General features: G+C 37.1%; 5 protein-coding genes and 1 long non-coding RNA gene across 8 annotated transcripts; 3 read left to right on the top strand and 3 right to left on the bottom strand.

Moving 5' to 3' along the window:
- Window positions 1–24,000: 24,000 nt before the first annotated feature.
- On the bottom strand, window positions 24,001–29,501 carry LOC149948056 (uncharacterized). Its single transcript, XR_016480495.1, has 4 exons — window positions 29,320–29,501; window positions 26,859–26,995; window positions 26,016–26,096; window positions 24,001–24,383 (listed from the first exon to the last, which is right to left on the bottom strand). It is a non-coding gene; the product is annotated as an uncharacterized LOC149948056 (long non-coding RNA).
- A 24,851-nt stretch (window positions 29,502–54,352) lies between these two features.
- TTLL15 (tubulin tyrosine ligase-like 15) lies at window positions 54,353–57,163 on the top strand. Of its 3 annotated transcripts, none has more exons than XM_090171658.1 (12): window positions 54,353–54,493; window positions 54,562–54,677; window positions 54,755–55,012; window positions 55,076–55,243; window positions 55,310–55,429; window positions 55,488–55,633; window positions 55,789–55,872; window positions 55,943–56,212; window positions 56,275–56,451; window positions 56,515–56,614; window positions 56,681–56,794; window positions 56,854–57,163. In XM_090171658.1, the coding sequence occupies exons 2-12, from the start codon at window positions 54,615–54,617 to the stop codon at window positions 56,971–56,973; spliced, it is 1,620 nt and encodes a 539-aa protein (XP_090027784.1). In that variant the 5' UTR covers window positions 54,353–54,493; window positions 54,562–54,614; the 3' UTR covers window positions 56,974–57,163. The 3 variants fall into 3 exon arrangements, with proteins under 3 accessions (XP_090027784.1, XP_090027783.1, XP_090027785.1); XM_090171659.1 differs by having other exon boundaries at window positions 54,357–54,397; window positions 54,543–54,677; XM_090171657.1 differs by having other exon boundaries at window positions 54,353–54,677.
- A 19,807-nt stretch (window positions 57,164–76,970) lies between these two features.
- Window positions 76,971–95,870, top strand: LOC149948054 (uncharacterized). Its single transcript, XM_090171427.1, has 5 exons — window positions 76,971–77,073; window positions 81,667–81,771; window positions 93,656–93,745; window positions 94,927–95,576; window positions 95,717–95,870. The coding sequence occupies exons 2-4, from the start codon at window positions 81,680–81,682 to the stop codon at window positions 95,558–95,560; spliced, it is 816 nt and encodes a 271-aa protein (XP_090027553.1). The 5' UTR covers window positions 76,971–77,073; window positions 81,667–81,679; the 3' UTR covers window positions 95,561–95,576; window positions 95,717–95,870.
- Window positions 95,871–108,393: 12,523 nt separating this feature from the next.
- On the top strand, window positions 108,394–112,154 carry LOC149948053 (uncharacterized). Its single transcript, XM_090172740.1, has 6 exons — window positions 108,394–108,551; window positions 108,721–108,832; window positions 109,223–111,475; window positions 111,549–111,681; window positions 111,745–111,822; window positions 111,885–112,154. The coding sequence occupies exons 1-6, from the start codon at window positions 108,492–108,494 to the stop codon at window positions 111,967–111,969; spliced, it is 2,721 nt and encodes a 906-aa protein (XP_090028866.1). The 5' UTR covers window positions 108,394–108,491; the 3' UTR covers window positions 111,970–112,154.
- LOC149948052 (lysosome membrane protein 2-like) lies at window positions 112,142–122,343 on the bottom strand. The gene is made up of 13 exons (XM_090172741.1): window positions 122,141–122,343; window positions 120,425–120,585; window positions 118,949–119,090; window positions 118,564–118,878; window positions 118,053–118,144; window positions 116,801–116,853; window positions 116,640–116,709; window positions 116,006–116,193; window positions 115,819–115,940; window positions 115,679–115,752; window positions 115,550–115,604; window positions 115,351–115,494; window positions 112,142–112,243 (listed from the first exon to the last, which is right to left on the bottom strand). The coding sequence occupies exons 1-13, from the start codon at window positions 122,264–122,266 to the stop codon at window positions 112,238–112,240; spliced, it is 1,548 nt and encodes a 515-aa protein (XP_090028867.1). The 5' UTR covers window positions 122,267–122,343; the 3' UTR covers window positions 112,142–112,237.
- An 897-nt stretch (window positions 122,344–123,240) lies between these two features.
- Window positions 123,241–135,614, bottom strand: LOC149948051 (lysosome membrane protein 2-like). The gene is made up of 13 exons (XM_090172738.1): window positions 135,274–135,614; window positions 129,922–130,082; window positions 129,583–129,730; window positions 127,462–127,686; window positions 127,046–127,137; window positions 126,902–126,954; window positions 126,407–126,476; window positions 126,142–126,317; window positions 125,709–125,827; window positions 125,174–125,247; window positions 124,496–124,547; window positions 124,285–124,431; window positions 123,241–123,490 (listed from the first exon to the last, which is right to left on the bottom strand). Exons 1-13 carry the CDS (start codon window positions 135,418–135,420, stop codon window positions 123,377–123,379), a joined length of 1,578 nt encoding a protein of 525 aa, XP_090028864.1. The 5' UTR covers window positions 135,421–135,614; the 3' UTR covers window positions 123,241–123,376.
- Between the last annotated feature and the right edge of the window lie 8,565 nt (window positions 135,615–144,179).

The following is a 144,179-nucleotide window of genomic DNA, read 5'->3' as shown; positions in this document are numbered from 1 at the left end:
ACGCAGTGTTGTGTACAAATTTCATTGGACGAGCCTTTACGCTGAACGTTTTTTGGAAAGGGGGAAGCCAATTTCTGCATTTTCCCCTTCCGACGGCAGCAGGCGCTAAAGCGTCTAACCAATGAAAACTGTAAGTTAAGTTAGAAGAAACCACCTATGGACTGTGAGAAGGATGATAAAATACTGGAAAAAGTAGATTAGTCCATAATTAAAAGGGATAATATAGCTAAATCCTAAACAAATTTGAAATTAAAAAACTTACTAATAACTCGTACCAATAGGTCTTCGAGCAAAAAACGCGAAACTCGGATCAAATTTGTTTAGGATTTAGCTATATTATCCCTTTTAATTATGGACTAATCTACTTTCGGCTTTCCGTTGCTATATGCAACGCGTTTTGAAATTTTTAATGTTTAGGCTTAGTTTCTCCTTTAGATTTGACAGTCGCCAGCCAGATTTCCCGCATGGTACTGATGAGTTCCAAATAGAACGAAACCGGTCTACCGTTGGAATTTCTGGCTATTTAATTTAATTTTAATTTAGTTTATTACTCGAAGATCTATTTGATCCGAGTTTCGCGTTTTTTGCTCGAAGACCTATTGGTACGAGTTATTAGTAAGTTTTTTAATTTCTTCAAATTTGTTTAGGATTTAGCTATATTATCCCTTTTAATTATGGACTAATCTACTTTTTCGCGTATTTTATCAATGAAAACTGTACGCAAGAAAAGGCACGACTTTCTCCTTGTGTGGGGTGTTGTGTTTGTTGCTCCTAGGTGCCTTGAAGGTGAAATCCAAATATAGGGGAGCATTGAAAACTACCAATCCCAGATAGCGGTTCCATTCACTTACAACCATAAATAAATAATATCGCGTACAATAGAAAATCTGGGACTACGGCTCGAGATTATCCAGATCATCATTTCATTAATTAATTAATTTTCAAGTGTTACATTTGCTGCTCTCAAGCTGCCTGACCTGCCTATTTCGACAAATAGAGCGATCGACATTCACAATGGATTTAAAACACCCTCTTTCTAGTCACGCGGCACAAGACGACGGACGACACTATACAGGTAACCTTCAAACCGGCCTGGCTCTGACATTCAACAAGCGAAGAACACTGTTATTTTTAAACGTTTTCGGAAACATTTATAAAATACAAGGAAATTTTCTACAACCATTATGTGTTTATATTTGTATTAGTTAGTCACTTAACCTTTCAATGCCGCGTTTATTTAAATTAGTTTGCACGATCCTTAGAAAACAATTCGTATTCTTTAATATAGTCTTATAGTATTTTTACTATAGTAGGCTACACGAAATAGCAGGTTTGTCTGGTTTAAACCACACTAGTATAAACAATGCTTTAAATCATGGTTTAAACCAAGTGCTATTTTTAAAAAACCAATGGTTTTTTTTTATAATTTGGTTTTTTTAATTAACTAAAATTTTCTTACCGAAATGATTACATTTCTAAAACATCAACAAGGTGACCACATTTACTATATTTTCAATACCTTCTTTTGTAGTATATAACCCGAAAATATTCCGTCGTCGTGTACCCTTCTTTATTCTTTATTTCACTTTATTTTATCTACTGTTTTTCGATAAGAATCCTTATTTTTGCTTATGGTTTTTCCTATATTTTCCTTTAAAATTTCCTATTTTTTCTACAAATTCTTCGAGGCATTTTTCTGGTCACCCTGCATTTCTACAAAATCAAAAATTAAACTAAAACTAAAACTTTGTTCTGGTCACGTGAGACTTGTAATAATACTCATATTAATTTTTAGTTGATTGGTAATATTTATGCACGGTTAAACAAAAGCGAAAAATAGATAAAAGTAAAATAAAGCAGTGTTTCAATAAACATGAATTAAACCAAAAAACCAGGTTTAAACCAAAATAAACGGTTTTTTGGGTTTTTATTAAAAAACCCGTTTTTTCCAACCCTGCGAAATAGTAAGCACGAACTAGTTTTATCCGTTTTTTATCTTCGTGTATCCTTTTTTATCAAATAAGCTAACAACAATAAGCTTGTTAATGATAGAAATGGTTTGAGTCTATTTGATCGATTCCCAAATGATCGAACGGGTCCCATTTGATCAAATTTCCATTTGATCGAATTGCATTTGATCGAATGGCATTTGATCGAATTGCATTTGATCGAATGGCATTTGATCGAATGGCATTTGATCGAATGGCATTTGATCGAATGGCATTTGATCGAATGGCATTTGATCGAACGAAATTTGATCGAAAGCTACTGTAGGGTAAAACTACTAGTTTTTGGGAGTATATCGAAAAGGCAACCTAACCTAAAATAACCTAACCTAACCTGACCATATATATATCAAAAACAACGGGCCGTTATCGTCGATGTCATAAAAAATTCCATCATATAGTGTATAAAGTAAAAATCTCTTCATCTTTGTGGCTTAATACAGTTAAAGCAATGAATTATTCCATCATTATTCCTTCTGCACTTAAGCAATGAATTATTCCATCATTATCCCTTCTGCACTTCATATTGACATTCGGTAAAATAAAAACATACCAACTGGTACTATAAATACTTTTGAATTCGATCAAATAGTATTCGATCATTTGAAGGTTCGATCTTATGAAACAAATGACAAATGGAATTCGATCAAATGGAATTTCGATCAATTGCAACGTATAATGATCGACTGTCGATCACATATCTTTCGATCAAATGGACCAACACCATAGAAATGGTACCGATATAGTTCAATTTTCTTCAACATTCATGATTCAACGACATAACCATACAGGTACAATAATTTGGTGGGTTCATATGTTTGTCGATATTTTTAACTCATTTACACGCAAAAAAAAAACTCATCCGAATTTGTGGCAGACATAAATTGACACCCCCCTGTATATTTCTTATATATTATCCGCTTCGATATCGTGTTCATATTATGTGAGTTTATCGATGGTTTTGGTTCTAATTGGCGCGAATTTTTTCACTCTCCACTAACGACTAGTAGGGAACAAGTGTCTTTTTCAAATAAAAAAACTAATAAAAATATTTGGCGTCGTTTTAAGATAAAACGTGCATTATACGAAGCTAATGAAGCGGCCACCAGCTCTTTAATATCTTCGCTGGAACGACGCCACCAGCTATTAAAACTCCACTCTGCCAGAAATCTCAGCATCTTCCTTCTGCTTGGCAAAAACTAATGACGTTTCCTTCTGGAAAACCGCGACGGGCGGTTAAAATATCCTCTGGTGAGTTTCCCGGCCATATATATAAATATATACTCTAAACAACTCCCACTCGCCGTCGCGATATGAATATTCAACGGGGTTTGCGAGAAAATTGTAATGGGCAGTCGTCGTGGAAAAGTGGATTCATTTTCTCGAGAATGTCTCGCGAGGAAGAAATCTTGATTTGTTGTAGGAGGGGACGGATCTTCTGTTTTGACGTGATTATCCGTTTATCCTTGGTTTTTCGCGGGGTTTAAAGTTTAACCATCTCCTCTCTGACGTTGAGAGATGATATACTTATATCGCGCGGATGGCAAAAGCGAAACACCGCCAGTTTCGGGTTTCACTTTTGAGTCTTAGAGTCGTGTCTTTAGTCATTCTCATGAAATCTGTTTTGAGCTATTTTATTAGTTTCCAGTTTCCAATTTTAACATTTTAAAAAAGTTGGTATAGCTGCTCTTTATTTAAAAAAAATAAGTTAAATTCGAGTTAACATATTCTCTAGTTAAAAGGAACCACTCCCCTCCCCCCTATTCGGCTTTCCATTGCTACGCAACGCGTTTTGAAATATTTAATGTTTAGGCTTAGTTTTTCTTTTCGGTTTTATAGTCGCGAGCCAGATTTCCCGCGCGGTACTGATGAGTCCCAAATGGGACGAAACCGGTCTACCATTGGAAATTTGTTTTATTTATTTTAATTTTATTTAGTTTTTCGCTCGAAGATCTATTTGGTCCGAGTTTCGCGTCTTTATGTTTGCTCGAAGACATATTGGTACGAGCTATTTGTAAGTTTTTAAATTTCATCAAATTTGTTTAGGGTTTAGCTTCTTTATCCTTTTTCATTATGGACTAATCTACTTATTCACGTATTTTATCATCCTTAACATATTCTCTAGCCTTGGTTTTATTTTATAATGGTACAGAATAAGTTACCCAGAATTCTGAGGGTTATTTACTCATTTATGAAAGATATTTTTCTATTGTAATAGTTTTAGAATCATGTAGAATTTTGATCCATCTTTTTTTATTCTGAGAGAAAAAACAGACGATGAAATATTATCAATATACATTTCTCGTATGAGCTGGTTACTACATACCATACAGTAAACCGCTCACATTGAGTGGAAGGCCCTATGCGTGAAACACTAATCCTAACGGGCCACCTTGCTTTCGAGGCGTGAATAAATATAGTGTTGTTTTTACATTTTTTAGAGTATAAACTTACTTTTCATCGAGATATTATACATTAACTTTAGGCGAACTTGCAAATTTCACGCCTCGAAATCAAGTCGTTGCGTACGAAAAGTGTTAACAAGTTTCGCTGATAGCCTTCCACTCTATGTGAGCATTGATTAAATAACCTGACAGGGATAGTTCTCTCTAATACATTTTATTATACTACGAGTTGAAGATGTTTGTTTCAAACGAGGCTGCCAGATATTTTAGCCGTCCCCTCAATTTTACCCCCTTTACCGATACAAATCCGGAATAAAATTTCTTGACACGGCGGCTTTTGGCGAATTTAATATTTTTCCAACGGTTTGTTTTAATACATTTGAAATTAAAATATTCAATCGTGGTCAGTACCTCAGTGGCTCTGGAGCTTCCTGGTTAAATGTGGGAAATGAAAAGTACTGTTAAGCGACCTTTTTCATATTGTTTTTTAGCCTAATTTCTCGTTAAATTGTTTATAGGCTTTCAAACTGTAAACAAGTTTTCAATAGATAGGCCTTGGCCCACAAAAATAATAATTTCGTCAATCGCGATTGCACCCCCTTTTCAATTTTTCCCCCGTGCATCGGTAAAATCGAGACTTCCGGTCGTTGACAATTCTGGCCACCAGGGTACGTCTGGAGCAAATATTGTACCCTACAGAACTATCCCTGTAAGGTTATTTAGTGTTACTATGTGCTATATACTTCTGATTTAACTCAGCTTTCAAAACGATCAATTTGTTTCACTTTTCTTACTGGTTAAAATCGAATTTACGTAAATTACAACGCTATTAATAATGAGTCAGCATTTTTTAAACATTTTATTTGGAGTATTCAGGTGGTATGTTTCGGTTTGATTTTCATCCTCTTCAGCGTTTCTGGATATTTCCGGATTTTAGCGGGACCATCCTTGACGAGCAACAATCGATTGCAAAAGTTGGTTTTTAGACACCTGCGGATTGGATTTTCCCATGAATTATTTAACAAACGGAGAGTTGCGCCAGAAAGGCAGACCCGTGTTTGACCCACTCAAAGACGAAAAGAGTTTCAAATTCTTCGTGTGTGGCTCGCGTTATTTTCGTCTGCGCGCTGTATATTCCGACGAAAAGTAGCTCAAGTTTTATACTTTTCTAGACATTCTTAACGCCCTAAAACGCGTACTCTCGCGCAATGAAATAAGTTAGCACGCGATATTGAAACATTTTAAATAAATACTAAATTGTTCAATCTTCGATAAATATACTACTAGCTGGACCTGAATCTAGAGGGCGCAGTTGGTTGTTTTAGAGCATCGCCACAGTGTTCGATATTCCACCCAGATATTAATCACAATATTCCTCCCAAATATTAATCACAACATTCCACCCAGATATTAATCACAATATTCCACCCACATATTAATCACAATATTCCACCCAGATATTAATAACAATATTCCACCCAGATATTAATCACAATATTCCACCCAGATATTAATCACAATATTCCACCCAGATATTAATCACAATATTCCACCCAGATATTAATCACAATATTCCACCCAGATATTAATCACAATATTCCACCCAGATATTAATCACAATATTCCACCCAAATGAATCACAATATTCCACCCAAATATTAATCACAATATTCCACCCAGATATTAATCACAATATTCTACCCAGATATTAATCACAATATTCCACCCAGATATTAATCACAATATTCCACCCAAATATTAATCACAATATTCCACCCAAATATTAATCACAATATTCCACCCAGATATTAATCACAATATTCCACCCAAATATTAATCACAATATTCCACCCAGATATTAATCACAATATTCCACCCAGATATTAATCACAATATTCCACCCAGATATTAATCACAATATTCCACCCAAATATTAATCACAATATTCCACCCAAATATTAATCACAATATTCCACCCAGATATTAATCACAATATTCCACCCACATATTAATCACAATATTCCACCCAAATGAATCACAATATTCCACCCAAATGAATCACAATATTCCACCCAAATATTAATCACAATATTCCACCCAAATATTAATCACAATATTCCACCCAAATGAATCACAATATTCCACCCAAATATTAATCACAATATTCCACCCAAATATTAATCACAATATTCCACCCAGATATTAATCACAATATTCTACCCAGATATTAATCACAATATTCCACCCAAATATTAATCACAATATTCCACCCAAATATTAATCACAATATTCCACCCAAATATTAATCACAATATTCCACCCAGATATTAATCACAATATTCCACCCAAATATTAATCACAATATTCCACCCAGATATTAATCACAATATTCCACCCAGATATTAATCACAATATTCCACCCAGATATTAATCACAATATTCCACCCAAATATGAATCACAATATTCCACCCAAATATGAATCACAATATTCCACCCAAATATGAATCACAATATTCCACCCAAATATTAATCAAAATATTCCACCCAAATATTAATCACAATATTCCACCCAAATATTAATCACAATATTCCACCAAAATATTAATCACAATATTCCATCCAAATTAATCACAATATTCCACCCAAATATTAATCACAATATTCCACCCAGATATTAATCACAATATTCCACGCAAATATTAATCACAATATTCCACCCAAATATTAATCACAATATTCCACCCACATATTAATCACAATATTCCTCCCAAATATTAATCACAACATTCCACCCAGATATTAATCACAATATTCCACCCACATATTAATCACAATATTCCACCCAGATATTAATCACAATATTCCACCCAGATATTAATCACAATATTCCTCCCAAATATTAATCACAACATTCCACCCAGATATTAATCACAATATTCCTCCCAAATATTAATCACAACATTCCACCCAGATATTAATCACAATATTCCTCCCAAATATTAATCACAATATTCCACCCAGATATTAATCACAATATTCCTCCCAAATATTAATCACAACATTCCACCCAGATATTAATCACAATATTCCACCCAAATATTAATCACAACATTCCACCCAGATATTAATCACAATATTCCACCCAAATATTAATCACAATATTCCACCCAAATATTAATCACAATATTCCACCCAGATATTAATCACAATATTCTACCCAGATATTAATCACAATATTCCACCCAAATATTAATCACAATATTCCACCCAAATATTAATCACAATATTCCACCCAAATATTAATCACAATATTCCACCCAGATTTTAATCACAATATTCCACCCAAATATTAATCACAATATTCCACCCAGATATTAATCACAATATTCCACCCAGATATTAATCACAATATTCCACCCAGATATTAATCACAATATTCCACCCAAATATTAATCACAATATTCCACCCAAATATTAATCACAATATTCCACCCAAATATTAATCACAATATTCCACCCAAATATTAATCACAATATTCCACCCAAATATTAATCACAATATTCCACCCAAATATTAATCACAATATTCCATCCAAATTAATCACAATATTCCACCCAAATATTAATCACAATATTCCACCCAGATATTAATCACAATATTCCACCCAGATATTAATCACAATATTCCACCCAAATATTAATCACAATATTCCACCCACATATTAATCACAATATTCCTCCCAAATATTAATCACAACATTCCACCCAGATATTAATCACAATATTCCACCCACATATTAATCACAATATTCCACCCACATATTAATCACAATATTCCTCCCAAATATTAATCACAACATTTCACCCAGATATTAATCACAATATTCCACCCACATATTAATCACAATATTCCACCCAGATATTAATCACAATATTCCACCCAAATATTAATCACAATATTCCACCCAAATATTAATCACAATATTCCACCCAGATATTAATCACAATATTCCACCCAAATATTAATCACAATATTCCACCCAGATATTAATCACAATATTCCACCCAGATATTAATCACAATATTCCACCCAGATATTAATCACAATATTCCACCCAAATATTAATCACAATATTCCACCCAAATATTAATCACAATATTCCACCCAGATATTAATCACAATATTCCACCCACATATTAATCACAATATTCCACCCAAATGAATCACAATATTCCACCCAAATGAATCACAATATTCCACCCAAATATTAATCACAATATTCCACCCAAATATTAATCACAATATTCCACCCAAATGAATCACAATATTCCACCCAAATATTAATCACAATATTCCACCCAAATATTAATCACAATATTCCACCCAGATATTAATCACAATATTCTACCCAGATATTAATCACAATATTCCACCCAAATATTAATCACAATATTCCACCCAAATATTAATCACAATATTCCACCCAAATATTAATCACAATATTCCACCCAGATATTAATCACAATATTCCACCCAAATATTAATCACAATATTCCACCCAGATATTAATCACAATATTCCACCCAGATATTAATCACAATATTCCACCCAGATATTAATCACAATATTCCACCCAAATATTAATCACAATATTCCACCCAAATATTAATCACAATATTCCACCCAAATATTAATCACAATATTCCACCCAAATATTAATCACAATATTCCACCCAAATATTAATCACAATATTCCACCCAAATATTAATCACAATATTCCATCCAAATTAATCACAATATTCCACCCAAATATTAATCACAATATTCCACCCAGATATTAATCACAATATTCCACGCAAATATTAATCACAATATTCCACCCACATATTAATCACAATATTCCACCCACATATTAATCACAATATTCCACCCAAATATTAATCACAATATTCCACCCAAATATTAATCACAATATTCCATCCAAATTAATCACAATATTCCACCCAAATATTAATCACAATATTCCACCCAGATATTAATCACAATATTCCACGCAAATATTAATCACAATATTCCACCCAAATATGAATCACAATATTCCACCCAAATATGAATCACAATATTCCACCCAAATATTAATCACAATATTCCACCCAAATATTAATCACAATATTCCACCCTAATATTAATCACAATATTCCACCCAAATATTAATCACAATCAAGAATCCATACCTTTACTTGGAATGCTTATCGCGGCAGATTTTCGTCTCGATGTGGCTGACGGTTTTTTGACGTCACTATGTTCACTTAACAAACAACTACGTGAGAGGGGAGCGCACGTAGAGGTTTTTTTTATCTCGTAGGCGGGGCCAAAGCCGTCAGAGTGATCTTACCATACGTGATACGGCAGGATAAGCATTCCAAGTAGAGGAATGGATTCGTGTCACAATATAATAAGTCACTGGTTTTCAAGCTTCGTGCTTAATATTTAGCAATTAAATATTGTCTCCTGCGTATGGAAAACCACTTTTTGAAAACGAATCAGATTTCAAATATATATTTTTTTATTTATAAAAAATAAATTATTATTTGTAATAATAATATTTATAATTATTTATAAATCAAGACGACACAAATATGAAGTAGAATAGGCTCAAGGGCTGGAATAGGCTACATGTAGATTTTAAATTTGTTATTTGGGTATTTAACCTTTTTATATATTTTTGGAAATGTTTTCTTGGAACCGCTGGAGCCATCTCGCGGAACCACTGTAATAAGCGAATGGAAATGTTTCGCGGTTTTCTTGGTAGGAGCGTTGGCGGGCGATGCAATTTGAAGACTGGAATATTTTACAAGGATTCGGGTCTAAAATTTAACAACATTGATAAAAATGACGGCTGTGGACACGTGATACAATTTAAGGAGTCCAGTTTTGGTTTCTCGACGTACGAAGGTGCCGTGCGTAATTAGGGAAATCACTTGAGTTACGTGACGTTGGACGAACACAATTTTTTAAAACAAAACGGGATTAATGAATTATTAATTTATGATACGCCTTATTTGCATTTTTTTATGAATATTTAGGTAATTTTTTCTCTGGTCAAATTGACTAGTGAGCCCCCAGATTTCGATTAATTTTAGTAGTCAGAGCATTTATTTTAGTAGTCAAATGCCGTGACTAGTGCCTAGTGCTCGGATTTCGATTAATTTTTATCCATGAATAAAATAAGCCCGGCGTTATTTAAATAATATTTATTTAAATAACCAATAGTTGAATAAAAATGATAAAAAGTTTGAATAATCGCGAGTGAATAAGCCTATTATTTAAATAAAACAAACGATTATTTAAATAAATGCCACTTTTTTCCAAATAAATGCTTGGTTGCGTAAAAAACATAATTAAATAAGTCAAAATGATATCCTTTTTACCAACGTTTGTTAAATAAATCGGAAAATTTGTGAATAATGAATAAACAATTCCGAGCACTACTAGTGCCTTATGTACAACCCTGAATATGACACAGAACTATTTCGGTTCGCGGAGTGATTGTGGAATCTGTATTTCCGAAGAGTAAACTCGTCACACGTAATGACTGATATGATCATTGGCGAAACAAACAATATTTATAAAAATAACATCGGGATAGTAGAAAGTGTCATACTTCAATTTATTACGTTACTTGCGCTTGTCAAGTGCATGCCCTACGCTGTCATACTAACAAGGACGACCCGAGGTGATTTTCACGGATTTTGTTTAAATTCGAGGGATAAGGTACACTGCCGTGCAAAGCACAAAAGTATTAACGACCAAAACCAAAATATGGAGAAAACCCGCGAAATTCAAACTTTCTTTGCCTTAAGATACCCCAACTTACTTCTTTCAAGTTTATATAGGAGACTTAAATTTTTCAACTCAAATTATATTCTGGTACTAAACAATTTACAGGCCAAACGATATTTCAGAAATATCATAAAAAAATTATTTTTACCACGTATATGTTGGACTATTTATGTCTTAAAACGCGAAAAAAAAATGCGTCTTGATTTGACTTTTAGAGAAAATAAACACATTAATGCGTTTTTGGTTTGAAAATAATGCAAAAACCTAAAATAATGCGTCATTTCTCTAAGAACAAAAATTTTAAATTCGAAAATTAGTTCAAAATGGAATTAAACGTATAAAATAAGGTGAAATAAAACCAAAATCTGTAAATCGAATATTTGGTCGTTAATGCTTTTGCGCTTTGCACGGCAGAGTAGACCTTTATGTAACTTGAAATTTCCCAAAAGGAAAAGTTTTGACCGGCTTTACAAAAATGTTTTTGTAAACCTCTTATTAAAGGGGATCGGTCAGGCTTTACCCAGTTAGATAGCCCTATAGCCCGTTAAAAAATCTAAAATTTATGGCGAAAACCGCATCAAAAAATATTAAGTGGTTAGTTTTTAATAAAATAAAGAAATTTCGGGAAATTCAAAAGAGCGCGTCCACTGCGACACCTCTTGAGAAATCGGTGAGACACTCCTTGCTTGATTAAAATTGAAAAACAACATAAAAGCGCGCGCTGCTGAAGACGCGAAAGATATTTGTATTTCCAGTTATACGAGACCTAACCCTAAATTGCGCGATTTCAAAAGTTAGGATAGTTCGCAAATCGCTCACTAAGGTCGTGCTGCCGCTGGCGATACACCTTAAGATGGCGGCGAAAATTCAGAGCCAAATACTGGGGCGTTATTTGGCGTTTCAACTATTTGGGTCAAAAACTATTATTTCAAGACAAAATAAGATACGTGTAAGTATATTGAACGTATCGTTGTTCTTTTGATACGCAAATAAGGCGAAATTTGGAAACGCTTGGCCGTTCCCCTTTAAGTTTATTTCCGTCAATAAATATTGTCTTCAATTGAAAATAAAAGCAATGGTAAGATAACGGGCTAGAAATATGGCGGGGCATTTTGCGAAGGTTGTCCAAAATCATATTTTATTTGGAGTGTCGGTTGCCATTATTTTTATTATCGTTCTCCTTCTTCGTCGTTAACTTAATCAGGCTTGGGCCAAATTGAATCCTTCCTTTTCCCGAATGTCCTGAGATACCTCGCTCCGAGTGGCTCTCGTCTCGAAGTAACTCTGATAACCACAGCATTGCCTTTTCGAGCGTTCACTATTGACGCGACTATCTCTAATTTTTTTACGTCGCCCCTGCTTGGACGCTTTCGTTTTCTTCTTTGAAGGTCGTCCAGAAGCTCGGTTTTTGTTTCAAATAGTAACGACCTATTGGGGATTAAATTACACTGAAATAGAAAACGCGTACTTTCTTTGCGATAACATTTCCCTGCCATCTTACTATTTATGTTCAATGAAGCAAACACGTATTGCTTATTATGAAACGATGGTCATCGAACCAGTGTAAGACTCGAGTTTCGGTTGCCAAATATCAGTTTTGTTCTTGACGCGTTATTTTATACGTATGAGAGTACAGGGTGTTTCAAAAGGTTATGCAAAGATTTTAATGAGTTGTAGGGGGTGAGTTAAGAAGTAAGCCTGTTTTTTCCCCATTTTCCTACGATGAGTTAAAAGAGCACCAGAGGGATTCAAAGTGTGGCCTACTAGCCCCTGAAAGTAGGCTGCAACAAGCGCAAAACCAAGCAACAGGGACTTTAAATAATGTTAAAGTTTACTTTTTTACGCTGGTTACCTCGATTTGTTTTACAAAGTCCATTTTTACCTATCACACGAACCCAAACCTTAATGTTCGCATTTTTCTGCTGCTCGGTTTTGCGCTCGTTGCCGCCTACTTCCAGGGGCTAGTAGGCCACACTTTGAAGCTCTCTGGCGCTCTTTTAACTCATCCTAGGAAAATGGGGAAAAAAACCGGCATAATTCTCAACTCACAAAGTTTTTCATAACCTTTTGAAACACCCTGTATTTTCTTTTAATTTAAACAAAATAATAAGCAAATGATAAATACCGTTTAAATGGACTTCAATAGCGAAAGAAATTAATTAAAAAAAAACCATCAGTGATTTAATTTTCCACATTTTCCGACTTTCGAGGTTGAAAAAATTTAGAATGAAGGCCTCAAATCAAATTTTCGAAGCTAGCGGCGGAAGCTATCTAGACACATCATCTAAAAATACAGACGGCACGTGATTATTCCATTGGTAGTATTGAAAATAATTATTTATTCTATTGGTAGTCTTGAAAATAATTATTTATTCTATTGGTAGTCTTGAAAATAATTATTTATTCCATTGCTAGACTTCAAAATATTTATTTATTCCAATGGTAGTCTTGAAAATAACTATTTATTCTATTGGTAGTCTGAAAAATATTTATTTATTCCATTGATAGACGTGAAAATAATTATTTATTCCATTGGTAGTCTGGAAAAGATTTATTTATTCCATTGGTAGTCCCGAAAATAATTATTTATTCCATTGGTAATCTTGAAAATAATTACTTATTCCATAGGTAGTCTAGAAAATAATTATTTATTCCATTGGTAATCTTGAAAATAATTACTTATTCCATAGGTAGTCTAGAAAATAATTATTTATTCCATTCGTAGTCTAGAAAATAATTCGTAATTCCATTGGTAGTTTTGAAAATAATTTATTATTCCATTGGTAGTCTTGACATCAAGTATTTATTCCATTGGTAGTCTGGACACAATGACATCATGTATTTATTCCATTGGTAGTCTGGACAAAATGACATCAAGTATTCATTCCATTGGTAGTCTTTGACGACACGTGTTGCCAAAATGAGAAACAAATGCGGTCTGCTTAGAGGACCTCTAGCTAGATCACACCCCTAGCGGCTAAAGTTTCTTCTAGATCAGTGGCGTAGTCTGCTTTTGCTACCATATGTTTCGGGAGGGGCAAGTGCCACTCTGGCTACGCTTTGGTCTTAGATCCTCGTTATATTGTACCTTTAAAGAGAAAACATTTAGTATGCTTTTCCATTTAACACCAATAACATCCCTTGCAGTATCTCCCCTATGGTAGCCGCAGTGCGAAATATTTTAATTTTATAACCTGATGAGAAGCTCCTGCTATTTCTTTTGATAAGCAGAATGTTCATATTTGAACTTAATTTTGTTCAAATTTTTTTTTTAATTTACAAAAAAAAAATCGACACTAACAAGGAGACATCCCGAAGTGTAACCCACCGATTTTGTTCAAACTCGGGGGATTGGTAGACCTTCATGTAACTTGAAAAATCCTAAAGGGAATTTATGCAATGGGCAACGGTTTTGCCATGGCAACGAAAAATGTTTTTGACAACATAAAATAGAAATTTTCCCATTGAAAATAACATGGGATTGGGACCGATTCCCTGTGAAAAATTTTACAAAATTGAAAAAAGTTTAAAATACCAAAATTATAAAAAAAATGTTAAAAATTGACGAAAAAAATCAAAATTGATCAATTTGAACCAAATGGGTGAAAATGAACCGATATGGCTTAAATAGGAAAAATTTCCATTTTATGTTGTCAAAAACATTTTTCGTTGCCATGGCAAAACCGTTGCCCATTGCATAAATTCCCTTTAGGATTTTTTAAGTTACATGAAGGTCTACTTACCACCAGAGTTTGAACCAAATCGGAGATAACCACCTCGGGTAGTCTCCTTGTAAGCCTAGCTCGGTCATAACTAAGATGTCGAAAGTGTAAATAAAAAAGACTAAGACTTTAAAGTGACGCCCATCAGACCTAATACACTATTTTAGACGCGCTGCTGAAAACGACATCTATCGTAAGATCCAAGTACTATGCAAAAGCCGCCACTCGCTGTAAGAATAATTTTAAGAGCAACATTTCGATAAGTTAGTACAGAATTTCTTATTGGTTTGTATGACGAAGTAATACAACCAAAGTGTAGTATTCGTTTGGCCACGCGCTTTTAAATTACGTAGAAAAGAAAGTAGATGAATCGGATTTAGTCGGAGTGTCTTTAATCCCACGGGAAATGCTAATTTGGTGGCACTAAAACGCGCGAGCAGTTCCATTAATCAAGAGAATCCGGGAAGTGCTACGCGCAGGCCTTCTCATTTTAATAACGCTGTTAGTGGAGAAATAATAATATTTTTTAAAGGAATAGGGTATACAATAATAAACGCAAAAACCTTTTAATATACTACGCGCCTACGTTTGAAATATGATTCTGTAATGGTCGCGCGGATGGCGCCACCATCTCTAATTACCTCGAGCCAGTCGCTCCGCTGTTACGTCACGCGAGGAATCGAGGTCCCTAATTCCTTAATGCTCTTATTGACATGAACCAGAAAAAAGGGGAACGGACGACAAAAGCCGTCTGTGTTATGACTTTTATTCTAATCAATTTCCTTTGTCGTTTTGGGGCCCTATCCCCACTCGTTATAGCTCTTAATGCGCTTTGGACAGCCAAACTGTTAACCTCAATACGCTTAATTGTCATTTGACTCAAATGGACGGAAAATGAATCGCTTTTAAAACACTCTTTCTGATTTTATTAGTCATTTTCATAATTGTTCATTTTAACATTTTTGCCTTAAAGAAATTGTTTTATTAAATGTTTTCGGAAAAAAAAGGGTACCAAAATAAAAATAGGTCTATAAAATTTATAAATTTAATAATTTATTTCCTTATAATGTTACATTTTGTAACATTCTAAAAAATGACATCTTCGCCTTTGACCCGAAACGGTTGGATAAAGGTTGTACGTAATAAAATTCCCGGAGTAAGGCTAGAATTTCCCACGTCCTGAAAAGACGACTTTTTAAAGATTAATTTTCGTCTTTTGTTTCTCTTTGTGTGTCTACGCGCGGAGAGTGAATTAATTAATTTTTGAGGTACGTCGATTTTAAGAGAAAAAAACTCTTCAAATTTTAATCACAAACATTTCAACTTGAAAGAGAAGCTGCAGCCCTCAGGCGGCCGCTTCAACCACTGAAAAATTTCGCTTTTCACTATAAAGCCATAGCCCAACTACCTAACAAAAGAATTTAACAAATTTTTATATTTATTAATTAAAATTCCGTTCCATGGAAATATAAGCGTTGAAATGGTGGCCTCGTGTACTTTTAGCGGCGTTTTTTTTTTCTAGATTTTTCTATTTTTTAAAATAGATTAATTCGAAGATAAGAAATTTGGCAGAAATTTAAAAACGTCGCGAAAATGCGTATATATATAAGCTTATAATTAATATCCGAAATATTTATTACAAAGGAATTTTTCGAGGTATTTCGCGTAGCATTCTGCGATACCACTGGTGAACCAAGCGAGTTTATATGGTACAAAAAATTAAATACGTTTAAAAGCTGATGCGAAAAGGTGCTAAACTTTGATCTTAAGAAACTTAAACATATTAAAAGATTACTGGGTAAGAGGTCATCTATTTTACACAAAACGAAATATTTTTTTAGATTCCTATTTTGCCTTAAGTTTGTTAAAACGTTTGTGACAAATGAAACCAAAACCATTTCTAAAATATGAACCTTTTGAAGAAATTAGTTATCACTACAGGACCAAAATCGTATATACACAAAAGGTTTTCGAGTCTACTTGAAGAGTCAGGGCCGGATTAAGACTTTATGGGGCCCTAGGCCCAAGTTAATTTTGGTGTCGACTTTCAATAGCGAGCTAGGCGCTTCCTCAACTTATAATTGAGAAATGGAAGGAAAATTCATTTTGCTGCCAGATTTAGTATGTAGTCAGGGGCTAGACGGCAGTCCGTTAGAGAATGTGACAATCAAACGTTTTTGGTTCATAGGGGTGGACGCATTTACTAAAATTACTCCGGAAAATATTTTGTGAAAAGCAAATGATTAAAGTTTTGTACTTTTATTTTTTTCGAACCCTCTTGGTGCCCCTTTTAGGCTTGGTGCCCCTTTTAGGCTTGGTGCCCTAGGCCCAGGCCTATTCGGCCTATTGGTTAATCCGGCCCTGTGAAGAGTTAATAAGTAAGTAAGAATTAAGTGATGTTCAAGCCAGTGCAGATGAGGAACAGGCGCCTAGGAAGGTTTTGGATCAAATGGGGTACAGCTTGGATATTGAATTTGAACCGGGTTTTAGCACCCCTTACGGACCAATTTGGCACCCTTTCCAATTTTAAGGGGGGGGGTCCATTGTACTCTTATACCACCCCGTTCGTACGCCACTGATGAGGAATTCCGTATTTTTCCGAAAAAAAGAAAAAATAGATTTTCATTCCATGAATAGCCTAATATTGCTATCAAATTTAATTTTCTCTGCATTTTCAGCTCATTTTATCGAATCCAAAAGTAAAAGTAACCCTCTAATCTAGTTTAAAATAATAACCCTTAAAAAGTAATATATGTTTCAATTTTTTATTTTTCCAAAACTCGGAAACTTTTCTGGGAAATGTTCCGGAAAATTAACAACTCTAGTTCTTAAGCTTATTTTTTTAAAACAGCTAAGTGGAACCCGACTTAAGATTTAAATACACGTAGAACTTAAATATATATCCACCCCTCATCCTTTATTTATAATGTTAACTACTTGAAACATGTGCTTTCGAAGGCTCCCGCTGATTTTTCAAATTACGTTACCGAAGAAATACATGAAATTCTGATTTACTTATCGAGAAAATATCCCTACACCATTTAATTTTTACATTTGCCATAAGCGGTATAATACATACGTTAAATGTTTGGTCATTACTATGTTGTACATATTCGCTCCCATTGCGAAACTTCCATTACAGCCAGCTTCTGATACTATACACTTCTTGTCTGACGTATTTTATCGAATCTAAATTTAAAATCAAATGTAAACTGAATTTGAGTAGTGTAGATGACAATACTTTCGTTGTTTCAAAGACTACGGTAATCCGCCTACGCGAAATGCAAAAAGGGTTTCTCAACAGAGAAACACATTTAAAAATTTCTTTCAAACAACCGGCCTATATATTTATATATATGTAGAACATGGTTTGTACGTGTGTAAATCTCTTAAAATGGCAATCTAATACGAGAGGACGGGCTTTAATGAAAATCTTTGTAATAAGCGTCGCGGGCTGACCAGGAAGCCGTTCATATTAATAGAGCACGCGTCACGAACCGGGGGAGAGTGCCGCCTGTCGGGATTTCAAAAAAGCTTTTAGTTTCGCGACTAATTAAGATCTCCGTTCGTAAACGAGAGGCTGGCCAAATTTACGAACAATAACACGGTTCAGCGCGACAACAAGGGACTTTCATTTTGTTTTGTTTTCCACTTAATTACAAAAAGTAGCTTCGCCGAGAGCGCCCGATGATTGTAATCTAATATCCGGTAAATTGCGTAATTGGATTCCTAATTTTTTGCCACGCTATATTTTATCGTTCGTTCGGCCTCATATAGTAGAAGACTACTATTGAAAATGATTAATTATTCAAATCAACGAATTCCCGGAATTGGTACATAGGGCCCTCGTCATTGGCCCTAATGTTAACTCCGGCTTAATTAACTTGTTCTTCTGACAGTAATTTAATACCCAAGGGCGTCATTTTTTTACTTTTTTTTTAAATATTTCCTTGACAGATTCCAGAAATTTTTTAATTTATTCATTTTAATACTTCTTTGCTTCTATTCTATGATTTTTTAATTAGTTCTTGTTAATATTTCCTTGCTTCTATTCTATGATTTTTAAATATGTTCTTGTTAATACTTCCTTGCTTCTATTCTACGATTTTAAAATTTGTTCTTTTTAATACTTCCTTTCTTCTATTCTATGATTTTTAAATTTGTTCCTTTTAATACTTCTTTGCTTCTATTCTATGATTTTTAAACACATTCTTTTTAATTCTTCCTTGCTTCTATTCTATGATTTTGAAATATATTCTTTTTAACTCTTCCTTGCTTTGATTATATGAGGCCTGGCGTTTCTGAATATGTTGGTGGAAATTTTTTGGGCAGTTGGACATACTGTAGTTGGTAGTATAACTGTTATATCATATAGTTGTTATACTCATTTTACATGAAATGTTGTGTATGCCTCGGATAAAGTAAAACCGTGGATATTGGACCGTTAAATTTAATAAGAAATAAACGCTGTACTTCGGCATCAGGCAACTCTGCCCGTACCCGTCCTCTCCTATTCTCGCAAAGTACTCCCCACTCCGCCCACCCCCCTCGCTGCCTCTATGCCGTTACAAGTCAACGGCGGCGGCGGCGGCGGAAACTGTGCCGGTCACAGGAGTCTTGCCTATACTAGGCTCGTGTAAGACTAAAAATGCGCTCTCGCTCACAACTTTAGCCTTACGAATAAAACTATAGTGAGTTGCAGGCTAAGAAAGACAAAATATATAGTACAATCGGCGCAAGGATGCCTCAGATCGTTTCCGGTCATTCCACCGCGCGAAATTTGAATTTGGCCATTTTACGGTCAAATTCGAATTTTGCTCTTTTTGTCGTCTTTTAGCGCCATCTAGAGACCGAAATTGGAATCTTTATTTTTTAATTTCATAATTGTGGTGGCGAGCAAATTTAAAAGATAAGGCATTCCTATCATTCTTAAATATAAAATAGTATGTATAATTATTTATTTTTGTAAATTTATTTCTACGTCTTACCAGTTAAATCGGCAGTTTCTTTTAAAATAGTTACCACGCTTTCTTGGGGGTAACGTTGTCTTAATGAGCTATAGACTTTTAAAATTATATTTTTCTCTTTACTTGTTAAACCTTTATCATGCTTTTTATAGTAACCTATTTAAAATATTTGGAGCTTCAATTATCGAACCTTCTTTAGCTGCATTCAGTAATTAAACTCATGACAACATGAAATTAAAAAATAGATTCCAATTTCGGTTCCTAGATGGCGCGAAAAAACGATGAAACTCACGAAATTTGAAATTGACTGTAAAGTGGTCAAATTTAAATTACGCGCGGTCGACTGGCCGGAAATGGTCTGAGGTATCCTTGCGTCGACTGTACTATATATTTTGTCTTTCTTAGCCTGCAACTTACTATAGCATAAACAAGTGACTATTTTATTCAGTGACTCGCGCATGCGCGTTGGCGAGGAAGTTACTTATTCAGTCATGTGTTTCACTGCACGTGTTTCCTACGTATAAATATGGTGATTATAACACTAGATTGGCAGACAGGTAGCTTTTTTCATATATGAATAGTAGATAAATAACTAGGTTTTAAAAGTGGTAACCTTTACGTTGTGCTCACGTAGATATATGCCTAATTTACACGTGCTCCTGCTATACCGGATTTATTCGCAAAATATATCAGTACATTGGTAATTGAGGTTTCAAAAAGTGGACGAATAACCAGTGGCGTAGACAAGTGAATGATTCCTTTTAAAAACCCTCCCTTGGGCGTATCTTTGACTACGCAAAATTTGTATCACCTTCCTTACCCCCTCTTAACTTTCACTAGGTACTTTTAAGTGTTAAATTATGCTTACTTACCGATTATACAATGCGCTTATTAAGTTTAAATTACATTAAATCATTAGGTATTAAGCTGGTATTTGGCGTGTAGTAAGGAGTTATTTTTCGCGTATTTATATATATATTTTAAAAAATTCACAAGAAATTTGTGCAACTTGACGGATTTCTATATTCTAGAGAGAAACATCACGTGACCGACTCGGCGCGAGAATTTAAAAAAATTCAAACCCCCCCCCCCCCTCCCGCTGCCTTCTTTGGAGTCCCTTTAAATTTCATTAAGAGATTATTTCGAGTACATTAATTTCTTATTTTTCGTGTGTCAAACTCTTCTTTTTCGTGCACTAATTGGTTATTTTGCGTGCATTAATTGTTTATTTTTCATGTGGTTAGGGATATTTGCCGTGCATTAATAAGTTACTGTCGTGCATTAAGAAGTTACTGTCGTGCATTAAGAAGTTACTGTCGTGCATTAATTCATTATTTTGCGTGAAACTATTGGTTATTATTATTATTATTTATAGTTTTATTTGCCGTAAGTTATGCTGTTAGTTTTTATTAAACGGATATTTGGCATACAATAAGAGGTTATTTTTCGAGTAATAAGCACTTGTTTTGCGTGCACTAAGAAATTATTTCGAATACATTAATCTATTATTTTGCATGCATTAAGCTTTTTTTCGTGTATAAAGCGGTTTTTTATTTATGGCGTACTGTTTTCCGAAGGATTGTTTGACTTTCAAACGCTGAAAAGGTCTCCATTTCAAGATTTCAAAAGGGGTTTATAAATCTATTTTTGAAAACCTCTTTTCTGAGGTCTATTCATTAATTTAATCAAATTAACTATAAGTATATCTTCTGTTTTATTATTCAATTTCGTGGAGTATGTCCTTCACATACATTTTGTAAGATAATTGGGCAGAATAACAGAGAACGGAGATCTATTTAAGAAATACTGCATTGAAGAGGTAGAAATTGTTTCGTAGTCATATGTTTTTGATATTCATTACACTATCTGTTAATGTCTGAGCATCCCCTGGCGCCCCCCCCCCCCCATGTACGGGCCTGCCCAAAATAAGCAACTAATGCACAGAAACTAACTTATTATTGCACCCAAAATAACCAATTAATGTACACAAAAAAACCAACTATTGCACGCAAAATAACCAATGACTGCACAAAAAATAACCAATTGTACCCAACACAAACAATTAATGCACACAAAATAACCAATTAATACACCCAAAATCAGGCCCGTACACAGCCGCCAAAACTCGGGGGCGCTCAAATTCTTTTTGGGGGTTCCAATGCCTTGAGTCATTTTTATCTCCACACCTATGAAATTAGTAAATTGGGGATGCTCAAGTACTCATTTGGGGGCGCAAACAATTAATGCACGCAAAATAACCGATTGACCAACGAAAAAAAACCGATTGACACACAAAAAATATACAATTAATGTACGCGAAATAACGAGGGGCTGATCACTCCCCGTAATCGGTGTACAGGCCTGTAGCTTTGACTGCACTAAAATGATTACGTAAGTGAGTACAGATTTAGCACTACCAAAGTCTGTACTCATTTTCATAATTATGTAATCGGTGTACAGATTTTCAGAGAGTGGTTAGCCCCTCGCGAAATAATACCTGAATTCACGGAAACTAACCGCTAAATTCACAAAAAATAACTCCTTAATACGCGCAAAATCACTGATTAATGCGGTATAATTTAAATAAAAAACACGGTTATTGTTTTCAAAATTAAAGTGATTTGAACTTAATAGGCGCTTTTTTAATCTAAATGTACGCGTAATTTAACACTTTAAAACTACGTGGTGAAACACGTGCTAACTGGTGACATGATCAACGTTAACAAACGTGTTTCGTATACGTTTTAGAAACCTCGATGAAACACGTAATATGTACGTGATGGTGCTACCTGGGAGAGCGTCATTTATTGATGCGCCTATTAGCCTTTTCAGTTTACACATAAACTGGTGAATTTTCGTGTGCTAAGCAGACGATTTGCAGTTTATGAACTTTTCGCGTTGGCCACTGCGCGGCTCTATGTAAAATGAAAAGGCTAATTTAGCTTTATCGCGGATGGTTTTCTCCGAAGAAGAATTTGGAGCTGACTCGTAATTTTTGCACGATCATTTCAATCGTTCCCTTCGACTTGGGGACAGATGTTATAAACATAAATTGAATGTTATTAGTCGCAATTACGAGGCTGCAGCCGTCGGAGATGCAAAGCTCTTATTATTGAGCAATACGCGAGAGTCGGTCTGCCAGTAAATTGAAGGTTCGGATCGTAATACCACTTAAGTACACCACCTCCGCGATCATCAGCCAGTTTCGTAACGCGTCCGGATGTTCCCGAGACAATTAGATTCTCGGTAGTTTCACTTTTATTTTAAATACGAGCGTTACGAGAGGCGTGTACGCGGGAGCTTTTCTGTCGAGAATCTTAATGCTCGTTCCGCGTAAGCAATTGAATAAACAAATTGGCCCTCTTGTAAATGCGATTGAATCTGGCGGAAGAGTCGTTCTACTCTAAGCGAGAAATTCTAAATCGTAAATAAAATTTCCTCTTTTAGTTCAATTTTGGTTTAAAGTAGTGGAAAAATAATATTGGAAGGGGAGAGCCCGAGCATCAGGTGGCGTCGAGAAAATCGCTTTAAAAGAACGCAATCGCCCCCTTAATTCGTACTCTTCGCGACGACCCCTAACGATAATCGAAGTAACGAAAAGGGATTTCCAGAAATGGTCGTTTTAAGTCCCGTCTTTTCGAAAGAAGCGGTGGAAAGGAAAAGTTGTTTTATCCATTTTCCAGACTTAAAAACCCTCTTCGTTTGAAACTAATGAAATTTCTGGCCACAAAAATGTAATTTCAAATCTAAAACGCGTCATTACGGCTAAATCGTAACTATTTATTACGCTAGCTGGTTTAATTTAATTCCAAATGGAACTTGATAAAATCGGACCGAAAAGTTTGCGAAAAATTTTAAAAATGTAAGAGCGTTAATTTTAAAAGTATTCTTATCGTAATATTAAGCTGTCTAAGCTCTAAGGACGAAAGGTTTTTTTAACATAATGAAAATGACGCAAAATCACAATCAACTTATTTTATTAAAATAATAATAATAATTAGCAAACAAATGGAAAATATCACAAGAAGGGAGCCGTCATTTGAAACTTCGGTCTCTTCGATTCCACTGTTAAGTTTTAAATAATAACTTGTGGCTACAAAACTTTTAACTATTTTTTAAATTAAACAAAAATATTTTTCCCAACATTGTGACGCAGCTGCTCAAATGGATTATTTACAACATCTAATAACTTAATTTGGTTGGAATGGAAACCAATATTTTCAAATGAATAATAAATTAACGGGAGATCTTTGGTGGGTTTTGGTTCTGAGATTTCAATTTGGACCTCGTAGCGATCCTCGAAGTCCGTGGTCGGATCGGGCAGTTCATCTTTTTCCGGGTCCAGCTTCTCTCCAATGGGCGTCGTCTTTCGACATGCCTGGAATCTGTTGGTGCTCGCAGTTCGATCCGGGCAAATATATTTGGCAAGCTATATTCCTGAAAAATAAACATACACACAATATTTATAAAGCAATTGTCGGCTCTATTAAAAAAAAGTAAAAAGAAGGTTACAAAAACGCTTCTAATTTTAAGCGCTTCTAGGTGGCAACTAGAACAAACACAGCACCCCACACTAGGAGAACGCAACCCGTCAAAAGTCGTGCATTTTCTCGTGTACATTTTTTCATTGGTTAGACGCTTTAGCGCCTGCTGCCGTCGGAAGGGGAAAATTCCGAAATTGTCTTCCCCTTTCCGTAAAACGTTCATCGTAAAGGCTCGTCCAATGAAATTTGTACACAACACTGCGTTAGCGTGTTTAAAGGCTAGCTGCGTTCTCCTTGTGTTTGTTGCCCCTAGGTGGCAACACCTTCCGGGGACTTAAAGCTAAAGGCGAGTTGCCTGCCATCTATCGGCTACCCGAAACCACTTGTATAAAAGTTAATTATCATGGGATTCCGAACAGCCAATCAACGCGAGAAGCTCCCAATTTGTCACACCTTTAAGCTAGATTTTAATGCTTACTCAACTTGTTTTGTTTAATATGCTAACGACATCTATCGCTACTGAATGCAACTAGACAGGAGCCTCCATTTGCTTTAAATTTCAGTATTTGGTCATTATAATACCTTTAAAAGTGTATAGTAATGTTGTGACTAATTCAAAAATGATCGTGAAATTCGTTCGAGATTGCTCGTGACAGCGCGTAATTTTGTAATCATTTAACGATAAATGACGTAATTTAGTGATATCGCGGTTTTCATCGTTCCCAGAATCGAGGAATACACTATTTCGGTACTACCGTCAGAGTTAAACGCGCCATCTACTTTCAGAAAAGACAAATGCTATGAAACTTTAAAGTTATCCGCTTTCGAAAAACTGCCAAAATAAATACGGAATTTGCGTATTGTTGAGTAGACTTCCAAATAGGGCCAGTCCGAGAGTCATAAACGCTTAACACATCTGGCTCCAAAGGTGGGCTGGCGGAGTGGTTAGCACTTTCACCTCGCTGCAAGAGGAGCCAGGTTAGACCCCAGCTTGTGGCACTGGGAGAAAACTCGGAACCACTCCTTCCGCGTTGAGTTGCAACTTGCAAGTTCTCTCCCCACTGGTTAAAGGGGTTTGCTCCCGAAATTTTCGGTTTCCCCTTCCCATAAAAACTTGTTGACTTTAACGGTAATAGTTAGTTTAGGGAGCTGTTGGCTTTCCATCACCGTCCTACGCATTGTAACCCGGCACCCTGTTTAAGGCATTAAAAGTTGCTCGATGAATTGAGCCTAAGGTGGTTCCTTGGGTATTAACCTAGCTGATTATTATTTAAAAGTGAAACTTTTAAAGAATTTTTTAAAATATAGTTGCAAATATTTGATTTTCTTGTCATTTCGCAGCTCTTTCTGAGTTGCTGACACTCGTGATCCAAAATTAAGCGTAAATTTTTCTAACATCTAATTTTTATATTTCGTTCTTCTTTGTATCATTTTTTTTTTCATCCCCATTCCATTCCACTTTGAAAATATACGCGAGAGGGGTCAGATTCAGAAGTCCGAAAGAAAAAACCGAACCACGGCTTCGCGCGACATCTGTATCGGGACAACGTTGTAAAAATATATTTTACAATCTCATTGTTCATACCTGGTTCTCGATCTCTTCTCTTCTTCGTTCATCTTTTTCAAATATTCATACAGGTCGGCTGATTGTTTAGCCGCTTTGGCGCTGCCAAACATAAAAAATAAATGTTAATTCTAGCCAGCTTTCCTTCCAGATGGCGCGCTCATCACCGGAGAAAATGACTTAAAATCGATAATATCTCCTATAGAATCAAGGTATACGACATGATACTATTTTCTCAAATCCGAGAATTTGTAAACGTTCACAATTTCTAGCGAAGCTTATTTCCCTATTTAATCTTTTCACTTAATTATGGATTTTTTCTTCGATAAATAATTAAATACTTTATTGTCGAACGTAAATTTAACTAGCGAGGTATCATATTTAAAACTAAAAATAATTCACTATATTCACTAAAATATTCGTCACTATTATACCATAACTAACTTGCAAGGTATAAAATACACATTTCATGGTGTCTAAATTAACGAAATCGATTTCACTATATTGTTTTGTACAGGTCAGAGTTCCCGACCCAGGACTTTAACTTTGAAGACTTCTAAGACTCGAAACATAAGTAACATAAAAACAATAAGTATGTCAAATAGGAAAAATTATCACCGATTTGATTTTCAGAGCTATCGCGTAGACTATAGTCTTAGTCCATTATTACCAAGGACGATAAAACGTTACGAAGTTCGTGCGAAAGTCCAAGTCGAAGCTTGGCGATAATGTCAGTCACGAAAAAAAGGTTCGGTCAAGAAATTATCATTAAAAACAATATGAAGTGTCATACTTATAGTTATTACGTTACTTCTGCTCGAAACTAGTAAAAATGTCAATGAAAAATAAATGAAAATGGCTTACTCGTACTCGGCTTTCTCCACCATGTTCGTTAATGACCAGGGCCTGGCGCAGGATAATCCCAAAATCACCAAACAGCAGATAACTTGAAGCAAACAAAAATTCATTTCCGTTTTCCTTTCGTGTCAACCGATCAAATTCTGTAAAGTTGAAAATAAAACGGCCGTCAAATAAGTCGAAACTCCGGATTCCCGAATGTCTATCGCGCTCGATAGAAATCGAACCCCTTAAATAGTATCGCGACTCTTATTATTTCCAAATCAGTTATAAAACCGAAAATGGTTATTTTCCCGCGAAAGTGATTTCGTATACGGGTCGACCGGCAACGTATTACGACTCGAGACTGTCTGAGAGATCAGTTGCTTTCAATTTCTTTTTATAGTAATCGCGAGAAGCCGTCTATATGTAAACTACTCAATCCTCGCGAGACGGCTCAAGATTGGCTTGTAGTTTCTATAAGCCCCGGAAGTTAGATCAACAATTTATTTCCCGCCACCGCATCCGGCGATGGAAAAGTAAGATATACCAATAGTTTTCACGGTATAGATCGGCCTCTTAAAGGGTTTTATTCCGTTTCTAAACCCCCCCCCCCTTTTTTTTTAGGCCGAAACCAAATGAGCCGAGACTTTGTCATATCACGTATCTCGAGCTATTGCTGGTTCATCTCTCCTAATGGGGAAAGTGACGTTTTGCCCAAATCTCCGGTGATTCGTAATTACCTGGAAAAGGTAACACGTTCTGGAACGCGCAAACCCCTTTTCGCAATCCCCGTTGTTCTTTTAATAGCCGCTGAGAGCGTCTACTTCCTTCGTCTAGCTCTTCTGATCCGTCGGTAATCTTTGTCCCACGCGGATGACATCATAAACTTTCCCCTTTTTTCACTTTTTCATTTAAACAACGCCCCTTTTAAGCGACGTGATTTGAATTTTGACGGTCATTTTTGTATAGTAGCGTAAGTTTTGTAGTAATTGATATTTCATCCCACCTTTTACAAAAACGTGACGATGTTTTCTACGTATTTAGCTTTATTGATCAGATATTTCGTTTAATTAACCTATTAATGCGCCGGTAACTCTCCGGAAAAGAAAGTACCTTTTGGTTCTACCTAATCGAAAGTAATTTATCCGATTTACATTACCATCGCTTTCTCAAATTCGTCACAATTGTCAAAGTGAAATAGCTTAAACAGCGGTTCTACCATATGATCCAAACTATTTTAACATAATGATGGTATTATTTTTTTATCTTCCACAAAATTTCTCGAGTTTTCCAAATTTGCGTATTCCGGAATTGGGTCTTATACGAATCATCTAAGGTTGAAAAAGTTTCATACTATCATAACATCTGCTTTTTCCTATACTAAAGCTATAACAGCTATCGAATGGTAACAATTGTTTTGGGGAAATCAGCTCCTAATATCCAATAGAAAGCTAAATACATGTAGAACCCAGTTCCTCGTTCAAACATTGATATTAATAAGCGACGAATAGTTGGTTACGGATCCGAGTGAAATTTCATTTGTGTTCGCTAGAATTCTATTATTTGATACGAATATTTTTTGGATACCAGGGTTATTCCCTCGGTTATTCCTTCCCCTATGTATATCCATTATTATAAGGTGCATTTTTGGCATTGAAGTGAACTGACATCTCATGGTCAGATAGATTTCACGCTTCTCTATCTTATATAAATACACTTCTACTTCGTTCCATTCAACCTATACTAATCATGAAGTCAAATTCTGGTTTTACTTACGTAAACGTTCTAAGGAACGTTTCGCAAGTTTCGTGGTGAAATCTAAATATTTCCAATATATACTTTTGGGAAATTTCCGATAAGTTGGCCCGCGAAATTTACTCGGAGTTGTTTAAACGTCGCGAAGAAAGTGTCGAAAGAGTGAAGTGGATGGTGAACAGGGACGAACTGCCGTTTCAACGTAACGCCCGTGGAATTACTAATCTAATGATTGCCTTATAATCTTTTTAATCTAAACCAAATTGCGGTAGTTTCCGAGAAGTTTAATTAATTAATTTGTTGACATTCGTGAGTTTCCGTTAATTATAATTAATTTGAAAAACGGTCCGCGAGAGAACTAAGCGTAAAACCCGAGTAACGAAATGAAGGTCTGTTTTTTTCTCATTCGCTACGAGCGGAATAAATAATTACTAAAACGTTTGACTAATTTTTCGAAATTATCAAAAACACACGTTGTGCTCTTACAAAGCTTTTTCTTCATTTCAAATTATTTTGGAATAAAAGTTGAAGAAAGCTTAAAATATCAAACTAAAAGGGGGCACAGTTCTATATAGAAAATGTGCTGATATTCGCCTCTATAACATTGAAATATAAATCCTAAAGAAAGTCACCCTGTTGAAACTCGAAATATTGGAAATTAATATAAATTGCCGTTTGAACCGTTTCCGCAGTGTCTCTACTAATTAGCTTAAAGAAAACCGGTACCCACCTTGAATTATCTCGTTCTCGCTGTCACAGTCCTTCAAAGAGGTTGTCCAACAGGTCCTTAAAGTTAACAACTCGAAACTCGGTGGATAAAAATACTAGAAAGTCAATGCGGACGCTAACGGGAAACCAATGGGAAATTTGCGTCGGAGTGGAAAAGGCTTGTCTCTCCGTGTTGACGCGTCTCTCGGTGCTTGATGAGAAAATGTAACGTTATTGCGTCGAACCACGGTCTTTTTATCTAATTTCGCATCTCAATTAGCCAAATGTTGTGGGGGACGGAACCTAAAAACAAGCCAGTCATTAACATTCCTTCGTTCTACATAGTAGGAATAATTGCTTCAAGAATTAATGGCAGGAAGGAGGAGAGAGTCAGCCAGCGGACGTAATATTACGATGACGTAGTGGCACCACCTCCTCGAACTCTATAGCCACGAGCAAAGGTCAAATGGCAGCGGGCTGGCAAGTCTGCTACTAAGCGCTGGGAGGGCGCGTTTAACTCCGCTTTGACGCTTCCATCGTAGGGTTCGGTGACGCTGTCAAGTCGTCGTAGTCTCTCTTTGAATTTCGTCAGAATTCGAGTGTACTACGTGGTTAGCCAATGTAAGGGCGGACACCCGATACACGCGGAATGGCCAGTCTTCTTTTTTTAAGCAAATACGGAAAAAAGGGAGAGAAAAGACGTAAACGCTAGAGCCGGTAAAGCCATTATAGTTCCTGGCATTCGTTGCGTCGTCCTTTTTTAATAATACGTAATTCTACCGTGAATGTTTTCCATTGTATTCCGATACTGCCGCCGCCGTATTGGATCCTACACGCAACCTTCAACGCGTGTGACTGTGCTTTTCCCTGAATTCGACCCGGGGGAATTTTGGAAACGAGAGGATGTGTGACTGGAAAGTTTTCTTAATCCTTCGTTGATACGATCATCCTGATTGAATTTGGTGGAATTATTAATACATTTCCTTTTTAATAATTTCATCAAAGATGACGAAAATGGGCTTTAGTTCTGATCCATTGGGTTCACTATTCGGCTACCAAGATTCTCTGTTTAGATATAGGCCTAAATGTATCCGGCTTGATTGGTCGTAATCAGGGACGTCTCTTTAAAGGGTCAAAGAGTCTGTTGACAAAATGAGGGCCTCTTTCAAAAACTACGTTTTTTAGGAAGAAACATTTTGCCAAGTAACTCGGAATAATTAGCTTAAAGTTGGAAAAATCAAGGTTTATCCACTAGAATTCATAACCCAATTAAAACAAACATTTCGGTCTACACAGCATTATCGATGGAGATAGCTACATGTTTTCGATGCATATTAGGTCCCCTAGCAGTAGCGGCGATCCCGTGGGGACTCTGGGGCTCGAGCCTCCACAGGGAAAAACAAACGGGGGCACAGCCCCCACAAAAATATATTTGAGGACAAATAGCAATCAGGAAAAATTTCTAATCTCACTGCCTTTATTTGGGTCGGAATTCAGTCTTTTTACAGAATTTATTTTTATATTGCAGATGCGAGTAACATTAAGATGAAACAACCGTAAAATTGAATTCGATAGATTCGTCCAAACATAAAATCACCGCGTCGTGTACCCTGTTATAACCAATTATCTTACGTTATGCTAGAAGCCTAAAATACCTTCGTAAAGTATGTGGCCAAGAAAGGCTTAATGGGTATAGCCATGTACACAGATATTTTTCTGATGATAACTTTTGTTATCAATGTATATTCATTGACGGAAGAGATATTAGAAAGAATACTTTTTAAAAAAAAAATATAGTAATGAAAAATTAGATTTGTATATTTTCTTGCTTAAATAATAATAATAATAATAATAATCAGCTAGGCTAATACCCAAGTCACTTAGCGACTTATAATGCCTTAAACAGGTGGCCGGGTTACAATGCGTAGGAGGGTGGTGGCAAGCCCTTCATGCCACGCGAGCCAACAGCTCCCTACACTAACTATTACCGTTAACCTCGACAAATATTTATGGGAAGGGGAAACCGAAGAACTCGGGGAAAACACTTAAACCAGTGGGGAGAGAACTTGCAAACTCAATGCAAAAGGAGTTGTTTCGAGTTTTCACCCAGCGCCACAAGCTGGGATCGAACCTGGCTCCTCTTGCTGCGAGGCGAAAGTGCTAACCACTTAAAGTTTAAGTATACGCATTTTGGGATAAAATGGCCCGGCCCCCACATGCATTTTTTCCGCTCGCCATCACTGGCCCCTAGTCTGCCCGGGCCCGTCTTCTTCTACCTCTCTAATCGGGCCCCACTATAAGAAGAAATAATACATCCATAATTTCATATTTACGATCAAAAACATAATCATAAATATAGTTTTAAAAAATGAAGCAAGATTGCATCATTTCCGTACAACTCTCGTTCGCCAATCTCTTGTAGCTTTTTAATTAAAGTATAAAAGCCACTTGCGAATTTAAAAGTCGTAAGTCCATTGCGAGGTTCCATTTAGAGATACCAAGGACCATAATATTCGCGACTTCTTAGAACATCGCGTTCATTCTCCAAATATATCAAGTGTTAAAATAAAGCCAGTTGCATTCGACGGAGAAACTCAAAATGAAGACGAGAAAACGACTTCCATAAGCGTCCGTCAACTTCGTTGCACGAAAAGTAAAATAAAAAAATATCCATGAATGAGTTTTCGAGAGCTAGACTTCGTAATTTGACGATAATGATAGGCCTTGTAGCGTCCATTCAAAAATTTCCGGATTTGGGTATATCCCTATAGAACCGTTTTTTCTCGGAAAATATTAAAAAATATTTTTCGCTGTAATGGAAATTTTTGGTGGGTTTTAAACGTCTTTAAGAATATAATGGAGTTAACAAGAATGTAATTAAGATATTCATCTCATTGAAGTGGGTTTTAGGAATTATTAATTGCGTTTTAATTAGGGGGTCCTTTATGGGCACCGTGCGTTTAACTACGCTTGGTTATTCGTTAAAAAGTCATTTAGGCCCGTATGGACAATTAAAGCTCGTTTCGCCGCGGCCGTGTCCGCTGCTTTTAAGTTTTCATTTAAATTAGGTTTGTTGACTTCTTAGATTTCACGTTCACTATACAAACATTTGGGCTTCAATGCCATTTTAAAATTCTTATTAAAATTAAAAATATGGATGCGTTTGCTCGCCGTTGAAGATTATAAGATTAATGGTTGAAGAAACCTGAATAACGTTCGTGCATTTAGATGACATCCACGTGGTTTTGCCGGCGTTTGATCATTCGATATCCAATTTTCGATCAAACATTTTTTATATTTTGATTTCAAAATTCCAAAACTCGAAATACGAAACGCTTGTATACATCAAATCTTTCCTGACTGACCAAGCTGCCCCGAATCATGGTGGCAGAGCTTTCAAAACAACGTTTGGCAATAAAAAAAACAATTGAGGGCACAAACACTTTAGTTCATTTGATTTTAATGACGGTTTTATGGAATCGACTATTCTGGACTATTTCTGGCTTAAGCTTAGGAGGTCAGAGATTCTCGAAAAAAAGCGCAATGCTAAGGCATGGACAAAGGTCAAGCGGCCCTTACTAAAGGTCAACGTAGCCAAGGGGCGTGTTTGTTAATCTGTCATTCATCGACCTCAAAATGGTTTAGAGAGTAATTGGAAATAAATGAAACAAAATAGCAAAAGTTTTAAGAATTAAATCTTTAATTTTGTATAAACCAAACAGTCTAATTGAACACGTTAGTAATTTATTGCTTGGTTAACCATTAATAACCGTTTACACCGAAAATTTTCCGGAGATGTACCGATTGATTCCCAATTGAAGACGTCTTGTAATTCGTGTTCAAAAAGTATGTTGAAAATTTCAAGGCTATCTGTGTAAAACTACCTAAGTTATCACAGTACTCAAATTCGCGGACATCATAATTTCGATCTACAATAGCAATATTACCAATACTATTTGTTTGCTCTCCATGTAAATAATAAAATATTCACAAGTGTAGTTCAGTTATGAAATAAAGTTTAAAAGTCATATAACATTTAAAATATTAATTAAATAAAATCTAATAGAAATTACCAAACATTACTTAAGATCGAATTAAAATCGGCCCAACTAGTTAGGAAGTGTGAGCACCTGACGGACCCAACTTTGGTCGGGACGGAACCCGATTTTAAATTAGTCTTTGAGCGAGTCGACATCAACCATCAATTAATTCATTTATCTATATATTACCATCGATAGTAAAAGGCGTATTTTTGAAAGGCACTTTGTAGTTAAAATTCAAAATACCCTATTAATTGTCGTAAGGAATGATAAACAACTAAATTAACAAAGAAATCCAGTATGCAAATTTATGATTTTATTTTATTTTACAATTTATACATTATTTATATTTATTTATTTATAATTACAAACATAACTGATTAAACTGTGACTCTTAGAAGATTGACAATTAACCAATAATGATATCAGAAGCACAATCTTTTTTTTCAATTTAATAGAGAAAACTGAAAACATATTTTGTTATATGGTTAATTTGTTTAAATAATATTGTTATATTGTTATTTGTTTAAATAATATTGTTATATTGTTATTTGTTTAAATAATATTGTTATATTGTTATTTGTTTATATAATATTGTTATATGGTTATTTGTTTAAATAATATTATTATATTGTTATTTGTTTAAATAATATTATTACATTGTTATTTGTTTAAATAATATTATTATATTGTTATTTGCCCACACTTTTTCCCTAAAGAAGGAGCCATACGACTATGACCATCTTCTGGGCTGCCTTGATATGGAACCTATTCACAACTTTGTCCGTAAACGTGAAATATTATTTTTATGGCGTTTATTAAAATACTCTAAACTCCCGGCACTTGTGCCTCTACTAAACTTTCACGTTCCTAGCCATAACACTCGGCAACAAATGACTTTTAATATACCGAAAGTGTTAACGCCGTTGCTTCGAATGCAACAAACATATAATTCAAATGTAAATAATCTAGGTATATTCTCATGTACCTACTCTGCTATTATGACTCTTTCTTAACTTCATTTTGTAAACCTTCCATGAACTTTATTTTTATAACAAATAGTAACAGATCTTTTAGGTCACTGATGTAAAACTCTTTTTTGTAGTGTACTGCCTTGTAGGTGCTGACCTCACTCTTGTTGTGCACTCTAAATAAAGCTTTCATTTCATTTCATTATATTGTTATTTGTTTAAATAATATTGTTATATTGTTATTTGTTTAAATAATATTGTTATATGGTTATTTGTTTAAATAATATTGTTATATGGTTATTTGTTTAAATAATATTGTTATATGGTTATTTGTTTAAATAATATTTTATATTGTTATTTGTTTAAATAATATTGTTATATTGTTATCTGTTTAAATAATATTGTTATATTGTTATTGGTTTAAATAATATTGTTATTTGGTTATTTGTTTAAATAATATTGTTATATGGTTATTTGTTTAAATAATATTGTTATATTGTTATTTGTTTAAATAATATTGTTATATTGTTATTTGTTTAAATAATATTGTTATATGGTTATTTGTTTAAATAATATTGTTATATGGTTATTTGTTTAAATAATATTGTTATATTGTTATTTTTTTAAATAATATTGTTATATTGTTATTTTTTTAAATAATATTGTTATATTGTTATTTTTTTAAATAATATTGTTATATTGTTTAATTATTGTTATATTGTTTAATTATTGTTATATTGTTTAATTATTGTTATATTGTTTATTTATTGTTATATTGTTTAATTATTGTCATATTTTTTAATTATTGTCATAATGTTTAATTATTGTCATATTGTTTAATTATTGTCATATTGTTTAATTATTGTCATATTGTTTAATTATTGTTATATTGCTTAATTATTGTTATATTGTTATATTTTTTAAACGGTATTGTTTAATTGTTATATCTTTAAACGGTATTGTTTAATTGTTATATTTTTTAAACAATATTTTTTCATTGTTACATTGTTTAAACTATTGTTTAATTGTTATATTTGTAAAAGCTATTAATAGCAAGGTTACTCAAAACGATGTACATACATCTGAGAATGTAGAAAATGCGCTCATATGTTTGAAAACTCATCCATCCCAGAATGAGTTAGAGAATATATCGATCGAAACGAAGCAATTTAAAGAAATGATCTACCAGAATTGGCGGGAGAGCTTGATATGGGAACCTTAGCCGGCGAGGCAAACTTATTTTCTTCCGTCACGTATATGGAAGCCACACTCTGTGCCCTCAGGACAGAAAGGTCCTTCAGAAGGATTTTGGTTTAAAAACGACGATATCAACTAAAGTTATAGGGATTGTCTAATTTGCTGAATTTCTGGACGTCTGGACCGCTGAATTTTGAAGGATACCTCCTACATAGAAGCTACTATCTTATAAACCGTCTGGACAAAATTGACTAATTTGCTGAAGTGCTGAATTTCTAGACCGACAAATTTTACATTATTTTCGGAGACTTTCCTTAAGTTTGAAACCGTCTGGACCAAATTGACTAATTTGCTGAAGTGCTGAATTTCTGGACCGGAAAATTTTACTTTATTTTCTTTAATTTTCAAACCGTCTGGACCAAATTGACTAATTTGCTGAAGTGCTGAACTTCTGGACCAGAAAATTTTCCCTTATTTTCTTTAATTTTCAAACCGTCTGGAACAAATTGACTAATTTACTGAAGTGCTGAATTTCTGGACCGGAAAATTTTACTTTCTTTTCGAATAGTTTCTTCAATTTTCAAACCGTCTGGACAAAATTGACTAATTTGCTAAAGTGCTGAATTTCTGGACCGGAAAATTCAACACAGCAAATTAGTCAATTTTGTCCAGACGGTTTGAAAATTGAAGAAACTATTCGAAAAGAAAGTAAAATTTTCTGGTCCAGAAATTCAGCACTTCAGCAAATTAGTCAATTTTGTCCAGACGGCTTATAAGATAGTAGCTTCTATGTCGGACGAATCCTTCAAAATTCAGCGGTCCAGACGTCCAGAAATTCAGCAAGTTAGACAATCCCAAAGTTATACAGAGAGTTGTGACTCGATAATTTTTCGATTAGGTAGGCCAAATTTAGGAGGGGTCCGTATTTTTATTTTTGGGAACCTTAGAAGGATTTGGAGCAACTTTTATTTCCTAAAGCTAGCAAAATATAGTAATAAGTACTTAAAAGTTCAATTTTAATGCTCTTTATAATAAATTTATGTGGGATTTAAAAGTGAACCTGCAAAGGCTTTCGCTTATTTTAAATTTTTGGTAGGATTTGGGGGCATTATTTAAAATTTCAGGGTATGTCCAGGGCTGGCGTTAGGGGGGTTAGGCGGGGCAAAAGTACCCCGGGCCAGGGCCTCCGAAAGGGGCACGCCGGCCCGGGTGCCTAACTAAAATTGGGCGGTGGGCCCGGGCCTGAGAACGCTTACCTGGGGCCCGAAATTTCTAGCGCCGGGCCTGGGTATGTCATAGAATACGTCGTCTAACCCCTAGGCCCATCCGAGGGGCTAACCACTCTTAGAAAGTCTGTACACCGGATTACGCTTAGATTAGCGCTGCCAAAGGCAGGGACTTCAAAGATTACGCGTAATCCCATTAGTACAGTCAAAGGTACGGCTCTGTACACCGATTACGCGGAGTGATCAGCCCCTCGGGCCCATCCTAGTACACAGAATTAAAACAAATTCTTAACATTTAAATTGCTTGGTATTATTTAGGATGATTTTTAATTAATAACACAAAAATACAGTTACAAAATGCTAGAGGTCGGGGATGGTTAACTTTTATTCAATAGATAAAGCTCCCAAAGATATTCGTAAAACGTTTTTATCAAGTAATTTATATTTCTGTATTATCCGATTAATTTTTTTATTAATTTGTAAAATTAATCGGAAAAACGACGTTTTTTTCGATAAAAAGCTCAAATTTTACGAGTAATACATATTTTTTAATCATTTTCCGAAATATTAACCGGTAAATTTCTTTGTTTACATTTTTTTCTCAAAAAAATCAATTTAATCATGGATAATGATTAACCGTTACCGACCTCTACAAAATGCAAATATATTTTAACAAAAAGTCCCGTAGCTATATTACACACAATATTCTACTCAATTCGATGTAGTCTTCGTTTCATATCGAATTTGACGTTTGATAAAATACAGAATAGTTTTCCGCCGTAAAATACAAAAGGCTAGACTTACGACTGTTTTTCACGCGATATTAAAAGAGCTACATAGATAAAACACTTTTTTCAGCTACCAAGGACAAGCAATTTGTCTATCTCTACCAGATTGTGGCGATAAATATCAGTGAAAACGGGTTTGGTCCCAAATTAAAAAAAAAACCCCTCGGAAGTAAAGCGAGTTTTGATAGTATGGGAATTTTGTTCTGATTTAATAATTCGTCATTATATCGTCGAAGTAAGCGTTATTTTTACTTTTAAAACAGTTTTACTTTTCAATAGTCTTTGCCTCAATCGCCAATTAGCTGACGAATTTCTTTGTCACGCATCTTTAGCATGAAGTTACACACCGCGCCAAGTTCTTCGCGTGAGTTTCGTCATTCCGTCGATACTTTTTACCTCTCCGAGGGGACTATGTCCTCTAGGAGGGGTTTTACAATCACCGTGTCTGTGTGTCTGTGTGTCTGTCTGTGTGTCTGTGTGTCTGTCTGTGTGTCTGTGTGTCTGTCTGTGTGTCTGTGTGCGGCGAACGCGTTACCGGGACAATGTCAAAAACCTTGTTTGCAGTTTAAAGGGAGGCAAAACCACCGTGTGACGGTGAGCGTTAACGGATGAATTTGCAGTTGGGTTGGGTGCGGTTCTTTTTTTTTCGTTAACGCTCACCGTCGCGACCGAAAGTTGGTTTTCTGTAATGTTTATGCGTAGTGTGGGAATGTTGAGTTTGTGTTATGGCGGTTGTGGGTGATGAGTTTGTTGTGTATGCGTTTTGTATGTATGGGTGCTTTCTCTCCAACTTCTTCTTGATGACTTTTGGGACGGACCGAGTGCTGAGGGTTACGATAAACGTCTTAACGTCCAAATGGCTGTGTTTTTAACAATTGTTTACGGTATTCGTCTTAGTATCAATTTGAGATCGCATCGGGTGGGATTCGAACCCGAGCCCTCCTGCATGACAGGCGAGTGTTCTACCACAGCACCACCGATACTTGTTACGGTTAATTGAAAATTATAAGCTCAGCTTAATAGTTTTTAAAGTCTAAATTTTTTTACGTATGGAAATGTAAAGGTCAAATCTTGTTTTAGCGCAGTCAGCAGAGATAAGACGGTTAAAGGGTAGAACCCGTGTTTGGTCCACCTAGTTAGTTTTTTGTAATTTATTTGGTTCTTTAAGTCGTATATTTTTATTTATTGTGTGTTTCGCGTATATAGTTTTCAAGCGTAATCGTTCATTTTTGAAGAAAATTTCGAGTTGTATACATCGTGCTCTTACACTTATGTTGGTCTGTTTTTAACTGGGTCGTCATTACTTCGTAATTTATTTTAAATGTTTTCTCGACGGATTAAGATGTTTAATGCAGTTCATCAATTGGGTTCGTTTGTTTTTATTTATAAAGAGCCCTAACTATTCCGTCTACGGTCATTTATTGATATACGAGCTGTCGTTGTGGCTTTCTGTGCTTTGTGAATGGTAAGTTTTTCGCTTATTGTTAATACATTTTTTATTGGTGTGGATATTTATACATCTACGATTCCTAATGCAGTCATTGATTTCCTGGGTGTGCGAGATATTGGAAATTGGACGGTATTCGTCTTTTTCATGCGGTATGTGTCACAACGTCAACAGGAAGTCTACGAGTCGTCCACTACCAGATGTCGAATATAGCTATTCTACGGTATCTTCATCAAGGGCGAGTGTTGAAATAAAATGAGCGTTAAAGATGCGGCAAGTATGTCGTAAGCGAGAAAAATACAAATACCCTCTGCAGATATTTCATTAAAATTTGCTTCGTATTATATTTAACTGATAAACTTGTTCTGTAAATAGGGTTAAATTCAATTGTGCATTGTTTTAGTACGTCTAACTCACTGTTGTAACTACTTAATTAATATTATTCTGAATAAATTAAACTCGGTTGTTTCGTCTCAATTATTTTAATTAAAATTAAAATTTTATACCGGGCGGGATTGAACCGGGATTACGTTTTTAGTAAATAACTCTGAATTGCGGAGATATATCTTTCAGGGTCATCTCGAAAAATTAATACCACTGGGGACAATTCTTCCGAGGAGAGGTATATTTTGGCTGGCCAAATTGTTCTTATTTCAACGAGATTTATAGAACTCTAAAGGTGGTTTTTCTTTCGCCTGTCCGAGGACAAAAAGTGTAAACTTTTCACCCTAAAACGTTTTATTCGCCTGTTCTCGGGGTAAGATTTACCCTGTCCCCAATTTTGTTCGCTTGTTCCAGAGCTCAAATGTTACACATTTTACTCATCCTCGAAAGGAGGTGTAGAGGGAGTAATCTAGCTTACATAAGAAATTCATCTGCTTAAATTTCGTTTCACGAAAACATGACGGGTTTTGAACATCTTCACATGTGGCAAGCTTTTAATAACGAAAACCTAATTGTTAAATGCTAGTTAATGACTTCAAAAGTCGCTTGATGACTTAGGCCTAAGGTGGTGCCTTGGGTTCTAGCTTAGCTGATTATTATTATTATTAAATAAATAAGAAAAATTAGTCATATATTGATGACCTCACCACCGGTCGCCATCTTAAGAACTAAACAAATTAAAGTGTTGGTTGCACGAAAAATCGATAGTAATAAAAACGAATGAATGCGGGCTTGTTTTGAAGCCCAGGACGTTCTCTTTCCAAAAATGTCATTGTCAAAACAAATTTCCAAGCCTAAGTGTATTAACTTTGAGTCCGAAACTGACCTTTTTCGCTCCCCAAAATCCTGAAATTTTCGGCGAATTTTTATCCTCCGTAGCACGAGCAATTTGGGGCAAATCAAAGCTGTAGTTTTATTCCTAAAATAGAAGGAACTGAAGTGGAGGGATTCTGTTTACGTGTAGAAGTTTTCAAACCAGAGGTTTTTAATCATAATATTAGGCTTATTATCGAAGCGACCCGACGTTTTAAGAAGAATTTACAAGGAGCCTTCGGTTTCATATCGTTTTTCTACTACGTAGCCTTGTGTATGCCTATTTCAATTACTACTGCGTAGGACTTTTTCCTGGGTGTTAAATCAACCTGTTTTTAATCCCAGATGTAAAGAAATGTATTACAGACAATTAGCCAATGATACGCTTCGCATTTTCTGACGTCATGGGTGCCGAGAAGTCTGGAAATTCGCCGAAAAACTCGATTTCCACCATTTCGACTTCTTTTTATAATAATTCAAAGACCACTTAACCGATTTTGATGAAATTTTCTGTACTTGCTATAAAATGTTTGCTCTTTCTAATGAACCATTAATTAGCCATAGCTAAAATATCGTGCAACCAACACTTTAACTACTCCCTTCTTACTCCGACTCATTTTTTTCGTCAAGATAGAATTGGATTAAAAGACGTCATAGGGCTATACTTTTTAACCTGCTCAAAAAACCCAGAACAGACGAAAAAACGGTGTTGGTCCATTTGATCGAAAAATATGTGATCCGCAGTCGATCATTTTACGTTGCAATTGATCGAAATTCCATTTGATCGAATCCCATTTGTCATTTGTTTCATAAGATCGAACCTTCAAATGATCGAATACAATTTGATCGAATTCAAAAGTATTTATAGTACCAGTTGGTATGTTTTTATTTTACCGAATGTCAATATGAAGTGCAGAAGGAATAATTATGGAATAATTCATTGCTTAAGTGCAGAAGGAATAATGATGGAATAATTCATTGCTTAAGTGCAGAAGGAATAATGATGGAATAATTCATTGCTTTAACTGTATTAAGCCACAAAGATGAAGAGATTTTTACTTTATACACTATATGATTGAATTTTTTATGACATCGACGATAACGGCCCGTTGTTTTTGATATATATAAATAGGGTCAGGTTAGGTCAGGTTAGGTTAGGTTAGGTTAGGTTGATGTACGCGCGCCGTAGGCGCGTATGCACCGTTGCCTTTTCGATTTACTCTCAAAAACTAGTAGTTTTACCCTACAGTAGCTTTCGATCAAATTTCGTTCGATCAAATGCCATTCGATCAAATGCAATTCGATCAAATGGAAATTCGATCAAATGGGACCCGTTCGATCATTTGGGAATCGATCAAATAGACTCAAACCAAAAAAACCACCTTATATTGTATCTTTAAATTTTCTTAATGAAATACCCATTTTACGAAATAGCCTTTTAAGTCCTAAAATTATCATTCCCCGTAATCGGTATACAAGCTTGTAGCTAGAACTTTGCTAGGACGTATAAAATGATTCGAGTACTTTGGTCCCACGTCACTTAGCCATGTTCACACTAGAGCTTAAAACCCAGTTTAGGTTGGTTTAAATGCCAGTTTTGACCGCCGACGATAATTCTTGGTTCACACGCGCGAAATCGCTTCACCCCGGCTCGCTTATAGCCAAGCCTTAACGTCATTTCAAATTATGACCAGAATTTTGAAAACACTAAAATGTATCCCAAAACAATTAGTTAATCACGTTTACTATACAAGCAGTAATATTATTTGACATTATTTAGAATTTTATTCCCATTATTTTGGAAAGTACGATCAATTTTATTTCCCCGCCTTGTCGTTTTGAAAACGATTTATAACAGCAAACCGACTTGGACGAGTGCTTCCCGAACCAACACGAACGATTTCTCACGCTGCTTTTGAAAACTGGTTATCTAAACCGAAGCGATTTTAGGGGTAAGTGTGAACCCGGTTTAGACACCACCATAAGTTATCTATTAACGACCTGATCGAACCTACTAATTTTTAACTAACCTATGCAACTTCCACGAAATTACACAGTCTACCTAAAACGCGAAACAAAAATGTTTCCAACTGTTCTTGAAATACAAAAAGCTGACAGCGTGGACAGCTTAATCACCGACGGTTCAGACAGTTCTTGAATAGAATATCCATAACGAGCACCAATAAAAGAATTAAGATACAATATCGAAAATTGTCCAAGCAGTCACTCGAGCTGTCAGAGCTGCAATCAAGTTGTCACTCGGCCAAACATCTAGTACAGGATTAGAGGAGTGGAAATTTGCTCTGTTCTCGGTATTTAAAAGTGAGTAGAACCCTCCTTGTTTGGTAGGGTGTGCCATAGTTTCTCTCTTTTCTCGCTCATGGCGCTAGTCTAGAACGATAGTAGAAACACCCAATTCTTCTATTAGAGGAAGCGTGCCCGCCCTGAAGAGGTTTTCTCACTTGAAACCTTTAGTGTTTCATATTTAGTGTTTATTTTTTAAATGCACCCTTAATTAATATATAAACAACAATATCCGAGCTATTAATTAATTATTTTTATTATAGTTTGGATATTTATTCAAATATAATTTCTTAATAATGAGGTACGTGGTTTTAGATTCGCGAAAAGCGTTCTAGTTTAACCATGAGAATCGAACTGCATTAGGTTAGTCGCTAAAAGAAGAGGAATTTCTTTATTATGGCGTTGCTCAACCTAGGCTTCTTAAAATTGGTATTTACGGACAACTTTTTCAACTATCATAAATTTTCATATACTAAATAGGTAAAAATTGTAACAACAAATACCTTTATTAATCGCTTATTATTATTCTACCCAAAAATTAAATTAAAATGCCCAAAGAAAAGCAAGTAATTTAAAAACCTATTAAACTGCCCAAAAAAAACAGAAATTAAAACGACCAAATAAAAAAACTATATTTAGATAACATTCATTTTTTTTTCAGATAACATTCATTTTTTTCAGATAGCATTCATTTTTTTTCAGATATCATTCATTTTTTTCAGATAACATTATTTTTTTTTTCAGATATCATTCGTTTTTTTTTCAGATAACATTCATTTTTTTCAGATAACATTAATTTTTTTCAGATAACATTCATTCATTTTTTTTTCAGATAACATTCATTCATTTTTTTCCAGATAACATTCATTCATTATTTTTTCAGATAACATTCATTTTTTTTCTGATAACATTTTTTTTTATTTCACGTATAGCTTTCAAGCAGTGACAAACTTGTAATGTCCCAAATTTGACGGTATGTTTCTGGCCAGTGACTGCTTTATAATGAAAATGACGAATCAGTTTCAAGAAGAAGAAGGGGTCCTGATTTAATCTGGAAAGAGTCGAATACATTCGGTTGCAAATTGGATGCAGTTTCTCTAAACTAAATGGCACTTTAAGCTTGTTTTCCACTAGCGCGCGTCATAATGTTATTTTCTTTACGCGCGTAAAAACGTTTGAACGTTTCAAAGCTGAGAAACGCGTCGTTGCGCGCGCCAGTGGAAAACAAGCTTGAGAGTCGAGTATAAAACGGAAGACAGCGTTAAAGATGTTTATGGCTGCGTTCAACAACTCTAAAAAAGCTCAGCGATGAGCTCAACGGTCAGCGGTTTTTTGCTGAACGGGTTTTTTGACTTCCGGTTTTGACGTCACGTTGATCATCGGAGACTCAGCGGAAACATCGGCTGGGCGAGATGGTTTTTCCGTTGCTCATCGTTGTCGTGACGTCATTCGACAAAAGTTAAGCGAGGGGTAGCAGACGATATTTTGTTCGTTAAGTCAGCGAACTAAAAATCGTACAACAACTTTTAGATTTTTGTGACGTAGCGTTGATTAAAAGAACTCAACGATAAATCAACGGTTTTTCTCCGTTGATAGTTGTTGAACGCAGCCTATGACTGCAAGCGGTCAAGATTGTGTGTACATAATTCAACGGGGATAGCTATTGTTTTTAGAACTGAATATCAACCGAAAAATGAGATGGCAACGGTCACTAAGCAAGTAGTTAGAGATTTATTATCAAAATCAATTAAACGACCCAAGGCTAGAACATAGGAGATGCTGGCATAGCTGAGCTAAGTAAATTACAACTGCTGGGCTCATGTAATACGGAATGTCGACAATAAATTATTTCTCATCAAATCGGAAGAAAAGCGCCGTAAAGTATATAAGAAAGGACATATGCGCTCTACAACTGGCTAAATCGGAAGAGGAATTTTGGGAAAAGAAATGGTCTGACGACATGGAAATTCAAGAATTTGCCCAATATTGTATATCCAAAAATTCGATGGGTGCTTTGAAGGTTGTGCTCTGGGATCGCCTAGTACAAATAACTGCTTAGAATCCACAAATAACGTAATTAAAAAAAGAGGGCACTATGGGGAGAATGGTCAGTGGAGAGAAACCACGATTAATTGAATTCTAAACTACTCTCTCAAATTGATAACTGAATCATATACTTCTGTGAAATAAGATCCTCAAATTAAGTACAGATCCAGTGGACTGAACGACTAACTATACTTCATAGCTGCTTTGGTCCCATTCGACCGAAAACGATTTAACATTGAGTCCCAATCGATCGAAAATACCCCAATTGAGCTGTTTACAATTTTGCACGTTTATATTATTTTTTATAGTACATCAAATTTTGTCGCGTTAGCCTTACTCGACGCAATTGCTACAAGCTTAACCATTCACATTAAAAAATGAAATTGTTCGAATTATTGTATTCTTGATATAAATAAAAAGTTCAAAGCATAAATATATTTATAAAAGCGCACCACCCTAGGGAAGTGAGAGACTAACCTAACCTAACCTAACCTAACCTTACCGTTAGTACACCTGTAGCAATTTTGTTTAGATATAACGTTTTTTGCGTACCCTGCTATATCTCGGGGCAGAAGTAAAAAACAAAACAAAAGGTCCCAATGAGCCGAATCCGCCTTTTGGGCTATATTTCGGAAACATATTGAATTCGGTCGAATGGGATTTCGATCGAATGGGAATATACCTCATAGCTCCTTTCAATAGTCCATCCCTTAAAGATGTCGACATAAATAAGAATTTAAAAAATAGTGTAAAATTAAAATAGGGAAATTTTGAATCGTTTGCGAAATACCAAAGCATTTTATGGTTGGTATCGATGTCGGGAAATGACTGGGAAAGTTCTTCTTGTACGTGTCCAATTTATGTAAACTAATAAATTTGTAAACATATTATGGGAGTTGCTATCATACACAAACAATTTGCGGTGCCAAATGAAGTCTATTCCACTAAAGGCCTTTTCACACGAGCCAACTTTTTGACCCAACTAGTTGAGTCAACTAATTGGTTCGTGTGAAAAGGTCTTTAATCAAAAACGTAAAAGGGGCAGACCAGCCAATGCTACGAAGGCTCTTTTAATACAATAAATTTAATACTATTTTAAAAATGAATGAATATAGACTGTTTTAAATTTGGTCGTTTTAATCAGTGTCGTAGCCAGAAATTCGTCGAAGTATGTGTATGTTAAGAAAGGGGCGGGAATTTAGTACAGTCAAAGGTATAGGCCTAAGGGGAGGTCTGGTTCCAGAAACCCCCCCTTGTCTACGCCACTGGTTTTAATTACCTTTTTTAGGTCAGCGTGACTGTTTTTTGGGCAAATTAATAGTTTTTTAATTTCAATACTTTTCTTTGGGCATTTTAATTTATTGTTTGGGCCACTTAAATATTAGTCTTTATTAATGATTATTAACTTATTTTGCGGTAGTACAGTTATTTTTCTAAGAAATACAAGAAACTTTCTTGGCCGGTTAAAAGGCGCAATCCCGAAAACATTTTGTTAATTGAGTAAACGACAACCGCCTGTCTTAAGTGATCGTCAAACGTAGAACGGCATCGTAGCCCCAGATGGTAGAAAGAGTTAGATATAAAGCTATAAAAGTCGCTTGATGACTTAGGCCTAAGATGGTGCCTTGGGTATTAGCCTAGCTGATTATTATTATAATAATAAATAAATACATTCACGCTGTCGATCATTTTCCTTTCTATCCCATTGCCCCATTTCTGGGTCACTGGTGCCCAAATTGATAGAGCGGCGGCGAGGACGAGATAATATCTGTGGATTGCGAGGAACAGCAATAAATGGGCCCCGAGGGCCCAAATCGACGCAACGACATCGTCGACTCGCTGTCATTCTAATATAAAACGATTTGGAGATAGGTAGCGTGTGTGCTAATTTACAGTAGCGCGTACGTGGCTTTTAATGTCTCGCTAAAAACCTTAATTAAAATTTCTTGTTGCAACTAGAAAGCACTAGAAAGGTAGTTCGGAATTATAGACATAATTTCCTGGTATATAAGTATTTAATTTTTAGACGAGGCGAATTTTTGGAGTTAGCCGGTTTTGTAAATAAGGTGATGAAACGCGAACCCCTTAATTTAAATTAATATTTAGACAAACCGAATTTTTCGAGTTACCTGGTTTTGGAAAAAGGTAGCGAAACGCGAACCCCTTAATTTAAATTAGTTTACTAAATTCAAATATGACATAGTGCGTACGCGAGTTTTGGGTTCCCGCGAATTGGGCGAATTGGCTTAATTGCCAAAATTTTCATTGGGATACCGACGTACAGTGTTTCGAAATCGACTTTTAAGTGACAAAACTAAATATCAATTCAATATAATATTTTAAATAGTTGTTTGAAGTTGTATCCGAAAATATAAATTATATTTCGCTACCTGCCACCAGAGGGCCAAACGTTCCCTACATGGAATTCCACTGCATATCTTTTTACAAAGCGTGTATAGTATTATGTTATACATAAATTCAAAAATTGGTGAAATTCGGTTGAACAGATCTTCTGTAAAATTCAATCAAAGGGCAAGTTGTTGCAAAGTATTCCATCACTGTCTTGTAGAACCGTTCCCGTAGGATAACTTACAAAAATACCGAGCACCAATCACATCCAAGTTTTTAAGATATATCAAGATTTATCACGTTTAAAATTTTTTCTTGAAATAGTTAATTTATGGTGTCTCTTGCACATCTTTTTTTTGCCTTTTTGTTACTATAAAACCTACTACGTAGGAAAAACCCCTAGCTAGTTCGAACCTATTTCAAGCCAGGCACGACAAAATCCTACTAATATTAGAATGATGAAGCGTTGCTCTGTGAGGATGGTACTTATGCCTATGTAAACTTTCCCAAATGCGAGTTTTACTGCAAGCCAAATCCTTACTCGCCGCGGCACAACTACTACGTGGGTATGCGGCAAAATAGGCTGAAACGGTGTTTTCAAAGTCCAAATCTCGGTGACCAGGCCCACGAAATCGAGGTTGTACGTTACCTAACTGGTGAAAGTCATTTACAGCTCGCCTTTCAGTAGTTATGGATAGTCTTCTATCTGGATGTCGTTGCTCAAAGATCTCACTCACTCGTCGTAGATTCCTTCCACCTTCCGCGTAATAAATGGCCAATAGCTCCGTACGATCAGCTCTGGAATATTGAGGCATGATTGTTAAGATTGATTACGACAATAATGTAACACAGTTTGTATTACTGTTATATAAATACTAAACAAATTTAAGGTTTTTACTGACCTTTAAACCTGTGGTCTATTTATCTTCTCGCCTATCAGGGTTAAAATAGGTTTCGAATACGACTAGATGCAAACACAGGCCTATTAGATTAAAAAACTAATAGGAAAAGTCAATAGCTAAATGAGCCAGATTGTGGTTTCAAAAAGAGTGCCACGCCTCATGACCCCCGAAATGTGAAATACTGTATTTCAAAACGATGAATAGGGTGAAACGCTTCGGCACATTGGCCAGCAAGGTCGCCAGATCTTACGTAATTTAAATCGCCATTAATAATTTAATTAATTAATTTAATTTCTTCGCCATTGTCTCCTCGATTTTTCAGCGGTGTTTATTGCATTAAACACCAGATTAACAAATTTCTGACTTTCATAAATTCAAAAAAAGTTATTTTAGCTTGCCCAACTTGTCACTTTTTCAAGTCTTATTTTGTCAGTGAAAAATACGTCTATTTTTTTCGCGCCAATGCTATTTGTACGTTTTCGGTGACGCTCTACAATTTTCTCATTGACAATTTTCTTTTAGCACCTAGCGGTTAAAATTTAAATTTTCAAAAAACGTGAAAATATTTTTCGATTTAGAAAGTGTCCCCCGGCACGTTTAATGTACAGTACAAATTTCAACTTTCTAGAAAACATAGTTTTTGAAAAAAATCACTTTTTCGAACAAAAAAAAACACCCTGTATACATTTATTATATTGAGTCGATTTCGAAACACTGTGCGTTGCGGCGAAACATAGTAGACGGAGCTTATAAGCAGTGTTAGCTTATCCTCTCATAAAACAACGTGACTAATCTGTCGTTTGCTCTGTCGTCTGCTTGCTAATTAGGTCTTTGGTGGAGTTGATTATACTGTTATAAAGTTCTGATAGACTAAAATATGAACAAGAAAAAAGTTATAAAAGAACTTAAAAACGGTTGAAAGAAGTTGTTTCGAAATTATCATATTTATAGAGAACGGCATTTTTAATATTCCCTCCGCACTGGTTTATAGACTGTATTGAGTTCATGGAAAAGACCCAATGGTTTTAAAACTTTGTGCCAAGCACAATGGAATACATATTTGAAATCTAATCATGAAAGGATAGTCTATAGTTTGTTGGATGTTTGCTTCACTCCACGCTTCTAAATCTGAGCCAATTGAATTGGGAATAATACTGCTAGGATTACAATTACGATTTCGGTTGCCATGGTTACGCGGGACCTGTTCTGAGAAGACTGTACGAAATTCATCTTTATAATTAGGCGGTAGCGCCATCTATATTTTGTAAAGTTATATGGCTAAAAATAAATAATTATTAGCTAACTCACCGTAACGTGTGTTAAAAAGGATCGTGTTGACAGAATAAAATTATTTTTAAACAACTTCAAAGGTTTGTTTGTTAGGAGAAATCATACATTTCAATTTCGCGTCAGATTCGCGCAAAAATTCAATCGCCATATAGTGGCCACCACTAGAGACAGATGCCACCACGGTAGAACGATAAAGTTGATAAAGTTTCCTTATTGAAAGAAATTGGTCCCGCGCCCGCCAGATTTAGTTATACCTCTATTTAATCCCAACTCAATGGTTAGGCCTTTGTTCAGGATTTGGAGGAAAATTGACTTTATCTTTTCGGACCATTATTATCGCTAAATCGTGAATTGGTTTTAATGACTCATCTATTCTAATACCGGAAAAACATCTAAATCAACTATGCCGATGGGTTTCGTCCTTTTTTTCCGACGATGAGAACTGGCAGACGACTAACAAAAAACTGTTCATTTTTAATAAGGAATTAAACGCGAGAGCTTTCACGTCACCGAATTTTACGTCATTTAGGGCGTTTTTGGCCCAACCCATAATGTTCCGCCACAAATTACCACAGGGGAGATATTCATTCCAAGTAGCGTTGGATCTCTGGTGAAACCAATACACACAAAACCTTTTTTACTCCTTAAGATCTCTTATTGGGTTAGGTAAAAGTCCTGGTGGTTTCTGATTGGTCACTGATTTTAAAAGTAGAAAACGAAACAGAACTATAAGTTATATAACGTAGGGTGCCTTAGCTGTTTCTTAGCGGTTCATCAGTCCACTATTTTATTGTTATAATCCCTTGTAGGGCCAGTTATTAATTTAGACTTTACAAATATGGCTTAAAATAAACGTAAAAGCTCTGGCGGTAAATATTCTTTTAAATGAGGAAATAGTAGAACTGAAATAGTAGAACTGGAAGGAAGACAACGTAGCCCCCATTAACAGAAAAGGTTCTCGAGTCCTCGCTTCAAACTATCGTCCTATTACCACTCCAAATGAGGTTTCTAAACTTACAAGAAGACTACCCGAGGTGTAACACACCTATTTTGTTTAAACTCGGGTGTTTAGTAGACCTTCATGTAAATTGAAAAACCCCAAAGGTAAATGTCTCCATAGGCAACCGTTTAGCCATGTTAACGAAAAATGTTTTTGACAAAACAAAATAAAATTTTACCTATGGAAAATAACATGGGAATCTGATAGATAATATTTCATAAAATTGGGACTACTTTAGGTCAATATGATTGCTATAGATGAATATGGACCAAATTGGCTAAAATTGAAAATTTGTGAGAGATAACCAATAAGTGGTTCAAAATAGATAAAATATGTTAAATTTGAAGTAAATAGGATTGATCGAACCAAATTTTATTCAAAATTAATATGTTATATCCTTATAGATCAATTATATCAATTTGATCAGATAAGAAAAAGATTATCAAAATGAACAGAATTTTATGAAATATTATAGTTCATAAATTTTTACACGAGCTTACCCCATTTTATTAATGCAAAATGTTTTAAATTTTGATAATATTTAATCAAATCTTTAATTTAATTATTTACATCAAATTTGAAATATTTTATCTATTTTGGAAAATTTTCAAGTCATGTCATGTTTTATTCCTAACAGACACCAGGTTTTTCTCTTCTTCCCAACATATTTTTTCTCTCTAATCGTCCTTGTTTGACCAACCTCTTAACAGCCACTAAGAAAATGTTCTAAATGGCTTGACTCCGGTTATAGTGTTGATTTCTTATATTTAGATTTTTCGAAAGCATTTGATTCTATCCCCCATACTTGCCTAATTGTTGCCCTTGAGGGTGCGGGAGTTACGGCCTTGCCCTTGATTGGCTTCGTGTCGTTTTAGAGGGTAGAAGGCAGCGTGTGGTTCTGCAGGGTTATACCTTGAGTTGGTGCCCTGTTGAACCTCAGGGTTCAGTCCTTCGTTTGATGTGTTTATTAATTCCCTCCCTACTGTTATTTCTCACGCGGTGATCCAGCTATTTGCTGCTGATTCTAAATTGTATCTCAAAATTCACTTTTTTACTGATTGTACCCTACTTCAATCTCACTCCAGTCATGGGCCAAATAATGATAAATCTAATAATGATAAATCCAGGACATGACTCTGGTACCTTCACACGTACTAAATCGGTCGTTCACCAAAAGTAACAGGCGGCCATTTTAGTAGGTGGGGAAAAGGAGCAAATAAAAAAAAATTGGGAGCAAATTCAAGCAGAAATATCCGGTTTCCGGAACGCCATCTTGTGTTGACTAAATCGGAATTCGGAAATATGTGCGGTTGTTATTCAAAAATCCTGCCATATTGGCCTCTCAGTTTTAGATTAATTTTAACTATTCTAGGAAAGTATTATATAATTATATATATTATACTAATTATGAACTTAGTACGTATAAAAATAAGTACTTACATTAATAACCACACTAGATATGATAACTGTGAATAAATATTCCGGAATATTTACTACGACGACCACGTGTATTATTTTTGAAAACTGATCCTAAAAAATATGCCCCCAAAATGACGTAGGTCCGCGATCGCGCGTTTTTCGCAATAGGGGGCAATAGTGGTCGGGTGTTAGCGCTATTGGACGGGTTTTTCGCATAGAGTCATGTCCTGGATTTATCGTTATTTGGCCCATGCTCCAATGAGGCAGTTTCCTGGGCGGAAGCTCATGCATGGTTTGGCCTTCAATATTGACAGACACTCGGCTCTGCATTTGGGCAGTAAGAACACTGGTTTTCACACACTACCAAAGGCGGGATCTGAGGGTGACTCGAGGGGCAGATCACTTCCATTTTGGGTGCGTCTTAATCATAGTAAAATGATTAAATCAGGGTAATCGTGATTAAATCAAGGTAATCAAGATTTAAAAATCTAATTAAGATTAGAAAATCTAATCAAGATTAGAAAATCTAATCACGTTTTAATCACTCTAATCACGATTTAAACGATTTTTAATTATTCCAATCATGATCTAATCTGTTTAATCATGATTTAATCATTTTAATCAGATTGAATCATTTTAATCATATTTAAACATTTTAATTAGATTTAAACATTTTAATTAGATTTAAACATTTTAATTAGATTTCATCATCTTGAGACCTTAATAGATTCGCTTGCTATTCGACACCAAGTCAATAATCTCTGCCTTCTGCACGACTTTTAATAAAAATTTAAATGTTAATTTTTCTGATTTTTTTACTGTTCATGGATCTACACGGTTGATAGGTCACGTGTTTAAATTGTCTAAAACCCGCGCTAACTCCGCACTGTGTCTTCAATCCTTTCCCCACATTGTGGCTGCGTTCAACAACTATCAACGGAGAAAAACCGTTGAGTTCTTTTAATCAACGCTACGTCACAAAAATCTAAAAGTTGTTGTACGATTTATAGTTCGCTGACTTAACGAACAAAATATCGTCTGCTACCCCTCCTTTAACTTGGTCGAATGACGTCACGACACCGATGAGCAACGGAAAAACCATCTCGCTCAGCCGATGTTTCCGCTGAGTCTCCAATGATCAACGCATAGAAATCTCATAGGTAACTAGAATGCTGCCGTGTAACTGGCAAATGGGCCAAACGCCGTGGCAAACGATAGCCAGATCTCAGCCAATCAGAGCTCAAAGAGTGGTTCTGCCAAGAATTTAATGTCACCAGAGAGAATGACGTCACCTATCTCCCGCTATAGTAGCGGATCCAAGGAGGATTATTATCCTCCTTGGCGGAACCACTCTACGGCCTCTCATTGGCTGAAGGTTCAAGGTGAACTGGCGTCAAGCTCGGCCGTAGGCGGCAGCATTCTAGTTACCTATGAGATTTCTATGGATCAACGTGACGTCAAAACCGGAAGTCAAAAAACCTGTTCAGCAAAAAACCGCTGACCGTTGAGCTCAGCGCTGCGATTTTTTAGAGTTGTTGAACGCAGCCTGTAATAAATGACTGGAATAAGCTTCCCACTGAAATTTTAACCCTCTCTTGTCGCAAAACCTTTCGGGGAAAAGTTTCGGATTATTTCAACTTAATGTTATAATATTATTGCCTTATGTCTTTTTTTCCCTTTATTTTATGTGTGAGTGTTATTTTCATTTAATTACAATGTTACAAGTCCTCAGGGCTTCATGTACAGCTTTTGGTGAATAAATATCAAATAACAAAATATACTAAGATATACTCTTTTTTTTTCGAAGTCGGCCATTTCATTACAGGCCTAATTTAAAATAGTACAGGCAAGGGCGCCTGCACGTGCTCATCAGCTCAAGACGTCGCGTGCACTTGACCGCTCATAATTTCAAATTATAATTGAATTTTTCTTTTTAATGAAAAATACGATTTTTTTAGTATACGAACTACTGACCAGGCGAACTATTTTCCAAACGAACTATTTGTTAATGCGAACTAATGGCGCGCGAACTATAGAGTATTGACCGCGATCTATTGACGTGCGAACTATTTCCCGCGAACTATTGACGTGCTACCGAAGGCGCGAGGGGGTCTGTGCATGTAAAGTCCCAAACTAGCGACCATTGAGTTGGGAATATTAATCTAGAGGTCCAATCAAAACGTCGGATTTCAGTATTTCGCGAAACAAGTTTTTAAAAATAAGAATACTGTCGTCTGCTCCCATCGGCGTCCCAAATGACGAGAAAACGTTATCATTCTACCCGTGGCGCCGTCTATCTCTCAATGGTTCGTTCAAATAAGACGCGTTTTCAAGCAAAAATTTTTTTTCTTCAAAATAATGGATGGCGCCATTTAGAGCAGACGGCACATTCGTATTTTTCAAAAACATGTTTCGCGGGGAGCAGATTTGATTGGATCTCTAGATTAATATTCCCAACTCAATGCTAGCGACTTACCGCCAGACCAAGGGACCAAAGACATCCCATCCGGACGTTTCCCGTCGTCCCGCGATAGGCCTATATTTTCGTTGTTAGGTATCACTAACTTCTATATTGATTTATATTTATAAGATTGTTTAAGAAAAAGGTTCTTAGGACTTTTTTATTTGGCCGTAGCAGACGCTAGGCACTACCTCGGAGAAGCTAGTGCCGCATCGCCAATTCGCCACCTAGACTCGTTTCGGTTTTATTTTAGCTTATTTCCAAGACTGGACACTGAAAATATCTGAGTTTCGACTGACACGTCGTCTGTCAATTAAGTTCTGTGACTACTGACTAGACTAGTCCTAAGCATCTGGGGAATATGAATGACCCGTATTTCCATCCTCCTATGTAGGATTGGCCGGTATTAGTAGATTCGAACGTTTGTATGAATGTTTTCGTGAAACATCTGCGTGCTACGAAGTGTATTGCCCTTGTTTATAACATGATAAATATAAAGGTATTTAGATTCAGCTGTCCACTTGTATACGAGTACTTTTTCTGATTAGGTTTACGCTGCTCTGCTAGTGCTAGCAAGGTATTTTGGTGTAGATCACCATTCGATTCCTGATTTGATTGAAATGTCTACTAAGCCCAAACAACGGAAGCAACCCACCACATCTGCTGATTTGGATTCTACACCAGTAAGGGCTAACAACCTATGAAATATAGCAAAATCAAGCAATATCTGAGTTTTCACTGGTTATTTTTTGCATTTCAGTCTGAAGCCCCAACTGTGCCGCAAAATAAAATGAGGGAACCAATGTGGAAATCTTCATATAATATAGAAAATCTCATAATTTTTGTTATGTTTTTTGGAATGCTCATTACTACACTAAATATTTATCAACTTCGTCACCTCCAAAATGAACATCTAATGATAGTTAATCAACAAAGGCATGTTATTTCTCCTCCAAAAATGGTTTATACTCCAAATACAAAGTGTACTAAACCAAAAGTGTGGATTCATGGCTCAAATGTAATATTTAATTGTATCACGTTAATGATCTAGTTATTACTATAACTTTTTATTATTATTTAGATTGAATCTGGCTATTTGTCTCATGTAATATCAGTTTTTAGAAGGCTAGGTTTTGAAGACTATACTGCCGAGGACTACTCGTTCAATGTTTTGTGGTCTCACGACTATCCTTTTATTGTTAATGGAGTTGGATTCATAGAGCCCCATAAAATCACTGAAAATCAAATGGTTGGTAATTGGATTATACCAGTTTATAATTATATTGGGGCATAATAGTATTTTTTTTTTTTTCAGATTAATCATATTCCGGGATGTGGATTTTTCACAAACAAGGTTTACATGTCAACTTCCGGATTGAATCATACCCCACCCGCTTTCAAACTACCTGAGGATAAGGCCAAACTACTTAAATATGTAAGTTACATTTGGAAAATGTTCTCAAATGACTTAAAAAATTCCGTAATTCTTTTAGGTGGAATTAAATACAAAATCAGTTTGGGTACAGAAAAATAATATGCACAGAGGTGTAAAAGTGGTTGCTGTTTCCGAGATAGATTTTAATTTGAAAGATATATTTATTCAAGAATTTATTACAAACCCTCTTTTGATTGATGGAAGGTTTGAATAATGACATTATCACTGGGTTCTCTTAACATGGTATTTTGGTGACTTTATTCTATATACCCTGCAATACCCTACCTTGATTTCCATTAATTATATTACGTTTCATTTACTTTCTGGAATAAGATTACAGTTTTTGTTTACCTTTGTAGAAAATTTGATATTGGAATTTATGCAATAATGACTTCCTTAAATCCGCTATCCGTGTACATATTCGAAGGGGATGCTCTATTAAGGTACCTAACTCTGTTTTAAAAGTAACGAAAGTACCATAGCTAAGACACGCGACTCTTTGAACTTTTGAAGGTTTTGCGCTGCACCGTATCTTCCTTTCGATAGGAATAATTTGAACTCTTACGTTGTGGGAGATGATTATACTCCGACGTGGGAAATTCAGTCCATGAAAAATGCATATAGTAATAGTCTCTCGATGAAAGAGTCTTTAAACGTTTACCTGAGGAATAAAGGTTTAAATCCCAATAAATTATGGAAAAGTATAAAGGATGCCATTGCTGAGGTTTATATTGGCAGCGAACGATCTATGATAGTTTCAAGCAAGATTTATCACTCTACTAGGTCAGTTTTTCAAATTTACCCATTGTTTTCTTAAAAAGTCATTTCTGAAATGATATTTCTAGCAATTTTTTTGAAATGGTGCGTTTTGACTTTGTGGTGGATGAAAATTTGAATGTTTATCTGATGGAAGCTAATATGTCTCCAAATTTATCATCGGCTCATTTCCCAGCTAATAAAGCCTTATACGAAAAAGTTTTATTCAACCTACTTAATCTCGTTGGAGTGGCCTTCAGTCATTTGTGAGTCAAATTGTAACAGCTATACTGGGGTTCTTTAATTAATTTGGTTTTCTTTTTTTTTAGATCTAAAAGTGAAATTGAAATGAAAATTTCTGAAAGGGAATTAAGTGTTACTGAAGTGTACTGCACTTCAGATTTATGTCATAATTCGTGCCAAGATATCGTAAGATTTACATCCTCTATTTTTTAACTCATTTTTCCTTCTCTAAATATCTGTTTACTTCTAAAGAAATGCCGCCTTTGTATGAAATGTTTGAGTGAAAGTGAGAAAGATATTCTTAGGAAGGCGTACAATGCACACAATTCTCGCTGGGAATGTCGCCGCTTAATCCCGAAACCTACTGTAATTAAATTATTAAATGTGTGTGTTCTTCAGTTGATTATACCATTTATTTTAAACAGGATCAGTCTAATGCCGAGTCTCAGTTAGCCAAATTGACTGAAGCTAGTTTTAACAGAAGCGAGTTATTAAAAACTTGGTTTTACGCAAAATGTGTCAGTGACGTCTCGTGGTGTTCTTAAGCTTCTCATTCATTTAATCTTTCTGGGAATACAACAGTACTGACTTAATACCAAAAAAAAAGCTTAATTTGTGAATACTTAATTGAAAAAAAAACTCCCAAGGGAAAAAGTTAATAAATTTGTAAATATCTGTGGTGAAACCTATAGATTTAGGTTAATAATAAAATTATTATGGATATTTTTAAATAAATTGTCATTCATTTACAATTGGAATTATGATTGGAATTTTTTTCCATGTTGCGGCTAATGAGGCCATAATAGCTTGTTTATGAGTATTGTTTTGCTCTATTTGCAATCTAGATTTGTTAGAAGCAATGTAAAAGTGTGGTGTGATGTTTTGATTAAGTGTTGGGAGCAAAAATGAAAGGTGCAGCGATTAATGCTGGAAGTGGATTGTATAGAGTGGTAGCACTCCGTAGCTTTGGCCATGGCTGCCATTTTGGTCGCAAATTTTTTATCTATAGGAAAGAGCATGGGTGACGTACTAGGACGTCACAGTGCCATTACTCTATTCTCAATGCAAGTTTTATATATTTAGTCAATAACTATATATTGTAACAGAAGTTTGTAATATAATCTACGTGGGAAGTAGATCTACTCCATAAAAATGAATCATGTACCTTCGCAAGCACGAGGCAGTTTTTATTGAGTGCGAATTTGCCGCGAAATCTTCGAACGCATACACCGTGCACCGCATCACGGTTGAAATTTGCAGTTGACGGCGCTGCGTACAAGCATAAGTCTATAATATTATTTCAATATTATACACTTATGGTACAAGTTATATTACCTATACTCATAGTTTCGCCACACATTGAATTATAGTAAAAGTATTTCTGGGCTTATGTTTCTTGACATATCGATCGCCCCCCCTCGGAATGACCATCAGCGTAATAATTAAGCGTCCAATAGAGTAGAAGCATTCCGTAGCTTTGGTCATGGCCGCCATTGTAGGCGGGAATTTTTTATGAATAGGAAAAAGCATGAGTGACGTAGCACCAGGGCCGGATTAACCAATAGGCCGAATAGGCCTGGGCCTAGGGCACCAAGCCTACAAGGGGCACCAAAAGGGTTCGAAAAAAATAAAAGTACAAAACTTTAATCATTTTCTTTTCACAAAATATTTTCCGGAGTAATTTTAGTAAATGCGTCCACCCCTATGAACCAAAAACGTTTGATTGTCACATTCTCTGACGGACTGCCGTCTAGCCCCTGACGACATACTAAATCTGGCACCAAAATTAACTTGCGCCTAGGGCCCCATAAAGTCTTAATCCGGCCCTGCGTAGCACTGCCATTATGGGCAGTGGCGTAGCCAGAAATTCGTCAAGGGGGGGAGGTGAATTTTAAAAGGGGGATCGAGAAGGGGGTGGGAATATAGTACAGTCAAAGGGGGGTTTCCGGGTCTAGACCCCCCTTGTCTACGCCACTGATTATGGGGGTGTAACCGTGTAAGCTAAGTCACCGTTCCTCCAACCATGAAGGAATAGTAGAGGAGGGGAAAGGAAAGAAGGCGCTATATCCGACAGCGTAGTGCCAGTTCGAGGCGGGGAAAAAAAAGGGGGGAAAGTCGAGGTAGACTTTTTAAAGAATTCAAACCCTAACCGGTAGATCGCGCCATGATCGCGCTGCCTTTGTTGGAATGTATCTATATAATAAAACTCTAAGCCCCTTTCGTCGCATTTTTTTCTGACTTTCATTCGCGACTCTAACGTGGCATCGTCGCAGGTACACGGAGGTACACACCGAAGGTATGCCTAGCGCTTCGCCTTAATACTAGGTCATCTACATAATTTTTTTCTGACTTTAATTCGCGCCTCTAACGTGGCGTCGCCGAAGGTACACGGAGGTACACACCAAAGGTCTCCCTAGCGCTTCGCCTTAATACTAGGTCATTGATTATATTTTAGAAATCGGGTCTAACGTGACATCGCCGAAGGTAATTTCTCTGTGTATAACCCGTGGTCGTTGCGATTCGCCTTAATACTAGGTCAAGTATATTTTGGTCATTATGTTTGTTTTTGGAATTTCGGATCGGATTTCGCACTGGCTCGAATTTCGCACTGTAAATCGGGACTCGGGGACGAGCGTAGTTTTATTAATCAGCCATTGGACACAGGGGGTTTAAAGGAGTACAGAGGGGTTTGGGACGGCGGCAAGTTTTTGAGTTATTTTTCCGGGAAAAGGGTACCACGGAAATTCTCGCATGGGAAAAGGGGAGGGGAGTACCACGGTAACTATCACATTGGAAAAGGGGTGAGGGGGTAACACGGTAATTATCACATGGGGAAAAAGGTAAGGAAGGGCCTTACTGGGGTGGTTCTACTATGGGAAAAGGAGTACCATGGAAATTATCCCCTGGGAAAAAGGGGGATGAGACCTTACTAGGGGGGAGGGTCGACTATGGGGTAAAGGGTACCACGGAAATTATCGAGTGAAAAAAAGGGTCGGGGGCCTTACTGCGGTGGTTCGACTATGGGGTAAAGGGTGCCACGGTAATTCTCGCATGGGAAAAAGGGGGAGGCGGCCTTACTGCGGTGGTTCGAATATGGGGAAAAGGGTGCCTCGAAATACACCACTAGCTGAGAAGCCCGCCTGTAATGGATACAGGGGGTTTAAAGGAGTACAGAGGGGTTTGGGACGCCTGCGAGTTTTTGAGTTATTTTTGCGGGGAAAAGGGTACCATGGAAACTCTCGCATGGGAAAAAGAGAGGGGAGTACCATGGTAACTATCACATGGGTAAAGGGGGGAGGGGGTACCATGGTAATTATCGCATGGGACAAAGGGGGAGGGGGTACCATGGTAATTATCACATGGGACAAAGGGGGAGGGGGTACCGCGGTTATTATCACATGGGAAAAGGATGTAGGGGGTACCACGGTAATTATAACATGGGGAAAAGAGTGGAGGGGGTACCACGGTAATTGTAACATGGGGAAAAGGGTGGAGGGGATACCACGGTAGTTATCACATGGGAAATGGGGAGAGGGAGTACCAAGGTAATTATCACATGGGAAAAGAGGGGAGCGGGTACCACGGTAGTTATCACATGGGAAAAGGGGAGGGGGTACTACGTAAATTATCACATTTGAAAAGGGGGGAGGGGGTACCACGGTAATTATCACATGGGGAAAAAGGGGAGTTAGGGCCTTACTGAGGTGGTTCTACTAAGGGGAAAGGAGTACCATGGCAATTATCCCCTGGGAAGAAGGGAGAGGTGAGTACCACGGTAGTTATCCCACGGGAAATGGGGGGAGGGAGTACCAAGGTAATTATCACATGGGAAAAGAGGGGAGCGGGTACCACGGTAGTTATCACATGGGAAAAGGGGGAGGGGGTACTACGGAAATTATCACATTTGAAAAGGGGGGAGGGCCCGTCTGTGGGGGGTTGTTCGGGTTCGTTCCGATTTTAAAGTTCCGTGCCCCTCTCGGCGTACGTTAGTCCCGTGGCCTTTATGCATCAGCCATTGGATACAGGGGGTTTATAGGGGTACAGAGGGGTTTGGTACGACTGCGAGTTTGATTTATTTTTGCGGGGAAAAGGGTACCACGGAAATTCTCGCACTGGAAAGGGGGAGAGGAACACTACGGAAATTATCGCATGGAGAAAAGGAGGAGAGGGTACCACGGTAATTATCACATGGGAAAAGCGGAGAGGAGGTATCACGATAATTATCACATGGGAAAAAGGGGAGGGGTACCCGGTAATTATCACATGGGGAAAAGGGGGAGGAAGGGCCTTACTTGGGTGGTTTTACTATGGGTAAAAGAGCACCACGGTAATGTTCACATGTGAAAAAAGGGGAGGAAGGGCCTTACTGCGGTGGTTCGACTATGGGGTAAAGGGTGCCACGGAAATTCTAGCGTTGGAAAGGGGGAGTGGAGTACTACGGAAATTCTCGCCTGGAGAAATGGGGAGAGGGTACCACGGTAATTATCACATGGGAAAAGCGGAGAGGGGATACCACGGTAATTATCACATGGGCAAAAGGGGAGGGGTACCCCGGTAATTATCACATGGGAAAAAGAGGGAGGTGGGTACCACGGTAATTATCACATGGAGAAAAAGGGGAGGGGTACCCCGGTATTTATCACATGGTAAAAAAGGGGAGGGAGGGCCTTAATGCGGTGGTTCGACTATAGGGTAAAGGGTGCCACGGAAATTCTCGCATGGGTAAAAGGGGGAGGGTGCCTTACTAGGTGGTTTTTTTTCGCCTGTTCTGGGTTTTTTGAGAAGGTTAAAAAGTGTAGCCATATGACGTCATTTTACTTCAATTCTGTCTTGACGAAAAAAACGATTTGGAGTAGGAAGGGAGTAGTTAAAGGTTAAAGGTTATTTATAAAAAGTTTCCCGTCATATTTTCGTGCAACGAAATTTAAGCAGACGACAAAACTAGATTACTCCCTCTACACCTCCTTTCGAGGAGGAGTAAAAAGTGTAACCCTAATACTCCGGAACAAGCGAACAAAATTCGGGACAGGGTAAATCTTAACCCGGGAACAGGCGAATAAAACGTCTTAGGGTAAAAAGTTTACACTTTTTGTTCCCGGACAAGCCAAAAAAAAACCACCTACTGCAGTGGATCGACTATTAGGAAAAGGGTGCCACGGCAATTATCCCATGGGAAAAATGGGTTGGGGGGCGTACTGGAGTAGAGCGCCTCGGAACACACAACTAGCCGAGAAGCCCGCCTTACAGTCTATATAATAAAAAGCTGTTGGTTGGGTGGTCAACCGTCAACCGATTTTGGAGATTTATTTCTCGATTTTCTGACGCTTTGCGCGCGCGCGTTACAGGCGCGAGGGTCGCGGGGCATTTTTTTTACGTACGCTGCGATTCGCTTTTTCACATCGAGTCGGCTTTGATTTCCGATTTGGTTTTTAAATTCTTTATTACAAATTTTCAAAAGTGACGCAAATGACCGTTTCTAAAAATTCTCAAAATCTGTCGCCCCTGAGAGTTCGGCCGTGTTTGCCCCAGCACGCAATACACCCGAAATTTTCTCTCTTTCAGCCGCGAATTATCACATGGGGAAAAGGTGGAGGTGAGTACCACGGTTATTATAACATGGGAAACAAGGCGGCCAAGGCCGTATTATTAGTTCCACATGGATGAATTAATTAATTATTCTCTAAGCCTTGGCGCGTGTTAAAAGGCTTAAGCATAACGTTAGACGTAAGCTTCTTTATCTGTATTGTAAGTTTGAGCTCCGTATCTCAAATCCAATAGGAACTACGAAGAACATTCGCATACGGTCACTAACCCTTGGCGCGGGTTAAAAGAGTTAAACATAGGGTCAAACTTCAGCCTCTTAACTGTATTAAAAGTTTGAGCCCCGTATCTCAAATCCAGTCCAAACTACGCAGAAAATTCGTGGAGGATCTATAAGCCTTGGCGCGTGTTAATATGGTTAAGCATAGTGCCAAACGTAACCACCTTTACCTATATTCAAAGTTTAAGCCCCATATTTCAAATCCAATAGGAACTACGAAGCTTATAAATTTTTCTCTAAGCCTTGGCATAAGGGTTAAGCATAGCGTCAGACGTAAGCTTCGTTATCTGTATTCTAAGTTTGGGTTCAGTATCTCAAATCCAATAGGAACTAATCTATTAAGAACGCTTTACCCGGGAGATTTTTGGGAACTTTCGTACTCTGCGTAAATCAACGCTCAAAATAGGAAAAGGGGGGCTGTTGCGCCCCCTGTTTACCTGACAGAGCTGAAACGTGCACACAGAGCAGAGGTATAGCAGTAATATAGATCAAAAATTAAACGGAATTTATAAGTCAATCGGATCCAAAATGATAAGACTGCGTAAAAATGCTTAATTTAAAATTAAGTCTGGTAAAATATCCGCAATACCATCTCAATAACTACATCAAGGTTTCAAATCGCACGCGAATAGCGTTAAAATTAGGCCAAAACAAGCTAAGCCTTGGTTAAATTAAAATTAAGTCTAGTAAAATATCCGCAATACCCATCCTAATAACTACATCCAGTTTCAAAGTTATATCTCAAATCGCACCCGAATAGCGTTAAAATTATTCCAAAACAAGCTAAGCCTTGGTTAAATTAAAATTAAGTCTAGTAAAATATCCGCAATACCCACCCTAATAACTACATTCAGTTTCGAAGTTATATCTCAAATCGCCCCCGAATAGCGTTAGCCATACACGGCTCCGTTAAGTAAGTGCCAAACTTATTTGTTACTTGAGGCCATACACGGCTTCGATAAGTAAGTGTCACACTTATTCGTTACTTCTGGCCATACGCGGCTTCGATAAGTAAGTGTCACACTTATTTGTTACTTCTGGCCATACGCGGCTTCGATAAGTCAGTGTCGCACTTATTTGTTACTTCTGGCCATACGCGGCTTCGATACGTCAATCACGCACTCTAAGTGTCACACTTATTTATTTCTTCTGGCCATACACGGCTTCGATAAGTAAGTTACGCACTCTGCGTAAGGCAAAAACGAACGTCAGCGGTAATGTGGTTTATGCGGCGCCCAAGGGCCCCTAATTTTTCTAGGGCACCGAAACCTGGCAAACCATTAGAGCTAAAGTAAATACGTAATTTAAAAAAGAAATTAAATTTTTAAGTCACTCAGTTGGGTAATAATCAGCGTGCGTAAATCAACGCCCACAATCGGAAAAGCGGGGCTTTTGCGCCCCCTGTTTCCACGACAGAGCTGAAACGTGAGCACATTGTAGAGGTATAGCGGTTATATAGATTAAAACTTAAACGGAATTTAAAAGTCAATCGTATCCAAAATTATAAGACTGCGTATTTTTAAAATAAGACTGCATATTTTTAAAATAAGACTGCGTATTTTTAAAATAAGACTGCGTATTTTTAAAATAAGACTGCGTATTTTTAAAATAAGACTGCGTATTTTTTTAAAAGTGCCTAAGGGGGGTCGGATAGAAGGGGCTGGCAAAGCGCCGCTAACTAAATTTAACCCGTGAAACTTGGTTGTGCAGATAGTGGCAACCATATTAAGCATTCTTAGAAAAAACGGCGGGGTTATGTCACCCCGTTCAAAAGATATGGAAGGTGTTTAAAAGGTGGACGACGACGACGACGACGACGTCGTTTTAAAAATAACGATTTTAATTTTTCAAATGTTTGGCAGGTACGTGACTTTGTACTTTATAATTTCATAACAAAAAACTAAAATATAAACAATTTCATGGCTTTTAAAATATTTTTGTTAATTTTTTTAAATGTTTTCCAAAACACAAAAAAATAAACAGTTTAATATTTTTTAACATATTTTAATAAATTAAAACGTTTAGCTAAAAGTGTTGTTTGTCACGGTGTGGCATCAATACTTAAAATTGTTTTAAAAATTCCTTATCACAGTGTGAAATTGTTAGTACTTGAAATTATTTAAAAAATAACAATTTAAGATGTTTGGCAGGTACAAATTATACTAGTCATTTGTTTGTTACTATATTAAAAGATTACAAAAATTATTATTTAATTATTTGTATAAAATTTCAAGTTTTACAGACATTTTAAAAATATTACAGGGGCATTCATTTTATTTTTCAATTATTTTGGCAATTTTTGTATCTCGGAATTTTCTTTCAATTCTCAAAGTTCCAATTTTCTGTAATTCGTTGTTCATTTTCTTTGGTTGATGGATTAAAAGAATCTTTTCTTCTTTATTTATGGATCCAAATAACCAGTCTTTCAACATGGTATTTGGGAAAAACGTTATGACACTTTCAGGATCTTTTTATTTACAATTAAGCTATCCAACTAATGTATATTATAATAAAATTAAGTAAAAACAACATTATAGTGTACGGTAGAACTTTGTTTTTACTTAATTTTATTATTAGTGAAATCTTCAGTAACCTTATCCGTATAAAATGTGCGTGGCAGGGATACCAGTCTACCAGATTATCAACCAAAAACCCGCCAAAATAAAACTACAAAAAAGCCCAAAAAACCGCAAATCATTATTTTGAAAAACTGTCGATTTTCCCAAAAAAAGGTCAAAACATTAGCCGCGAAAAGGGTAGAGTCGCATTACCATACTATAATAATAATACATTTCGATAATATTACATTACGACTTTCTCCGTACTATAATTTCAATCGCTTACTATACAGGGTGTTTCAAAAGGTGATGCAAAAATTTTAAGGAGTTGTAGGGGGTGAGTTGAGAAGTATGCCTGTTTTTTTTTTCATTATCCCACGATGAGTTAAAAGAGCGCCAGAGAGCTTTCAAGTGTGGCCTACTAGCCCCTGGAAGTAGGCTGCAACAAGCGCAAAACCAAGCAGCAGGGGCTTTAAATACTGTTTAAGTTTTACGCTGGTTACCTCGATTTGTTTACAAAGTCCTTTATTACCTATCACACGAACCCAAACCTTAATGTTCGCATTTTTCTTCTGCTTGGTTGTGCGCTTGTTGCAGCCTACTTTTAGGGGCTAGTAACCCACCCTTTGAAGCTCTCTGGTGCTCTTTTAACTCATCGTAGGAAAATGAAAAAAAAAACAGGCATACTTCTCAACTCACCCCCTACAACGATCCTTCAAATTTTTGCATCACCTTTGAAACAACCTGTATAGTACGCTTTTAGTGAAAATAATAGGCCCTGGAACTTGTTAGTCATTGTGGGTAACACATGTGTGACATCAAGGTTCGTATAAGCACTGGGATGACACAATAAATATGTGAGTCACGACCAACTATAATCAAGTGCTACCACGCTAAAGCGAGTAATCAACGTTGGCCGTACTATAATTTTTTAGTTTACTTTTATATTACTTTTTCCTGTTTACGTTTTCCTGGTTATTTTTTCCATTACCATTCCCTTTTATTTTTATTACTACTGTATTATTGTATAATTAATGCTGAGATCCCATTGGAGCCGCCCTGTTACAAAAGGGTGTACTTTGTACGGTACGAGCGAATAAAAACCTTTGAACCTTTGAACCTTTCCAGATAGTTCGATAATTTTTGGGCTTTGATTATATAATTTCAGTTTTATGACCTGGCAACGCCTAGACTCCTTAAGACGCCAGACACGAAAGTGGAAGCTGAGCCGTGCTTGACCAAGACGACCGAATTGTTTTTTTTTTTGTTTTTTTAATGGTGTTTGGCTCTTGGCGGTATTTTCAATACCAAAAGAAAATAAAAAAAAATTGATGCCCAATTTCCCGCCCAATTTTCTTGAAAAGAAGCCCAATTGGCTACTTTCCAACCCAATATGGCATCCCTGATGCGCGGTAACGCGAATAGTAGCAGGTGTTACAGAGAGCGACGTCAGTGGTCGTACGTGAACTGCCGAGCCTCCCCGAGTTTCGGCTTTGCACGAGGCCCGACATCCTCCCCACCGCGTTCGATAGTTTTTAGTGATGTTGATCTTTCATATCACTTTCATCCGTTTTATGAAACATTTTCTCGGCTCATCTGTTTATCTACCTCTCCAAAAAGGTTTTGAATCTCGTACATTTGTAGACCAGGACAGTTCCAGCCCTGTTGTCGTACCGCGTCTCTCTTACCATATGGAAAATAAACTTCCTAAAAGGAGCTATTTTCTATAAAATAACAACAGAAGTCGAATCCCCAAAGGGCGGTTTATTATATTATTCCGATAACACTTTAGAACACGAACAATGACCACCATATCGAAAACTCTTAAATGAAAGGAAGTAGAAAATATATAAGAAAATCGGCTCCTAACGCGCGAGACGACTTGTTTTCAACTTTTATCCGTTATACCTGGTGGCAGAAATGTGGAAATCTTTCTTCTTGCATAAATATTCACGTCCGAAAGGAGTCTAGGTGGAGTAACGGTGCTATAGCTTCTCCGAGGTAGCGCCTATGATCTTGCGTCTGCTACAGACAAAATAAAAAGTCATAAGAACGTGTTTTTCTTAAATAAACTTATAAAAATATAAAGTTAATAAAAACCACCTATGGACTAAAATGCAGTTAAATTATGCGAAAAAATGGAAAAATCCATAATAAAAAGGGGCAAAAAAGCTAAAACTTATGAAATTTTAAGTTATGATATAACTTACGAAATTCTTGGAGCAATAGGTCTTCGAGGATAAAATAAAAACTCGAAACTCGGATCAAATAGATCTTCGAGTCAAAAACAAATTAAATTTAATTAAAATAGCCAGAATTTCTAGTGGTAGACCGGTTTTAATTTTATCCTCGAAGATCAACCTATTGGTACGAGTATTTCGTACTTTATCATTACTTAAAATTTCAAAGGATTTAGCTTTTTTGCCTCCTTTTTATCATGGACTTTTCTAATTTATCAAAGTATAAGCAAACCGTGCAAAAATTATATTAAAATGCAAGTCTTATTATTTATAAATTCAAATATACAAATAATGATGAGGGAAAACTAATAGCGTCTGCTTTAGCCGCTACCTACCTAGGTTTCAATGGCGAACCAAAGGGGGCGTAGCGGTAGTTTTCGGTCGCAAATACGATAAACAGGGAACAAATATTAAGAACATTTTCGTTAAATTAAAGGGCTACAGAATCATTAGAAAAATTCGATTTTTTCAAGCCTTTTTTCCGAAATACAAATGATTCTGTGGCCCTTTAAATAAATTAACGTTAAAACCTAAGTAACATGCTTATGTATGGCACTAAACAATTTCGGCTAATGATAGTCTGTGATTGTTTATAGGGAATATAACCTCTGGTATTTCTGTCGTCCCCAAAGGATCTAATTTTGGTTTGTTGCAGAGGTAATACCAAAAAAATGTTGGGAATCTTATATAAAAAACGCATTGGAGGTTTTATCGCCTTTAATGGGAATATAACCTGCAAAGCAATCTTTACGGAAGACCCCTTCAAATTTTCAAATTTCCTTGTACAGTGGCGCCCAACATTTTTAAAGCCAAAGGCAAGAGCGGCCAGAGATGCAAACGTTGGTGTTCCACACCAAATACCTGATGTTATATTCCCTTTAATCATAAGTTTGGAATGTGAAACAAGTCATTCATTACCCTCTTCGTGACCAAAATACTACCCAAGCTATGGATTTTTATTTCAATAGTTTTTCTTCAAAAATCGCTCCTCCCAGTAATTTTCTAGAGTTTATAGAATAATTTAAACCGTTCAAATACATTAAACATACTGTAGTGATCTATTGAACCATTCAACCAAAACGGAAATATTCCTAGAATTATCCTTAAGCCATTGTTTAGATTAAAGGTCAACAGAATCGTGTGAAAAATTCGGGACTAATTTCCGGTAGCTCCTCCCCGTCCACCACGTGACTCAGGTAAAATTCAAACAAATCTGTGGACCTTTAAAAGCTAGTAAGATGTAGTATTATTAGGAAATTTATGAAATAACTAATTTAATACTGAATATTTCAAGAAAATGTCGTTTCGGGCTAATACACCCACAGTCCCGAAATTAATTTTTCGCAAAAGATTATTATACACTTTGGTATTAAAGAATTAACTATTAAGATATTAGTGGACTAATCATTCATTTAGCGGGCGTTATTTTCCGGCAATTTTATAATTCTTAGTTGATGTCGGAATAAATAATGAAAGAAGCGAGAATACGTAAAATTTATTCTTTAGGGGAGGTTTAAAGGAAATGAGCTATTTGGACTACTTCCTGTAGAGGAGTCGTAAAATTCAAATTTCTTTGAACTCTTGGGCAATCCAATTTATACCGAAGATCCTTACAGGGGCATTATTCCCACATGTAAGATTCAAATAAAACTAAAGGGGGTCCCGCCTAAAGGTATGTTTCCCAAGTCGCATTTTTTATTCTTCAAGGACCTTTATACGTATTTTTATATTTATTAAAACGAAATGAAATTGAAACCATTTCCGTTGTCTCTTCGGAAGTTGAATCCGGGAAAGAATCAGTTACTTGGTCGTGTTTTTCTTCTTCGAGTAGTTGTAAGTCGCTTTGGCTAACCCCCGCGAATAGAGCTGTCCGAAAAATAAAACTTTAGAATATTTTTTTGGTTCAGTATAGACAAAAGCAGCTATTTTCTCTCGAAAGGTCGAACGTTGTTCGTCTCTTTTTTGTCCTTAAAATAGCCGAAAATTAATTGAAATGCCTGTGCCTACACTTAAATTAAATCTGGCGTATTATCTTTTTTATAAGCGAAGAAAGTGAAGACGTGAAAGGGAAGCGATAAAAACTTCGAGGTCGCTTATTAATTTTCATCAAATTATTTTCCATCGCTCGCGTTCTAATTAACGGAGTAACTATGCGAAGACACGTTTCGAATTTCGCGCTCTATTCACTGTTCTATTAAGTTAAAGTTGCATCAGAGGGCTGAATAGTGCCTATAACTGACCCATAAACTATTTTGACTTTGGATAAAGCCATTTATTAGTTTGAGACTAACCGCTAATGTAGAGCAAAATTTAAAGTTCGTTTCAGTTCAGGATAATACCTTTTTCAGACGATACGAACGACTTAGACTTACAATGTTAGACTCCGTTTAGTCAACTTTTAATACTGAGATATCGTAAGTAACGTAATATGGATAAATATGACGCTAACGTTTTTAATGATAATATGTTTCGGTAATGACCATATAAATATTTACGGGACTGAGGATGTTACTATAGTCTTTGCTATGCCATAAAAATCACCGCCGATAGCCCATTTGAAGGATCATCCAAGCTTATTGAAAGTTGAAACGTTTCTACGGTAAAAATAACATTACTATAAATATTCCCTTCGATTGAGGCCCACGCAAAGTGTAGCTCTTATATTTTTTAATAATCAGCTAGGCTAATACCCAAGGCACCACCTTAGGCCTAAGTCATCAAGCGACATTTGAAGCCATGGTACTAGCCTGGCAGCTAGGAGCAACAAACACAAGGAGAACGCAGCTAGCCTTTAAGCAAGCTAAAACAGTGTTGTGTAGAAATTTCATTGGACGAACGTTTACACCGAACGTTTTACGGGCGGGGCGAAGACAATATCCGAATTTTCCCCTTCCGACGGCAGCAGGCGCTAAAGCGTCTAACCAATGAAAATTGTACACAAGAAAATGCACGACTTCTGACGGGTTGCGTTCTCCTTGTGTGGGGTGCTGTGTTTGTTGCTCCTAGCTGGCAGTAATCTTGCCAACGAAGAGAGTAGGCTGTGACGAGTTTCCTCTTCCGAAACGTTCGATTACGCAATCACTTCGCGATAGACTAACTTTTTCTGAAATCGTTCAGTGTCATACTTTTTGACTATGTTACTTAAGGAAATACGTACGACGAATAAACATTGGTTCACTACTCCCGGTTTTATTAGATTCGTCTGAAAATGGTATTATGTAAACGATTTTAAGGAGTCAAAGTACTGACCACTGATAAGGAGAATACCCGAGGTGTTTATTGCCGATTTTGTTCAAAGTCGGACGTAATGTAGACCTATATGAGATATGAAATCTCCCAAAGGAGACGACGTTCAATTTGCCATGGCAACCGAAAATATTTTTGACCACTTCAAACAAAAAATCTCCATTAAAAATTTTAAAATCAGGAAATGGTTAATTTGGACCACATTTAGGTAAATTTCATCAAGTTTATAGGTTAATTGGAACATTTTTCGGGTAAAATTGTAACAATTTTTGGGTAAAACAAGAAAAAAATCTTATTTTTGATTTAAGTGGTTAAAAGAATTTTCGGTTGCCACGGCAAATCGAATGGGTATAGTGCAACGTTTCCTTTTGGAAAATTTCATATCTCATATAGGTCTACATTACGCTCGACTTTAAACCAAATGGCAATAAACACTTCTCCTTGTGAGTTCGCCAGTTCGCGTTTACTCATCACCACGCGTTCTTTTTCTTTGAAATTTTAAAAAGACAAGGCTTAACCCAGATTTTCCTTCCCTAAATCAACGGAATCGTGGCCTCCATAAAACGAGTAAATATGTTATGACTAAGGCCCAATAAATGAGAAATGGACAGCGTAGGGTTTTTATAGAGTGACCATCTCGGTGCGTGCCATAAATTCAGCCTCATTAGAAGACGTTCCCGAACCATTGATAAGAGGCTTTGACTCGCTCCGGCTCTCCTAATGAACTAGACAGTTTCATTTGGCCACGGCTTAGCGGAAATTTGCCGTATCGACAATCTAGACTAATAGACCGTCTCTCGCAAATTGGACAGTGCCACCTAGGAGCAACAAACGCAACACCCCACACAAGGAAAACGCAACCCGTCAAAAGTCGTGGATTTTCTTGTGTACATTTTTCATTGGTTAGATTCTTTAGCGCCTGGTGCCGTCGGAAGGGGGAAATTCGGAAATTGTCTCCCCCCCCCCGCCCGTAAAACGTTCAGCGTAAAGGCTCGTGACGCTCGTCCAATGAAATTCGTACACAACCCTTCGTTAGCGTGTTTAAAGGCTAGCTGCGTTCTCCTTGTGTTTGTTGGTTCTGGGTGCCATCTCGGATGGCTTATAGAAAGTGGCGAAATCGACTTTAAATATTTCACATTGGACTCTCGACTCGAGAACCTCGAAAAATCAGAATCCATCTTCTAAAACTTAATCTCTTTCACATTCAGTCGACGAATGATTAAAAATGTGAACCGCTTCTACTTATAAATTGATAAGGGGCAGCCCAACATGCAGGCGCTTCGTTATCCCCCCACGCCCTGTTCATCTCGAAGCTTGAGCTAATTGTCAAATGTCGAGAGGAAAGTTCTTTCATTTTCGTTCGAGACGAAAAGATTGGAGTTGAACGGCCGCCGGAAATGAATAATTTGGTCGACGTCACAGCGGGACTGTTCATTAATAATTAATCGACTTTGATTTTACTTTTAATCGATCGTACAGTGTTCGAGAGCTCGTTTCTTTGACCCAACGTTACAGTCCCAATGAGCAGCTTGTATTTAAACAAATTAAACCGCTTCCTAAAAATCAGCGCACCGATTACGAGAATAAGAAACTGAATACAGACTTTGGTTACGCTAAGACTGTAATCAGTGACGTAATCGCTTTAGCGCAGACAAAGCTACAGGCCTGTAAATCTATTATGGGTTGTAATCAGAGTCTCGCTTAAAGGGAGTAAGAAACTAAAAACTAAATAGAAAAATTGTCTGCTAACGCACTCTACAGCTCGTATCTATAACGTAACTAGCGCCAATCAAATATTAAATATGGTGGCAGATATGCGAAATTGGTTGAATTCACATAAATAAATTATTTATCAGTTTAGTTTGGCCAAGAATGTATTTATTTATACTCCGGGAGAATGAATATGTCGAGATTATTTTTAGCGTTTCTCCAATTCCACCCGTTGGGGCCCCCGGTATACTCCTCCGCTCTAATAAAATCAAATAATACTGCAATCTCATTGGTTCTTAAAAATTATGTTTTTCGACGCGATTAACGCTGCTGCGAGGACACAAAAAATAAGACCGCCTCCTTTTTTTCTCCCCCCCCCCCTAGCGTGACGGCGTTAGGGCCTCAACGTGTCCGTCGATAGTCTCGACATATTCATTCTCCCTGAGTATAAATAAATACATGGTTTGGAAAATACATTTTATTTAAACGTCCCCATTTTTTATTATCCCTTTAAAGAGACACGAGTGGTTTTAATTTCAGTAGCTTCGAGGAAAAGGACTAAAATTCGATTGGTCTGATCCGCTATCACGAGGTTCCGGGAGAGGGGGAGCTACCAGAAATTGGGGCTGCATTTGTCAAATATTTATGACCTTTGAAATATTCTTTGAACTATTCATTTACTCATTCGAAAGATAATTCAAAATGATCAGAAATTCAAAACTAAACTCGAACTGAAAAATATGTTTTCGTCAATATGTCGAAGGTATGTTTGTCAGTAATTATTCCCAATTAGGCCAGCCTTCAATAGCGTATTCAGTTTACCGTACGTCTAGTCGTTTGTGTACCAACTATCGTCGTTTCGCTGTTTTCGTAATCTAGTATAGATTGTCTCGGGAGCTTCGATTCTATCGGGACGAGGCTAAACATAATTAAAGATTCACTTGGTTGCAAGAATTAACATAATTTAATTATTAAACACTTTGCACTTCAAAGAAAACCCGCGTAAAACGTATAATTTAAGTATGGCGTTATTATGTTTAAGCCTCAACACGATAGTCATTTCATCCCAATAGCCCAAATCGAAGTTAACCTACCTCCGCTTTTAAAATTGTCATTTTCTACCTCACGAGTGTGGAAAAGTTGCGACGGACTTTCGTTTTGCCATGGCAACCGAAAACGTTTTTGACAACATGATTTGGAAATATTTCCATTGAAAATAACATGGGAATCTGAAGGATTTTAAGGGTCCCCCAATTGACCAAAGTACATTTAAACTTGATTAAATTTAATTTTTAAAATCAATTTAAATTTTTTTTTAACGTTTTTGAAATTTTCAAACTTTTTCATTTTTTAAATGGTTTCAGATTCCCATGTTATTTTCAATGGAAAAATCCCAAATCATGTTGTCAAAAACGTTTTCGGTTGCCATGGCAAAACGAAAGCCCGTCGCAACTTTTCCCTTGCAGGTTTTTAAGGTAAATGGAGGTGTACACTATACCCGAGTATATCACCTCGGGTCGTCTCCTTGTCAGTAGAGTAGCTAGAATTTTAATTCGCGAGGGGGGAGGCGCACAATTGTAAGCCAATCCAAAAATCCCAACTGTCCCAGGTGCCCCCCTGACTCAGTGGCGTAGCCAGGGGGGCACAGGGGGCACATGCCCCCCCCCGAAACGTATGATCGTACGTACAAATATTTTTATTTTTTTACTTTTTTTCTCAATGGCGTGCCCACCCCCCCCCGAAATAAAATTCTGGCTACGCCACTGCCCTGACTACGCCACTGGTTGAACTGCATTTAAGGGTCATAATAGGTGGTTTCTTTAACCTGTTCTCGGACTAAATGCAGGCCCATAGCCAGGATTTTTCAGTTGAGGGGGCCCAGCAAATTCCTAAGGGGGCACGTTCACTGCCTTACAGAGAGTTTGTGGCGTCCGGTTCAAAATGTGTATATATTGCCCTAATATATATCATAACTAAAGTAAATTAGGAACAAATATTCCTAAATTAAACATGATACATTTAGTGGATTTAGAAGCATTTACATCGACTTCTCCCAATCTTCTCCGGTATTAATCGGGGCACAATGATATTGTAAGGGGGCACAGAAACATTTTAAGGGGGCACGATGGGACACTCACAGATATTTTTTGAGGGGGCACAAATTATTTTTGAGGGGGCCAGGCCCCCTCGGGCCCCCTCGCTGGCTACGGGCCTGACTAAATGTGTACTCTTTTTATCCTAAAACGTTTTATTCGCCTGTTCCGGGGATGAGAATTACTCCGCCCTATAAACTATTCGCTTGTTCCGGAGTATTAGGGCTACTCTTTTTACTCTTTCTGAAAGGAGGTGTAAAGAGAGTAAATCGGATTTTGTCGTCTGCTAGCCAGAATTTATCTGCTAAAAAGGCCACAGATAGCCATTGTGGAAAAACTTTTTTACTCCGACTCAAACTATTCGCCACCTCAGAATCGGAGTAAAATGACGTCATATACTTACTCTTCTTACCCTACACCGAAATCCCGGTACAAGCGAAAAGAAACCACCTAGTAGGCCAAAACTATTCGCTCACTTTGGGACGAAAAGAGTACACCTTTTACCCCATACTACCAACTTCTTCCATACAATAACAGCCAAACTGTATTTTGAAGTTGCTCGCTGTTTCCTAAAAATTACTCCAGAACTAGCGAATAGTTTTCGCCTACAGAAAATTTTTAATTTAACGTGCCCCTGTTCGTGGTAACAGATCCGACCAATCAAATTGCAAGCACGTGAAATTAGCGAAATATCAGTCGCGGGGATGGGAGCAGCTTCGTTATTGCAAGTTGGTCACGCGTCGCAACTCAAAAATGGTTTTAATAAACAACGTTTTGAAATTTGGTTTCTCACAGACGATTCGCGTTATTTTGTTAAAAATAAGGCTTAAAGTTATAAATATTTCTAGAACAAAAATAATACGAAATGAAGGAATGTAACTCCGATCTTTAGAAAGCGATTCTATCGAGTGCCTGCGAGGTTTTTAAATATTTAAACATGAAAAGTTAAGCCTCTTTGATACTATGGAAGAAAACCTGAGTCAGTGTTTGCCATATTATTATAATTAAATAATAAATGTTCTGTTATTGTAATAATACCTATACTAAAAATAATATTAAATAAATACATGAATATATTTAATTAAATAGATTCATGATAAATACTGCAAAAAGGAAACCTAACCATAAAGCGCCATTTTAGGAACTAAAGCTTCGACTGCTTATAAAGAACAGCTGAGTTCTATTTCGACAACGTCACTATAAATTGGCTCCGCCCCACGCGTCGCCGGAGGTGACCTAAGGTATTGCAGTTGAATATTCATGGGTTAAATAGATTCATGTTACAAGTAATTGTTTTCACCGGTTTAAATGCACAATCTCGGAAACGGAAAATATCTCTTAAATGGACACAAGATCGTTCGAATTTCAGTAGTTTCTCGAAATAGGGCTAGAATAATCCCAGAACTGGATTGGTCCGATCAACTATCACAAGGTGCGCCCATCCATGGACCAAGAATCTAAGGGGACTCACTGTTTAGGCTTTAAAAAGCACGCCTTAATACTGGGAATAGGAAAATCACGGGTAATTTTATTTCAATGTGGTCAAACTTGGCGTCGCTGAAGTCGATTTCCGGCGTAGTTTCGTAGAGAAGCTGGAGCGCTCACGTTCATATTTGACAAAATGGTGCCTTTGTGTCGGTTAAATGATTAGGCTTAGTGAGTTGAAGACCTTTTATTTTGGAAACAAGGCCTTCAAAAGTTTTTGCCGGGACATGTGGGAAAAACTGGTAAAAACCGGAAAAAATGGAAAAAACTCTTTTCATGCTAAATTAATCATTGATATATCTATTAAGTGACTAATTTGGTCATTGCAAATAGGAGAGATGGGAAAAAAGGCCAGAAGAAGAGTGAATAGAATAGAAGAATATACTGCTTTTATTATTTATTTTTTATTGAATTTTGCCACTAGAGGTGGAAAAACCATGGAAGTACGATTTTCCACACGGTTTTTAACAGTAAAACAATAAGTGGAAAAACCGCGGAAAAATCTAGTTTTTTCCACCCTTGGAAAAATTGTGCCAACCCTGATAAAAAAATGGTTTTTTAAAACCAAAAACTAGTTTTTTTCGGCCTAGGAGTGCGCAAAATTTCAAATTCGAGATCAAAATGTAACTTCATAAGGAAAACGCCTCCAATATAGGGAGTATAGCAGTCTGATAACTCCGGTTCATTTACTTTTGGTATCACTCAATATAGTTTAAATTGAATGTAGCGAATTTTTGGTTCGAATTTAATTTCGCCAAAACGTCGTAAGTCGCGATGATGAAATTGAGGAAGAACAAACTCTAGGATTTCGTTGCTAATACCGTCATCTTCGCGTGCTAATCCCAAAATTCCGCGCTAATCCTCGAACGGATAATCCCGCGACTTAAACACTGTATAAACAAAACCCATCTGGAAACGAATGATTAAAAAGGAGCGTTTGACACAGGAATTAAAACAATAATAGCTTTTCTCTTTCAGTCAAATATTGAGAAAGTGTTCGAGACACTTATAACCGGAAGCGGAGTATTATACCTTAGCAGCCATTGACGTCCGTGGTCAGGGTTCGAGAGTATTTGGATAGATAGCCGTTCTTTAATTAAAGCACCGTCCCATACGCGGTTATCTCTCTCATCGCGCCCTCTGCCGATATTCGTCGAAAGATTCGAGGGTTTTTGTCATATCGGCTTACCTGATTGCCTAATCCATATCGCGGTGAAGATCAATTCCTACTTCTCCGGAAGTATCCAGTAAGGGTGAGACAGAGTTATAGGGTGTCGTAAACTACTAGGTTGGCCTTTTCCTCCCCCGATGGGCTCGCTTCGCCTTATGTCTCTTATGGCAATAAATACATCAATGCGCCAGTGTTGGATTAGACCAAGTATAAAAGGACTGTCTCAAGTTGCCAGTCAGTCACGTTGATTGTGGTCTCGAATCCAATTGGACCTCTTCCCGCTTCGAGTACAGTCTATCTCCCTCGTCGATAGATAGCGCGGTAAGAGACATTTTTTTCCGCTTTTAATTAATACGCGGGGATTCTTTGGGGACCCATATTTATTTAGTTTTTGCCAGGAGGAATACCCCAAATGAGTGACCTAAATGGATCCTTATTTAGCGTTATTTTGTGAAAAATTAGGTTTAAAATTATAAATATTTCTAGAACAAAAATAATACTAAATGAAGGAATGTAACTCCGATCTTTCGAGTGCCTGTGAGGTTTTTAACTATTTAAACATGCAAACTATCTCTGAAAAGCTAAGCCTTGGTGATACTTTGGAAGAAAACCTGAGTCAGTGTTTGCCATATTATTATTATTAATTCCTTTAATTTTTTTAAGTATGTAAAAGAAAAATTACGAAAAAATCTATTGAGAAATAAGGGTTAAATAGATTGTGGCTACTGAAATTTTTTTGTGGTGTTCTAATATTCGATAAATGTCGATAAACTTTAATGTCACTCTTTTAAAATTAACGTTTGGATTTCCTATCGCCCTTAGTATTCATTCCTTTTAACCCGAGAGTTTTTTATCATGTTGCCTTTTACGTCGTTTTTTTCTGAAATATTACCGAACGGATGATGTTATTATTCTAAAATGGCTTTTGGTCGTCGAAAAATATTGTTCTTTGATAAGGTTATTACGTCTACGAGCTATAGTTACAATACTTGTTTTGACTCTCGAAAATATTGTATCTTCTGCCCTATCATATATTTCGAAGAGGTTGCTTGTCGCTTTGTTATTCTAAGTTAAATTATACTCGGCTATATTTAATAACTATTTCTCATTTTTTACGAAAGCGCCTCTTAAAGGAGCACGGTATCGTTTGAAATATTCCAGTAAAAATTCAAGTATCCTACAAACGGTACCGCGTCCATTTAATGTTAACTAATACACCTACAATTATAATCTGCGAAAACTATCCCCGATACCTAAATAAGTCCATTTGGTGTTCAGAATTTGATTAACCATAATAACGGGATTTGGTCCCTTTTTCTCGTAATACTTTGGATCGTAAATTCGTTGTCTTCGCCAAACTTCAGTTTCTAGTTTTGAGATATCTAGTGGATCACGTTGGAGGGCGCGCAGTCTGTTTGTCACACGCGGACCATGTCCACTAATAAATCGAGTTACGGACCCTATCCACTGTCCAGCGGGTTCCCTTGGATGTTTGTACGGATAAACGCAGCCTCATCACTTTTTCGAAAAAGCCATCTTCTTTTTATTTGTCTTTTAGTTTCTTTTCAGTTATATTTTCCGTAAACTTTATCTTCCGCGCTTCTTTTGGCTCTAAACAGAATCTTTGCCTTAGTGTAAAGTTAATAAGAACCACCAATGGACTGCATTGTAAATTATTCGCGCCAACGCAATTATGGGCATACACACTATGCAATTTATACATAATTTTTTTCCACAATTACTACCGCTATAGCCGCCGAAAAATCATCTACAATTACTCTTTTCAATTTACAAAGAGCCGAATACTGCTGGATCATAAACTGCTGGATTTTTTCCTGCTCAGCAGACAAAAATCCATCAGTTTATGATTTTCTCGCGTTGGCCGCTACGTGGCTCTATTGAAGCTGAAAAGGCTAATTGCGTTCCTTAGAACTGTATAAGATATTAATTCATTAAACTATTTGCAAAGCGGAAGCTGATCTTACTATAGGCATCCTGTAAAATCGAGTGTCATTTGAGCAGCACCGTGGTTGGACCCTTAGAGATATTAAAAATAAACGGGAATTTATTTGTTTATAGTTAGCTTTTTTATCCCTTTTCATTATGGACTATTCTATACTATTCGCGTATTTTACCACTCTTTACCTTAGTGGACTCGTTTCCGTTTCCCGTTTACTTTTAATATCTCTAAGGGCCCAAATGACACTGGATTTTGGAGGCTGAACTATAGCTTTTAGAACGTGTTACAGGATGCCCATAGTAAGATCAAGTTCCACTTAGCAAACGGTTAAATGAATAAATATCTTATACAGTTTTAAGAAACGCAATTAGCCTTTTCAGCTTAAATAGAGCCACGTAGCGACCAACGCGAGAAAATCATAAACTGATGGGTTATTGGGTTTTCATCTGCTAAGCAGTAGCTTTGTAATTTATAGGCTGCTTAGCGTACAAAAATCCAGCAGTTTATGATCAAGCAGTAAATGGCTCTATGTAAATTGAAGAGTTAATGTAGATGATTTTTCGGCTGCTATAGCAGTACTTAGTAATTGTAGAAAAAAATTATGTATAAATTTAATAGTGTTTATGCCGATAATTGCTTTTGCGCAAATAATTTAGTGTCTCAAAAAAGCACACGATAACACAGCGAATCAAGAGAAAGATATATACATTTTATATAAGAAATAAGTAAGTCTAGATTCTAAACTCACGCATTTAAAAAAATTAAAATCTTCGTTGTAAGAAAACTATAATTTTGGAAAACGTTTTCGATTCCACATTTTTATATTCGTTATTATGATTGTTTTCAGTTACGCGGTTCAAATATAGACTATCCTGTATCAGGATGTTAGAAAATGTTACATAAACCGATAAAGACGCGGTGAGGGGATGTTACGGATGGTATAGCTCTGACGTCTTCAATGTCCCCAAGGAAAATGGAAATATCTGGCTCGCCGTAGCATTTGGGCCCTTTCTGAGAGTATTAGGCGCCAATATTTTCGGCTCATTTTTGGGCTGCCTTTCTTTTTCTCTCAGTCAATCTAATTCCTGATGGGCTGACGCGGCTGCATCGTCCGAGCATTCTTTTCTCTCGCGCGAGCGTGGTTTTGAATTTTAAGTTTTCTCCTCCGAAAGCTTGTTGCCTTTTTGGCTGAAGATTGGCTGTTTGTTTAAGTCCTTAAAATTGTAGAGACGTTAAACGTTAAAAACGGCAATCCTTGTTTTTATAAGCTTAAGGCCGCTATACTCGAACCTACCTATAATATTCCGAAGGTTTTCTGAATTTCCTCGATGGAGAAATTATACCTGAGGCAATTCATCTTGAGCAACGGCGGTGACCGAGCGCTTAACCCGGCAGATTATTTAAATACCTAAAACTTGCCTAACCTATATTTAATCGTTACTTATAGCCGCGAGAAATATCGGACAGTTAGCCTAATGTTGACAAAGTTAGTTGGTGTTGAGAATCAAGTAAACGCTGTCGCGCATCGTACGCTCGCGGCATCCCCGAACCGTCCGTGACAGAGTGACAAAGCGACAGAGCGACGTCTAAACATGAAGCCTTTAAGTTATAATGTAAACTCTGAAGGACGGTATCCAAATTTCCCGTGATATTTGCTAGAAATATGGACCAAGAATCGTATGAGACTCACCGTTCCTGGTGAATTTGACGCGGTAGTTAAGAAGTTGCCGTTAGAATTGTATTCAATTATCGCTACGCGAAGTAGTCAAAAAACGACTGCCTCTAGCCCTCTACAGCAGCGGTTCCCATTTTTTTTCCTATGGAACCCTAAATGATCCACCTAATTCTGGCGGAACCCCAACTAATTTTTTTACTTGTCTTAAAAGACTCTTGACACAAATTACAAAGATGACCGCGCTGCGAATCCTCGGAACCCCTGTGACCCTTCCACCGAACCCCAGGGTTCCGCGGAACACCTTTCGGGAACCACTGCTCTACACCAATCGTGACTAAGATTTATCATGATTCCCAGATTAAGCTTTAACTTTACATAGTGGCTGAAAAATAAACTATTACATTGGGATTATAAATAAGCAAATATTAAATTACCCGAACTCTTTCTTCGAATTAGATTAAATTTTTTAAAGATATTGATAGTCGTTTAGAGTAAGCGGTTAATTGTTTTCCGCGTTCAGTGCTGGGGTTGATTTTGAATACCCCTGTTGTGTCTCATTTAACGAGAGTGGTTTTATGTACTGACACATATTACGGGGGTACTAAACTCGGTTTTTTCCCGGAAAGAGTTCGAGTGGTCCCGCAAATTGACTTCTAAACAGACGAAAATTTTCGGGTTTAAGGCTTCGCTCGAGAGTAATCGTTTAATGTACTCGGGTGATCGCGTGGGTGAACCCGTTCAATTGTTTGTTCCCCATATATATCTATGACGCGTTACTGTTCCCACTGTCAAACGAGGTTCTATTGGTCTAGGTTCCATTAATTTAACCAGATCTAGTACGCCATTGGTCAGCGAGCCGCGTGACGTCACGTCGCAATCTTTCTAACGTCAATTTATAAAAGTGTCTTCTCAGGCTCTCTTACCTCGATGCGAGTCAAATCTGGAGCGAGTCTCTCTCAAAACCTCTCTTTCTCTGTTTGAGCGACCACTTCTCTCTTCTCCTCTGGTGGCCCAGGCCGCCTCTCCAATCACCGCGCTCTCGCTTTCAGTTTCGCTAGTTTGATCAGTTCGGGACGATTATGAAAAAAATATTTTGACCTTACCGTTGTTGGTTCGGAAAAAAATAACGAGGTTAAAATATCATTGTCGACGATTTCTCAAATATATTATACGTTTCATCGTTTTTCTCTCTCGATGTCGGTGAAATTATTGAAATTTTAGATTTATCGCTCCGTGTCAAGTTTGTATAATTGGATTTTTCCCATTAATTATCATTTAGATTAAAGTGAGCGATGGTACGAAGAATTGAAATGGTCGTCCTAAGCGTGTGCCTCATTGTGGCCGCTGTTGCGTCTATGGTCACGGCTGATGTCGAAATCGAAAGGTAAGAATCTGTTTCTTGTTATTTATTTATTAAATAGCCGAAGATAATATTGTAATATGGCAAAAATGCTACGAAATATTTCATTTTCGATTTACAATCTGGGTTGAAAAGGAGCGAGTGGGCTCGAAAAGCTTCCCCAATATAATTTTTAATAAAAGTTCATTTTAAACCATGAAGTATCTGTCTCTATAGTATATTACTTACTATTTACTAGTAAGCCCAGTTCACATTATACAATTATTTGAGCCACTTAACTGTATCCAACTAATTGTAAGCAAGAAAATTAGTGTGAACAGACAAATTGTAACAATTGTTCCCACTTTTTCTGTTCACACTATACAATTTTCTTGCTTACAATTAGTTGGATACAGTTGAGTGGCCCAATTAATTGCATAGTGTGAACTGGGCTTTAGTTATCGAAATTTTGTTGTTTTCCAAACCATTTCAATTTCTTAATAATATCAGAAGTATATCACAATGCTAATATTACTTCCATAACATATATACCTTCGCAAGCTCCAGTTGTTTTTTCAAAATATACTTTTCCGAAGTAAAAATTGTCTTGGACGTAGTGCTCGGAATTGTTTATTCACTATCCACAAATTTTTCGATTTATTTAAAAAACGTTGGTAAAAAGAATATCATTTTAACTTATTTAATTATGTTTTTTACGCAACCAAGCATTTATTTGAATAAAAGTGGCATTTATTTAAATAATTGTTTGCTTTATTTAAATAATAGGCTTATTCCCTTTCGATTATTTAAACATTTTACAATTTTTATTCAAATATTGGTTATTTAAATAAATATTATTTAAATATCGCCGAGCTTATTTTATTCATGGATAAAAATTAATCGAATGCCGAGCACTAGTTGGACGTAATACATCATATAGTGAATTAAAAAAAATATATATAAATATTTATTCTTCCACTGCATTATCGTTGCATTTTACATCGTTGGGCGCACACCAGGTAAATTTTTCGCCGTGGATTCTTCTATACAATAGTATCTACTTCTGATAATAGCTGGCGAACACAAACTTCATTGGCCTTTTTGTATTAGAATAATATATTATAATATTGAACTCTTCCTTTGCCTTCAAGCTGCATCATTAATTTTGTAGGTCCGTTAATAATCAATATCCTTAAATCAAGTACCAAAATCTTGTTAAAAGTCGTTATAATAACAACCGCAGGTACTACTAATAACCGTCATTAGGGAAAAAAACTTGGTTTTTCTTGCGTATAGTTCTATCTCTTCGAACTGCAACATTATATGAAAGGTACTCCCAAGGGGGTCTCGACCAAGATGATGTTTGAAAAAATTTCTGTACGAGTTAAAATTGATGACGTCACCCAGATGAGCCTCCATTGATTTTCAATACGATCTCCTCTGGGTGACGTCACGATTTTACCTTGCAACGCAAAAGCCGTAATTTTTTTTATAAAAAAACCACGCGATCGAGGCAACCTTATAGTTCCGTTTTTTACGAACCTTGAGGTACTCCATGATGCAGGCGCGTCAAATCAAGCACCAAAATCTTGTTAAAAGTTGTAATATTATATTATTAATATCATTCGGAAACATTTGGTTTCTGTTGAATACATTTTTTCGCGATGACTTGTAATTTAAATCAATAAGTTTCGATTATAAAGCTAATGCAATTTAATTGAACCCTTCCGCGTTCAAGATTCCTTAAGAGCTACATCATTAATAATAATCAATATCCTCAAATCAAGATTATTATTATTATTCACTATAAATGTTAAAACTTTGAGCCATGGTTAATTATGAATTATTATTATTTTTTAAAGCCATGAAGTAGCAGCTTTTATTAAAAAAAATAATAATTTATAAAGATAACCTTTCATTATTACCGCTGCCCTACCCAAAGGGTTCCAATATTGTCCGCTTCCTACTATGGCATTAGACATTTTTGGCGCTGCTTAGTGGTTTCTTGCCGAAGTACTAGCTAAAATTATTGGAATCTTCCATAAAGAACGCTTTGGAGGTTTTCTAACATACGTGTATTTCCCTTAAAGGGAATATAACCTTGGGTATTTCAAGTGGAACAACAACATTTCCCATATTGGCCTCTCCATTATATGGCGCTATAGTTAGTTAATTCTTGCTCAAATTGTTAGGGCTTTTCCACAAAGAATGCGTTGAGGTTATATTCCCTTTAAAGACCAGTGCTTATTCAAAAACTATTGTTAAGGCCACGCTATAAATAGTTTTCATTAACAGGAAAATCACCTTTTTTATAGAGACTTGATTGATCAATAAATGCCACAATTGTAGATTAAGAAATAAGTTGGATAGGTCGCGAAGTAATCCTAGGCCATTAAAGTTGGCCAAACTCAAAATTTTCCTTTTAAAAATATAGTTAAAGGCCTAGAATTTCTTCTGCCTGTTTTCCTTTAAGTTTTTTTCCCGCCGCACAAATATCCTGGTGGTGGGCCAGCCGTAAAACACGTTGGCCTACCACCAGGATATTTGCACGGCGGGAAGTAAACTTAAAGGAAAACAGGCAGAAGAATTACAAGGCCTTTAAAGGTTTCGTGCATCACATCGTGCTCACTTCCAGACAAATCTAAACAGGTCAAAACTCGTAGTTTAAATTAATTGCAAAGTTGTTGCTATCGCACATAGCGCCAGTCTGCACTTGTTACTCCTCGCGATTGCTGAAACCCACTGCGATTTTGGAAATATTTTAAACTGCCTTCAATATGGAGCATTTATCAAAAGAAAAGTCCCCCTTTTTCAAATATTTTGTGAGCCGCAGTGTTTTATAATATTTATTAAAAATGAAAGTGTTCATACGTGGAAATTTAAATTTAAATTATAGTTGAAATTAGGGCCAAACACGTTTGTGGTTCTAACTTTAAAATAATCTTAATTACTTGTACTCGTAGAATCCAAAAATAAAAATGGCCCATATTTTCCCCTTTATTTAAAAACCACCTTAAATGAGTCCGACCTTTTTCCTATAAAATACGCTATATGTGAAATTTGTTTAATGCCTAGTTCTGTTTTGCACTACCAGCCAGGGCTATAAGTCACAAATTGACTTGGCCCTTAATACCTCTACGTAAGACAAAAATATTTAATAAACCAACTTGAAACTTGAAACTTGAAAGAGCGTAAAAATATTTAAAGGAAAAGTCCAGGTTGGGTAAAACTTGGGTCTATTTGAAAGATCATGTTAAAATATACTCAAAAATATCAGTCGTAAAATTGTATCTTTTTTAATGACGAGAAATTAATTTTTAAACGAGCGAAATTTACCGCCAAGCGAGCTGCCATTTTCTTTCGCCTTCCCTCCGCAGACCGCACGCGGAGCAAGCGCGCGCGGGAAACAGAGCGCTGTTAAAGCCTGTTATAGCGCGAACAGCGCGTGATTAAAGTCCTAAAACGTCACCCCAAACAAAAAATGGCAGATCGCTTGGCGGTAAATTTGGCTCGTTTAAAAATTAATTTATCGTCATTAAAAAAAGATACAATTTTACGACTGATATTTTTGAGTATATTTAAACATGATCTTTCAAATAGACCCAAGTTTTACCCAACCTGGACTTTTCCTTTAAAAGAAAAACAAAATATTTATTCTGCGTGATTTTTAAATTTGATTGAAAATAAAAGATATTAAAATAATTTTGGCCAAAAATGCATTAATTTTCCCCACTGTGCCGCGTAGGGATATTGATAAACCATATTTTAACAAACAATTTTTGAAAAATCAACGGCAGCCTGAGTAGGGTTAAAAGCGAATAATATTAGCAAGATAGGTACATGATTACTTATCTCGTAAGAGATATACTATTTACTTCTGGTACGTATCATTTTCATGTTATATATTTTAAATGCGGTAAGACCTATCTGCATATACCCATTAGGTGAATGCTTTTCACAGTTTTGAGGATAAATATCGGACGGTTTTTTGGGGATTACTGTTAAAAGAAATTGAAAAAATATATAGGGTGTTTCAAAAGGTTATGCAAAAATTTTAAGGAGTTGTAGGGGGTGAGTTGAAAGGTATTCCTGTTTTTTTTTTTTTTTTTTTCAATTTTCCTACGGCCAACGTTGATTACTCGCTTTAGCGTGGTAGCACTTGATTATAGTTGGTCGTGACTCACATATTTATTGTGACATCCGAGTGCTTATACGAACCTTGATGTCACCCTTGTGTTACTCACAATGACTAACAAGTTCCAGGGCCTATTATTTTCACTAAAAGCGTACTATACAGGGTGTTTCAAAAGGTGATGCAAAAATTTGAAGGATCGTTGTAGGGGGTGAGTTGAGAAGCATGCCTGTTTTTCCTCCATTTTCCAACGATGAATTAAAAGAGCGCCAGAGAGCTTCAAAGTGTGGCCTACTAGCCCCTGCAAGTAGGCTGCAACAAGCGCAAAACCAAGCAGCAGGGAAATGCGAACATTAATGTTTGGGTTCTTGTGATAGGTAAGAAAAGTACTTTGTAAGCAAATCGAGGTAACCAGCGTAAAAAAGTAAACTTAAACAGTATTTAAAGTCCCTGCTGCTTGGTTTTGCACGTGTTGCAGCCTACTTCTAGGGGCTAGTAAGTCACACTTTGAAGTTCTCTGGCGCTCTTTTGACTCAGCGTAGCAAAATGAGGAAAAATCAGGCATACTTCTCAACTCACCCCCTACAACGTCTTAAACTTTTTGCGTAACCCTTTCAACACCTTGTATACGGGTTGGAAATTGGAAGACGTTGTAATGGAAAATGCCGGCAAATTTCGAGTCATAGATCAAATATTTATAAGACAGACGACAGCCTTCGTTGGTCAAAAAAGGTAGAACAGTAAACTACGCGAAAAAAAATTGGATACATTCCAATAACTTTGGAGTGGGAAACTAAACAATATTAGAATTTACGCGATAGTGTTAATTCTAATAAAGTTTAGCTTTACCTTATCAAAGTTGTTGATATTTTTATTTTTGCACGTAGTTAATTATTCGTAAGTGCTTCGAACATTTCATCCATTGTCTGATCAATGTAAATAACGTTGAATTTCAACATTGAGTTGGGAATATTAATCTAGAGAACCAATCAAATCTGCTCCCCGCGAAACAAGTTTTTGAAAATTACGAATGTGCCGTCTCCTCTAAAATGACAAGAAAACCTTATCATATGACCCGTGGTGCCATCCATTATATTTGGAAAAAAAATATTTTTGCTGGAAAACGCGTCTTATTTGAACGAACCATTGAGAGATAGACGGCGCCACGGGTAGAATGATAAAGATTTCTCGTCATTTGGGAGCAGACGGCAGTATTCTTATTTTTTAAAAACTTGTTTCGCGAAATACTGAAATCCGACGTTTTGATTGGACCTCTAGATTAATATTCTCAACTCAATGAATTTCAACTTCTTACTCAACTGGGAAATAAATTTTAATTAATATGAAGTATCTATATAGATCGCAAAATTAGCGTTTAAGAGATACTCTATACTTCGAAGCTCGGTCAAGTTAAAATATTGGTTAATGTGGTTTGGCTCAGAGTAAGTATCCTCTATTTAAAGAGGAACAACATTTGTTCGCTTTTACGCTCTGAAAACTAATTATCACTTTATCACTTATCCTGTTGCTCTACTTGGAATGCTTATACTGCCGTATCGCGTATGGTAAGATCACTCTGACGGCTTTGGCCCCGCCTACGAGAGAAAAAACACCCATTTGCGCGCGCTCCCTCTCACGTTGTTGTTTGTTAAGTTAACATAGTGACGTCAGAAAAACCGTCAGTCACATCGAGACGAAAATCTGCCGCGATAAGAACTCCAAGTAGAGGTATGGATTCCTGTGTTGCGCTAAAGGTAATGTCAACTTCAATAATAAGTCCTTACGGGAGCGAAAGAAGTCATAGATGGGAATTATATCTTAGAACCTAATCGATTTAAATTTAACAAAGCAATTATAAAATTTCAACTTTACAGAGAAAAATAATTTTTGGGAAAATTGAACCACGGTACCCGCTGATCGTCTTAATCTAAGTATAAATAAACCGCTGATCGTCTCCATCTTAGTATAAATAAATGCATACTTTGGTATTACGATAGCTCTGTCATGTTTTGTCAGCAAAAAATCAGGTGTAACAATCGTAGGTAATCATGAAAAATCACTTAAGGAACTCACCGAAATATTGTGAGAAATCACTTAAGGAACTCACCGAAATATTGTGAGAAATCACTTAAGGAACTCACCGAAATATTGTGAGAAATCACTTAAGGAACTCACCGAAATATTGTGAGAAATCACTTAAGGAACTCACCGAAATATTGTGAGAAATCCCTTAAGGAACTCACCGAAATATTGTGAGAAATCCCTTAAGGAACTCACCGAAATATTGTGAGAAATCACTTAAGGAACTCACCGAAATATTGTGAGAAATCACTTAAGGAACTCACCGAAATATTGTGAGAAATCACTTAAGGAACTCACCGAAATATTGTGAGAAATCACTTAAGGAACTCACCGAAATATTGTGAGAAATCACTTAAGGAACTCATCGAAATATTGTGAGAAATCACTAACAATCACATAAAGGTTGTGAGAAAACAACGGAAATCACAGACGGTATTTCATGTGTACCAACGTGTTAAGAGTGACTACCTCCTCGGTTTACAATGTGGAAAATGTTATCGTTTCGTGATTTTCCAATCGATTTGATTTGAAGCATTTCCCTCAAAAATTCATTTACTTTGCTGCTAAAGTTTTTTTAAGGAAATTCAAACCTCCCTCTAAGGGTCTCTCACTTCCAAATATTAGCTTACTTTGAAAGTCGCGGTAAAGTAAGCTAATCCCGCGAGTTCTCTTTCGAGACTCGAACCTCGCGAATGTAAGTAATCTTGTATAGTGGCTTCGAATAAAATTCTCGGCGCTGGCCGCGTCACTATTAAAGAGATTAGAAAATATACTTGTTGTAGAACTTGTCTCGGATTTCTAAGAAAGTGACTTCGGGAGCCACTTTTCCATCACGCGAGTGACCAAATCGTTTTATTTTTATTGGCCGCTGGGCACGCTTTCGACCGACCGACACCTATTTTCATTTTACGAGTCAACAAATAAAACGGTCCTCACTATAGATGGATTTTTCCAATCGTCTAATGAACTACTCTAACGAATTCACGCGAAAATTCCTTCAATATAACGAGGACACCATCCTTTTGCCAAGGATTAAGGTTGGTAATACCTTCGATGTCTAGTCATCATTGTCTTTGTTGACGCGATTGTAGGTAACACGCGAAGACTATATATACGCTTCGCTAACACGAGCCCTGATTTCGTCGGACGATTAAGAAATGGACAGCTTAATTCGTCTGAACGTGGACTTATAGTTAGGTTACGAGGGCTTTCTTAGGCGTATGGGAATACCCTCCGAAGCTCACACGTTCCCGTTCGAACGTGTGGTTCTTAATTGGTCTAATAAAACGGCCTTTCAAAAAGTTGAAGGACACTGACTTTAGGTCATCTTAAAGACCAAGAACAGAGCTAATTTTCACCCCTTTAATCCTGTACTTAATATTTTGATGAACGACAACTAATTGACAGCTCTGAAAACTTAATTGACAGCTCTGAAAACTTAATTGACAGCTCTGAAAACTTAATTGACAGCTCTGAAAGCTTTATTGACAGCTCTGACAACTTAATTGACAGCTCTGAAAACTTAATTGACAGCTCTGAAAGCTTTATTGACAGCTCTGACAACTTAATTGACAGCTCTGACACTTAATTGTCAACTTGGACAATTCTGGATAGTGTAGCTCTTTTCTTACGTATGTTCAGTTTAAAAACAGTCTGAGCTATCGGTCAAACTGTCCACACTGTCACTCCTCAAGAAATCGACAAGTTCGATTTTGCGGGGGTCAAAATTCGCGCAAGATAAAATAGAATCTTTGTTCTCAGCCTTTAAAGACCGAGACCAGAGCGAATTTCCACCCCTCTTATCCTGAACTTAATTTTTTGACGAGTGACAACTGCTTGACATTTCTGACAACTTAAGTGACAGCTCTGACAGCTGGAGTGACCATCTGGACAATTCCATGTATTGTAGCTTACCTCTTTTTTGATGCTCATTGTATATATTCTATTCAAAAACAGTCCGAGCCGTCGGTCAAGCTGTTGACGCTGTCACTCAATTTTGTGGGGGTCTAAATTCGCGCACGAGAAAATGAAATCTCTGGTCTCGGCCTTTAAGTTTAACGTAATTTTACTTTATTGCGTTTCAAGTTTTGAAAAGTTCCGTAATAAGACGTAAAGCTTATTTTCAATGTAGTTGGCTAGCCTCCGCCGCCGCTAACAAAAAATGTAAGACGCTCATACGGAAATTCAACTTACTAGAAAATGGGTTTATAATTCTCCGACTCGTTCTCACCCAAAAATATTTAATGTTCTTAACGAAACTGGTCTAGTTACTCATAAATTCACGTATTTAGATGCTATAAAAGAGCAAATAAGGTAAGTTAATTTCTATTTGAGCCAAAGCTTAATATAGAATCCTATGCCAAGCTTAGAGCGACATATCTCGGGTCAAAAATACTTCCGTTTCTAACAGTCTATCATAGACATTCCATATAATTTCCTGTTTAAGTCTAATACGACCATGAATATATTTAAATAGATTCCTGATACTATTAATTTGATAATAGAGTACAAAGAAAAATAGTTGTTTTTAGAAATTGGGTTAATCTTATTGGGGATGATATATTACCTTGATGAGGATATTAAATTGATGGGAATGGGAAGAAGCAAGGGTCGCTCAAATTAGATTTTTTCGCGTTTTTATCCTCCCAATCTCAATTTATTCGCGACCAGCTAAAATGTTAGGCAGATTTATTTATGTGTCTCTACTTTGAGGTGGAAAAGGTATTCCCGCGAGGCTATACTTCCGTTTCAGTCGAATTCGGCGATCCAAATACGAGTCCCTGGCTGCTGAGGATTTTTCTCTTTTTAAATTACAGCGGAGCTATTTAACATTGTCGTATTTTCTGGCCCGAAAATCTCTCTCCAAATCGAATTGGCCAAACTGCTTGATTAAAGAGAATCCGCGATTACTTCGGGGAGATCTCGGCGTCTACGAATTATCGAGCTAACTACCTGACTTATCTGCTGGGACCGTTGCTCGGGGATCTCTCATTTCGGGCCCCTTTAAAGGGAAGCTAACGTCTATGGCGTTAAGTACTTAAATTCCCACTAGGTGGCGACGCCTTTTATCGGGGCGTACTCTATAATTTCAGAAGGTGGGTCCTCAACTCTAAAATCGTATTATTTAGTCTAGCATTTTCGAGCAACGTTGGATCTAAGTGAATTATGCTAATTAAAGAGATGGTATAAGTATACCGTCATTAAAAGTGTTATTTAGAATGCTGGTAGTAGACATCGGCGGATTAACTCCAGGGCCTCTAGACCAACGGTCAAAGTTTTACTTGACGGGCTCCAAGGCAAAAGTCTAGTCACGAGGAGACTACCCGAGGTGATTATCACCGATTTTGTTGAAACTAGGGTATGTAGACCTTATGGTAACATGAAATTTCACCAAGGGAAAAATTGCAATGTTCATTAGTTTTGCCATGGCAACCGAAAATGTTTTTGACAACACAGTATGTATATTTTCCCATTGAAAATAACATGGGAATCTGAGCACTTCTACGGGTGGGTAACCCCCTGTGAAAAATTTCAAAAAAATTGAAAATTTCAAAACCAAAAAAATAGATCAAAATTGACAAATGAAAGGAATTTTGAGATATTTTGATAAATTTTGGTCAATTTGATCAAAATATGTAAACATTGATCAGATTGTTATTTTCAATGGGAAAATATACATAATGTGTTGTCAAAAACATTTTCGGTTGCCATGGCAAAACTAATGAACATTGCAATTTTTCCCTTAGTGAAATTTCATGTTACTATAAGGTCTACATACCCACCTAGTTTCAACAAAATCGGTGATAATCACCTCGGCTAGTCTCCTCGTCAGTCCTCCGAAAGTATTGATCTTCTGCCAAAGGGACCACCCCATCTCTAAGGCTTCTTACACGCTGCTTTGCCGGTCACACCACGTAGTTTTATCCGAGAAATTTATTGACAAGCTTGTTAAACAGTATTTTCTGAACATGGTAGTTGGTTAGTGGTCACTTTCGATTTCATTTTGGACAAATAAACCTCTGGACCTGAATCCAGATTTGCGCGCTTGATTCTTGTAGTGCTACGTCGCTTGTAGGTCCACGTTGTCCGCTATTGGAAATATTTCAACTCAACTATTAAATATACACGCACCATAACGACGTTAGGTCTAATATCTGAACGTTTTTACGCTAGTTGGGTGGAAAAGATTATCTCTGTAGGAGAGCTGACATGCTATAAAATTTTAAAAAACCGTGTTTTTGCTTACGAATGGGGTCCATTCAAGGACGTATATAAGGGGGGGGGGTTTAGGGGGTTCAACCCCCCCCTTAGGACAAAACAATATCAATTTTGTTCTTTGTTTTATTATCATTTTCTCGCCAATGTATTAAAAAACTTCGTTTGATACACGTGCGGAAATGTCAATATCACTCGTCCGAGTCTAGCCAGTACTTTAAATATGCGTTATTGCTAACGAAAAATTTCGCGCTCGCTGCGCTCGCGATTTCATCTGGTTGTTTTATAACCCGTCCCCCCCTTTAGACTTTCTATATCTACGTGCTTGGGTCCATTATAGTGTTATAAGTCGGAAAATTTTCCGGAAAATTACCGAGGCCTTTTTTCCGGAAAATTTTCCGTATTTTTTCGAAAAATATTAAAAACGTTTTCATTCCATGATTTGTCTAATATATTGTTTGCAAATTTAAATAAAGCGGCATTTTCACCTCATTTTTTCTAATCTAAAAGTAAAACTAAACCTATAGACTAGTTTAAACTGGTTGAAATGTAACACTATTAATGTTTTGTAGTATGTTTACTGATATTAGTCATTTTAAATCGATAAAAAGTTTAAAACATTAAAAACCCTTGAAAAGTAATATATGTTTAAATTTTTTATTTTTCCGATTTGCGGAAAATTTTCTGGAAATTTTTCCGCATTTTATTTTTCCGGAAAATTAACAACCCTAGTCCATTACTTTATTTGTCTAAGCTTTCACCTTGTGAAAATTGATGCATGTCGAAGAAGGTTTGTGTAAGTCATTTGGCGTTAGAGAATAAAGAGTAAAGATAAACGATTATTACCTTCCTTCGCTGGTTTCGCTTTTACTAAATGGTGCGGGATTGAAAGCAATTAGAACAAGGCAGATCGTCGGTAATGGTTTATGTTGTGGTCATTAATACTTCGAAAGCTGTCCGAATAACCCATTTTATTGTCAAGAATGTTTTCTTACGTGACGTTCCATTAAAGGTGTTGAGAATTAAAATCAAATTAAAAGTGATTTAGTTCATATTTATTTTCCAGACCCTAAACTTCCCGTTAAATTTATCTGCATTGTTGAGAATTGGTTGTTTATTTAATGGGAAAATGCTACTTGAATTTTCTATGGAATCTCAGAGTTTATATACTTCCGATAACTCCACTATAGGTTAACTCATAAATCTGTGATATTAAACTATAAGTATGACACTTTCTAAACTTCACATACAATAATATTTCACTATATATTAGTCTTATGGTTAGACGGTATCGTAGCAAACGTATTAATGATAATATTTTTTTATCGGTGGTTCACCACTAAACACAATTCTGAAATATATGATTGTATAGCTCTTACGCTATATGTTTCACCATTAAACATGATACGGAAATATGTGATCGTATTACGGTTAATAAATGGTTCACCATTAAACACAATACTTAAATGAATGTTTTTCCTTTACTTTTCTTATTTACAGCTCCGTAAAGGACATACTAGCCAGAAGGAAAAATCTGAACTACGTGAAAAATCTGCTCCAGGATCTGGATTCCCAATTGGAAAAACTGCAGTAAGATATTATCCGGAAAAGAAAGCGAATAATTTAATATATTTCAGCATCGTTAGGCCCATACGTTTTCGTTCGTATTCCTTTGTCCATCCTGGTCATTATATTGTTTCGTACAAAAGGCGCGAGTTCCGAGACTCGGCGTCTAGCACGCCACAAAACCGTTTCTTCTACGAACCTCACTTATTTATAGTTTCACTGATTTAGCCCCTTAGAAACTTTAAAACATTCTTAACATCGTCTAGAAAAAAAAAATGTAAAATCGACCGAAGTCACGTAAGGTGTCCGTCAAAATCTTTTCAATCAGAATTTACTTACGAATTTCTATTTTTAGGGGAAATTTTAATCGCGTTATTGCGTTTTGAAGTGGATTCTATTTTACGAATCGTAGATTATTTTTCGCGTCTCATTTACTGTACTAACGCTTATATTTTACAGACCTAAATTAATTTCAACATTAGCAATTTCACAAGTTTTAAATTTAAATAAAGCTTGGCTGATGATCGGAAAACAATTTACGCAAACAATTTGTCTTTTAAGACAATATTCGGGGATATTTGAACGATACGAGAAATGAGAGATGGGTTTTAAGGCTTTCATTTACTGAAGAAATGGAATTATTCAAATAAGACGAAACGAAATGTATTGTCCTCTCGGGAAATTTATATCCCCGAATTTGTAATCATTCCGGTATTATGTTTAAGATTAATTTTCTTTTTGGTAAACACGTAACCGGAGATAAGTCCCGTGAGCAGAAAGTAGGGTCGGCATACCTGTGTAAAAACCGCTTCCGATTTCAGAAAGAGAACGTGCTACTTCAACGCGGGAATGTCCCACAGCTGCGACTACAAAGATCTGGTCAGCGCGGTCGACGATCAGAACATCTGGGCGTCGGACAATTCTCCAGGTCGCAAAAGACGGAGTAGTAACGGTCCCGCCGCGAGGCCCAGTCCGTCGAGCGGCGACTCGGACCCCAGACTAAACCGTCTCTTTAGGTCCCTGTTCTACGACCCCCGGGGCCAAAGACGAAAATGAGGAGGCGACTGAGCGCCCCAATGGCCCACACGCTTACGTCTCTCGTCCTGCGCCGAAAACCCATTCATTTTACGTCGTAGGTAAGACCCGGATGCAAATATTTCACTCTTTTCTCTTTTTGGTGGTGGTGTTTTTTTACGGGGTATTAGAGCGGCGAAGGTACGAAAGCAGAGTCACGGGAAACGGGGATTTTGTTTCGGTGGTTACGGATGCGACGATCAAAGAGTCTTGAAAGTTGGAGAAGAAAGGCAAAACCACATGCGCGAGAATATCCCGGGACGACGAGAATTGGTAGACTTTTTCGATGAACAACGGAAGGTTCTATCTGGAATTTGCCTTCCCGGCATGCCGTGCGAGAAATACCCGTATCCGGCTCCGAGAGAATTGAACGTAATCGGTTCCGGCGAAGATAGACAACACTTTGAAAATGGCCACACCCCGGGTCGACGAGGAGTCTGCATTCCTGGATTGGGTTGCGGCGACGGCGGAGTCATCGGGTCCGGAGAAGATGGTGACCACCACGAAAACGGAAATACACCGGGACGACGAGAAATTTGCTTACCTGGAATGGATTGCAACGACGGCGACCACGACGATAACGGAAAATCACCGGGACGACGAGAAATTTGCGTACCTGGAATGGGTTGCACCGACGGCGATTCCGTTTTGCCGGGAAAACTGAAGGACCATTTCGAAGATCCTTCAAACCCAGGCAAACGACATCTGCTGAAGCGAAAGATCTCCGAACAGTTACAAAAAAGCGGCCAACTGACCACGTCCTAGTTATTTCGGCAGAAAGGTGGGCGGGCGATCTGGGACCTTCGCTTTTGGTGGTGGTTGCTTCTATAAAATGGTGTTGGTGGGCCTTAAAATCGCGTGGATTCGAAACGTAGAGAGCGGAGCGTATTTCTAATTTTGTTTTTCTTTTTTCTTTTGCAGGGATTTTGTAGCTTATCCAACAGCTGCTCTGTTTTCGTGTGAACATTTCCCTTGAAAATCTCCGCAATTCTGCAGAAAAGTAAAATTTTATTTAGGAACTGATGTTGTTATTTCATTGTAAAAGAGACCAATAAATAGACGATTTTCGAATTTACCTTGCTTCTTGTTTCGTAGCTCCATGCCAAAATATACCCTTGGGTGATTTGCCCTTTGACGCGCTTTCTCATAACCAGAGGATGTATTGCAAGTTGGGAGAAAACTGTGGCTGAGTTCGTAAATAAAAGTCTAAGTCAGAGGTCTTTCAAGGTAGAAATCGAGGGGGTAATCACTTAAGTAATCAGGTGTACAACTCGTAGGTAAACACAAGAAAAAATCACTGAAAATCATACTAAGGTTGTGAGAAACCGGCCCGTACATGGGGGGCGCCAGGGGATGCTCAGCGCCCCCAAATGAGTACTTGAGCATCCCAAATTTACTAATTTCATAGGTGGGGAGATAAAAATGACTCAAGGCATTGGCACCCCCAAAAAGAATTTGAGCGCCCCCGAGTTTTGGCGGCTGTGTACGGGCCTGGTGAGAAATCAATGGAAATCACAGAACGTCTTTCGAAACTCAGTAATCAGGTGTACCAACGTGTTAATAATAGCTTACAGTTTGGCAAACGTGAGGTTTAAAGACTTTTTCTGAGTCAAAAAGTGACACATAGTTCTAAAACATTTGGCTTAATTGAACACACTTTCGTCGGAACACATTCGAGGTCATAATGGTCGACACAATTTCCAAAACGCCTATATTATATAATAAAGTTTATTGAACAGGAAAAGAAAACTTACACTTATTGCGCCTTGCTTTAGTAGGGAATGGAGATAATATTAAATACCATGAAAGTTACACAAAAATATGAAAGAAATAACAGCAATGACAAAGGATGGATATGGCATAAGGTACAGTTAGGAAAAGTAAAAAATTGTCGTGTTATACAACTATATACATGAAAGATATTTACGTGAGGGCATTCCATGAGTTTAATACTCGCTGTGTGAAGAAAGCACGGCGCGAGGTACAAGCATTACGCTCCTTGCATATCGTAGGAGCTTTCCTGCCCGTCCAGCGAATGCTAAAGAATTAGGTGGCCGGGACGTCATACAACTCATAAATCAGTTTGAAGGCCTCAACCAAATCGGTTCGCAGACGCCGATTCGAAAGGGACAAAAGACCAAGGCGCTCAAGACGTTCAGGGTAAGACAGAGCACGAAGGCCAGATACCATCTTGGTGGCCTTTTAACGTTCCAATTCGCGAATAATAATGCACAACAACAATTGAACATCTTCAAACCATTTAATAAGAATTATACATTAAATATCAGCGACGTCTTCTGGGGTTCCATAGATTTGGATACACTTCGTTGTGTCTAAGGCTTACCATCGTGCGATTTAACCATTGAGTTGGAAATATTAATCTAGAGATCCAATCAAATCTTCTCCCCGCGAAACAAGTTTTTGAAAATAACGAATGTGCCGTCTCCTCTAAAATGACGAGAAAACGTTATCATATGATCCGTGGCGCCATCCATTATTTTTGAAAAAAAAAATCTTTTTGCCGGAAACGCGTCTTACTTGAACGAACCATTGAGAGATAGACGGCGCCACGGGTAGAATGATAAAGTTTTTTCGTCATTTGGAAGCAGACGGCAGTATTCTTATTTTTTTTAAACTTGTTTCTCGAAATACTGAAATCCAACGTTTTGATTGGACCTCTAGATTAATATTCCCAACTCAATGGTTTTAACTAGGTTTACAGATAAATGATTGGATTGATGTTATAACGTCTTTAAACGATCAACTATGTGCATATCTATCAAACGATATAAAACATGGATTAAATTTAGCAAGTAATTCCATAAGTGTATAATATTCTTACATAAGTGTGACACTTCCAATTCTTAACATGCAAAAGTTTTACGGGGAGCTATTCGCAAGACAGACTGCATTACGGGCTTCGTCGACGTTTTCCGTCCGCTTGCGAACGCGTCACACGTAGCCTCTGACAGCGCCTCGCTAGGGGGGTATTTTCAACTTGTTATGAAGTCACTCCGTTACTAGCTTTCAGTAAAATATTCTTCAAAGTGACAAACTTATGGAACCATATTATAGACTTATAGTAATTTCTATTAATAAAACTGTCCTTACATGGTACAAACCGTAACTATTGCTTCTGTAGCAATACCGTTGTTAATAGGTGCATTAATGGATGGTCTACGTGGCAACTCTGTAGAAGTAATAAGTATGAAGACTGGAGCGGCACCACGACAATGACCTCCATCCTGCTTAGAGCTATTGTTTTATTTAGTGGTAGTAATACCGAGGAGTCGGACATTCGGGAAAATGCAGCACACTCACCGAAAAATCCAAAATCCACGAAAAATTCTGCAATGATTTTGAATTTCTTTAAATTCTTAGATTTTTAAAAAAATCCACAACATCCGCCGAAAAAATCCAGAAATCCACAAAGTTAGATACCAAAATCCACCTAATTCTCAGAAAAAAACCACCCAAAATACAAATCCGTCAATTTTTTGACAAATACAGTTAGATTTTCAGACAAATACACAAAACCCTAGAAAAAATCCACAACTCCATAAGAAAAATCCACAAATACACCAAGAATCCACTGGATTTATAAATCCGCTACTTTTTTTGTGAATATCCGACCTCTCGTAGCAGCTAGAATGCAGGGTTGGCGGATTAAAATCCATTTTTAAATCAAGATTTAAATCATAATTTTAATCAAGATTTAAATCATAATTTTAATCAAGATTTAAATCATAATTTTAATCAAGATTTAAATCATAATTTTAATCAAGATTTAAATCATAATTTTAATCAAGATTTAAATCATAATTTTAATCAAGATTTAAATCATAATTTTAATCAAGATTTAAATCATAATTTTAATCAAGATTTAAATCATAATTTTAATCAAGATTTAAATCATAATTTTAATCAAGATTTAAATCATAATTTTAATCAAGATTTAAATCATAATTTTAATCAAGATTTAAATCATAATTTTAATCAAGATTTAAATCATAATTTTAATCAAGATTTAAATCATAATTTTAATCAAGATTTAAATCATAATTTTAATCAAGATTTAAATCATAATTTTAATCAAGATTTAAATCATAATTTTAATCAAGATTTAAATCATAATCTAAAAAATCACTTGATTTAAATCACACAAGAGTTGAATTTAATTAAGATTAATTATACCGGAAAAAGCGATTAATTGTATAAAAATTAAAAAAATCAAAAAAAATCCGATTTAAATAAATAAAAGATTCATTTGATTTTTATAAAAAGAAATAAAAATATATTTTTTGATATGTTCCGAATCGTCAGCCGATAGGCTTCGAGCTTAGGAAATATAGCGCCATCTGCCTTAATATCCGTCTAACTAAATATGTGAAGAACAAGATGTCACGGACATTTAAGTACACACAATCCCACTTTATTTTAAATATTAAATTTAAATTTGAACAAATTTCCAATCATCTTGAATATGAACTTAATAAACCCAAGAGGAATTTTTTGGGAAAAAATTATTGGAGTTACCTGGTTTTGGAAATAAGGTGGCGTAACGCGAACACGTTCATTTAAATTAATTTGTATAAAAACCGAGTGTTTCGAGTTACCTAGTTTTGGCAATAAGGTAGCGAAACGCAAACACGTTCATTTAAATTAATTTTTATAAAAACCAAGTTTTCCGAGTTACCTGGTTTTGGAAATAAGGTAGCGAAACGCAAACACGTTCTTTTAAATTAATTTTTATAAAAATCAAGTTTTTCGAGTTACCTGGTTTTGAAAAAAAGGTGGTGAACAAGTTTTTAGAGTTACCTGGTTTTGGAAATAAGGTGGCGAAACGCTAACACGTCAATTTAAATTAATTTTTATAAAAACCAAGTTTTTCGAGTTACCTGGTTTTGGAAATAAGGTGGCGAAACGCGAACACGTCCATTTAAATTAATTTTTATAAAAACCAAGTTTTTCGAGTTACCTAGTTTTGGAAATAAGGTGGTGAACAAGTTTTTCGTTTTACTTGGTTTTGGAAATAAGGTGGCGAAACGCTAACACGTCAATTTAAATTAATTTTTATAAAAACCAAGTTTTTCGAGTTATATGGCACCATTGAGTTGGGAATATTAATCTAGAGATCCAATCAAATCTGCTCCCCGCGAAACAAGTTTTTGAAAAATACGAATGTGCCGTCTGCTCTAAAATGACGAGCAAACGTTATCATATGACTCGTGGCGCCATCCAAAAGATACAAGCATATAGAGACATGTTTTCGAATTAAATTTAATTTCAGATTTAATCATTAATTTAAAGACAATTTTGAATAAAATACGCCTTCTAATTAAAATTAGTTAGAGTTACATTTCCTACTTTTTTCGATCGTCATAGTTAAGTCATTTTAGCCAAAAATGGGCAATTATAATTATAAGTAGAAATTCACAAAGTTTTTGGTCCACTGATAGATTTCGCGTTCCGAGTTGTTCCGCGATGTCCCGCCGCTATCTTAGAAAATGGTGGCTCAAAAAATAAAACGAGGTTAACGGTAATAGTTAGTGTAGACTAGGAGCAACAAACAGCCCCCCACACAAGGAGAACGCAACCCGTCAAAAGTCTGCATTTTCTTGCGTACAATTTTCATTGGTGAGACGCTTTAGCGCCTGCTGACGTCGGAAGGGCTCGTCCAATGAAATTTGTACACAACACTGCGTTAGCGTGTTTAAAGGCTAGGCTAGCTGCGTTATCCTTGTGTTTATTGCTCCTAGGTGTAGGGAGCTGTTAGCTCGCGTGGCACGAAGGGCTTGCCACCACCCTCCTACGCATTGTAACCCGGCCAACTGAATTAATGGAGCTTTTAAAAGATGGTTGATGACTTAGGCCTAAAGGAGGTGCTGATTATTATTGTTATTATTATTTTGGGCCCCCTAAAGTGGGACTTAAAGAAATTGAATGTTCACAATCGACTGTTAGGTCTTTAGCCCAGGACAGATAGACTAAAAAAAAGGCTTGACCCAGAAAATTTTCCCATAAAGATTAAAATTGGTACATAGGTAGTTTTTGACCCCAAAAGATATATACTAGAGCGTGAGCTTCCGACAAGCACGCCTGAATTCATAAATTAAATGAAAGTGTACAAAAATGTTAAAAATTGCTACATTAGTCATTTAACGCTTTCTGAATAGTATTGTAATTTTTTTTTGGTGTACAACCGTTATTTCGTCCGCCATCTTAGAAAATGGCGGACTGCAATGCCGAATTTCGCATTCAAAATTGAATAATATAGTCCGATTGTTTTCAAATTTGGTATATATTTTTGATTATGACGCTGAGAACACTATTACAAAATCTTAAAGGTACCTGACGGTTACTTCGTCCGCCATCTTGGAAAATGGCCGTCTGGTAAATACTCACCTTGTTGATAGCATTTTTATAACTATTTCAAATCGCTTTAGGGTTAGATTGTTAGCTTTTAAAATCTGGAAAATGAAAACCGATGGTACAAATGTATATGTATACACTGTATATAAATAATATAACACATTTAATAATAATATATCACATTTAATTAGGAAATTCCCAAAACTATATTCTTAAAATATTCAAAGAAATATTTATCAGTTACTCCAGCTCGTACCAAGAAACATACATCTTTCTTTGTCCAAATAATAATAAATGTCGTTGCCCATCTCTCTAGCAAGACATTTCGAAATTAAAACACACCGGTTTATATATGTAGATATTAAAATTTAAAATCTATTAGTCGTTACATGATTAATACTTTGCTAACTAACCATTCTGGCAGTGGCGCCGCCAGCAATAGGCACGTGTAGGCACGTGCCTACGTTAAAAACTAGAGGGGGCCCCTAATTTATTAAAAAAGGGGCCCTATTTTTTCATATTGGTAAATTTTCCGTAGCCGAATTAATAGAGAAATTGCTGAAAAATTTCAAACTTGTGACTATCAACTAATTCACATATTTTATGGGTTTCTATTTACTCCATTTAAAAAGGATAATACTCATTGTATAATACCAGGGGTAAGGGCGTAAGCAAAAACGCAACGGGTGCCTTACGCGGCCGTCACGTCTCCTCCCGCTGAGGGGGAGTTACGCGCGTGGCTAGACGAAACACGAAATCGCACAGGTGCGACAGAGAGAAAAATAAACAAACAACAAGCTATCTTGCGACTAGATTTAAGGCTTGTATATAGTTATCTTCGCTATATTTTGACGACTATTATGAAATGACCGTCAGTAGCATAGTGTATTATTTCAAAGAAAACAAGTTCGCCAAGAAGGCGAGAATATTATTTCATTGCCCGGCTCTCAATCGAACCGTAATATCAGAAATACATGAACCGAAATTATCAGCGAACAAATTATTCTCGGGCGGCAATTTCCCCGTGCGACAGGGGAGGGTTAAATATTGAGGCCTTGTTAATTTTCCGCCTCCCGCGACTACAGGGAAAATTTCGAATGCACCACGGGTAACTAGACCGCCATCTAGTGAGGCTAAGAGAAATTATTTCATCGAAGAAAATCTTGAGAAACGTGGTCTGCAGACCTAGGCTTAGCCGTGTTTGGTTTTTGATAGAGGTCAGTGGAACTGTGGAACGCGGTAGCTGCAGCTAAAAGTAGATAAATTAAAACCTTTTAAACTATTCTTACCAGACCATTTGCTATTCAGTTTTATATTTCAAATAAAACAAGTACAATTATTTTAACAAATTAATACAAATATTTATTGTTTATAATTCTTAACGTAGTCAAGTTTTTCTACTTTTTATTAGTCGTTAACTGGGCTTTATTAATTAATAACAACTGATTACGATGATATTTGTTTGAGCGATTCTTGCCTTGGACGTTTCTTCTAATAGTGACAACCTTTTTTCCACTGACACATGATGCACTTGTAATTTTTCCCCAGCAACATATTTTATTTATTTGTTTTTCGAGAAAGTTTCGCTCGGCCGTCGCCAGGTAGCGTATTCAAACCTTCGCCGCGGAGGTGGGTAAGTTCTCTTATCGAGGAGGGGAAGGTGGCACGCGGCCACTAAGGTGGGGGAAACCGGGGAACTTGCCTCCCGTGTTAGAGGAATAGGACGCTGATAATTTCGGTTCATGTATTTCTGGTAATATATCAAAGCATTGGCGATCTTTGAAGCCCAGAGCCCCCCGACCTATGATATCAAGTTTAACTGTGATAAATTGGTTTCTTTAAAATTTAATTTAACAACACTCTAAAGTACAAACGTTTTTACTATAGAGTGTTTTTAAAATTAAAGCCCGCGACCTTCTGAATGCCAGAAGCCCACGCTGTGTAATCCCCAAGCCCAAGCCGCGAAGAAACATTTCTACACGATGATTTTCTTCAATTTAAAGTTGGTTTTATTCAATAAAATAATGTAAATATAATTTTTGTACTCAATTTTCATCTACATTTCGATAGAGAGTAGGTTATTTAACCATTTGATTATGTCTTTAAAGGAGAGAAGGGGGGGGGGGGGATGTCGAAGTCTAAGGCCTGCTCTTGTATCGAGTATAAATCCTCCTAGATCGCGTTGAAAGAGGTTCCGAAATGACTGACAAATCGAAGTGTTACATTAGTTAAGCCCAAAGAAGAGAACCAACGAAACTTCTATAGTGCGAATGATATTTTACAAGATTTTTAAATTGGATTTGTGGTTGTAAAGTTATTGAAGAAATAGTGATGACGAAAAACATGAAAATTCACCCCCATTTAATTTTTAAGTGAAACAAAGCCAGCGTGAAAGTGGTATTTAAAATAATATCGTTCGAGACCGTGATATTTTTTCTACACCCCAAATAGGGCGTCGAAAGCACATAAAATTGTGTATGATGAAATAGGGTAAATACGAATAAATTAAGATAAATGAAAGTAATTTACGCTAATATCAAGTGAAGTGCGTTGATTGATACTTAATTGGACAAACTTAATTAAATTGGGTGAAATCTACTAAGTTGTTTGAATACCACTTAATTTGGGTTATTGCGAATAGATTTCCATAAATGCAAATAAATTTGGATAAATGCGAATAATTTGGGTAAATCCGAAAAAACATTCGGATATATGCTAATAAATGTGGATAAATTCGAAGAAAATTGGGTAAATGGGAATAAAACTGGGTAACTGCGAAAAATTTTGGGTAAATGCGAATATATTTAATAAATGCGTATAAATGTATATGGGAATAAAATTGGGTAAGTGTGAGAAAATGCGAATAAATGTGGGTAAATGCGTGTATTTTTTATTAAGTTAGAAGAAACCACCTATGGACTGTAAGAAGGATGATAAAATACGCGAAAAAGTAGATAAGTCCATAATTAATAGGGATAATAGCTAAATCCTAAACAAATTTGAAGAAATTTAAAAACTTACTAATAACTCGTACCAATAGGTCTTCGAGCAACGCGAAACTCGGATTTTTTATTAGCTTATATCTGGTTTTTAGTGGTCTATTATTTTTTTAATAACATATAACTTATTTTTTATTGTTTTTAGTGGCGTATAATAGGTGTTTCTATAAAATAAATCAATAAAAAAATTAAATGTATAAAATGTTTTTCCCCGCGTCACGAGCTTAAGCTTTTCAATGCTTTATCGGCACGCGCGTTTCGCACGTCGACTTCAAATTCCAAAATCTTTATCGACTCCCGCGCACGCTCTCTATCTACAATAACTTTAGCTAGTGACGTAGAAAAAACATTTACACGTGACCTCCCGTATTTTATAGAAACATCTATTTGTTTTACTCAGATTTAAATAATTTTAAAATATTAGTTTTTTTTATTCTATTCATGTATTTTGTCAAACACATTTTCGATTGCCATGGCAAAACCATGAGACATATAATACAAACTGACACCCGGTCAACCACATCCGCTAATTTCATTATTAGAAAAGCAATTTCTATGAGCTTTCGACGCCACTATTTGGGGTGAAGCATAAAATATGCAGGGATTGCCACGACTCTCCTACGCATTGTAACCCGGCCACCTGAACTAATGGCTTTAAAAGTCGCTCGATGACTTAGGCCTAAGGTGGTGCCTTGGGTATTAGCCTAGCTGATTATTATATAATGGTCTCGAGCGATATTATTTTAAATACAATTTTCACGCTGGCTTTGTTTCACTTAAAATTTAAATTAGAGTTAATTTTCATGTTTTCCGTCATCACTATTTCTTCAATACCTTTACAACCACAAATTCGATTTAAACAAGTTGGCAAGCCAAAATATACCTCTCTTCGGAGGAGTTTTTAATTTTTAATGAAGCGTAATTGTATCCGTGGTTCTGCGGTAGAACGCTCACCTGTCAAACAGGAGGGCTCGGGTTCGAATCTCAGCCTAAGGAAATATTATACTACACCCAATGGCAAAAAGAGGGCGTTTTTGGAAAAACCTTTTCCCTGATTCTAAGAAACTGCGTACGCAGCGATTACAATTTGCTCCGAAAATGCGAACGCGTTCGCAGCCCGGACAGACAGACAGACAGACCCACAGACAGACACGGTGATTGTAATACCCCTCCAGGGTACAAAGTTCCCTCGGAGAGGTAAAAATGAAACCAGATTATATATGACGCTTCGAACAAGTGTAGACACGACATATTTTATTATTTTTTCCTGACGTCATTTTGTAAGGGTTTAGCTAAAAAAGTAACAAAATGGCTGCCAAGAGAAAACGAACAGACACCTTTGATCGGGACTGTACCTAGCTCTCCTTTTTGATTAATTTACAAATATTTTAAATCATATCTTTTGGTAGTTGAGCTTTCGATTTATTTTGGGTCGGTTGCGTTGGTTATGATCAAGCATTCATTTAGGGGCGCTGAAATTTTAAAATATTTTTAAGTGTTCTAACACTTTCCACAAAGTCAAGCGACAAACGAAAGGGAAAAAGATAACAGTTTATTTTTAAAATAAAAATTGGTCTTGTCCAACTTGTTAAAATGTTGCTCTTACGTCACAAGACCCAGCTTTATTAGTTTATTCTTCGCACGCGCTCTAGAAAAAGCTATATTCCCTTGGCGACTGTAGCGCGCGCTCGTAGACTTGTCAAATCTGGGGTACATTCAGTAACAGTCAACCATGGACTGTAAATTTTACAGTCCGTGAGTCAACGGAAAAAAACCTGATGGATTTTATTATCCACGGATGAGCTTTTTCGTCATAACGACGGCGTAAGTTGCTGAACGCTTTTATTCAGTCATCGGTGTAGTTTTACTTCAGTAATGACGTCAGTCATCGGAAAAACCGGCTCTTGAAGGCGATGACTTCGGTGAGCAACCGATGACCATATCGTGACGTCAAAACCGGAAACGCGAAAAAGCGTACAGTAGGAAACCGATGTCAGCGATTACTAATCGGTGAGTCCGATGAGCGCTGCTGAACGTACCCCATGGCTCGAAGTAAGAGACTGTGACGTAAGAGCCACATTTAAACAAGAAGGCCACGTTACTTTATAAAAAGAACTAAATAACCGCCTCCGGTGACTTTACCCCGCTCTTAGCCCTTCTGGTCAGAGGTCGCTACTTATCGGAGAATTCCGAAGGTAGACAACGCGAGTGAGGATGAGTTATCTTGGCCTTCCCCAGCAGCGTTGGCCCAAAACAACGACATAACTCTCTGAAGAAAAGGGAAAGGATATTAGGGACAAAGCCTTCATTTGCTGTTGCAAATTTAAAGTATTATTTGAAAAGATATCGTTGGCAATCCGGAGATCAAGGTGAGGAGAATACCGGTAATATAATTTTTCTTACCCGTACAATTTGAAAGACGAATAACGTGAAATCTATGACATAAAATATAGAGTGTTGTCGTCTGATACGATTTTGAAAACTCGTAACGTCACAGCTGTGGTGTTAATAGTGGCCGCCATGACAGTTACCGTTTTTTATCAATAGGCAAATTTCAATGGTGACGTCGCAGGGTTTCAGACGACAACCAAAGAATATAAAGCCCCAGGAATGGAAGGTGTAGCTCCGTCTAGTGGAACTTTTGCGCCTCTCGTTTTTAAAGGGAGGCTGGGTTGCGTTAACCGTTTCTGGTTACTCTGATTTGCTTTGCCGGACGTTTCTAACGCAACCAAAACACGCGGCCAATAATATCAATTTTTCCATTCCTGGGGCTTTATATTCTTTGCGACAACACTCTATTGGAGTTAAAATTTTCGTTTTGAGTCTACGAACACCATGCTACGAAGAACCATTGTGTCTAAAGATTTCATATGCATCTAATTTCACGTTAGCCCAAATGAATTGATATTTTCCCAATTATTCTTATCCAGGAGCATACCCAATAGGCGCTAAAATAAAACATAATTCAAGGAAATCGCAAAGAAGTAATATAATATATAGTGCTGGTTGAAATAATGGAAACTTTTCACCTGTACCTTAACAAGAATGTATTGAAGTTACTAAGAATATTTCAGCATAGCATTAACCCCTGGTACCATCCTCACAGCTTTTGTGGAGAAAGGCATTCAATGTCATTCCATATAGCCAACTTGAATGGGAAGGCAGACGAATTTAAGCTACAAAGGCTGCGAGGATGGGAATCAAAATCCTGTAGTCCAATATTCTTAGTCACTTCAATACATTCTTGGCCTTAATATGTCAAAAAAATCAACGTGGTTCAAAGGGATCATTTGTTCCATACCGCACAGGTGAAAAGTTTCCATTATTTTAACAAGCACTATATAAACAGTGACTTGCAGTTCCTGGCTTTCGAAATATTATTTGCTGATTTCCTTGAAGATGTTTTATTGAAGCTATAATAAAACATCTTCAAGGAAAATTTAATCGACAAGAAGTAATGTTCTATTTTAAACGCTACACCACCATTATTTTCATACCTGCTCTTTTTCCTTGTGAAGGACGGTTGAGTCAAAACTTGAAACACTCCTGCCATCTCTTTAAGTATATTGATAATACAAGTTCCCATAACTAACACATTTCTTTTTTTGGCGCTAGCGTTTTCCATTACATCACTTCCTAGATTGACCAGTCGCTAGGCTTAGATTTATCAGTAACGTCATCAACTCTTTGGCAGTGTTGCCAGCCTGTACGATAATTTGACCTACGATAGAATAACGATATCATCGTAAATAGATAATTTAGTATATTGATGAAATTCAGGTGACTGGGGAATAGCCCTCCACAATATTTTTTTTTTAAATCAACGTGGCCCTTTTAATTTGGCTCTTACATTACAGTCTCTTACTTTACAAGTCTTCGAGCGCACGAGGAATATCGATTTTTGTAGCGCGCATGCAAATTGCTCGTGTGAATAATATATTACCAATAAAGCTGTGTCTTGTAACTTGCAAGACCAAGGTTTGTAAAAAAATGGAACTATGGGGCAAGAGCACTTTATATTTTATAAATAAACTATTATCTTTTTCCCGTTCGTTTTTCATTTGACTTTGTGGAAAATTTTAGAAAACTTAAAAATATTTAAAAATTTCAATGGTATAGATTTTATTTCTAATCATGTAAGCCTTTTTTTTAAATCTGACAACATTGCGGTAATTTTATCGGGCTGGCAACGCTGCTTTTTGGGCAGTTTCAGTATTTCAATATTCCGAAGTCTGTACTGCTCTAAAAAGATTGATGCAACTGGGTCATATTATGTAGCCGTTCTTTTATTGTTTTTCAAATTCATAAAACTAAATTGTGATATAATGAATTTTAACAATTTGTTGGAAATCGCTCAAGTCAACAAAAATGCGAAAACCAATACGGTAATAACGTTATATTCTTTAAATGCCATAGAAGTGGTTTGACTTCATACCCCTGTTATTGGCATAGGCTTACGGTCTTGGCATTTGGTGTTTTCAGTATTTTCCTATTTCCTTGACATATTTTATACGACGTTATTAGTTTAATTCCCATTTTGAAAATTTTCAACAGAAAGGATTTTCTACTGCAATTACACCTGCCAAAAAACCACCTAAAAGTAATGTTCAATCTGATGCAGTTAGGAAATTTCTTGAGAAAAGGGAACAAATGGAAAGGCAGAAGGGTAAGATGAAACCATTGCCATAAGTTTATAATTACATATCGCAATAGTGTCAGTTGCATATATTCCACATGAGAAATTTTTACTTGGAGCAATTTCGAGAATGACCACACATTTTTAGTGAACTTCAGTAGGCCTCATACGTGGTCTTTACATAAAGAGTGAATGCTAGGAACTATGACCAGGACTTGTAGATTAAAATTGTTTTCTAAATTGTGTACTTTTCACGCTTCTACTGGTTACTTTTCTTGTATAAGGTAATTTTTTTTAACTACACACATAGCTGTAATTGACAATTTAGGAATGTAATTATAATCTTATGCTATGGAATATGGTTTTAAACCCACGCTATTATGAATTTCTACGTTTAATGTAAATTTTTGCAATTGGCAGGTGTTGAAGCTAAGAAACAGAAAGAACGATTGCTCTCGTTGAGAGCTCAGAACTCTAAGAGCAACAAAGCCGCCAAACTAATGTCTAGTCGTACAAAAGATAACGATTTTAGCAAAATTAGACTTACTGAGGATGAACTGGAAGTGAAACAGAAGATGGAGGCCCAAATTCAACGCAGAATGTTGACTGATAAAGTAGAAAGAATGAAGGAGAGAATCAAGTTACAGGAAAAGGAAGATGCTACTCCTCACAAACGAAAACGTAAACACAAATCTGTAGCTGAACCAGAAACCAGGCCACAGCCTTTACCAGATATTGTGCCAGAAAAAAAAATTAGAATGGAGGGAAATTGGACTTCAGTAAAACCCAAGGAAAATAATAAAAAGTTCAAAACTGGAAAAGCACCAACCGCTCCATTGAGTTTCAATGAACTGCTGAAAATAGCTGCTGAAAAACAAAATTCTAATGCTGATTCTGAGTATGAGTCTGAAGAATACGAAGATGAGGAGGAGGAGAAAGAAGAGAAGGGGGAACGCTTAATGACTGGGAAGGAAAGGTTGAAGTTTATGGAGGAACAAAACCATAGGAATAAATCTAAAATAGTTCCAACGAGAGAAAATATGCAAGGAACTAACAATCTACCAAAAAGATCAATTGAAAACCATGACAAAAATAGAATCCCAAAACACAGAGAATATATCTCTGAGCCTAATGGGAGCATAAATCAACAAAATTCGCGACAACCAATGACACAGAATTCGAGACAACCAATGTCACAGAATTCCCGTCAACCAATGACACAGAATTCCCGTCAACCATCAACACAGAATTCCCGTCAATCATCGTCGCAGAATTCCCGTCAATCATCGTCGCAGGATTCTCGTCAACCATCGTCACAGAATTCTCGTCAACCACCGTCGCAGAATTCTCGTCAACCACCGTCGCAGAATTCTCGCCAGCCATCGTCGCAGAATTCCCGTCAACCATTGTCGCAGAATTCCGGTCAACCATCCTCGCAGAATTCCCGTCAACCATCCTCGCAGAATTCCCGTCAACCATCCTCGCAGAATTCCCGTCAACCATCCTCGCAGAATTCCCGTCAACCATCCTCGCAGAATTCTCGCCAAGCAATCTCACAGAATTCACGGCCGCCCACAACACAAAATTCACGTCAGTTGGTTTCGCAGACTTCTCGGCCAGCAAATTCACAGAATGGAAGACCTTCAAATTCCCAAAATAGTCAAGCTAATTCAAAATTGAACCCTTATTCTAAACCAGCATTACATCAAAACTCTAGACCCCTAAATTCAAATTCCAAACCAGCACCAGCAGTTAGTTCTAACTCTCCACGAGAATCTAATCAAAGATCTGAGAGACCACTACCTTCTCCTTCAGATTCTAGGGCAGACAAAGCCCCTCCCAGGACTGCGCATGGATCTATGAAACAAAGCGGAGCACCTTCTAGAAATCCTCCACCAACCAAAGAAAAATTAGATTCCAAGATACCTTCTTACAACACTCAACCCAAACCTAGGCAGAGTAATTTAACTCAAAACCCGAAATTGGCCAGTGAAAGGAATGCAGCTTTAAGTAACTCACATAGAAATCCATCAAATGCCTTGAAAAATGGTCTAAACCGACCTCAGCCAAGCACTTCCAAGTCTAGTTCCTTTCTAAACACTAAGAGATTACCCGTTGAAAGTAATCACCAAAGTGCCAGAAGTGATTATCAAAATGTGCCTTCATATACCACTAAACAGAAGGTTGAAAAACCCAAAGTAGCAGCACCTCGTTACCAAAATGTTGAAGTTAACATTTTTGATGAGGAAAATACGCCTTCCTATAACACTATTAATAGTTCTAAACATCCAAATGAACAAGCACGAAGCAATGCCTTCAGAGCCAGTGATTCCCGACATCCGTTGCAAAATGAACCGAAGGAGAAAACATTTGGTCGTGATAATAGGACTAACCCATTCTCAGGATCCGCAAACAGGCAGCCTGGTTCATCTCTAGGCAGTGCACGTGGTAGAGAAGATGTAAAACGTATAGCGCCAGTTAATAGTCGTATGATTGATAATAGAACTTTGCAACAACCTAAACGCAGCATTTCGCCATCTACATTGTCCCAAAGAGTGGGACCCATGCGACACGAACCTTATCGCCCTATGCGGCATGATCCTTATCCACCGAGTAAAGCGCTGGCTAGAAATCCGTATAAAAAATTGCCTCCTATTACCAGCAGTCGCCCTGGTAAATACTATATTGATTTTAGTACCCATTTTCCAGAAAAATCTTAAATGTTTTTTTTTAATATTTATTATAGCACGTCGTATAGAGTCTGATGATGAAGATGACGAGTATGATGATGAGATGAAAGACTTTATTGATGATGATCTGCAATCTGACATTGATTATTCCCGAGAAATTCGAGACATGTTTGGATATGATAAGAATAGGTTAAATTTATTTGAAGTTTTATATCAAGATTATCTTTTAACTTTTTAAAATTTTTCTCTTAGATATTTGTTTGAGGAAGATTTAGATGACGAAGCTATGGAAAGTAGTTACGTTGAACAAATGAAGGAAGAATTGAGAAGGTTTGATCCACCAGGGAGTTATGCAAATGAATTAAGTTTTCTAATGATTTTTAATGTTTTAGCGCGCGCCTCGGATTTTTAGAAGATTTGGAAGATATTAGAAAAGAGGCTGAAGAAAGGAAGATGAAAAAGAAAAAACGAGTGTAATTTTGTTATAATATAGGAAATAAATTTGAGCCATGTTAAATTTATATAAATTTTTTATGTAAAAAACTTATTTTTGAAATGGGAGGGAAAAAGATCACTGGCTATTTTTTCAGCCCATTTTTTTTATTATTTACAGTACCAAGTTTGTCAATCATGTTTCAATAAAAACGTATTAAATTAAAAAAGTTTTATTTAGTAATGAAATCCAATTTTGGAAATTATGTGGGAGGAATGTTACAGTATTTACAGATGTGTAGTTCGATTTTTGTTAATGCTGAAAAAGAAGAAAGAGTGTAGATAGCAGCGATTTACGAAAACAAACAAGAAGCTTAGGCTTAAGAGAGATTAATACACTTCTGACAATATAAAAAAGATGTCGGTTATCTGTGTTATAAAACTAAGGCCGTTTTGAAGTCGTTCTATCGTCTCAGATCCAAATGTACCGTCATCGCCTCTCTCGCGCCAGGTTTTATTGTCGTAAATTTCTAACCACTCTAACGTCCCACCTCCTGAGGATCCATCTACGCTTTTCTACTTCCCAACTAGTTACTTATAACCTAGGAGCAACAAACACAGCACCCCACACAAGGAGAACGCAACCCGTCTAAAGTCGTACATTTTATTGTGTACAGTTTTCATTGATTAGACACTTTAGCGCCTGCTGCCGTCGGAATGGAAAAATGCAGAAATTGTCTTCTCCCCCTGACCGTAAAATGTTCAGCGAAAAGGCTCATCCAATGAACTTGGTACACAACCCTGCGTAGGCTGCGTTAGCGTGTTTAAAGGCTAGCTGGGTTACCCTTGTGTTTGTTGCTCCCAGTTTATAACATAAGACTATCAAGGCCCCTAGTCTTATGCTTATAACAAAAGCTACACTTTTGTTATAAGTATAGCAGGGCTTTTATCAGCTTTTACGATGGCTGCTTCCCCACGATCTTTAAGACTTTAACCCTTTTTTCTCTTGAGATAACCCAAATGATGTCGGTCGAAGGCCTTGACCACCAACACTAACTTTAAACCTCCCTGCTGACTTATTGAACGTTCTGCTTGAAAGTTATTTTCCTCGGAGATGTTATACATAATGGTGGATCTAGGTAGTAGGCTACAGCCTACCCGTTATTTTGTTATATCACATATTTGAGCATTGCACGGGGTTAGGGACCATTTTCATAAGTCTAGCCAACCTCTCATAAGTATGCCTCTGTATAACATTTCCATTGAAAAAAATTCAATGAGACCTTGTTTCACGCGGAACATACATTAGGCGGACCCAAAAATGCAAAAATGCTTATAATCCTTGGAAATGAAATCACGTGATCGCGAGGCACGAACTAAACTTGACATGGGCAAAGCCAGAAACGCGCGAGGAATTCTCACTAACTTCCGATTCCAATCAATAAAGTTGATGACGCGTATTTCGTCACGGAATTGTAAGTGACGTAATTTACGTCATATCCCGTGAACAAGGTTTCATTAACGAAAATGCTTTTATGGCATACTTATGAGTGATTATGTTACATATGATGTTATTACTAAATACCAAAGGTAAATAGTGTCTCGGTGAACACTGATGGCGTTTTCGGATTAAGTATTACTTATCGGATATATTTTGTTTAATCGTAATATCCTTTATTTAAAATTGAGTCTCATAGCGTTTTCCATTTTATTGCTCAAGATTCGCTCTGAATCTGTCTCTGACGTCATAGATCTCGCCTAAAACTACTAGAGTAAAACCGCAAATGGAACATTCCATGAACATAATCCCGCGCTTTGTTGTTTTTCGTCTGCTAGTAATTTAAATTTTCCCGTCTTGGTCTGCCATTTTGCTAAAAAATCTAAAAGGAACACGCGAAAATTTGCTCCGATCTCGATCTCGATCCGTTGATCTGTCGAAATCGGCAGATCGGTTTTGGGCGATCTCGGAGCACCCGAGAGCGGGAAATGGAACACGCGAAACTTGATCGGAGTAGATCCGAGCAGGCTAAGGAACAAAATGTTGATCAGAGCGATCAAATGGAAAAAGCTATCAAGCTGTTGCAAATATAGCGTTTTTCATTGGGTAATCGCTCGCGTATATGCTCCCTATCGTAACGATGACATCACACGTAAAATCTTTTTTAAGTGAAGATATGCCGTAAATGTGATCATATAAATACCCCAACCGGTTAGACGACAGAGGCGTTTCCAGAAATGTGTCTAAGAAAAGGGAGTGAAACGATATATTTGCGAGGGGGTATACACTCATTTTCGCGGTCTTTTCGACCCCTCTTTTTGGCCGCCCGCTAGTCGGCCATTACCTGGAACCACCGGTGGGGGGTCTAGGCTCGGGTCTTTGGTCCCAGGATATGGAGAATGGGGGTTAAGGGGGGCAAACTCAAGATAAACGCGCCCAGAAAAATTCCAAAAAAAAGAGTCTATAGAGTCGAGCTTCGGAAATATAGCGCCATCTGTCTTAATATCTGTCAACTAAATAGGTGAAGAAATAGCAGACGACTTTTGAATTTCGATGGTTTTCGGTTGAACTTTCAGCTGATGTTCAGATATAGCATTTTGATCGATCAGACAGCTTTCATATATTCAATTAAAAACTCGGTCGAATACTTATGAAGCCTATAAATATTATACTAATGCCATATGCACTCGTGATTGGTTCTAGAATAAACATTTGTAAGTGAAGGATAATAAGTGTAATTCTTATACAAATCCTCTAACTCCACATACATATTCTTAGTAGATTCTTCAGCGCGTCTCTTTTACTCGTACGTCGTACCATCGACCAATATTAGATACATCCGGGACAGCTATTCCGTAACAGCGTAACTTTCCCAGTACTAAGCTTGTCGTCCCTTTAATGTTGATATTCGTCGTTTCCAAATGCCCTCGTTGAGCTACGTTGAGTCGACCCGCTTTTTGGGGTTGCTAGTTGTCAGTGGTGGACTGGGTCTAATATTTTGGGCTGCCAGAAGACAAAGGGCCCCAGCTTTAACAACTATAAGGCTATCAGGTTTGAAGGGCCCACTTCATGAACGGTCCGTGGGGCCCACCTGCTATCGGGCAGGTTCACTCTATGGCCAGTCCGCCACTGCTAGTTGTCCAGAATGTATTTGTCTAATGGTCGGGTAGAGAAGGCCAGATTCTCCGGGAAGCGGTTTTTGCGGAATTACTATATAGTTTTAAACAATAAATTTCGATTTAAAATTAGATAAATAGGCCTACTTTGTTCAAGGATTCCCTGGAATTGCTCAACAACGAGAAGAATTTAAAAATGTGTTAGTAGAATGTTCATGTAGCCCTGATTCGCCGGTTCTATCTAAAAGCGGCTGAGCTGTAACTCGTTTTCGAGCGAAATACCCGCCACCGCATCGAACAACGCTTACTTACCTTCATGAAATAAACCACGATGGTCATCAGAATTAATACGGCTCCGATAGCGATTACCGCGATGGTTCCCCAACTGGCGGCTTGCTTCGGTGCCAACACCCGGGAATGGAAGTCGTCAGCGTTCGGTTTGTCAATTTCGGCTCCCTGTGCCGGTTTTTCAATTATTTTAGGATAATTTTCCAATATTAAGTTACTCTACCTCCTCTAGCCACAGTAAAGGGAAAGGTCTTCGTTCTTTGGTCAGCTCCACAATTCTAAAATTGAGAAAAATTCAGTAGACCAATTATCCGATAAATGATCATATCGAATTTAATTAATCTCAACGTACGGAAAACCATCAATTTTCTCTTCCATGATATTCACTTGAAGCCTTTTGCGTCCTCTAATCACGGTACCCGTAATCTAGACGTCATTAAAAAGAGTTTATATTTGATTTCCAAATCGAATCTTTTTCACGAAAACGCTTACCGGGTCTACGTCTACGAAGGAGCCGTGTTTGGCAACATCCGGGGAGAGCCCTTGGAAATTGTTCAAATATTCGGTATCCGCGTTTAGAAAATGTGGCGCGGACATAGCCAGGATTGGTTTGTCTTTAAATGAAAGTTTGACGTATATTAATTGATATTATTTTAATAATTAAAACAAATTGATGTACCTTTCATGCAGTAAATAACCGGTAAAAGTCCTTTCTTGGTACATTGCGTCTTATTTGATTCCTTGCAGAAGCAAACGTTGGGACTGTCTTGAGCATTTGGGTCTTCAAAGACGCTATCGGAAAGGACGAAACGATAGGCTTCGATATCGCGCAGTTTTATGGTTTCTTTGTACTCGAACTGAAGAGATCTGTTGGTGTCAAAATTTTCGTCAATAGGCTGATCCAAATATGTTTTTCCAATGAAATATAGCTCTAACATAAGTTTCCCATCGAATATATTTTGCTATTTGCAATACCTTGATGATCACTAGAGAAGCTGTCGATTGATAAATATCAAAAAGGAAAAATTGTGATTCAATTTGCCCAATAAAGGACATAAATTGAGGGAATAAAATAAAAACGTGAAACTCGGATCAAATAGATCTTGAAGTCAAAACGAATTAAAAAATAATTAAAATAGCCAGAAATTTACTATTTTATTCTGGAAGCCCTATTGGTAGGAGTAACTCGAAAGTTTTTTTTAACTTCTTTATCATTCTAGAAATTTAGGGGCCGGTTATTAAAGTTTCAAAAGTAAACAAACTCACTTTGGGTCGACTTTAAACATTTTTCGATGTAAAACTAAAAACGGTACCTGCAAACGTCAGGTGCGTAAACGAACAAGTAGTTGTCCTTCTGGACATCTGGAGGGAATTGCATACCATCTATAAAAGGAATTGGTTGACATTTTATGTCCTTAGTTTTGCCATAATAATTTTTTTAATAATTACATAAATAAGTAAAATACTATTTTACCAGTGCCATTTATCATATCACACCACGTATCCTTTTGAAAAAAACCGAGTGTTCTGGAAAGGAAAAAATCTTTAAGCGTAAGTTTCTTACCGCCAGGGGCGTACCGAAGGGGTCGGATTTGACCGAACCGTTGATTCGTGTGAACGTAGCTTTTGACAGCGTTTAACTTGCCGTGATGACGTTTTTCCGCAACTAGCTTTCGGTGAAATATTTGCTTAAAATTCTTACTTATAGAAAAAAATAATAGACCTACATCAGTAATACTAAGTTTGCATTGGGCATAAAGGCGCGTGTATTCAGCACTAGACAGGCGTGGCAAGAAGAAAGAAAAGAATCTACGCTACCTGGTGGAGAAAAAGAGCAAATCCTCCCACCCCCTGACCTATAGAGTAGTATCAGTGCTACATCACGCAACGTCACCCATGCTTTTTACTATAAAGAAAAAAACGCGCCTAAAATGGCAGCCATGGCCAAAGCTACGAGGTGATACTACTCTATACTACCTATAAGTACCCGGTAGCATGCATTGGGAGATTTGTGCATAAGTTTAAGATTTTCACCACCAGATGGATTCATGTAGCCAGTTTGGCCAGTCATTATTCTAACGTTAAAATCCCATTCGTTTAAATCTTAGGGGGCCTGGAAAGTCTTATGCCGGTGCAGGGCGTCTAAGGATTGCGTACGATCCGACGCCTTACTTGTTTTCTCACACAAAAAAAAAACAAAAAAAGTCTTATGCCTAAATGTATGTTCCAAAGCGTAAAAATCCCGTTCAGATGAGTGGTGCTTAAGCCACGGAGACACTATTACTGGGACGTAGCGTATTCCTAAAGTTGGAAATTTCTTCATCTATACAGCGTCAAACCTAGGAGCAACAAACACCGCATCCCACACAAGGAGAACGCAACCCGTCAAAAGTCGTGGATTTTCTTGTGTACAGTTTTCATTGGCTCGTCCAATGAAATTCGTACACAACACTGCGTTAACGTGTTTAAAGGCTAGTTCCGTTCTCCTTGTGTTTGTTGCTCCTAGGTCAAACTACCTAGCGACGTAAAAATTAATTAAAAACTAGGGGGAGCATTGTATTTTCTAGTCTCGTGAATGCAATATCGTTGTCTTCGAGTGCCGCCAGATGGCAAGGCGCGGAGTTAAAAAATTAGGCTCAGCCAATGCAGCTTAATATAAAAATTATCGATTACGAGTTCCGTCTTTGGATTATACGTCCACGCTTAATAATTGAATTTGAACTAACGTTTTACGATTGATCTCCCGAATTTCGCTGAAATCCTCCATACCAGCCTTACCGCTGACAATTGTTAAAAGTGGTCCCAAAGTGTTGTTTTTCTGAAATCCCAAGAATCAAAATGATAAATTTTAATATTACGGGAGAAAATATAGAAAAGGGAATAACAACAGTAACTTCCGCTACTGTTACGACTTCGAGATACGTTTTAAAGTCTCGCTCATAGAAATATAAATGAGACTAGAACCACTGCGCTATCCGGAAAACGGGCAAGCTTGAAGGCTGCCATGAGAGTGGAATCGCTACTAATCCACGCAGGAGTGCGCCATCTATTAAAATAAATTTAAACTTAAATATTTTTAAAATAGATGGCGTGCTCCGACAAAGAATACGCGATTCCACTCTTCTAACACGTACATCTCACCACAATCTAATCGTGCTTCTAGTCTAATTTCTAATACTATGGCCTCGCTAAAACTAGTGTTGAACTGTTTAAACGAGCGAATAAGAATGAACGTACGTCACTCAAAGCCGAGAATTTCAAATCTTTAGGGAGCTTTTCCAAGATGAATTCGTTCAGGGTTTTGCCTTGGAGCATATTAGTAACTAAAGATTCCCACATCGGACTGTTGAAAGTAATTTTCATATCTCTCAGTGTTTGGAAAATGGGAACGTCGTAGCCCTCGAAGAGAATTTGAGACATGCTATGTTTCACTATTAAATCACCCATAGCGTCGGTGATTACTTTCGGATTGAAATCAGTCATCCCAGGCAACAAGGTAAAGAAATTCGGGTCCATGGTTCCAACTCCACCCGTTAACATTTTGCCTACCCCCTATACGAAGACAATTGAAATTAAAACCAATAAAGATCTTCGGGTCAAAGTCACTGAAGTAGCTTTTTACTAAGTCAGGCGCATTGATGTGGTAGATTTCTTCGTCAATGTCCACTTCGGTGAGTTCCGGCTCGAAGAAAAAAGACATGGTTTCGTTGTAGTCCAAAGTGCCATTTTCGTTCCAGCCGATAATGGTTTTTACTTTCTCTTCCCTACGCTCAAAAAAATAGTGCTCGTCAAAATGATTATCTAATATGTCACTATATAAACAAGACCGATAGGGCGAAGTACCCGCTATTTTCAAATAAAAAGTTAGATTAAACTCCAACTTTGTCGGTCTTTGTTGAAAAAATAGAATACAACTTTTACGAGATGATTCATTTAAAACCATAGAGTAAACCACTCACATAGAGTGGAAGGCTATCAGCCAAACTTGTTAACACTTTTCGTACGCAACATCTTGTTTTCGGGGCGTGAAATAAACAAGTTGGCTTAAAGGTAATGTACAATATCTGGATAAAAGAGTCAGTTTATGCTCTAAAAATGTACGACTAACACCATCGCTCTTCGGGCTATATTGATTCACTCCTCGAAAACAAGCGGGCCCATTAGGATTATTGTTTCATGCGCTTCCATAGGGCCTTCCACTCTACTCGAGTGGGCTACTCTATGATTTAAAACGAAACAAGAATGCATTTATTTATGTATACTTGGGGAGAAAGACTCGCTTGAGACGATTTTTAATAAGGAAAATATTTACTCTGACTTTGCTGAATATGGCGCCTTACAACACTAGGGGATAGGTTGTCCTATTTCATAATGGCGGGCCATGGGCCAAGAATCTAAGGGGACTCGCTGTTCAAGCTTTAAAAAGCACGCGTTAATAATGGGAATAGGAAAATCACGGATAATTTTAGTTCCATGTGGACCAACTTGGCGTCGCTGAAGTCGATTTCCGGCGTAGTTTCTTAGAGAAGCTGGAGCGTTCACGTTCAAATTTGACAAAATGGTGCCTTTGTTGTCGGTTAAATGATTAGGCTTAGTAAGTTTTAGTCCTTTTATTTTTGAAATTGGTTCTTTAAAAGTTAAAGTGATGGTAAATAACCATTGTGTTAAGTAAAAAAACCAGTAAGACGCGTATGGCGGAGGTTTTTTTTAATCAAACTCATTGGAATCCATTTCATTTCTAAAAAAAAATTGTGAACTAAGCGTAACCTAACTTTATCGCAGGTATTATCGCCTAACCCCGCACTAAGCCTCTCGTAGTGATAGTTGAACAGAATTCTTCCAAGCGGCTTGTGTCCTTCCGATTTACGCCACACCTACCGTGTCAAAATTACTGGAAAAGTGAGCCGCCTTAGATTCTTGGTCCATGGGCGGGCGACGTATGCCCGGTGGCACCCTCCAGTGAACACGAGCTACCGAGTACGTCTCACGCGCCGTTACGAAATAGAAAAATGAAAACCACCTAGTGTCGTGTAGCGCCATCTTCATCAAGTTTAAATTTTATTCCGCTACTTCGTGGTTTGGAATTCTTATATCTCACCGATAAACTATAGGTCCAATTTCTTCCAATATCGGTTTTGCCGTTCGCTTATTGACTTCCTCAGGATTGGTCACGTTGAAGAAATAGAAAGTCATGTAGATGGGTACCGGTGGTTCTTTGAAACGGCCCAGGGCTTCGGAGTCTTTTTCCAATACCAGATTCTATTTCATTTCAAGGTTAATAATCACATTTCCGTAAAATAACATTAAATAAGTGGGTTTCGCGGAGTGGTTAGCATTTTCGCTAAGAGGAGGCGGGTTCGATCCCAGCCTGTGACACTGACAAGGAGAGTACCCGAGGTATTTATTGCCGATTTGGTTCAAAGTTGGGCGTAATGTAGACCTATATGACATATGAAATTTCCCAAAAGTGTTTTTGACCACTTAAAACAAAAATAAGATTTTTTCCTTATTTTACTCAAAAATTTTCCAATTTACCCAAAATTGATGAAATTTACCTAAATATGGTCCAAATTACACATTTCATGATTAAAATTTTTTTTTTAATTTTCATGAAACCGAGAAAATCCCATGCTTTTTTTAAATGGAGATTTTTTTTGTTATAAGTGATCAGATCGAATGGGTAGGTCTACATTACGCCCGACTTTGAACAAAATCGGCAATAAACAACTCGGGTACTCTCCTTGTGAGTGAAATCTCGGAATGACCTCGTCGGCGTTGAGTTTGCAAGTTCTTTCTCCATTGGTTAAAGGAGTTTTCGAACGAATTTTCCGGTTTCCCTTTTCCATAAAGGCTAGTCAAGGTTAACGGTAATTATGAGTGTGGGGAGCTGTTGGCTCGCGTGGCATGAAGGCCTTGCCACCACCCTCCTACACATTGTAACCCGGCCACCAGATTTAAAAGCATTAAGAGTCGCACTATGACTTGAGCCTAACGTGGTGCGCTGGGTATTAGCCTAGCTTATTATTATTATTATTATTATCTTTAAATCATTAATTGTAAAGTAATCTTAATTGTATATTTTGGAAAAAAATTTGTTTGTTCACCATAAAAATTCAAGGCCAAAACGCTTGTAAAAATTAAGACACTTGTTAAATAAGCGACAATACAGTTTTAGCGTATATTTTTACTCCTTTCTAAGATTAGATTAGATCACGCCAGTAGTGGCATTGTAGCGTATCGGGATTTCTAGTAATTCAATCTCGGAGGCTACTTCAAATTTCTGGAACTAAAATCGAACCGACATCACTCATTATCGAAGTTCCGAAGATGTAATTTTGTAAAGAGTAAAAAAACTTGATTAGAATACTTGAATTAGAATACTTTGATTTTGAATATAGTTATCTGGTGCATCCTAATAATTTACAATGTTAATGTCGACCCGAAGGCTTATCAGTCAAAGTACCTCATAGTGGCGTAGCTAGTTAAATTGGGTCTCAATGCAAAATGGAAAAAAGGTCTCTCTTCTATATTAACGCCAGGGACGGTTAACTTTTCCTGGAAAAGGTTGAGTTTGCGAGCCCCAATGCTCATGCTCGCTGGTAGCGGATAAAAAACGTCAAAATTCGCTTCCGCCACTCGCAAGAGTGAAAATTAAGCTAAAATATCTGTTTGAAACAGATCGACGCGGAAAGTGAAAAAGTGTATAGCTGAAGCGGATTTTGTCGATTTTTACCTGCTACCAGCGAGCATGAAAATGGGGCTTAATTTGGTCGCTTTATTTTTCTTTTCGCGTGATTTAAAACAAAATACGTACCTTCGCCACTTCCTTCTTGTAGATTCCTGGAAAAAGGACGTTGACGGTGGTGCCGACAATGATCAGCACAACTCCCAATAGCGTCACCGAGACGAAGCCGATTTTGGCGCACCTGGACAAGGTCATGATGGCGTACTTTCCGAACGATGAATGTCTCACGCAATGTGCCCCGACACTCACTGATTCGAATAATAATTTCGGAGGTTCTCCACTTCTTTATCTTCGTGGATTCCATTTTATCGCGACCACTTTTTAATTGATAATAATGATCTGAGGTACTTGCCTAATCACGCGCGCCGTTGCGAACTAAAAGATGACCTTAGCCCGATACACGGCGCTTTTCACCGCACACGAGAGGCCATCGCAAAAAGTGCGCCTACAAGCGGAGATAATTAAGAGAGACGCGTATTTGCAATCAAGGTATATACAAGAATGCATTTATTTACGCTCGGGGAGAATGACTGTGTGTACTTGAGACGATGCCCGGGTCTCATTTTCTCCGGGCACGAGACGGGAAAGGATTAACGCGCGTTTCAATTACTTCGGAACACGTGCGCTATATGGAGCCAATGCGATATCGATCCGATTTGATTGACGTTGAAGAGGAGGGGCATACTGGCAGACCGTGAAGTGGTTTGGGAGCAACGCTATAAATCGTCATTCTCCCGTAGCATAAATAAATACATTTTTATTATATATATAACGACCTATATGATAAGGACATTTACAAGTTATATATTATTTCACCGCTAGACTAACGCTAGGTTACCCACGGCTCTTGAAATCCAAAACAAAATGCCAGGAGTTTGTGTCGTTCGCTGATTTCGTCTATGGGTATTGGAAATTAGCAACGTAGCAGCCAAAAGGACAAACTCGTAAATTGCAGGATTTCTGAGTTATCATCAGCTTAGCAGACGAAAATCCATCAGTTAATGATCTTCTTACGTTGGTCGCTACGGGGTTCTATCTAAACTGAAAAGGTCAATTAGCCACAGAAACGTATCGACCGAAGCTCAGTTTGTAAGGTATTCGGATTCTTGAAAAGTCATTTTATCGCAGGCTCCTATTAAGCCACATCTGTTTCAAAAAAACCATTCGTACCAAAACGAAAAAGACGTTTAATATTTATAAAATATACGCTACAAAATAAAACGATTAAAAGCATATTGTCTTTAGTGATGGTCGTGATGAGAACGGCGGTTGTAAATGAAAGTGTGGCGCCCAAGATATTACATTCTAGATACTAGATTCCTCCACCTTCGTCGGTGGTTTCCCGTTCGCCAAAGGTCCGCTTAGAAGCGTGTCTTTTTTAGGCTGCTTTTTCCGAAACCTTTGCGATCTGGCGCGTTTCTACGATAAAGAATACTTGTTAAGCTCTCGAAAAAGACGTATAGACAAAATGTGGGCTCCGCCATTGCACCTCACGTAGAAGAGAATAAAAGTTGTAATTCTACAGGCATCTGCCAGAGTGTTTTTACCTTTAGAATAGGAAAGGACGAAGATTGCTCAAATTTTAAATGTGTAGAAACTTTTCCCAATTATAGGTTCATCCAAACCATCGTATACAGTCAAAAGTATATGAACAGAAGTTATCAGACTGCTATACTCCCCATGTTGGAGGCGTTTTCCTTATGAAGGTACATTTTGAGCTCGAATTTGAAATTATGCGAGCTCCTAGGCCGAAAACAAAAACGTTTTTGTTTTTATGAAACCATTTTTATACATATATCCACAATTCCCAAGTGCAAATTATCGCGTCAAAAGACGGGGATGGAAATTAGCTTTTATTAGACTCGATTTTCTCATCATTTTCATAAGGAAAACGGCCTCCGATTAGGAGCGCTATTTCGATAACTTAGGTTCATGTCTCATTCATTGTGTTAATCTCTCATTTATAATATCACTCTACTTGAAAAAATGTTCTATTAACGTAAGCTACCTTACAACTATATACCAAACACTGACTATGGCGATTTATAAATAAATGGTATTTTTGTTTTGCTGGAAAGGCGCGAGGGATATATACCGTCTACTGACAAACAACCATGATAGCAGTGCTTTCCGGTCATGGTTCTTTTTCAAAATGGCGGGGGCCACATTTTGTTGACGCGCAACGAAGTCTATATGTCAATGCTGGTTCCTACTATAAAAATGACGGCGGAGATGGACGGTATAAAAACCAACAAGAGTCCGAGACAGATGACCAATTTGAGCAGCAACGGCCCGTAAGTGACGGGATAGGTCAGCCTCCATCGAAGTTCGGAACTTCTGACGTCGTCGATTTCACCTTCCTACGTACATTTCGAACCGCTGTTAATAGAAGCCACGGAGAAATGGATAATTTTGAGTTCTTACTTCGTGAATCCATAACATCGGAAAGAAACGCATTGTGGCATTCTTCAGAAACCTGTAATTTCAAAAATCAGTCATCGATTTAGTTTGAGTCGTACATGTACCTGTGTGTTTCTGCGCGCGATACAAAATTCAGCTAGACCAATTGAACAAGACCACTACTATTCTATCACGAAAGATCCTTCACTTTAACGGGGGAAAAAGTTGATGCCAACAAACACAAGAAGAACGCAGCTAGCCTTTAAACACGCTAACGCAGTGCTGTGTACAATTTTCTTTGGACGAGCCTTTACGCTGAACGTTTTACGGAAAGGGGGAAGACAATTTCCGAATTTTACCCTTCCGACGGCAGCAGGCGCTAAAGCGTCTAACCAATGAAAACTGTACACTATAAAATCCACGACTTTTGATGGGTTGTGTTCTCCTTGTGTGGGGTGCTGTGTTTGTTCCTCCTAGATGGCGTCCACAAATCCAATCTTAAATAAGCTTACGGAGCAACTCCATTTCATGGCGATTAAGTAGCCGATCTAAAGTGGTTGTACAGCCGCGATATGTAATACAATTACGAACAAAGGAATCACTAATGAAGCGATTGTCATTAACTGATTAATCATTTAGAAATATCATGAATCGTGTTCAATTTGTCATAAATTTAAAACCAGAAATAATAAATCTTCTTACGCTATATTTTGATATGGTGTGATTTCGAAGTTAACTTGGAGTTTTCTTTTTCCCCTCAATACCAGGCCCGTGAGCTATTAATTTAATTAACAAAATTTAATTTAATTAATGTGTATTTCAAACGGGTTTCGATAAAATAACTAATAAAACTGCCCCCCCCCCACCCCTTGTAATATGGGTTCGTCAATATACGAGGAAATAAAGAATAAAATAAAACGGATTAATTCGCGAGCCTGGCCGTCGAAAGTATAGTCTCCGACGAGGAACGCGTTGTTAATTGGTGGTACCAAAATTTGATATTCCCAAACCCGTCAAAGGCCCTCAGACTGATGACAGCTAGTTATCGGGTGGAACTCGCTCGACGATAATCAAAAACAAATTAAGAAGTGGATTTATCCTCCGAATTCTAGGAATTGGCCTACAGGCGAACACTTATAGAGAGCCGTAATAAATCTATCACCTTGGGGTCAATCGCGACAAGAAGAAAATCAAGACCTTCCACGCTGCCTGCCCAAATGTCGTTATTGTCACTTACCGGCTCAATGTCCGCGAATGAATCGTGTTTCTCCGGATCCGGAGACAAACCGGTAAACTGGTCAACGTACGTGGGATCCGACATGAAGAAATGAGGCGGCGACAAGGCCACCGGGGCACCTGCGAACGCAACAAAACCACGCCATTAAAATCACGGACAATTTCCTCCCAAATCATTCTAACGTAACCCTCGAAGGAGAGAGCGTTTGTCCAACGGATTTTATTTTGGGGATTAGTAAATAACTCTAAGACTTAGGCTAGAGTGACGTTAAAGAGGCGGATCCTTAAGGGTTCCCATTACGGAGCTAAGCCATTATTAGCTGGTCGATTCAATCGAGGCTATTAAATTTTTGAATGATGTTAGAGGAAAAAGCCACTGATTCCAAGGTCTTAATATTGACGCTTTCGCGAAGTTCGTTATAGGAGTGACTTACCTTCCAAACACGTTTTAACAACAAGCACTCCTGTTTTGGCACATTTATCGAGCTTGTCCTCGGTGCAATAACAAATATTCTCCGTCGAGTTGAAGCTGACATTATGAGGAACTTTATACCTATGGACTTCGATTCCACGAAGCATTCCAGTCTCCTGGTAGACTAACTTGACAGTTCTGGACAAAGATTCAGTTTCTTAAAGTTCACTAAAACTAGCTCCGTGGTCTGTCCGAATGCGACAAGAACCTAATGACGCTTCTCTTACCGACAAAGTTCGGGACTGAAAGCGAAAAGCGGTTCACCCTTAGTGATGAAAGGAGCGAAATAGGTTCCGTCTGAAAAGGATTCACATTAATTTGACAAATCTTATTTACATAACGTTTACATTCTGGAAGACGCTATGGCCAATATAGTTTTTCGCTCTTCAAATGGCTTTGAAATAAAATCCCATATTAAAGTAGATACTGTATTAAAGTAAATATAATTAGAGCGTCATTAGTCAATGTTATAGTTTAGTTTCTGAAGGATATTATTTTGGAAATTGAGATCAGCAACGTGTTTTCAACGACACCTAGTAGTCGTTCTGTTAACAAAGAGAAATATACTCCCAGCTATCCTCAGTAGCTGAATAATAGTGTGTTGTTTATATGGCTTTTAAGGTAAACAAACGAAGAGCTTTCACGGCTTTAGATAACGGGACCCGTTGCGAAGAGCGTGTACGACTACGCCAGCCATAGGTTTTCGAGGTTATGTCACAAACCTGTCCCATTCAGGATATTACAAGTCGAATTATGCAACCAATAGGGTAAAGACCTTGGGTATCAAAATAAAGCTTACAATTGGAAAACTTATTTACGATATTCGGCGCGAGTACAATTAACGGTTTGATAAATCATGGGCAAACCTGGAGTTGTTGTATTCCACGAAATTTCCCAAAGTGCGTATTCCGCGGGCTCCCGTCTGCACGGTTATCCGATTCCCCAGAGTGTCGTTTTTCTAGACGGGGAAAACCCGCGAATTATTTTCCGGAACAAAAAGAAACGAATGAAAAGAGATAGTCAAGAAAATCTTCAATGCTCCTCCGACTTGTGACGGCTAACAAGCGCTTTTGACAGCCTAATAGACTTTGATTAATGCTTCGAAGCAATATACTTATAGAGAGAGAGAGAGAGAGAGAGTGAGGAACGCGAAGCTTCACCCGTCAAAGGGTTAAAAACAAGAGTTGTTTTTCTGAGAAGGAATGGAATAACAAGTCAGTCCGAAGAACTTGATCCGCAGTCACGTGTCGAGCCCATAAAGATAATTAATATTTCGACCTACGCCGTAGAACACTCCGAATGTGTTGTTGATTAAAGTCTTCGGTACGCTGGCGTATTTTCCCACCAAATCCAAGATTGGGAGATGGTATCCGTCGAAGAGAATCTCGTTGGCTCGGTGCTTGACCACCAAAGGGCCCAAATCCAAGACGTAAGACGCTACGTTCCCCAATGGGAACCAACTCGTCAAAGTGTTGCTGACAAACGAAGCCATCCTGTTGGCGATTGCCTGAGAAAGGATATTAACGGATTTAAAGAAACAGAGATGGCGCTTAGCTTTCGAAGAATGAAGAAATTATGATTGGCAAAAATAGGACATTTAGAGCAACTTAAAGTAAATGGGTTTCCACTTCCAAATCTAAATTTTGGAAATTTCTTGGAAGTTCACTGCGACAATTGATGTATTTTAAATTTTTTGTAAATTTGAAAACATTTGAAGGAGAAGAATCGATTTGGACAATGTCCATGAGCGAGAGCCTACTCCTCTTTCAGGGATATAAAAAATTGAAATACATGCAATATAATTGAGTATATACCACCTCACCCATGATCGATTAAAACCGATTAAATCATGATTAAGATGATTAAATGGATTAAATCACGAAAATCAAGTTAGTGATTAAGTCGATTAAATTGCGATTAAGATGATTAAATCACGATTAATCTGATATAAATCGCGGTTAACAAATAAATATATTCCAAGGTGAGATCGTGATTAAATCGGTTTAATCAGGATTGAAAAGATTAAATCCCGATTAAGAAGATTAAATCAAGATTAAAAAGATTAAACCAAGATTAAAAAAAATAAATCAAGATTATAAAGATTAAATCAAGATTAAAAAATTAAATCAAGATTAAATCAAGATAAAAAATTAAATCAAGATTAAAAAGATTAAATCAAGATTAAAAAGATTTAACCAAGATTAAAAATATGAAACCAAGTTTAAAAAAATTAAATCAAGATTAAAAAGATTAAACCAAGATTAGTCTGATTAAACCGCGGTTAAAAAAGAAATATATTCCAAGGTGAGATCGTGATTAAATCGGTTTAATCAGGATTGAAAAGATTAAATCCCGATTAAATCGGTTTAATCAGGATTGAAAAGATTAAATCCCGATTAAATCGGTTTAATCAGGATTGAAAAGATTAAATCCCGATTAAATCGGTTTAATCAGGATTGAAAAGATTAAATCCCAATTAAAAAGATTAAACCAAGATTAAAAAATTTAAATCAAGATTAAAAAGATTAAACCAAGATTAAAAAAAAATAAATCAAGATTATAAATATTAAATCAAGATTAAATCAAGATAAAAAAATTAAATCAAGATTAAATCAAGATAAAAAAATTAAATCAAGATTAAAAAGATTAAATCAAGATTAAAAAGATTAAATCAAGATTAAAAAGATTTAACCAAGATTAAAAATATGAAACCAAGTTTAAAAAAATTAAATCAAGATTAAAAAGATTAAACCAAGATTAGTCTGATTAAACCGCGGTTAAAAAAGAAATATATTCCAAGGTGAGATCGTGATTAAATCGGTTTAATCAGGATTGAAAAGATTAAATCCCGATTAAATCGGTTTAATCAGGATTGAAAAGATTAAATCCCAATTAAAAAGATTAAACCAAGATTAAAAAAATTATATCAAGATTATAAAGATTAGATCAAGATAAAAAAAATTAAATCAAGATTAAAAAGATTAAACCAAGATTTAAAAGATTAAATCGAGATTAAAAAGATTAAATCAAGATTTAAAAGATTAAATCGAGTTTAAAAATATTAAATCGAGATTAAAAAGATTAAATCGAGATTAAACAGATTAAATCAAGATTAAACAGATTAAATCAAGATTAAACAGATTAAATCCAGATTAAACAGATTAAATCAAGATTAAAAAGATTAAATCAAGATTAAACAGATTAAATCAACATTAAAAAGATTAAATCAAGATTAAACAGATTAAATCAAGATTAAAAAGATTAAAAATTTAATCGAGATTAACACGGTTTAATACATTTAATCGGATTAAGTATGCACCCGAAAGAAAAGTGATCGGCCCCTCGAAATAAGCTCTGATCTGCCCATCGAGAATATTTTCCAACGAATATTAGAATTACCAACCATATCAGGTCCATTGACGTGATAGATGGTGAACTCCTTGGGATCACCGACCGAAAGCTCTGGTAGGAAGTGGAAAATGTGTTTCTCGCGGTAGGTGACTGTTTCCTGTTCGGTGTCCCAATCGTATACCAATTTTCTCTTGGTCAGTCTGTTGGAATAAAGTGTTAATTTCATTTTAACGTAATAGGCGGATGTGAACTAAGGATTATGGTAGAACAAATAATCCTAGCGCTTCGGCCGGGGGTCTATGGCCACGGTTGTCAACAAAAGACGTTTATCCGTTCGAGAAGTTGTTTATTGCAAATCCGCCTATTTCAATCATTGATTTTCGATACAAACCTGTAGGCGAAAGGGCCGACTTCCACCAAGTTGGGAACGCCTCTCCCGTTATTGACGTCATCCGGATTAGTGACGTTGAACACGTTAACGTACACTAGACTGCTGTAGGGCGGAGCTTCGAATCTGTCTCCGGCTTCGGTGCATTTGCGCAGGATAAAAGACTGTCGTAAGGGGAGATAAAAATTATACGTCCGGCTTAAACACTAATCAAGGGTTTGCAAAGCGTTTTAAGAAAAGGGCTGAACGCTCTACGACGTGGAAATTTTCACGAGTCTCGCTTGTCTGTCAAGAAATGAAACGTAGTGCGCCCCGGAGACTTTTTCCATAGCAAATCATTCAGATTTTGTTATTACGGCACGAAGAAATTTACGCCTAACTTTAATTTAATATTTTTCCTCGACAATTTGGCTGCTATGGCAGTTAATAACAACAAATTAAACGTTCATTTACATCTTTGTTTGATATGACATTGATATAGCGGATGACACCGTTAACCGAAGTTTTCCCATACTTGATAGTATTAATATGGTACGTAGTATAAGCCAAAAATGCTAATGATTTCGGTTTTTTGGCTTTTATGGGATATTTGCTATTGATGTTCACGACAATCGACCAGTGTTTGGTAAATAGCAAGTCTAATTCAGTATTTCATTAAATTACACATATATTATTGTATTACGTAAATATAATTACTATTTCGAAGGGTTTTGGAAAATTATAGACCAAAATGTGATTTATGAAGGATAATTGGGGGGGGGGGGGTGGGTACAAAAAATGATTGTACCCCCGGCTCAAATCTGATATACATGTAAATGAGGAAAATATTTCGTTTTAGTATTAATATGGTACGTAGTATAAGCCAAAAATGCTAATGATTTCGGTTTTTTGGCTTTTATGGGATATTTGCTATTGATGTTCACGACAATCGACCAGTGTTTGGTAAATAGCAAGTCTAATTCAGTATTTCATTAAATTACACATATATTATTCTATTACGTAAATATAATTACTATTTCGAAGGGTTTTGGAAAATTATAGACCAAAATGTGATTTATGAAGGATAATTGGGGGGGGGGGGGTACAAAAAATGATTGTACCCCCGGCTCAAATCTGATATACATGTAAATGAGGAAAATATTTCGTTTTCGGAATTTTCAAGCATTCATTCTCTTGGCTCGACAACCCAACATGAAGGACGAATAAAATTTTCACCACATAATTTATACGGGTCTGGATTCATTAAAACTAGTCGTATTTAAACATCAATAACTAATGAAAAAAATTAATTATGCATGGCGACGAACCAGCTGATGAGGAAATTCGAATACTGAATAAAACAATTTGACTTGGGCATGGGAAATCAATACCTTTTGAGAAAATGAATGTTATTTATTTGAATTATTCATAGTAAGCGTCAAGGCGCATTTAAGTTGCAATTAATTCATTAATTGTTCCGTAGTACGAAATTTGTCGTACTAAACCGTTGGTGAACACGTGAAGGTTTGGCTGCAGGCTGTCCCATTATTTTGTAAGCCTTTCATCCCTTTGCAGAGCATTACCGTTGCAAATCCCACAAACGAAATGGTTATGATGTGAAAATGGTGATACCCCTTTTGACACTCGGTGGGCCATAAATTTACGCCCTTGATTTCTGAGAAACCGCTGAATTTGCAAATATAAATGCTACATAGTTTAGGGTATGTAAATCACGACACTGGTTTGGGCCCTTGATATCTCAGGAGCCACTAATTCAACAAATAAAATTACTCATCAATAGACATGAAATGAAAAGCATTCGCAGTCACAATTTCCATTTAGTCAAATAGGGGATGAGAAGTCCAGATATTTGCTCATAAAATATATTTGAATGTAAATGTGGAACTAATATTATTATTTGGTAGACTTGTTCAATCCTTCGACAGTAGCGTACTCTTTCTTTTGAAAAATCTTCTGTCATGCCCATTTTTCCTTCAAAACACGTCTTTGGAACTTCGACTTTTGAATTTTGAAAACGAGTCTTTGGAATTTGAACTTTGAAAACGATTCTTTTTAATTTGAACTTTGAAAACGAGTCTTTGGAATTTTAAGATTCGTCTTAGGTACTTGAAATTTTTAAGATGCGTTTTTAATACTTGAATTTTTGAAGATACGTCTTTTGAACCTCAAATTTAGGGTTGCTCCACCCGTTTCGTCACGTGGCTCATACGATTCGGTGGCCATATAAATGTACTTGTAACGATTTTGATTCGTCTTAGTACTTGTACTGGTTAAAGGCTGACTACATGGGTGTTCGTTTTATTGTATTTCTTAACTGTAAAGTGAAAAGTAGATTTTTAGTTTTTTTTTAAAGACTCAAAGTGATTAAACCATTTCAATTACCCAAAAGTAGCATCGTCAGTTATAACAAGGGAGTGTCCGTAAATTTCGGTACGATCTAAATTTAGTGTACGTCGACCGACTTAACTCAAGCGTGACGCTGAAGGGCAATTCATTTTATGACGTCGCTACCATGAAACGTAATTTTTGATAACGTAAAAAATGTCTGTTTCTAATCAAATTTAAAATTGATACATATAAACCGCAATTTTATAATTAAAAAATCGTTTTTTTGGTTCAAATCAGGTTTTTTGGTACAATGCTTTATTTTACTTTTAACCAATCCTGATAACTACTCATTTTGGTAGAGTTGTTAATTTTCCGGAAAAATAAAATGCAGAAAAATTTCCAGAAAATTTTCCGCACATCGGAAAAATAAAAATTTAAACATAAATTACTATTTAAGGGTTTTTAATGGTTTTATCGATATAAAATGTCTAATACAGTAAACATACTACAAAACATTAATAGTGTTACATTGTTAATCGGCTTAAACTAGTCTAGAGGTTTAGTTTTACTTTCAGATTCGAAAAAATGAGGCGAAAATGCCGCTTTATTTAAATTTGCAAACAATATATTAGACTAATCATGGAATGAAAAGTTCTTTTTATTTTTTTCGGAAAAATACGTTAAATGTTCCGTAAAAAAGACCTCGGTCATTTCCCGGAAAATTTACTTACAACTCTACATTTTGGCATTTTAATTTACCAGATAGGGAAGAACGATTAGTGACGTAATTTTTGGCATAGGTCTCAAAGGTCGCGTTATAATCCGTTATTTGTTTACGGCCTTATTCGCAATATTCTCAAAATGCATTTGAAAGGTGCCACCATTGTTTTGACAACAAATATTTGAGTACAAGGGCGGAAGATCATCAAAGTCATCATCAATAATCCTTTTGACCCATCCAAAAATATAACTTGAGTAATTTAACTCCGTGAAAATCATTCAACAATCCCGTAAAATGACACATTTAGGAAACTAAGATACAAATATGCTCGAAGGTAAATGGGAATTCGGACAGTGAAGCGGAAAGATCTTTTATTAACTGACGTGAGGGCTGGTTTACCTACAAGATCATTGAATTTGAAGGGTTCAAGGCGCCCAAAATCATACGGGAACACGTTAAAAAAATGATTTACTACCCAAACGATTCGTAAAAAAAGGAGCCATTCAAGGACGAGAAAGAGAAAATAATATCTCATTTGAAGGAAATATGGTACGAATATCCTTATCGAAATACGCTTTCTATCCAAATTTCGGGAATTAAAGATCGCTTTTTGTCCTAATGACGCCAACAAGACATATTGATGGTTTTACGTAACTCCAGAAATTACTGTAATTAGAGTCACGTTTATAGCTTTATTTCCCCTTCGACTTTCATTTTCCCGTTTAATAATTTTCGAGAACTATTAGCGCACTTATGAAACATTAAACATTCCTTTAACTCAATGTCTGTCTGTCGGTCTGTCTGTCGGTCTGTCAGTCTGCTACTATCTCGAGCGCTTTTCTTAAACTGCGTAAGCCTTTTAGGAAGAGCTTTTATTGAAATTAAAACTTAACATCATATAGATTACTGAATAGTCTCTATAGAGACATTGCGGCGAACCCAAAATTTTCGTTTCAAGGGTGCGCGCAATTGATAAAACATTTTAATTATAACAAATTATTCATCAGTGGCGATGCTAGGATTTCCAGGGGAGGGAGGGGATTAACAAACATTTCCATGGCCGATGGGGAAGTACTTATTGCTCTATCCAAGATTGTTAAATACTTCTTTTGGTGGTAAAGAACATATTTATCTTTTTTTGTCGCTATTAGTAGGAAATTATCGAAGCGTTCGATACAAGTGGCACAATGAACCATTCTAGATTAAATTTTGAAACCGATTTAATCACGATTTAATCTTTTTTCTTTACGCTCGTCAAAACGTTTTTACATCCGAAAGTTGCGTGACGCACCGTTACGCGTGTTAGTAGAAACAAATGCTTATACTTGGTTCCCAATAGTGCGCGTCTTAATGTATTTTTATTTAGAAGCCTCAAAATGTTTGTACGTCCCCAAGTGGTACCACGCGTCAATACGCGTGTTAGTGGAAACCAAGGCTTATAAAATATTTTTGCGTCGTTTCGTTTTTGTCTTAGTGAAAACCAGCCTTTAAACCATAGAGTAAACCACTCACATAGAGTGGAAGGCTATCAGCGAAACTTGTGAAAACTTTTCGTACGCAACGTCTTGTTTCCGAGGCGTGAAATAAACAAGGTGGCCTAAAGGTAATGTACAATATCTGGATAAAAAAGTACGTTTATACTCTAAAAAATGTAAAAACAACACCATCGCTCCTCGGATTATATTTATTCACTCCTCGAAAACAAGTTGGCCCGTTATGATTAATGTTTCATGCGCTTCCATAGGGCCTTCCACTCTACGCGAGTGGGTTACTTTATACTTAAGCCTCATTTTCATGCTCGCTGGTAGCGGGTAAAAATCGACAAAATCCGTTTCCGCTACACTTTTTTTCACTTTCCGCGTCGATCTGTTTCAAACAGATATTTTAGCTTTATTTTCACGCGAGTGGCGGATGCAAATTTTGACGATTTTTATCCGCTACCAGCGAGCATGAAAATGGGGCTTTAGTTTCCACCAGCACGCGTAGCACTAGAAGCAACTAAGCTTAAGGTTTAGTGAAATCCAGCCCTTAGGCCTAACGGAGATTGTTTGCTTTGACGCTCACCATAGTAGCATATTTGGCTTAATGAAAAATGATAATCAATCTTATGGAACAAATTTGGTTTATAAAGTTAATGCCAAACGCAGTTGATAAGTTTGACTCGAGTTTTTCACTGTAGTCTACTAACTTTGCAAAATATAAGATTTAATCTTAGTTCCTCGGAAGACTTACAAGGATAAGAAGTACTTTGGCAAAAGTGTTATGAAGCAGCCATTTTGTGTTGGAATAAAAATAGCACTATTTACCTCTCGTATACGTTCTTCGATTATCTGCGTGAAATTACACAACACCATTATCCCTAGAATGAGCAAACCAATACCGCTAACTATGCAGCAACATAATCCTATCCTTAAACACCTCGGAGAACACGGGCGTTTCGATATTCCACTCATTTCGATATAATGGCGACCGATAGACGATTGTAAAAAGACTAGTTCGAGGTTTAAAAATTAAAAACTCATTAAAAATTCGAGGAAATTTGATCTTTATAGAAAAATAAAAGTTGTTTAAAATTTAATTGTGACTAGAACGTTAAACCGAAGTTAACTTAGCCTATCCTTGGGGCTATCCTGGCGGGTCGGTTAAGTAGCGCGGAACTACTAATTTAAAATGGTTTCGCGTTTTTTGTCGTGGCCATGTAGAAGATGGTGCCATACGATTAGCTATCAAGACGCAAAGGGGAGTCAGCGAGATTAGGCGCTTAGTGCGGTTGCGAGAACAGGACGACACAGGAGCGTATCCCCAATTTGGCAAATGGAAGAGGCTATCGCCGAGCAAATGAACTTTCCGATAAGATGCTTTCTCGAATTCCGCATTCAAAAGGCTATCGCGACGCAGTCTATGACCCCAACGGCGGGACACAGCCTCGAAAAATATCCCTCTCTCCTTGCGCTGCTGACGATGTGTGGTTCATTGATGCTAGCTTCACCAATTATACAAATATATCGAAATTAATTGAACTTTTCAATTTTTCAAGGTTTTTGCAGTTTTGGATGCTTTTCATATTTTTGTAAATACACGTGGGCTTATATTTGCTTATACTTGGTGAGAACACGGCCAACTTTGATCTCTCGCGCTACAGCGGCCATCTCATTCGTTGACGTTTCTGTGTTAACCCATAAGCAAAAGATGTGTATGGCGTGAGCGCCCTAGTGGATTTTTATTTTTAGAATAGTTTTTACATTGAAGCCAATCAGTGCCGTATTTCCGCCTAGGCCAACCTAGGCCGTGGCCTAGGGGCCCATCCTTAGAAGGGGCCCTCCAGTGACCGTAATTACTGTATTCGAAGGCATACATCTATAATGTCAATCGTAATTTATATTGGAGAAATTCCTAGGTAGAAGATTTTGTTTTAAAATTACCAAAATTTCTGCCCGGCAGTTTACGGACGCAGCCTTAAATCGCAATGTTGCATAATTATCGCGTATTTAGTCGACGATTGTTAAGATCTTTTATTTAGGAATATAACCGTAGAGCCGGGAGTAGTGGCTCACTCCTGTAATCCCAGGCGTCCGAGAGGCAGAGTTTGTGGATGGCCGTGTGAGGACGACCACTAATCCCCCAACGGGTGGTTGTCATACTTCCGCCACGGGTGTCCCAACCCTATCCGCAAGTATCCCCCCGTTGGCGTGGCCGTAACACATATCTCGCACCTGATTAATCAAATGGACGAGCGGACTTAATTGTCCCACCCGTTACAATCGCTCATAACGAGCTTCTAAAAAAAAAATATATATATAACCGTAGAGCTCAGACTATTACTCTGAATCAAGGAAATTCAGGCACAGCCTAGTTCCAGGGATAAGAGTAAATGCAGCGCGTGAGAAGGGGCCCAGACTCCTTCTCTGCCTAGGATCTCTAAGTCCGGCCCTGAAGCCAATATAAAAACCGAGCGTGGCGCTGAACTCCTACACGTTATAGTACAGTTTATAGGGGGAAAATACTTGCTCGCGGAATTTCTACGAATGTGTTGGCCGCTGTAGCGCGAACAGCGCGTGATCAAAGTTGGCCGTGGTGAGAACGACTGTCCTGTGATGATTTTTCCCTACCAAAAGTAAATAGACATTAGTAGAAAGTTTCTAATTTTAACCTTGTTCCCCCTTGCTAATGGTTTCCATCTAATCAGAGATGGATGCCCCCCCGTTTCCCTAACCCTAAGAGCTCCAACCAATCAGAAGACTTCTCAAAGTTGTAAATTTCGGTGGGAATTTGGGAAAGCAGTGTCAAACGATACTCTGGCGGGATTTGGCGTGAGCTCTCTGGTTCGTCTTTTTGGATCCAGTTTACGCGCGTACCTTGTTCAATGCCCCAACTATTATCACGCCGCGAATGAAGTAGGCACCGCGGATATTGGACAAATAGTTTCTCAGATTACATATGACCCTGGCTCAGGTTCCAATTAGGACTTTCTGCTTATGTCTATTTACCTTTGTCTACCAATATTATCCTCCCATAAAATACTAGAGTATAACCTTTCCTAATAAGGTTATACATGTATTCCTTTTAAAAGACAATCAAATTGAGCCAGTTCTTCCTTGATTCTTTATAACTCACGTCCTCCGTTGGGATTGAAACACACGCCCGTTAGGGAAAATGACTAAATACATTCTTTGATCTGATCGAAGGAAAAAATTTTTAATTTTCAAAAATTACCTTTAACAATATCATTACCACCACAACAATTAACACTTCAGTTATTCCGTTGATTAGTCTGGCGAGTTGTGGATATATATGAAAAGACGTCCATAATAGGTTAATCTTTTATTTCGAAACTGGGTTTAAAGGTCCCGGAATCACCTTAGATAAATTTTTATCTGTCAACCTCTGTTTATTTATTTCTAAAAAAATTAAAAGTACACAAAAGAGAGTATAGGAGTCAGGACAACCCTCTGGTTCAAGTATCGTAACATCACCCTCTGGTAAAGTGCTAATGCTAATTAACAATATAAGTCTAATTAACTATAGCTTTTCTAATTTGCCCTTAATTTTTGTAGAGCAGCTGAAATCGGTTTATTTTAATTTTTTTTAAAGATTAAATGTCTGAGACCATTAGTAACAGTGGTGTAAAATGAATTAGATGTGAATATTACGTGGAGCCGGGAGTAGTGGCTCACTCCTGTAATCCCAGGCGTCCGGGAGGCAGAGTTTGTGGATGGCCGTGTGAGGACGACCACTAATCCCCCAACGGGTGGTTGTCATACTTCCGTCACGGGTGTCCCAACCCTATCCCCAAGTATCCCCCCGTTGGCGTGGCCGTAACACATATCTCGCACCTGATTAATCAAATGGACGAGCGGACTGAATTGTCCCACCCGTTACAATCGCTCATAACGAGCTTCTAAAAAAAAATATATATATTACGTGGACTCCATTTACGTTATGGCGTTGGTCTTTGGGGACCTCCGATTGCTCCAAGGTTACTTCTAGTCCAAGAGCCCATGACAAAATAAGCATGTGATAAGGTACACGATGGGTCAAGATATTTTTTAATTAGGTTAGTGATTTGTAACTAAGAACTGTTTGTCTTACGGGTCAAAGTGGGGGCTTTCCGGAAATACGAACCACGTGACGTCACTTCCGGTGACCTTGAAAATTTATATGACCTGATATTGGTATCATTCGATTGGTCTCAGCGTGCTCTTAACAAATATCGCTAATTTAACGATCAAATCTGAACCAACAGGCGTATAAGACTAAAAAAACTAATTTTGAGCCCCTCCCAAATTTACATGTATAAGACAAAATTACTTTTTTAGTCTTATACGCCGTTTGGTTCAGATTTGAAGGTTAATCTAGCGATTTTTGGTAAGAGCACGTTGAGACCGATCGAATGATACCAATATCAGGTCATATAAATTTTCAAGGTCACCGGAAGTGACGTCACGTGGTTCGTATTTCCGGAAAGCCCCCACTTTGACCCGTAAGACAAACAGTTCTTAGTTACAAATCACTAACCTAATTAAAAAATATCTTGACCCATCGTGTACCATATCACATGCTTATTTTGTCATGCATGGGCTCTTGGACTATTCGCGAGTCGATTCTTGTCCCATTTGGTTATCGTCACGAAAAGTTTATTATTCCTTTATTTCCCACATATTGAAATATACTGATATGAAAAACACAAAAAAATCTCTGTCGCATGAATGATAACATCACCCATAAAATTTGCTTGTTCCAAGTGGGAGTTGAGAACAATTTCATAGCATCGATGTTAATCTCCTACTTTGAAATTAGAAAAAGGTGGTGAATCTGAGTTGGAGCTTTTGGCGTATCTTTCGCCAAGATTTCTGTCAAATGCCATTTAATTACGCGGAAGTATTTCAAGTTGTTCGTGAGAGCGTAAAATTCCAGGAATAAAGTTGGCCAAGGCCCACCGGTTGAGAAAACTGAATCTCTCGATGGTTTGCCAGTAGATAAATTATGGCCAACGAGTGTTTATCGAAAACGAATAGACACTCGTTACTATAGGATTAAATGGAATGAGGAATATTGTTTCTCCAACTACACTGAAAATGGCGCTACACAAAACTAGGGGGCTTTCTCCAAGGAGGTTAGGAAGGGAGGCGAAGTAGGAGGGATGAACGCGCCAGCATCCTTGTAAGAAGTTTAGCGCGAACTCGGCGGTAAAGTTTCGGAAAAATGGCGGCAACACGTAGCGTAGCGGCCGCAATCTTGCCGCCATTTTTCCTAAATTTTCCCGTCGAGCGCGCGCTAAGCTTCTTACAAGGATGCTGCGCGTTCATCCCTCCTACTTCGCCTCCCTTCCTATCCTCCTTGCTTTCTCATGCACGTTCGGTGTCACGTGTTAATTGGTACGTGCCACCGAGAATTCGTCGAGCATGAAGAAAATTGATTTTTGTGTGTTCCTCTTGTGGGTGGTTCGTTCTAGGAGAGCTTAATTTTCTATTAACCTAACCGGACTGAAACAACTAGGCTAATGTTGGTAATCGCGATAATAACTGCAAGGAAATTAATGATGAGAAAACTGAAGACTATTTATTTTGAACTGATTTTCGAGTTACAAGTTTTTGCTTTGGCAAAATTGTCTCATTTGGAGACCTACTAATATTTCGCGTCTTTTTTCGAAGACTCACTCTGAAGAAGTGCTTTGTGGAATTTCCGTTGAAACTGAAGAAAGCTCGGTCGTCTCCTGCCCCCCGCGCACCGTGGTCAAGCACGGCTCCAAATATTTGCGACCTTGGTGGCAGGAACGAGCGCCGGGTCACTGGCGCCTCTTTTCAACGGGAATTCCACGTACAAAAGGATTATTTTTCCCAACGCTAAACAGTGGGTTTTACCCACTTGCAAACATACTAGAAATATTTTTCAACGGACGAATGAAATTGAACTCTTTTTTTTTTAAATGACAAAGAATACAATACATTTTAAACATTATATACAATAATTAAACATTTTAAATATATATACACACACTTAATTACAGAATATTATTTTATATACAACAATTTTACCCGTTTCTTAACAGAGCACCCGTTATGATATTGTAACGGAAAACCACTTATTGGAAAATCACGGTGAAATTGGTGTGGCTGCAGTCCATCTCTGACCAAACTGCGTGCACATTTAGTGGGACAGTCCTAAAGCTACTAACGTTCAAAAGCAGCGCTTGCGATTTAGGTCCAAGAATAACTTTAATTACACTATGTTGAGACGTTTCAAGCGATTATCCTAATCTACCTCTCGGTGTACAAGTATGCCCCTTCTCTTCAAGGTCCACCAAATCGGACCAGTTCTCTTTGGTTCCCTAAAATTTACGTCTTTCGACGGAGGGATAAAACTTAACAACGGTGCCCACGGACTGTCTTAACATATTCATTTTCCCTAAGTATAAATAAATACATTCTTGGTCAAACCGAAACCTGGAGAACTAGGTCCCTCTATATAATTGGTCCATGTTGTAAAGTCCCCTGTATTCTTGGTACCTGGCCCTTAAGGGGTTGGAGTGTGCAATAACTGGTGGCTTTACTGGGGAGTTGGGGTCCAGCTCTTGTAACCCATAAGGGTGGTGGTGAACTGGGAGATGCTAGCTCTGATCAAATGGTCCTATCTCCACCTCCAACTTCGGTCAGGTTTGGGCTGGAAACTGGGCTTTGGTTCAGGCTGACGGAGAGGGTTCAGGCAAACTGTTCACCTCGGGGGACTAGGTAGCCTGCTGTGGGGTGGTGGGTCTCCGTATGAGGCGCAGTGGTCCTGTTTCCCGGCCTTTTGGGGCAAAACCGGGTGTCCGGCGCCAGCTGTGCCGGGTTACGTGGGCGTCTGTGTGCCCATCGTTCCCCTTTAGGAGATCTTTCCGAAGGGTATGGCCCACTACCTACGTAGGTAGGGTGTCGGCTGGAGTTGCTATAGCATCCCCTCTTATTCCCACTGCTGCGTGCGAAGTGAAGGGTTGTCTGTCCCATTGTTGCACCTTCTGCTGGGTTGAGCGGCTTGCGTCGAAGGTGCGACCATCAGCGGTAGGGTTCTCTTGCTGCCTTGGCTGTTCTGTCACCTGTCCGGGTGTAGGGCATTATGATGAGGACCTCCGGTGGTGTGCACTCTGTATTCTTGGTCCATGGTGTAAGGTCCCTCTGTATTCTTGGTCCAAGGTGTAAAGTCCCTCTGTATTCTTGGTCCATGGTGTAAATTCCCTCTGTATTATTGGTCCATGGTGTAAATTCCCTCTGTATTATTGGTTCATGGTGTAAATTCCCTCTGTATTCTTGGTCCATGGTGTAAATTCCCTCTATATTCTTGGTCCATGGTGTAAATTCCCTCTGTATTCTTGGTCCATGGTGTAAATTCCCTCTGTGTTATTGGTCCATGGTGTAAATTCCCTCTGTATTCTTGGTCCATGGTGTAAATTCCCTCTGTGTTATTGGTCCATGGTGTAAATTCCCTCTGTATTCTTGGTCCATGGTGTAAATTCCCTCTGTGTTATTGGTCCATGGTGTAAATTCCCTCTGTATTCTTGGTCCATGGTGTAAATTCCCTCTATATTCTTTTAAGCTACCACTAACCTTTTTTCGAGTTACGTTTGCATCGCCTGAGGGTGAATATCTTTAGTATTCTTTACCCGCGCATGTGAATCTAAGAGTATCGTGTTTCCTTCCTTCCCGATTAGGGATATCGTGGCTATAGACAAATTATTAATCGACTTTATATATGATATTTTCCGCATTGCTTAATGTAGGAAAAATCCCATTACATTAATTTAATATAATCGCGCAGTACGTCAACGATAATACAAATCCCGAAAAATAATAAAAAAATTATCCTTCAAAATTATCTTCTTTAGTTAGACTGTCGGTAAGCATAAAACGAATTTTTCAGTACTGCAATTTGAAATTTTTTAAAATTTAAATTTCCACATTATAATGGTCTTACTACTAACTCAATAATCTGTACAAAGTTACCAACGTTTCGACCAGAGTGGAAAATAAATGTGCCCACCTCTGGGATTCTTTACCATAATGAATTGTAGATAGATTGCGCTTTGTTTAGTGAATTTGAATCTGGAGAGTTATAAAACAGATTATGCCAATAAAAAATATCTCGACACTTTTACGATACCTACTCTTATTTTTTTTATTTTCCTTAACTTGTTGAATAACTTATCAAGATAATGATCTAGAAACAGCAGTATCTAATGCGTTTGAGAAGTGCACTATATAAATTAAACCTGTACTTTAGCGGGCTTAGGGTTGCCGTGGCTCGGTTCGGTTCTGGTTCTTAAAGGAACAGGAATCGAACCGAAAAGTGGAACCGGAACCGAACCGAACCGAATCGAGAACCGAATAAAAAATTGGAGACAAAACTGTAAACTACATCTAACTAAAATTGAAACTAACTCGCGCAGCTATTTTTGCTTATTTCTCCGTTTCCACATATTTGGAAGTAACGTAGAACACGCGACGAAATGAAAACCAGTTGTTTAGTCAAAATGAAATTGAGTAATTTCTCCATTTCCACATATTTGGAAGTAACGTAGAACACGCGACGAAATGAAAACCAGTTGTTTAGTCAAAATGAAATTGAGTAATTTCTCCATTTCTACATATTTGGAACTAACGTAGAACACGTGACGAAATGAAAACAATTTGTTTAGTCAAAATGAAATTGAGTAATTTCTCCATTTCCACATATTTGGAAGTAACGTAGAACACGCGACGAAATGAAAACAAGTTGTTTAGTCAAAATGAAATCGAGTAATTTCTACATTAAACGGTTTTACCCTCCGATACAAATATTATCGAAAATAATTCGGTTCTTTCGGTTCTCCATCGGTGCCGGTTCGGTACTACATGAAACCGGAACCGAACCGAACCAGGAATTTCGGTTCGGTTGCGGTTCCTTCGGTTCTAAGCGGTAACCCTAAGCAGGCCCTAGGCAGAGTCCAAAGGTCCGAGTTACCAGCCAAACGTAGTTACATGTACTACATCATCACTGAAAATGTATCGCTTGTCCAACGTAATCATATTTTTCCGAGTAATAGCTTTAATAAATCATTCTATGGCTGATTTGTTTTCAGCGGGAACCTGCGATGGTACCAAGGAAGATATCCTTGATGGTACTTCAATCATTTCAATGTTACATCTGGTACTGTGGTACAACCGGTTTTGGGGGGGGGGGGATTTGAGTTTTGCAGTTCCCTAAATATCGAGATATCACGATTTCCCCCCATCTTCGAAGCCTCACTAAAATTTCGCCCACGAGAGCCGATGACCTGAACCCTTTCTTTGTATTTTTACGTAAGCACGAGGGAAAACCCCCGTTCGTAAAAACCAGAGTTCTCCGAACCCATATCAAGATGAAACAAACTTGTACCTAACTTTAATCAACGTATATCAATGTCATAATTTCAATACAGACGCTATATGTATTTTAAAAGTATTAACAATGTACGTGCGCAAATTCGTGAAGATTTTATTACAACCTTCGAGGCAGAAGCTTGAGGTGGACCGCGCGCAATTTTTTAAAAAATCATAAACAATAATTTTCTCATATATACCAGGGGGGACACGTGCCCGCTTTGATCCCTCCTCGTGTACGCCACTGAACCGGATCATTATTACGAAAGGATTGATTCCTAGCCTGATGATTTTAATTACAGTTTCACAAGATAACCAATTTTAGATTCTTCTAGCATGCA

Source organism: Leiobunum rupestre, chromosome 4 (genome assembly GCF_980474605.1).
Source record: "Leiobunum rupestre chromosome 4, qqLeiRupe1.1.hap1, whole genome shotgun sequence".
Lineage (NCBI taxonomy): Eukaryota > Metazoa > Arthropoda > Arachnida > Opiliones > Sclerosomatidae > Leiobunum > Leiobunum rupestre.
Note: the sequence above shows the minus strand (reverse complement) of the source record. Positions and strands in the feature narration are given on the sequence as shown.

Coding starts and splice junctions, on each gene's coding strand:
- LOC149948052 (XM_090172741.1), bottom strand. CDS start 122,266: ATGACCTTGTCCAGGTGCGCCAAAATCGGCTTCGTCTCGGTGACGCTA. Junction 115,753..115,818: donor CCTTCGTAGACGTAGACCCG/GTAAGCGTTTTC, acceptor AATGACGTCTAG/ATTACGGGTACCGTGATTAG. Junction 115,605..115,678: donor GAGAAAATTGATGGTTTTCC/GTACGTTGAGAT, acceptor TCTCAATTTTAG/AATTGTGGAGCTGACCAAAG.
- LOC149948053 (XM_090172740.1), top strand. CDS start 108,492: ATGAATTTTAACAATTTGTTGGAAATCGCTCAAGTCAACAAAAATGCG. Junction 108,833..109,222: donor ACAAATGGAAAGGCAGAAGG/GTAAGATGAAAC, acceptor TGCAATTGGCAG/GTGTTGAAGCTAAGAAACAG. Junction 111,682..111,744: donor TTTGGATATGATAAGAATAG/GTTAAATTTATT, acceptor TTTTTCTCTTAG/ATATTTGTTTGAGGAAGATT.
- LOC149948054 (XM_090171427.1), top strand. CDS start 81,680: ATGGTACGAAGAATTGAAATGGTCGTCCTAAGCGTGTGCCTCATTGTG. Junction 81,772..93,655: donor GCTGATGTCGAAATCGAAAG/GTAAGAATCTGT, acceptor TCTTATTTACAG/CTCCGTAAAGGACATACTAG. Junction 93,746..94,926: donor TCCCAATTGGAAAAACTGCA/GTAAGATATTAT, acceptor ACGGGGTATTAG/AGCGGCGAAGGTACGAAAGC.
- LOC149948051 (XM_090172738.1), bottom strand. CDS start 135,420: ATGAGTGGAATATCGAAACGCCCGTGTTCTCCGAGGTGTTTAAGGATA. Junction 127,138..127,461: donor CATTCGGAGTGTTCTACGGC/GTAGGTCGAAAT, acceptor TTCCCCGTCTAG/AAAAACGACACTCTGGGGAA. Junction 124,548..125,173: donor ACACCATATCAAAATATAGC/GTAAGAAGATTT, acceptor TTGAAATTACAG/GTTTCTGAAGAATGCCACAA.
- TTLL15 (XM_090171658.1), top strand. CDS start 54,615: ATGTCTACTAAGCCCAAACAACGGAAGCAACCCACCACATCTGCTGAT. Junction 55,013..55,075: donor TGTGGATTCATGGCTCAAAT/GTAATATTTAAT, acceptor ATTATTATTTAG/ATTGAATCTGGCTATTTGTC. Junction 55,634..55,788: donor CCTCTTTTGATTGATGGAAG/GTTTGAATAATG, acceptor TTACCTTTGTAG/AAAATTTGATATTGGAATTT.